This window comes from Ovis aries, chromosome 13 (assembly GCF_016772045.2).
Source record: "Ovis aries strain OAR_USU_Benz2616 breed Rambouillet chromosome 13, ARS-UI_Ramb_v3.0, whole genome shotgun sequence".
Taxonomy (NCBI): Eukaryota; Metazoa; Chordata; class Mammalia; order Artiodactyla; family Bovidae; genus Ovis; species Ovis aries.
Genome location: NC_056066.1, coordinates 77,752,084 through 77,896,262, shown reverse-complemented (window position 1 = coordinate 77,896,262; position 144,179 = coordinate 77,752,084). Strand labels below are relative to the sequence as shown.

General features: G+C 45.2%; 1 protein-coding gene, 1 long non-coding RNA gene and 1 pseudogene across 2 annotated transcripts; 1 reads left to right on the top strand and 2 right to left on the bottom strand.

Moving 5' to 3' along the window:
- Positions 1 to 3,013: 3,013 nt before the first annotated feature.
- Positions 3,014 to 3,823, bottom strand: LOC101121792 (large ribosomal subunit protein uL30-like; annotated as a pseudogene).
- Positions 3,824 to 57,713: 53,890 nt separating this feature from the next.
- B4GALT5 (beta-1,4-galactosyltransferase 5) lies at positions 57,714 to 132,855 on the top strand. The gene is made up of 9 exons (XM_012189329.4): positions 57,714 to 58,029; positions 110,837 to 110,971; positions 120,585 to 120,698; positions 121,660 to 121,784; positions 122,864 to 122,980; positions 123,601 to 123,788; positions 124,705 to 124,827; positions 128,628 to 128,729; positions 129,622 to 132,855. The coding sequence occupies exons 1-9, from the start codon at positions 57,915 to 57,917 to the stop codon at positions 129,767 to 129,769; spliced, it is 1,167 nt and encodes a 388-aa protein (XP_012044719.2). The 5' UTR covers positions 57,714 to 57,914; the 3' UTR covers positions 129,770 to 132,855.
- On the bottom strand, positions 69,757 to 106,963 carry LOC121816247 (uncharacterized). Its single transcript, XR_006055743.2, has 4 exons — positions 106,858 to 106,963; positions 106,411 to 106,485; positions 104,859 to 104,930; positions 69,757 to 102,341 (listed from the first exon to the last, which is right to left on the bottom strand). It is a non-coding gene; the product is annotated as an uncharacterized LOC121816247 (long non-coding RNA).
- Positions 132,856 to 144,179: the final 11,324 nt, after the last annotated feature.

The window sequence follows — 144,179 nt, the reverse complement described above, 5'->3', positions numbered from 1 at the left end:
GGCCTATTGCAAAATATAGTCGATGATATATGGTAAGAGCTTAGGGGAATGTCTGGGACTGCATAGTGCTCAATAAAGGTGAGCAGTGATTATGATGTCACTGGCCCACTCGGAGTCTGGAGTGCCACCATCGCCCTTAGGGGACAGTTTGAATTCATCGTGGGCTATGAGCTCGTGGTCTTTTCCCTTCCCACCCCTCCGTCTTATTCACCTGTTTCCCCTTGTTCTCTGTTCTCCAGTCAACTGGCCTTCTCTCAATTCCTTCTACAGCCCTCCCCTTCCCTGCCACTGGGCCTTTGCACATCTTTCCCCTCGCCTGAAATGCTGTTTCTGCCTGCTCTTGTTTTATCTGCTTAGCCCCTAAACACCTTCACAGCCACATGCAATGTTACCTCTTTCAGGAGGCCCTGTTGAAGCAGGAGGGGTCCTCCTGGTCTACATTCTCATAACTACTTTTTAAGGTTTTTTTTTTTCTTTTGATATGGACCATTTTTGTAAAGTCTTTATTGAATTTGTTACAATATTGCTCCTGTTTTATGGTTGTTGTTGTTGTTTTGGCCCCAAGGCATGTGGAATCTTAGCTTCTCGACCGGGGATCAAACCCATATCCTCTGCAAAGTGTTAACCACTGAACCACCAGGGAAGCCCCTATGTTCTCATAACTTTAAACAAATGTCCCTTAAGTCATACTCTTCCCTCCTGGAATTACCTCTTCAGTGTTGGTCTGCCCCACTCAACAGTAGCTCTTGGAAAACAGGGAAGTTTTCTGACTTTATTGTTGCTGTTGGCCTGTGGCAGGCAGTGCGGACTGGCTCGCTCAGCATTTGCCCCAGTCCCCCTGTACTGTGGCTTCTCGCGCTGTAACAGCTAGAAGTGAAAAGCTAGATTCCTCAGACTTCCGCGAAGTAGGTGTCATGCACGCGGCCCTGGTTCCCCTGGTAAGCCTTAGAGGCAGAAACAAGCTGCGAGGGTGCCAAGTGGTGGAATCTTCTGGCAAGCACCATGGTGGGGATATCGGGTCCTTCCAGGGAGTCATAGAGGAGTTCTAGCTCCAGCCCCAGCTCCCTAAGCCCTGAGCAGCAGGGGCAGAGATGTTTTTGTTGGAACAGTTCAGCTGTGAGGTTGTTTATTTCTCCTGGCTTTGAGGCTCCTGGCTACACTGAGGTTATTCAGCATCCGTAGTACTGCTTAATACCTTTAATAAGGCCCTCGTTGCCTAAGCTGGCTCTCGTTGATTCTGTTGTTTGCAACTTAGAATGCCTTGCTCAAGAAATATTGGTTGAATGAATGAATGAGTGAGTGAGTGAATGAATGAATGATGACCTCTTGGCAACTTCCCTGTTCCCATTGATTTTATCCTCAAGTAGTAACGTCAAAAGCCCTTGATGGTTACCGTTCTTTCAAAGGTCAGGGACAGGAAGATGACGTGGAATGTCTTATCCCTGGCAGGCCTTGTAGATGAAAGAGACTCCTAGGAAGGAACTGGGGCTGTCCCCAGGGGCTGGCAGGGAAGCTGGCTGGAGCCTGAGGATGATCAGACTCTGGGGAAGGATGGTGTGTGAGGAAGACGGAAGAGGCAGGGTGGATCACCCAGCTGTCCCAGGTCCATTGGGGTGGGAGTTCTCTTATTGGGGGTCACCATAGGTCAGTGCGTGTACTGCGTTTCAGCTGAAAAGCATGTTAGAAAAATACAGTCAGGAGCCAAATATTTTCTAAGAAAGCTTAAACTACGTGTCAGCCAGAGTACTTTTGGCTGTGAGTGACAGAAAACCAGTCTCAGGAAAGGCTTAGGTTGGGCTCCAGCAGAAGCAGATCTCAGGTAAGGATTTGTGTGCAAGCAGTTCATCTGGGAGATGATTCTGGGACGAGCTGGCGGTGGGGGAGTGGCAAGTGAGACGAAGGAGGGAAAGAAGCCAATAGAAGATGAGTTACTGAGCAGGGATTCGTGTTGCGAAGCTGAGGCTGGACTCCACTGCAGGACTCTGGGACACAGAGTAGAACACTCTTCAGAACTGTCCACTCAGGGGGCAAGTGAGTCTGGGTATTTGTCCACCAACTTCCATCGATCCTTGGGGAAGGTGAACCCCCCAACATTCTCAGTCTCTTTGTACTAAATGCTCATGAGGGATGAAGCTCTTAGAGCATAAGAGCTGGGAATTGGAAGCCATAAGGTCACTGAGCATCAAAACAGTGATTGCCAAGGGGATATGGGCAGAGGATCAGCATCATCCGCTACAGTGACTTCAGCCAAAAACAAAAAAATCAAAAACATTTGGCTCATGGAGAATAACATGTCCCAGAATGTGCTGGCTCCACGGAGAGCTAAATTCAGGGGCTCACTAGTTACCGGGACTCCATCTCCCTCTTACTCTCCCAGCTGTGGTCACCTGTGAGCGCTAGGCTCTCTTCATACTGGCCTAGCACAGCAGAAGGAAAACAATGCTCCCCAATGATTGCAGCAAAACCCGGCATTGATCCACCTGGGGCACATGCCCACCCCTGAACCAGTCCCTGTGGGCAGAGGGTGCGGTGTTGACTGGCTGCTTTAGAGCCTCCAGTGGAGTCAAGGATGGGATTAGCCCCATGTACTTCATATGGGCAGGGAGCAAAGGGGCCTCCCGGGAAAATCAGGGTGCTGTTACCAGAGGATGGGGCACCGGATATTGAGAAGGTAAACCAAGAGGACAGATGTCGTCCAAACTCCCCATTATAAATGAGAACTAGCCTCCAGATAGCGAAAGGGACTTACCCTGGCTCATTCAGAGAGACAGTGACAACCTAGCTTCCTGTCTTAACCCCCATCGTTCACCACAAGCCGGTGGCCTCTCAACAAATAGGATTGGTTTATCCCGTGCAAACCCTTTAACATCCTCCCATCCTAGCTTCTTCTCTCAATCCACGAGAGCCCCGTGTGACTCTGACACATTTCTTCCTGCTTTTGTTAAATAAATATATAATCCCCCATTTTCCAGGCAGAGAAACTGAGTTGTTTGTTGTGTTTTTTTTGTTTTGTTTCAATTGTTTATTAACCAGAACACAAAAATAATCTTGGTAGATACCTTAGTTCATCCTTCTAATAAGCCTGTTGATGTGGTCTTCCCTGTTGCCAGCATCTCCACCTTCTACAAAATGGGTGGTCTTTTTCTTCATTCCGCCTCGTGGAGAAGACAATTTAAAGGGCCACAGGAAGTTGTTTGCTTCTTTGAAACGTTTTCCAACGGTATAGATCTCATGAATCAGATCCTCCATGCAGATGATTCCATATTTCCCAAGAGATCGAGCAATCCATGCATTGACTGTCAGGGCAATTCGCTTTTTGTTGATTTTGCCATAACCACGCTTGTAGATCAATTCATTTACAGACTTCAGATTTGGGTACCCCCATGCAATGTATGGCTCCACAGTTCTCAGCATGTTAATTGACGCCTTGTTGAGCTTCACAAAGGTGCCGTTGAAGATCTGCCGGGGGCGAGGGAGCTGCAGCACCTTTCGAACCTTTGGGCTCACACCGTTGATGCCTCTGACCCTGATGACAAATGCCAATTTGGGTTCCGTGGGTACATAGAAGTTGCCGGCTTTTCGTGCCATCCTAGCCATTCGAATTTCAGTTCTGTACATCTGCCTGTATTCCTTGTGGTAATGCTTAGCTTTTTCATAGATAAGCTTCCTCCTTGCCTTTCGAAGCATCTTTTGGGCAAACTTCTTAGTCGCTTGATCTTAAGCTCTGCGAAATTCTTCCGCTTTTTCTTAAGGGTTTCTGGCACAGCAGGAACCTTCTTTTTCTTCTCTTCTGCAACCTCCATGGTTCCAGCCGGGAAAGAGCTGGTTTTTTTTTTAATGGTATTAATTCAGAGGTTAGCAAACTTTTTCTGTAAAAGATCAAATGGTAGATATATCACTCTTGCAGGCCACTGCAGCTCTCTCTTGCATAGTCCTCTTCTTCTCCTTCTCCTTCTTCTCATTTCTTCAGCCCTTTAAAAAGGTTAAAACTATCTTCAGCTGCAAGGGCCCACAGGTCAGTTTGCCCATCCCTGGTGTAATGGAAGATCAGCAATCCTCAGCGTCCCAGAAGGTGGACTCTGCTGCTGGTCTAGAGCAAATCCCTGCATCTCTGAGCCTCAGGCCCTCAACCATGAAAGGCAGGCCATGCTCCTTCTCTCCAAGGCTTAAAATCTGAGAAATAAAGATTATGAATATATTATATAATAGATTATAATCAGAATATATACAATTATAATATAATTATAATTGTATATATTATATAATATGTACTATATAATAAGTAAAAACTGGGAACACAAAATAATCATGGCTTACCCAGGGAAAAATTGTTTTTGCAATTGAGATAAACTACACGCAGAGCAACATTCGCCATTTTAACCACTTAAAAATGTATACTACAGTGAAGACAGCAGTTTTTTTATTTCTGTTTTCAGTCTATCTTGGGTCTGCGTGGGTGTGAGTGCTCCAGGGCCAGGATGCTGTGGCTCTGTGCAGTGGGGGCCCAGGCTCCTTCTGCCTGGTTGCTCCTCCATCCCTAGAGAGACATCCTGGGTCACAAGATCCCAGATGGCTCCCCAGCATCTTGTCTGTCACTTCAGCCCAGCTGGAAGGGAGCAGTGAAGGGCAGAACAGTGTCCATTCCCTGTGAAGGGCAGGACCCGGAAGTAGATCCAGGGGCTTTGTAAGGGAGGAGCTTTCCATTAGCTGTAACTTAGTGCCAGGACTCCACCTCACTACCAAGAAGCCTGAGATATGTGGGAAGCTGTGTGTTCAGCTAAGAACCAGGCGATCTCTTATTAGGAAAGAGAGGGCCGGAACCGATATTGAGGGGATCATCCATAATCTTTGCCCAAAGCATCTGGCTCAAAGAAGCTCTACAAAAGATAACTGCTATTGTTGTCTCTTCTTTGAAAAACTCAGAGGGTGAATTTGAAAGGTGCACATAAATACTGGATACCAATACTGTCCTGCATTAGACTTTGGAATCAACACAGGAGAGTTAAATTCTCTATTCTCATGCCTTCCCAGGCTGTGTGACCTCTCTGAATCCTGCTTTCATCATTTGTCAAGCAGGGCAAAAGCTATACTGTTCAAGGGAAAAATCAATGAACATAAAGCTCAAGTGCAATGTCCAGCCCAAAGGGGGTGCTTGATAAATGGTCATTATATTGATAAGAAATATGTATGCTATTTGTGATGAGCTCAGAGATCAGACAGGCCTGGGTTCAAATGTGGACTCTTGTACTTCCTAACCTGGCTCTGACTCAGTCTCCTCACTGTGAAATGGAGCAGTAACAGTTCCTGCCCACTGGGTGGGCTTCAGGCGCCAAGGAATCGCTGACACATTGAAACCAGCAGCCAAGAGTTATTATCAGATCCCCTTTCCCATTTTGAGCTTGCAGAGCAAGAGGCAGGGTCAAAAGGCTGTTGCTGGTCTTCCCTGGCAGTGCAGTGGTAAAGAATCTACCAGCCAATGCAGGAGACACAGGTTTGATCCCTGGTCTGGGAAGATCCCACATGCTATAGGGCAACTAAGCCCGTGGGCCACAACTACTAAGCCTGTGCTCTAGAGCTCGGGAGCCGCAACTACTGAGCAAACGTGCCACAACTAGAGAAAAGTGCACGTAGCAACCAAGATCCAGCACAGTCACAAATAAATAAATCAGTTTTTTAAAGGCTGTTGCTGCAAGCATAATTTTGCGCAAAGAAGTCATATGGGAAATAATTAATGCTGTGTTATGCCCGTTCATAAAGTCCGTGCATGCGAGCTCAGTTGCCTCAGTCGTGTCACTTTCCTTTGTGACCCTATGGATTGCAGCCAGGTTCTTGGGTCCGTGGGATTCTCCAGGCAAGAATATTGGAGTGGGTTGTCACGTCCTTCTCCAGAGGATTTTCCTGAGCCAGGAATCAAATCCGCATCCCCTTCACCGCAGGCAGATGTTTTTACCAACTGAGCCAGCAGGGGAGCACATAGAGTTTGGTTACCGTGCAGGGTGGCAATAGAGGCTGGCAGAGAGCTGCGAGGGGACTGGGAACGCTCTGACCCTTGGTCGGGGGCTGGTTGCCCTGCTGTGTTGCTTTGGTGAAAGTTTATTGAGCTGTCACTGGTGTGTGCACTTTTCTATACATAGGTTACCTTTCAATAAAAAACTTCCTCCAAAGCATAGCTGTGGTCTCTTAGAAGCCTAGGCCATGGCTGAGGGGCACAGATAGGGACATCCTTCCTTGCCAGCCACAACAGTTTCTGTTTCGGCTTGAGGTACAGGCGTCAGCTTCCCCGTCAACCTAGCCTCTACCCCTGGAGCCTCAGGCCACAGAGTGCCTCTTCTCCTGAGTGTGGCCTGATTACCACATCCGGGGCCAGTCTGGAGCCAGCCAGCCTGACTGCCCAGGTTATCAACTCCTGGACTGTGGGAGAGACTTGTTGAGACAAGGGAACTTCAATAAGTCACCTGGAACAGCAGCCTCATTTCACTGACCTTGCAGATGGGATTAGTGTTGTTCAGCTTTCATTTCATTAATCCAGACATTATGTAGGTAGCTCTCCACAAGGTTTGTGGTTGGTTTCTGTTGTTCAGTTGCTAAGTTGTGTCTGACTCTTTGTGACCCCATGGACTGCAGAATGCCAGGCTTCCCTGTCCTTCACCATCTCCTGGAGCTTGCTCAAACTCATGTCCACTGAGTCGGTTGTGGTTGGTACAAAGACGTTTCATTCAATCATGCCATAAACATTAATTGAGCACCCACCAGGCACTGTGCTAGGTACTTGGGTTGCCTCTGTAGAGAAACAGACATGGTCCCTGCTTTCCTGGAACATTCTGTGCAATTAACTGGCCTGCTTTCTTCAAAAGTGTTCATGTCATAAAAGACAAAGGGAAGCTAAGGAATCAATCCAAATTAAAGAAAACTAAAGAGACATAATAGCTAAAGGCATAGCATGGTCTGGAACTGGATCCTGTACTTGAGGGGGAAAAATGCTGTAAAGGTTATTGTAACAATTGGCAAAATTGGAATAAGGATGATATGAAAGTATTAAAGATTAAAGTATTATATTGAGGTAAATTTCCTGAATATGGCAACTGTACTTGGTTACTTAAAATAACAACCTGTTCTTAGGAAAGATATGCTGAGATATTAGAGGGTAAATGGAGCATGATGTATGTAATCTGTTCTTAAATGGTTTCAAAAAAATGAAAGTTAGTAATGAATAAATATTCACACGAAGAAAGAGGAGATGAAGCAAATGCAGCAAAATGTGAAGAACTGGTGAATCTGGGTAAAGGGCATCCCGAAATACTCTGAATTATTCTTGCAACATTTCTATAAATTCAAAACTATCTTGTAACCTGTAATTGTGGTTGCATCTGGGGTGAAGAAAGGAACAGGGAGGAAGGAAGATACACTTTTCTACCCTTTTGTACTTTTTAGAACATTACCTAGTCGAATAAATGAAGTGTAAAAAACACTGAAGTTCATTTATTAGATATATGTTCTAGACACTGTGCTACTTCTTACATACCCCAGATGATTCTCACTTCTTCCTCTCTACTATGACCATGCACAGAGGAGAAAACTTAGTCTCAAAAAAGAGAGGTGATTCACCCAAGGCAGAACCCAGAATAAGGAATTCAGCCGGGTCAGTCTCATCTCAAAGGCGTCAAAGTCAGCTGAGCAGGATCTTTGCCTGTCAAGAGAGGTTTCTCAAAACCTTCTTCATTATTTAAAGGAAGAGAAAAATGTGTCTGGCTCTTACTCTGTGGGTGTGGTTTGTCCATTGTGAAGATTAATCAGGGGTGTAGCTATTTGACCAATTAGTCATTCAACACACATTTATCGAAAACCTTTATTGGGCTCAAAGGCAGAATGACCATGATTTACAAGTACAGGGAGGTATTAGGAGTTCTAGAGTGTTCCGGGGTAAGGAGTAGCCAAGGGACAATCAGGAAGCATTTCTGTGTAAACTGCTCAAAGAGATTTCACAAGCTGACTCTCCAAATGTCGAATAATTTGAGCTGAGTTTTTTTTTTTTTCCTTTGTCAATAAATACTTTCTTACCTATTTCAGATGAATAGTTTGTTTTCCTAAAATTGCATGAACTTCAAAACCCAAACCACTAAGAGTCGAATAGGGAGCTCACAGCCTGGGGGTGCTGAGCCGTTACAACAGTGATGGGTGCTCTGCTAGGGGAAGTAGAGGTGCCCCAGGGGCCCTGATCTGGTCACACAGAAACCGTTTCCTCACAATCTCCTATTTGACCAGAAATTGATATTTTTATTAATTGGGTGGCATGGGTTAACTGGTGATAGCTCTATGCTCTATAGTGGGACAGTATTAGGTAACAATGAAGACTTGTTGTGTGCCAGCATCCCAAGTGTGAATTTACTGAATTTATCTCATTTAAGGCCTTCCCTGGTGGCTCAGATGGTAAAGAATCCACCTGCAATGCAGGAGACCTGGGTTCGATTCCTGGGTTGGGAAGATCCCCTGGAGGAGGGCATGGCAACCCACTCTAGTATTCTTGCCTAAAGAATCTCCTGGACAGAGGGGCCTCTTTATAGGCCTATAAGGGATACACTACTTTATCACCATTTTGCAGATGAAAAGATTGAGGCACGGAAAGGTTAAGTATTTTGCCAAGGACATGGAACTGGCACACGGAGGAAGCAAAAATCAAACTTGGGCGGTATAATAAGGGTCCCCCAATACTGTGGGCATCTGTGGCTCATACCTGCCCAGAATCCCAGTTTTCCTTTGGAGATTCGCCCACTTTCACTTTGGACCATGTGGTTTGGCTGAGGGTGACTATGCCCCTTGGCTCTGGGGTAGATCATGTCTCCAGTCTTGGCCCGTCAGAGCTAGGCCACAGTGATTAATTCAAAGGCGACCCCATGGAGAAGGAAATGGCAACCCACTCCAGTATTCTTGCCTGGGAAATCCCATGGACAGAGGAGCCTGGAGGGCTACAGTCCATGGCGTTGGAAAGAATGAAACATAACTTAGCAACTAAGCAAAACAACAAAGGCTAGGAGTGATGGGAGAAAACCGTAGAGTGATGGTTACAGGGTATGCGGTTTCTTTCAGGGATTATGGGAAGATCTCACATTGGTTGTGGTGATGGCTGCATGATTACGTGAATATAATAAAAACCGTTTCACTGTAAGAATGAAAAACACACAAAGGTGACCCCAGCATGGTCAATGAGAACCCTCCCTCAGATCTTTATTAGGACTATGTGGATGGGGGACTTCCCTGGCAGTCCAGTGGTTAAAGACTTCGCCTTCTAATGCAGGGGTTGCAGGTTTCATCCTTGGCCCAGGAACTAAGATCCCACATCCTGCTTGCCATGTGGCATGGCCAAAAAAAGCAAAATAAAAAAAACGAAAATAACAACAAAAAACCTACATGGAAAAAGTACTCCTCACGGTGGTTGGGATGGTAAGAGGGAAGCAGACTAGAGTACTGAGATCATCTTTCTTACCTGCTTGAGAAGGAAGGCAACAGAGACCAATCTGAGCAAGACAGAGTCCCCACTGACATTGCTTGAGTCCTAGATCCAGCCATATCGGAAATGTCTATGAGCTTTTCCATTTCATAACCTAATATATTCTGTTTTCCTTCCCTGTTTTGTTGGCTCAGGCTAGTTAAGCACACAGTAGGAATAGATGTTCAAATAGCAGTGGTGGTTTTGCTTATAGTCACAGGCCCATCCCCTTACTTTTTAAAAAAACATTTTTTTCTTGAATAGCTTTGGTGGTGTGTCGTGTGGAAGTCACTCCATCATGTCCAATTCTTTGCGAACCCATGGACTGTAGCTCACCAGGCTCCTCTGTCCATGACATTCCCCAGGCAAAAATACTAGAGTGGGTTGCCATGCCCTTCTCCAGAATATCTTCCCTACCCAGGGATCGAACCCGGATATCCTGCAATCCAAGCAGGTTCTTTACCATCTGAGCCACCGAGGAAGCCTGTTGAAATATAACTCACCCACCATATAATTCACCCATTTAAGGTGTACATCATAGGGGACTGGAATGCAAAAGTAAGAAGTCAAGAGATACCTGGAGTAACAGGCAAGTTTGGCCTTGGAGTATAAAATGAAGCAGGGCAAAGGCTAAGAGTTTTGCCAAGAGAACACACTGGTCATAGCAAACACCTTCTTCCAACAACACAAGAGATGACTCTACACATGGACATCACCAGATAGTCAATGCCCAAATCAAATTGATTATATTCTTTGCAGTCAAAGATGGAGAAGCTCCACATAGTCAGCAAAAATTAGACCAGAAGCTGACTGTGACTCAGACCATGAACTCCTTATTGCCAAATTCAGACCTAAATTGAAGAAAGTAGGGAAAACCACTAGGCCATTCAGGTATGACCTAAATCAAATCCCTTACAATTATACAGTGGAAGTGACAAATAGATTCAAGGGATTCGATCTGATACACAGAGTGCCTGAAGAACTATGGACAGAGGTTCGTGACATTGTACAGGAGGCAGTGATCAAGACCATCTCCAAGAAAAAGAAATGCAGAAAGGCAAAACGGCTGTCTGAGGAACCAGAGATCAAATTGCCGACATCCGCTGGATCATAGAAAAAGCAAGAGAATTCCAGAAAAACATCTACTTCTGCTTCACTGACCATGCTAAAGCGTTTGACTATGTGGATCACACCAAACTATGGAAAATTCTTAAAGAGATAGGGATAACAGACCACCCTAACTGCCTCCTAAGAAACTTGTATGGAGGTCAAGAAGCAACAGTTAAAACTGGACATGAAACAGCAGACTGGTTCCAAGTTGGGAAATGAGTACGTCAAGGCTGTATATTGCCACCTTGCTTATTTAACTTATATGCAGAGTACATTATGCGAAATTCTGGGCTGGATGAAGCACAAGCTGGAATCAAGATTCCCTGGAGAAACATCAATACCCTCAGATATGCAGATAACTTCTGTTTCTACACACTTGTGTATACTGGACATTTTATATAAATGGCCTCATATGCGATGCACTCTTCTATATCTTCCACTTAGTGAATTTTCAGGGTTCATCCATGTTGTAGTATTTGCCACTACTTCCGGCCTTCTTGGGTTTCCCTTGTGGCTCAGCTGGTAAAGAATCTGCCCGCAATGGCTTCAGTCGCTGGGTTGGGAAGATACCCTGGAGAAGGAAAAGGCTACCCACTCCAGTATTCTGGCCTGGAGAATTCCATGGACTGTATAGTCCCTGGGGTCGCAAAGAGTCGGACTCAACTGAACGACTTTCGCTCACTCACTCATTCTTTCTCATTGCTTAGTAAGATGCCCTTGTAAGGGCATCACATTTTATGTATCCATTCATCAGTTGCTGAGCATTTGAGTTGGTTCTGCTCTTGTCTATAATAAACAATACCGCCATGAAGCTACATGCACGTGTTTTTATGTGGACATATGTTTTCTATTCTTGGACATGTATCTGGCAGTGGGATGGCTGGGTGATACGGCAGTTCTATGTTTAACCTCTTGAGGAACTGTCATCCCGTCTTGCAAATGACTGCACTGTTCAGCATCTCCACCAGCGATGTGTGGGCGCCCTGCGTCCCCAGCTGACTTTTGCTGTGTGACTCTAGCAAGTTGTTTCAGCTCTCCATGCCCTAGTTTCCCACATTTGAAATGAAGATTTACCATGGCTGGGTGATAGGGCAATTAAAAAGAGATCATGCCTATAAGATTTGGGGTAAAGTTCTGGATGTCTTTTTTTTTAAATAGTGAATTTTATGTTTATGTTTATTTTACCACAGAAATGGGGATAGCAAAAGCATTTTCTTCATCGGGTTCATCTGGGGAGGAAAGGGGACTCAGGTGCAAGACTCAGGACACACTCAGTAAAAGATGAGGTGGCGTCAGTGGTAAAGAACCCCCCTGTCAATGCACGAAAGGTAAAAGACGCGGGTTCGATCCCTGAGATGGGAATATTCCCTGGAGGAGGACAGGGCAACCCGCCCCGGTATTCTTGCCTGGAGAATCCCCATGCACAGAGGAGCCTGGTGGGCTACATAGCGTCCAAGGAGTTAGACACAAGTGAAGCAACTTAGTACCTACTTAGAGTGTGATTCCCTCTTTCCAGCTGAGCAAAACTTGCCTGCACATCTGTGTACTATGCACCAAACTGTATCGTATGCATTAATGCTCCTTTGATTTAAAGTCGGAATTCTTTCGCCTTGCGAAACCCTGGAAGACTTGCGACCTAATCTCTGGAGATCAGCTGACGTTAGGGAACACAGAGTGTTTCAGTGGGGTGACATGATCTGCTGATGAATGAGACACTCTTTTGGATACAGAAACTGTGCTTGAAGCAGGAGAGTGTGAAAACCTCATGACTGGTGAGTGGGGTGGGGGTGGGAACGTGGGGGAAGGGGCGGGGGAGGGCTGGATGCAATGACTGTCCCCTGAAGGCATCCCGCCTTTCTCTCTGATCTCACCTCTCCCTCTCCTTCCTCCCACAGTGCCCATCAGTCAGAGTAAATCATTCACATTTTTCTGGAAGAAGCGACGCTCTCCAGACCTTCCTACACGCTGTTCCCTCTGCCAGAGAGCCCTTTCTACTCCTTTCCTCCCTGCTACCTAGCGCAGTCCAGTACATCCTTGAGTTTGCAAATTAGAGGTGAACTTCTCCAGGAAGCTTTCTGAAGTGGGGATCTTTTTCTTTTTTTTTTTAATAGCAAATTTTATGTTTACATATATTTTACCCCCCAAAATTTTTAAATAGGAGTATCCTTGCTTTACAGTATTTTTAGTTTCTGCAGTATAATGAAGCTGTATAATATAACCATATGTATACATTTATCCCCTCCCTCTTGGACCTCCCATCACCCCTTACCATCCCACCTGCCCCTCTAGGTCATCGCAGAGCGCCCTGTGCTGGACAGCAGCTTCCCACTAGCTATCTATTTCACACGTGGTAGAGGATACATGTCAGTCCTCATTTTCCATTTCAGCCTACCCTCCTCTTCCCTTCCCGTGTCCACATGTTCGTCTCTATGTCTGGGTCTCTATTTCTGCTCTAGAGTCTAAATAGGCTAGAATCTATCATACACAGTGAAGTGAGTCAGAGAAAAGCAAACATCTTATATTAACATATACATGTGGAATCTAAAAAAATGGTATGAATGAAACTTTTTGCAGTGGGAATCTTTCATCTTGCCTATGCAACACTTATTTCCTCTGGGTCAGAAAACAGCATCTCAATTTCTCTTTGGGGAGCCATTGCCGCCCAGTCTCTTATGCATGGGGTTCAGATGTGAGACCCTGACTCCATAGGTGAGCCTGGCCAATGAGCATATCCGATTCCCCTGGCCACAGTGATTGGCTTGGAGCTAATCGGGTGGGTGTATCATTCCAGTGAGGCCAATGAAACTCCTTCCCAGGAGTCTTGTTGGAAATGTTAGGAAAGACAACTGTTGGGGTTGCCAGTTACAAGAATTTAGCGAGCTTGGAGTTGCTGCTGGCTATCTCTGCCACTTACAGAAAGCCTCTCTGAGAGTAAATCCGAAGCAGAGGAAAGCAGAGCCGAAAAGAGAAGAGAGAGATGAAAGAAGAGACAGAGGTATATATTTTTTGACATCGTTTGAGTCCCTGGAGTTATGCCTCCAGGCAGTTTTGCAGCTTGATTTCTTATAAAATCCTCTCCCACTTTTATTTCACTAGTTTGGTGGGTATTCTTTCACTTACAACATAAATGTGTACCTCCGTGCTCAGTCACTTCAGTCATGTCTGACTCTTTGTGACCCCATGGACTGTAGCCCGCCAGGCTCCTCTGTTCATGAGTTTCTCCAGGCAAGGATATTGGAGTCAGTTGTCATGCCCTCCTCCAGGGATCTTTCTGACCCAGGGATTGAACTCGTGTCCCCTTAGTCTCCTGCCTTACAGGCGGATGCTTTGCCCACTGAGCCACCTGGGAAGCCTTACAACACAGACACACCTGAATAATTCTCCCCAATCCCATATACACCCTTCAGCTGGGCTACCCTTTCTGGGCTCTCACACAGCTCCATGTCCTCCATTTTCTTTGCATTTATTAGATTGCATTCTAATGATCTCTTTGTTTGACTGTATCCCCCACGAGACTCAAAGAGCCGCTGTGCCTGGTTTGCTGCTGGATCTGGAGCACCTAGCCAGGCCCAGCGTATAACATCTCAATAGATTCAATGTTCATTGCTTCTTTAAAAAAAAAAAAAGAGAATCACAGACTGGGGATTTCACACAGTCACTTTACGCTAGAAGATGCTGGGCTCAAGGTCTCTGCATGCCGCACCCTATGAGCCAGTGAAACTAGACTAAGAACAAAAGAGAAAAAAGGTGGCCTGTAACCGAGCCCTCAGTATCTTCTAAGCCTGACTGTGTACAATTTGATGAGTCTGGGTATATGCAAACGGGGCTTCTCTTGCGGCTCGGCTGGTAAAGAATCTGCCTGCAATGTGGGAGACCTGGGTTCAATCCCTGGGTTGGGAAGATCCCCTGGAGAAGGGAATGGCTACCCACTCCAGTAATGCGGCCTGGAGAATTCAGAGTCGGACATGACTGAGCAACTTTCACTGTCACTTTCACAGGCAAACAGTCGTGAAACCATCATCATGATCAATGTACTGCTGCAATGCAGCCTGGGATAAAAAGGTAACACTCTAACGCTAAAAAATGAGAGAAAGGGAAACAGTCTTGAGAGCTTCCATCAAGATGATCGGATCTGCCCTCATCATTTCACGGAGGAGAAACCACGCCTTAGAGAAGGCTCCACAGATGACTAAGCAGAGTCACACAGCAAGCCACGCTAGTGTCTTAGCTGAAGATCCCATGCCTGTTCCAGAGCCTTTTCAGGAAGTCCTTCCCACCTGCTCACTTTTTCCTACCTCTGGTAGGTCTGGAAGAGTTCAGGGCACAGGTGACAAGTCTATGGAAGTTCTGTTCCTGGTCTGGGGACATGGTCCCCAACAGGAGTCATCTCTACCCCCAGAAAGAAGGTTTATTGGACAAGTAAACACGATGGAATGGAATGCCTGCCGAGGACCTGGCCAACAATTTGACTTTCTGCTCCCTAGAAATTGATTTCTACTGAGCCAAGACACTAGTTATCAGATGGGAATGGCATTTCATCATCCTGGCCTTTGCTGTTCAGTAGCTCAGTTGTGTCTGACTCTTTGTGACCCCATGGACTGCAGCACACCAGGCCTTCCTGTCCTTCACCATCTCCTGGAGTTTGCTCAAACTTATGTCCGTTGAGTCGGTGATGGCATCCAACCATCTCATCCTCTGTCACCCCCTTCTCCTCCTGCCCTCAGTCTTCCCCAGCATCAGGGTCTTTTCCAGTGAGTCAGCTCTTCACATCAGGTGGCCAAAGTATTGGAGCTTCAGCTTCAACATCAGTCCTTCCAATGAATATCAGGGTTGATTGCTTTTAGGATTGACTGGTTGGATCTCCTTGCTGTTCAAGGGACTCTCGAGAGTCTTCTCCAAACCACATTTTGAAAGGTCACCAGAAACCCAGAGGTTAAAGTCTTTGGGACATAGTTCCCAGGCTAGACCATCCTGACATGTGAGTGTGGGAGAGGAATGCATTATGGGGACCCAGTGAACCAGTCTTGGAAGAGCACGACCTTGTATGTGAGAATGTGCAGCCATGAACTCTGAGAACACTTCAGTCAAGGAAGATGTTGAGTGAAGGGCCTCCCAACGCTATCCACGTGACCCGGAGGGGACAGTCTGGAGAAGCTGGGAGGGGCTGCGTTGTTTGTAAACAGGAAGTGGGACCCCGTTTGTGTGTCTGTTCCTGAGGACAGAATGAAAATGAGTGGGCTTGGGTTTCCCTGGTGGCTCAGAAGTGGAGAATTTGCCTGCAGGTGCGGGAGACATGGGTTAGACCCCTGATCTGAGAGGATCTCACATGCTGCGGAGCAGCTGAGCCTGAGCACCCCAGCTACTGAGCCTGTGCTCTGAGCCCAGGAGCTGCAACTTCTGAAGCCACGTGCTGCAAACACTGCAGCTGCGTGCCCTAGAGCCCGTGCTCCTCAACAAGAGAAGGCACGGCAGTGAGAAGCCCATGGACTGCAACCAGGGAAAAGCTCGTGCGGCAGTGAGGACCCCACACAATCAGGAATGAATGAATAAACAGATACATTAAAAAAAATACCAGCCAAAAACAAATGGGCTTGAGAAGATCAGAAGGAAATACCAACCGAGGGAGATTGTAGAACCTCCATCTCTCATTGTAGATTTTAAAAACATGACAGTTTTTTTTACCATTTTAGGAACTATTTGATTACGATCATTTTTGAAAGCAGAAGCCCAGTTCCCAGTTAGCGGATCAGGACCACTACGGCTAACATTACTTAATATGGTGCAGTCAAGAAGGGATAAAGCCAGGAAGTTCATATTTATTGACTGTAATATGCTACTAAAAAAAATCACAGACTAATTCATAGTAGCATATACACAGATACACACAAAATGAATCTATACTTTTCTATAGGTCTGTATGGAAATGCACTGGTATCTTTGGAAAGATCCCACCAGTGCATTAAGGTATAAGTTACCTCTCTTCATGACGGTCACAAGGAGAATGTACTGTGTATCACTTATTATCAAAAATGAAAAACGAAGCTTAACAAACAAAAGCAGCCCATGTTCTTTGTAGTAACGAACGCAAACAATTCAAAAGCATGTAGTTAAAAGTGCGAATTACCTTGCTCTTCCTAAGAAATATTTGTTCAATGGAGGAATAAATGTCTCAACCCAAAATAGCTGATGAACAAGTGATTAAATAAGAGAACAGTTCGGCCCAGAGAGATCTCCATTCAAGGTGACCTCCCCTCCCCCACCAGCCCCCAGGAGGCCAGCTGGCTTCCCTGAAAGTCTGGGCCTCGGGCCAAGGTTTTTCTTTCTTTCTAGACCAGGGCCCTGTCTGGGAGTCCTTTTCCCTCTGAGCCTCGTAGAATGACTCATGGGGATTTTTGTGGACAGAGTCCCCCGGTGACCAGAGCGTCACCTCCTGTTCTTCAAGCAGGTGGGTTCTGAGTAGATGTCTCAGAAATGGCTGGTGAAGGACGGGGCTTCCTGAGTGCCTGTCCCTTAGCAATCAGCCTCCAGGGGACTGTCAATCCCTAGTTGTAACAGTCCTTGAGGAAACACTGCTGGCCCAGGCAGTGAACCCAAGGTCCAGTCCTGCCAATTAACTTGCTGTGGGGTCTTTCCCACCCATAGAATGAGGGGCGGGTGTGGCAGACACTGGTGGTTGCCTGTCTAGTATCTGTCCTGTCTCTTTCTCCTTGCTTCCAAAACCTCAGTGGTGGGGGCTGGGGGGCGGGGGTCGGGGTGGGGAATTGGATTGCCATGTGTTTAAGGGGATGGATGGACCTCTCTCCATTCCCAGTGTTTCTGTGTGCAAGTGAGTGTGCACACACACACGTGTATCTTTGTGTACACACGCAAATCTTATGTAGTCCAAGTGAATCATTTTATGTACTTATTGCAGTAGAGCTGCTTTATAATGCTGTGTTAGCTTCCGCTGTAAGCAGAGTGAATCAGTCATATATATACATAGATCCCCTCCTCTTGAACCTCGCTCCCATCCCATCCCCTGTATCACCCAGCTAGGTCACCACAGAGCACTAAGCTGAGCTTCTCGCGCTTCACAGAAGGCTCCTCCCAGCTATCTCACACACGGTAGTATATACACGTCAATCCTAATCTCCCAGTTTGTCCCACCCTCCCCTTCTCCCTTTGTGTTCACACATCTGTTCTTTACTCCTGCAGCTGTATTCCTGCCCTGGAAATAAGTTCATCCATATCATTTTTCTAGATTCCACATATATGCGTTAATATACGATATCTGTTTTTCTCTTCCTGACTTACTTTACTCTGTATAAGGGACTCTAGGTCCATCCACATCTCTACAAATGACCACACGTCTCCACATCTCCTTTTCATGGCTGAGTAATATTCCATTGTGTGTATATGTGTGTGTGTGTGTGTGTGTGTGTGTGTGTGTGTGTACCATATTTTCTTTATCCATTCATCTGTTGATGGACATTTAGATTGTTTTAGCAATCCCACTACTGGGCATATACCCTGAGAAAAGCATAATTCAAAAGGACACACGTACCCCAGTGTTCATTGCAGCACCAAGAGAATCATTTTAACTCCATAATATCTTCTTGGTAGTAATGGGGTTAGGGTGTAATAACTCTCTTCTGTGTGGTTTTGGACAAGTCACTTAATCTATTGGTGCCTCAGCCTGTTCTTTAAATTGGGAAGGGTCCTTCCATCCTAATGTTTGCTGTGGGCCTTAAAAGTAAGCCAGCTCAAGGGCTCAACATCCAGCAGGATTTAGAGTAACAGTTCTTAGACAAACCCTGTTGACTCAATCCCCTGTTTGAGGGTTTCTTTGTTCTTTTCACAAGAAACAGTGTGGCAATCAGTTTATTAACTCCATTTGCTAGTCCCACTTGGAATACGTACAAGTTATCATGTTATAAACACATTTTCTTCAATAAGCAAGTTCATCTCAAAATATTAGGGGTAGGTAGGAGGAGAAATGCTATGGTTTTTCCAGTAGTCATGTATGCATGCGAGTTGGACTATAAAGAAAGTTGAGCACCAAAGAATTGATGCTTTTGAACTGTGTTGTTGGAGAAGACTCTTGAGAGTCCCTTGGACAGCAAGGAGATCCAACCAGTCAATCCTAAAGGAAATCAATCCTGAATATTCATTGGAAGGACTGATGTTGAAGCTGAAACTCTAATACTTTGGCCACATGATCTGAAGAGCTGACTCATTGGGAAAGACCCTGATGCTGGGAAAGATTGAGGTCAGGAGGAGAAGGGGGCGACAGAGGATGAGATGGTTATATGGCATCACCAACTTGATGAACATGAGTTTGGGTAAACTCCAGGAGTTGGTGATGGATAGGGAGGCCTGGTGTGCAGCAGTCCATGGGGTCACAAAGAGTTGGACACGACTGAGCAACTGAGGAGGAGAAAGACTCTTAAGGATGGAGGATGTGGGCTGTGAAATACGGAGATCTGCTGGGTGTCTGGAAATCGCCTGTGTCTGGAAAGCCAGCCTGTGGGAAATACAGAACGGCTGTTCCCTTCCCTATCAGTCCAGATGTGCTGGGGTCTGGGATGACGCTAGGGCCTCTGTTAACAAGAATTGAATCCGTTGAAGAATCTGGGGAACACCGATTCTAGAGATTCATTCTGATCTCTGATTTTACCCTTTACCATCAGGGGAAGGCACCCTACTTCCATAAGCCCTGGTTTTCTCATCTGTAAAACGGTAATGATATTACCAGCCTAAGTGGTTTGTAGAATGAGTTAACAGTGGCTCCCAAATGGAGGTGACTTTGTTGCCCAGAGGCCATGTGGCTGTCTAGAGACATTTTTGGTTGTCATTCCTGAGGAGGGGGTTGGTGAAAGGATGGTGCCACTGGTATCTAGTGGGCAGAGGCTAGGGATGCTGCTAACCATTTTACAGTGAGAGCACGGCCTCCACTGCAGAGACTTGTCTGGTCCCAAATGTCAATGGTGCTGAGGCTGAGAAGCTCCAGGGTATGTGCATTAACATGCCACGAGCTCTACAGACGGTGAAACCAAGGAGACTAGTTTTTTAATGGATGGATTGTAGTTGTTTATTTTTAATGTGTATTTATTTATTTATTGGCCATGCCCCACAGCATGTGGGATCCTAGTTCCCTATCAGGAATTGAACCCACACCCCCTGCATTGGAATTCGAGACTTAACCACTGGATTGCCAGGGGAGTCCCCCGAGGAGACTTTTTAATTGTCTTAGAACAAGCAAGGCATCAACCCTGGTGGCTCAGAAGGTAAAGAAGCCACTTGGGTTCAATCCCTGGGTCGAGAAGATCCCCTGAAGAAGGGAATGGCAATCATTCCAGTACTCTTGCCTGGAAAATCCCATGGATGGAGGAGCCTGGTGGGCTGCAGTCCATGAGGTCGCACAGAGTCAGACACGACTAAGTGACTTAGCAGTAGCAGCAGCAGCAGAACAAAGCATCAACCCTGGTGGCTCAGAAGGTAAAGAAGCCACTTGGGTTCAATCCCTGGGTCGGGAAGATCCCCTGGAGAAGGGAATGGCAATCCATTCCAGTACTCTTGCCTGGAGAATCCCATGGACAGCGGAGCCTGGTGGGCTGCAGTCCATGCGGTCACAAGAGTCGGACACGACTAAGTGACTAACACATATCAGCAAAGCTGCCCGCAGCATAAAGGCCGTCCCCAGTTCAGTGAAAAGCGAAAGTGAAAGTCGCTCAGTCGTGGCTGACTCTTTGCAACCCCATGGACTGTATAGTCCATGGAGTTCTCCAGGCCAGAATACTGGAGTGGGTAGCCTTTCCCTCCTCCAGGGGATCTTCCCAACCCAGGGACTGAACCCAGATCTCCCGAATTGCAGGTGGATTCTTTACCAGCTGAGTTATCAGGGAAGCCCTTCCCCAGTTTAGTAAAACAGAGTTAAGAGTGGGGCATAGAGAAGGTCAGAGCGCTAGAGAGAGCTCTGTTATTCTGTGTAAAGGCTGGTGGGGAGATGGCAATGTTGCCAGAATCTCTGTGTGTGACCCACTGGGAGAAGCCTGCTGCCTGCCAGGGGTTGCCAAGGCCTTTACTCCTGGTTGTGTTGTGTGGCAAGCTTGAGGTTAATACATAGGTGGTATTACAGCTCAATGAAAGTGACTCTGTTTTCTGAAGTTGCTGGTTTACCCCTCAGTCATCATTCACCTAGACAGCACATTAAAAAGCAAAGATATCACTTTGCCGACAAAGGTCCGTATAGTCAAAGCCATGGTCATCCCAGTAGTCATGTATGGATGTGAGAGCTGGACCATAAAGAAGGCTGAGCACCAAAGAATTGACGCTTTCGAACTGTGGTGCTGGAGAAGACTGTTGAGGGCCCCTTGGACTGCAAGGAGATCAAACTAGTCAATCCTAAAGGAAATTAACCCTGAATATTCATTGGAAGGACTGATGTTGAAGCTGAAGCTCCAATACTTTGGCCACCTGATGCAAAGAGCTGACACATTGGAAAAGACCCGACACATTGGAAAAGACCCTGATGCTGAGAAAGATTGAAGGCAGGAGGAGAAGGGGATGACAGAGGATGAGATGGTTGGATAGCATCACCGACTCAATGGACCTGAGTTTGAGCAAACTCTGGGGGATGGTGAAGAACAGGGAAGCTTGGTGTGCTGCAGTCCATGGGGTCACAAAAAAGTTGGACATGACTTAGCAACTGAACAATATTGTTCACAATGTGAAGGATTCACCTCATGGCCCAAAATGTCTGCCTTAGCTCCAGCCATCATGTTTCCATTCCTGCTAGCAGTTTAAAAAAAAAAAAAGGCTCACCACCATCTATGAGGGGACATATTCTGAAAGTTACACACACTATCCTTACTTTCATCTCATTGATCAGATCATGGTCACATGGTCACAGCTAGTTACTAACGGAGACTGGGAAATGTAGTCTGTATTCCAGTGTCCATATGAGCAACTAAACCTGGGGTTTCTATTATTTTTAAAGAAGAAATGACATGAGTAATCAACTGCTTTTCATTTCTCCAACTCTAGGTTCACTGGGAAAGAATGAAAGGTATTTCCCCAACTCTTGACCCAGAAGGTAGCCAGGATTCTGTGATTGAAAGGTCTGGATATTTTTTAGCCCCTGGATGGAATTTACAGGCCATTCTTTCCCCAGGTCAGGGTCTCAGATTGTGGTGAGCAAAACAGGCTACACTGAGGGGCCTGGAGGAGCTTGTTCCAAACTGGAGTCTCAGGTCCCAGCCAAGGTGACCCACTCACAGTTGTGGGGAATCAGACCTTGGAATTCGCCTTTTGAACAAGTCTCTCCAAAGGCTGAGAAAGTTAGGATTATTTTATTTTCAAATGACAGAAAACCATCTGATATTGGCTTATGGAAAAATGCAATTTATTGACTTAAGGACTGGCTTAAGTAATGGAAGAGTTCTGGCTTCAGGCCTGGCTGGATCATGAGCCCAAGTGAAGGTGCCAGATACAGCCTCTTGCCATCTCTTGGCTTTGCTCTTTGGTACACTGGCTCCCTTCTCAGTCACCACTTGACAAGATGGTAACCAGTAGCCTCATCTTGCCAGAAAAAGTCTAGTGGGAAAGAGGGTCATTTCCTGGAAACTCTACTGAAGTTCCAGCATTCACTCTGATTGCACTGATTTAGGTCATGGCCCATCTCAGAACTAATCCCTGTCACTCAAGGATGGCAGTGCTTTGATTGTCCAGGTCTGGTCACATGTCTGTGGGGATACAGACAGCCTCACCTGCATTGCAGGGACTAGACATGGGGGAGGCGAGTTAACCAAAGAAATACTGGATGCTGTGAGCAAACAAGAGTTGAATGCTGGACAGGCAGGGCAATTGTTTTCTGTGTAGAATCACTGTCCTAGGTCCTGTATCTCCCCAACCTGCCCAGGGAGGGACTATAGACTTCTCGGCACCCTCGTGGGTGGGTATAAGCTGCCCTTTGGCCCAGATCATGAAAGGAGAACTAAGGCACCCAGTCAGGAGACCATCAGAGCATGAAGCAGGCTTTGTGGATCCCTTTATTCCCCTTCTTCCTTGCCGACAGAACCTAATTTTTGCTGGGTCCAAGCCAGCCATGACTATTCTGTCTCCCGTTGTCTTAGTCTTGGCGTAAGCTTAGGACCCAGTCCTGCTAGTGAGGCAGGAGGGGAAGTCTGCTGAGGGCTTCTGGGAAGGATTTTCCTCCTTGTTAAAAGAAAGAGAAGCCCTGTCAATGCAGGAGACTCGGGTTCAATCCCTGGTCTGGGAAGGTCCCACATGCCAAGGAGCTACTAGGCCCGTGTGCCACAGCTACTGAGCCTGAGCTCTGGAGCCCAGGAGCTGCAACTACGGAGCCCACGTGCCATGCTCTGCAAGAAGGGAAGCCATCACAATAAGAAGCCTGCGCACTGCTTGCTGAAGTGGCCCCTGCTTGCTGCAACTAAAGAAAAGCCTGAGCAGCAACGAAGACCCAACACAGTCAAAAATAAATAAATAGAACTAGTTTTAAAAAAAGAAAGAGAAGCTTTCTCCCCCAATCTCTTTTCTTTCACAGATGTCTTCTTATAGCTTTTGGATGTTGTTGTGACATTTTGAGCTGCAGCAGTCATTTTGAGATCACGAGGGAAAGATCAAGGGACGGCTTCAAAAGATGACTCATTGTCCTAATACTGAGATGCTGAATTATCCAACCCTGAAACATCCTACTTGTTAGCTTATTGTTACCCAAGATAAAAAATATCTTATAATTTAAGGCCCTCTTAACAGAGTACATAGTATCTATAGCCCAAAGCACCCCAATTAATCTACCTCTGTGTTAAGTCACTTCAGTCATGTCCAACTCTTTGCAACCCTGTGGACTGTAGTCCATCAGGCTCCTCTGTCCATGGGGTTCTCCAGGCAAGAATACTGGAGTGGGTTGTTATGCCTTCCTCCAGGAGATCTTCCCAACCCAGGCATATAGAACCTGGTTGTATTATCCTAAGCAAGTTATACTCCTCTTTGAGACTCAGCTTCCTCATATGTAACAAAAGAGGGTTGATTAGAACTCCCTGCTAGGATTCTACTATCATTTTTCATATGACACCAACCTTGTCAATTCTTTCCTTCTTTTCTTCAAACAGGGAAAAAAATGAAAAAAAGAATTAATAGTAGAAGTAAATAGTCACTGACAATTTTGGAATCATTCATTCCATAAATATTTACTGTTCAACCATGTTGACTAGGACTCTCTCATTTGGAAGGAACTTTATTCATACTAGTCTGAACCACAAACAGAAAAAGTCCAGAGATAGGTTTAGCTTCAGGTAAAGCTGGGTGAAGATCCTCAGGTGATAACATGCGGAATCTATGCCTCTTGCTGTCTTCATCCTGCTTTTCTTTCTGCTGGCTTCATTTTCTGGGGGGCCCTTTCCACATTGTGGGGAGATGGTCGCCAGCAGCTCCAGATTTGCAAACAACCAGCTCAGTAACAGAAAAGGAAAGATGGCTTCTACCTTCCAGTTCTAGCATAAATCCTGGTGCGGGCTCTCATTGGCCAGGATTGGGTCATGAGCTCATACCTGAACCAATTACTGCGGATAGGAAAGTAGAATTACCTGCATGGGGGCCTGGATCATGACTCCACCCAAAAGCCAGAAGGTAGTGCCTGTCCTGGACTGTGTATCTATCGGGGGAACAGAGTCACTGTGAGTGACTATCCCATAGGATAAGAGATTTAGTATAGGAAGTAAATCTTCTACAAGTGTGGGAGGAGTAGGAGGCCTGAAGGCTTGGAAGAGGACTCAGTGATTCAAATAGGAGTCATCAGTCAAATTGAGAGACCAGGGGAGTTCACTGAGAGATCTGCGGGAAACAGTCGCCTCTGTGAGTCTGTAGCTGAGCTTGTAGCCAAGGGTCTGGCTATGGGCCCAGGCCTTTTGGTCAGCAGGGCCAGCAGTCAGGAAAAAGAGCTGGAAGCGTCACAGTGGAGAGCAAGGACAAGTCCACCAGCCATAAAAATGACAGTTAAAATCTAGTTTGAAAAGTGCTTTAACAGAGGAAAGCATAAGGTGCAATGGAGTCCTGAGGGCTTGCTGAATCCTCTCTAGAAATCAAGAAGGTCTTCCTGGAGGAGATAACATTTGAGCTGAGACCTGAAGAATGAAGAGAGGACCAGATAAAATGGGGGGTGGGGGGAAAGTGGAGGAATTAGCACATGCAAGAGCCTAGAGCCAAGATAAGATATAAGAGAGCTAAAAGTAACTTAATCTGGCTAGGACCAAAGTATGAAGTAAGAACGGTTAGGGGTCAGGCTTGAGGCCAGCAGGGGCCAGATTGCAAGTCTTTATAATGAGGAATTTAAACTCTGTCCTAAGAGCAAAGGTGAGTCATGGGAGGATTTGTAGCAAGGGAAAGGTAAGTGTCATATTTCAGCACTGGCAATTTGGAGACAGGAGAGTTTTCTAAATATCTCCTTTCTAGGAAAAGCCCAAATATTTCACTTGGAACTCAGCTCTTTACCTGAAAGTGTTTGCTAGCTGTGGTTTCCTTCCTTGCAATCTGGGCCGTAAGACATTGGGAAGGTGAGTGTTGGTGATGATACTTTCAACTTCAAGTTACAGCATGCCTGACCCAGAGTGGCCTAAGTAAAGAAACAAATGTTACTATCTTTTATAACAAAACATCCGGAGGTTGGCAGCTCCAAAGCTGTTGCAGTGGCTTGGTGGTGTTCTCAGGGACCCAGGCTCTTCTCATTTTTCTGCTCTGTCATCTCTAGCAGTTGGCTTTCATCCTCAGACTCATCGCCCACAACAGCTGCTTCCAGCGCCCTGTGTCGTGTGATTGCCGGACACTGATCAAAACGGGAAGGAAGGGGCAGGGGCCAAAGACTCTCACCTCCCCAAATTCTGTGTTATTAATGAAGTTAACCCCCAGATTTCCCCTGACCTTACATTGGCTAACAGTTGAATCGTGTGCCCATCCTGGACCAATCACTGTTGAATGGGGAATGGGATTACTTAAGATGGATCATGATTTATCACCTGGGGCTGGAAAACAACCTATCTTTCAAAGATCAAGGGATTTCTGTCCCTTAGCTAAGCCCCAAATCAAGATTTCTGGGGAAGGAAGGATGTGGAAATGGAACGCAAATAAATGCCTGTGAGGTAGCAAAGATAGGGCCAGATTGCAGGTCCTTATAATGAGGAATTTGAACTCGGTCCTAAGAGCAAAGGTGAGTCATGGGAGGATTTGTATCTGTTCAGCCTCTGTGAAGACCTCTGTGAAGCAGATGCTCAAGTGGAGTTAAGAAGGAAAGAAGTTGAGGGTGTTATTTTGTATTTTAAGTTAAAGGACACCCAGAGCCTTCTCTGAGGGGCTACATTTCTTTGCATCATTGAGCCACAGAACGAGGAATCTGCTCCAGGAAGCCAGGAGGCAGTGAGATAGGAAAGGGGTAAGGCACAACCTTTAAAAGAATGACATAAGCTTTTCAATAACAAATATAAATGCTGCTACTGCTGCTAAGTCGCTTCAGTCTGTCTGACTCTGTGCGACCCCATAGATGGCAGCCTAACAGGCTCCTCCGTCCCTGGGATTCTCCAGGCAAGAACTCTGGAGTGGGTTGCTATTTCCTTCTCCAATGAATGAAAGTGAAAGTGAAGTGGCTCCGCCGTCGGGTCCGACTCTTAGTGACCCCGCAGACTGCAGCCCACCAGGCTCCTCCATCCATGGGAGTTTCCAGGCAAGAGTACTGGAGTGGGTTGCCATTGCCTTCTCCAAACAAATATAAATAGTATGTATAATATACACATATTTTAGAAAACTTATGGATTTTTGCCTAACTAAAAAATTCATCACATTTTGATTCCACTTGTTTGACTTAGTATGAATAGAATGTTATATTTCTAATTAAAAAATAGATATGCAATAAGCAACATAGATTTACTGTACAGCACAGGGAACTATAGTCAATATCTTGTTATAACCTATAATGAGAAAATAATGTGAAAAATAATATGTTTGTGTGTATACCTGAATCACCTTGCTATCCACCAGAAACATTTAAGTCAACCATACTTCAATAAAATATATAAAGAAAAAAAATTTTAATAAGAGTAAGAAGGCAAGGGGTTTATAGTAAGTGGGAGGAGTGTTGTACTTATGAAAGATAGAATATGGGAGACAACAGAATTGATCAAGGGAGCTTCAGACTGCAATGCAGATCTGACAAAGTCTTCATCAACACCTTGGGGAGCTCCAGAGCAAAGACTGTTGATTAGAAAAGGCCCAGGTAGGACAGAAGTGGCCAGCCTGGGGACTCCCCTGGTGGCCCAGTGGTTAAGAATCCATTTTGCAATGCAGGGGATGCAGGTTCAATCCCTGGTGGGGAAACTAAGATCCCACACGTCACTGGGCAACTAAACCCAAGCACACCACAACTACGGAGCCCGCGTGTTGCAACGGAAGAGCCTACATGATGCGACTAAGACCCGAGGCAGCCAAATAGATAAATAAATAAATGTCTTTTTAAAAAGAGAGAGAGAGATGGCTAGCCCAATCCCCCACTGTACTCAATCATTGCCTGGGGGCTACTCAGGAAGAGACTGGCCTTGGCTTGAAGTTTAGATGGATCCCAAAGACACTGCAGCTGGAGGCTGTCCACTCACTGCACTCTTCACAGGGGAGCAGCATGCTCTTCCTTGAAGCTGTGTCCTTCCAGGACTGCTCCAGGGCACCCAGGACCTGGTCTGGTTGTATCATAAGAAAGTCAACTTTGAGGTGAGAAATCTCTTTTTGCCCAGATCAGCATCAGCCTTGACAGACGAAATCAGAACAATTGTGAGATTAAGCTCAATTCAGAAATTGAGTTTTTTAAGAAAAAAAATTTTTTCCCACACATAGACTATTTTCATTCTGGTGAAATTAGAATTAAACACATATGCACAAAATTTTTAAAAAATCAGTCATAATTCTTACACCATTGATGAGGATGAGATTAATAAGATAGCAACCGGTGACATTTACAAGGTGGTGATTATGTGCCAGGCAGTGTGATAAACAATTCATATTCCTTACCTGTGCAATCCCAGCTATGCCACTTGAGTGTGTTACTTAGTGCCTCTATGCCTCAGTGAGAACATCTGCCTAATGGGTACATATGACATTATCAACCTCACGGGGTTGTTCTGTGGATTCAGTGACGTTAATTCATGTGAAGTGTTGGAATACGACCTGGCTCAATAAATGCTCAATAAATATCAGCTCTTCTTTTCACCACAAGTCCCCATTCTCTTAGCTACAATCCTGAGATTTTTTTAAAAAAGCGATGAAAACCAACAGCTGCTTCCCAAAGTCTGGTTGGTGTCAAAGCTCATCTGAGAACAAATCCTCACGTGATCTGAGGATATGTACAGGCTTGTTGAACCCGCTTGGTGTGAATATTCAGGTCCTATCAATAGGTTTGACTACTCTTCTGAAATGTAAAAATTTCCAAATTTTGAAACGCTGATCTCTGATAATGGTCTGTAGACTCGTGGTCTCGATCCCCATGACAAGTCTGTGAGGGTCAGCAGCCTCAGTTTATAGACGAGGAACCTGAGGGTCAGAACAGCAATGTACATTGCCCCGCCCACCTGCCTAGGAAGTGAAAGAGTGAGGATCTGAACCCAGGCCAGCGGACTCCAGAGCTTCTGTTTGGGGAAATTTTTTTTTAAATAGAGAGTAGTTTCCTTTACTGCAGGACTTTCCAGAAACTTTAACCTGCTAACATGCTCTGTAAGTCTCCAGGTGGGGCTTCTAGAAGAGGCGGCATTCCCCAAACTCATAGAATGTGGATGTCAAGGTCATTTTCGCATAGGGGATCTCCAGAATGCTAACACTGTGAACCAGGGAGTCCCCTCAGAAGAGATAAGAAACCTGTGCTGGCCAGGATCAGGAAGGGGCCAAATCACATGCACTCGGGCCAGCAGGGGAAGCCTTGGCAACTCCCACTCTATCACAAACTGACTATGTTTGACCTTGACAAAAAAATTCCGTGTCCTGACTTGTACGACAGACGATGAAACCGTCTTGAGATTCCTCAGCCCACCAGAAGCATTTTGGTGGGGTGGATGGCGGGGGACTGGGCCATTCAGCATGTGGGATCTTAGTTCCCGGATTAGGGATCAAACCCACGTCCACTGCAACCTGCTTCAGAAGCGCACAGTCTTGGCCTCTGGACCGCCACAGAAGCCCTTTTTTCTTTTTTCACCAGCAGCATTTTGTACAGTCTTTAGAGTTGACTCATTGGAAAAGACCCTGATGCTGGGAGGGATTGGGGGCAGGAGGAGAAGGGGATGACAGATGGCTGGATGGCATCACCGACTCGATTGACATAAGTCTGGGTAAACTCCAGGAGTTGGTGATGGACAGGGAGGCCTGGCGTGCTGCAATTCATGGGGTTGCGAAGAGTCGGACACGACTGAGCGACTGAACTGAACTGAACTGAAGAAGAGGAGGCAGGCTAACGCACTTGAAGTAGATATTCAAAAAGAACTTTAAAGGGCACCACTGGTGCCCGGTTCCTGGAAACCCTCTGAAACATGGGGTAGGGCTGGCGGCGCTGCTCGGTGGCAGGAAGGCAGGCAGGAGACGTTCTGAACGCCCCTCAGGCTCTGCCCTGTGGAGTCCCAGATCACCTTCCAGGCCTTCAATAGCTGAGTCTGTCAACGTCGCTTTTTCGGCTGTTCCACCATTTTCAGTAAGGACCGGGCTGGCCAGATTCAATTTATTTATTTCACTCCTTTAAAAGAAATGTAAAACTCAATTGTTCCCCTGGCTTTTGAAGTTTTATTTTCCAGTTTTTGAAACGCTAAAAGCTGACCCCAGAGAAACAACATTCAAGCAGAATGAAAATATCCAGAAAAAGCAAGTCTTCCTTTCATCTTCTTCCCCCTGCCTGCCTCCTGGTCCCTTCCCCACAGTCATTCACGGTTACACTTATGGATCTCCTTCCAGGTAAACTTGAGACATATATCAGTTCAGTTCAGTCGCTCAGTCGTGTCCGACTCTTTGCGACCCCATGAACTGCAGACGCCAGGCCTCCCTGTTCATCACCATCTCCCGGAGTTCACTCAGACTCACGTCCATCGAGTCCGTGATGCCATCCAGCCATCTCATCCTCTGTTGTCCCCTTCTCCTCCTGCCCTCAATCCCTCCCAGCATCAGAGTCTTTTCCAATGAGTCAACTCTTCGCATGAGGTGGCCAAAGTACTGGAGTTTCAGCTTTAGCATCATTCCTTCCAAAGAAATCCCAGGGTTGATCTCCTTCAGAATGGACTGGTTGGATCTCCTTGCAGTCCAAGGGACTCTCAAGAGTCTTCTCTAACACCACAGTTCAAAAGCATCAATTCTTCGGCACTCAGCCTTCTTCACAGTCCAACTCTCACATCCATACATGACCACTGGAAAAACCATAGCCTTGACTAGACGGACCTTAGTCGGCAAAGTAATGTCTCTGCTTTTGAATATACTATCTAGGTTGGTCATAACTTTTCTTCCAAGGAGTAAGCGTCTTTTAATTTCATGGCTGCAATCACCATCTGCAGTGATTTTGGAGCCCCCCAAAATAAAGTCTGACACTGTTTCCACTGTTTCCCCATCTATTTGCCATGAAGTGATGGGACCGGATGCCATGATCTTCATTTTCTGAATGTTGAGCTTTAAGCCAACTTTTTTACTCTCCTCTTTCACTTTCATCAAGAGGCTTTTTAGTTCCTCTTCACTTTCTGCCATAAGGGTGGTGTCATCTGCATATCTGAGGTTATTGATATTTCTCCCGGCAATCTGGATTCCAGCTTGTGTTTCTTCCAGCCCAGCGTTTCTCATGATGTACTCTGCATAGAAGTTAAATAAGCAGGGTGACAATATACAGCCTTGACGAACTCCTGTTCCTATTTGAAACCAGCCTGTTTTTCCATGTCCAGTTCCAACTGTTGCTTCCTGACCTGCATACAGGTTTCTCAAGAGGCAGGTTAGATGGTCTGGGATTCCCATTTCTTTCAGAATTTTCCACAGTTTATTGTGATCCCCACAGTCAAAGGCTTTGGCATAGTCAATAAAGCAGAAATAGATGTTTTTCTGGAACTCTCTTGCTTTTTCCATGATCCAGCAGATGTTGGCAATTTGATCTCTGGTTCCTCTGCCTTTTCTAAAACCAGCTTGAACATTAGGGAGTTCACGGTTCACGCTAAGACATATATAAGCATATATTATTGAACCTATTGAGATGCTTTGGGCTGCAAAACATGCAGCCTACAAGCATACAGTTTACTTGGAAGACTCGTGGACGTAGAACAGTTTTTAAGCTGGTTCTTTTAAGACTAGAATCCCCAACCTCCAGGTCCAGACCAGTACCTCCCTTCAGATCAGGCATTAGATTAGAAATAAAGTGCACAATAGATATAATGCTCTTGAATCCATTTCCCTCCTTCACCGATCCATGGAAAAATTGTCTTCCATGAAATTGGTCCCTGGTGCCAAAAATGGTGGGGACCACTGCTTTAAGGGACCAATAATATATTGTCAAGAATTCAGGTTCTTTCCCACTTTCTGCTCTGGCCTTGCAGTGTGACCTCTGGCCCTGTACTTTTGAGTCTAGATAGTGGATGAATCAGGAGTGTGGGCAATCAGAATATTCTGGAAGCCACTCCTATGCCAGGACAGCCAGCAGTACTTCCTCTCTGCAAGGAAGAGCTTTTGAACTCTGTGATCACATCCACTGGACCCTGACTGAATATGTCCCCAGTCCAGCTTCTAACTGCCCCTGCCCCCAAATGCCCATGGTTCCCCAGTGCCATCTGGTGCCGAGGCAGGGAGTGTGGAGGAGGTGGAGAGAGAGCCGTCTTGATGATTACAGTTAAAAGTCCTCACCTCGGGCTTCTCTGGTGGCTCCGTGGTAAAGAACGGAGTAAAGAACCCTCCTGCCACTGAAGCAGCAGGTGTAAATTGCTCGTTTCACTGCCTGCCTGAATCACGGGCATCACTCCTGCCTCACCCACTCCCTCCCCCTACAGGGCCTTAGCGCATACTGTTCCCTCTGCCCAGAATGCTTTTCCCTTTCCTCTTTGCCTAATTAATGGCTATCTGTCCTTCAGATCCTCCAACGTTTGAGCGTAACTTTCATGAGGGCAGGATCATTTTTGCCCTCCACTGTGATCCCGACACCCAGCACACACAAATTTGATATGCAATCAGCATTCATTAAATACGTGTTCAGAGAGTGAGTGACTAAGTGAATAAGTGAGGTAAGCGGGCCGTTAATGCTAAACCATTCGACAAATGCTCTGTGAGTGAGGAAAATAAGTACCTAAGTCTCTGTGTCGCTGTGGGAATTAAATATGTCATACGTTTAAAGTACCTCGAGTGATGCCTGGCTGTGGTGCTGAGTAAGGATTCCTCTTAGTGCTATTTTGTATTGTTGCCATGGTTATTATTTCCTGTAGGTGTTCTTGCAGCTTCCTGATGGGATTAAGCCCTCTTGGTCCTGCTCTGATTGGATGCTTCTCTGGGGACCCTGCAGAGCTCCACCCCGACAACTGGGTCCACTCGTCCATCCAAGCACTTTCATGCATTCCCCAGAAGCAAGGATTGGTCCTGTCCGGAGGGAACACATTCTTGGTGTCCTGCACTGCTTCTGGGTCTTGGCTTCAGAGTACCTCATCTGGATACAGAGTGTCATGAACACATTAAGTGGCACCTACCAGTCCCTGGTGACTTTTCTCTCTGAAACAGGGGTGGGCACCCCAGAAAGCCGTGCTTACAACTGCACAACCCTGCCCTCAAGCCAGAATTGACTGGATAAAGGTGGGTACCTGATCTGATGAGCCAATCCGATCCTCTCTCCTGTGAATTTGGGATTATGACCTAGTGATTTTTGTGGGTAGTTTCTTAAAGAAAGAGGTCATGCCCTCAGGTGCTGTGAGGCAGCCGTATTTGGTCACAGGCTTAGAGAAGAAGAGGGGAGGAGGGAAGAGAAACAGGGGTGATGGAATCTGTGGGCAGGGTGGCAGAGGAGCACAAAATACGCTGCCAAAATTCCTGGTGGTTTTTCAGATGTTAGTTCGAGAAATGGCTGAAGCCACTGCCCTTCCTATTCTCCTGTGTGATATAACACTGCTTTTCACATAAAGATAGCTGGGTGATTGAGTGGACACCTATCGTCTGAGCTTTTGAGGTCTTGTTCATCCCTCTTCAAAAAATAGGACTTTGATTTTCCCAGGGGAACTACCTCTGTTTTACTTTCTGCCCACGGTGTTCAGCAAAGCTGATTCTATCTTCATGTGGCTCTAAGCTGGCCCAATCACATTTTATCCCCTAAAGATAAGTAACTGGCTCAGAAATGAACATATAACGCAGCTGAGCCAAAGAGACTCCGTTTTGGGACATTAGGCACAGTGAGAAGGCAGATTTGCTTGACCCTGCAGTTGGTGAGAGGGCTGGAGCCACTGGTACCAGGTTGGTCCCAGGAGGAGAGGCTCCCCTCTGAGATGGAGGGAATGTACCTGGGGCATCATTTTAGCCTTCGATCCAGCTGTGCTGAAGCTGGTCTTTTCAATTAAGTGAACCAAATGACTTTTCTTTTTGCATAACCCAGTGTTTTGTTGGTTTCTTCTGTCACAAATGAAATGCTCCTCCTTTTCACTTGAGCTAGTGATGATTTGGAAGGACTGATGCTGAAGTTGAAGCTCCAATACTTTGGCCACCTGACGCAAAGAGCTGACTCATTTGAAAAGACCCTGATGCTGGGAAACATTGAAGGTGGGAGGAGAAGGGGATGACAGGGGATGAGATGGTTGGATGGCATCACTGACTCAGTGGACATGAGTTTGAGTAAACTCTGGGAGTTGGTGATGGACCGGGAGGTCTGGTGTGCTGCAGTCCATGGGGTCGCAAAGAGTTGGACACAACTGAGCAACTGAACTGAAGTGAACAGTGATGATTAAAGATGTTGGGTTAGGATAAGAATTGAGTTTCTATTCTGATGACCATGCTTCCACTCCTTTCCCAAAGACTCTCCTTCTCTTCACTTTCTATTTTGAGAAACTGTCTGGGAAAAAGAGAGCTTGGAACTCCCCTTCATCAGATGATGACAGTTTTAATTGTATCTCTGAGGAGGGGATTGTAATCAGCCAGAAGTGAGGAGAGGATCGGTGACGGCAGGGTTGTACAGATGGGGAAACTGAGGTTCACACAGGTGAAGTGATTTGCCCCAAATTAACCACATAGTAGGCAGCCAATCTGGGATTTGAACCCTGATCTATATGACTTTGCAGCCTGGCCTTTAACCATCACCTGTCCTGCTCAGTGATAAGAACACGTCCATGCTCCACCACCTGCTAACATTATATACATGGAAAGGCTCCCAGTTGATGCTCTTTGACCTGCAAATCCCAGGTCAAAGGTCTATTTTAAGAACTGAAGGTGTGCTTCACAACACAGAAAGTTAACCCTGGAGATAACGTGAATGTCTCTGAAACGAGATTTGATCAATTATGATATCACAAATTGTGCTAGGAAAAGCGATATTTATATACATTACATGATGGTTGTTAAGATCACCGACTCTGGAATCAGACTTTCTTGAGCTCAAGTCCTGACTCTACTTTTACTAACCGTAAATAGCATATGTGCATGCTCAATCGTGTCTGACTCTTTGCATCCCCATGGGCTGGAGCCTGCCAAGTTCCTCTGTCCACTGGATTCCCCAGCCAAGAATACTGGAGTGGGTTGCTCTTTCCTTCTCCAGGGGATCTTCCTGACCCAGGGATCGAACCCTTGTTCCCTGTTTCTTCTGCATTGGTAGGTGAATTATTTTACCACTGAGCCACCTGGGAGGCCCCTTTCTAATCGTATACTCTTAAGTCAATTTACTTGACCGCTATGAGCTTCACTTTCCTCTTCTGTAAAATGGTTATAACAATGGTTCCCCACCCCAGAGCAGAGGGTGCCTAGAAATATCACTGGGTATAAGCAAATGTGGGCTCTGGAATTAGATTCTATGGTGAAGCTTCTAGCCTTGCTGTTTAATTTCTCTTCTTTCCCCATCTGTAAAATGGGCCTAAAAATAGGATTATAGTGATCAGTGAATACATGCATATAAGTACAGCGCTTTGGACAAGGCTTGGCACAGAGCAAGGACTTAATAAATGTTAGCTATGGATGGGGAGGGTCCTGGTTCCTCCTCAAGGACATACTCACATGACAATCTGGTATGTATCTCTGAGTTTTTCTACACTAACTAAAGCCCCCATCATGATGCAGAATGACAACTTCAGGCTGAGCACAAGCCCTGGACCCCACATTGGTTGGAACCAGAAAGCTGACGATTGAGATTCTTAGAACACCATCCTGTTACCTCACCACCAACCAATCAGAGGAAGATCACACATCCTGCAGACCACCTCTCAAATTTTGCTTATAAACATTCTTCCCCAAAACCCACAGGGGAGTTCAGGCCTTTTGAGCATGGGCCACCTGTCTTCCTTGCACGGCTCTTGCAACAAACCTTTCTCAGCTCCGGAAAAAAAAAATTTTTTTCTAAAATACCACTATTATTATACCTGCTAAAGTCTTATGGGGCTTCCCAGGCGGCACTTGTGGTAAAGAACACGCTCACTAATGTAGGAGATATAAGAGACAAGGGTTCGATTGCTGGGTCAGAATCCCATGGATAGAGAGCCTGGCAGGCTACAGTCCACAGGGTTGCAGAGAGTTGGACAACTTAGCATGCATGCACAGTCACCTGTATCGACTTTTTACATATTCTAAGTGTTCCCCTCGGTGTGATCATTGTTAATGTTCTGGAGCACTTACATGTGCCAAATACTGTGTTTAACTCTGTGCTGAGCCTGCTGCCTGTTTGCTTGTTTTCCTAGATGGGAGATTTATAGTTTGATTCTCCAGTGACATATTTATAGTTGAATATAAATTAAAAGCCTGCTTGCACACCAAAGCCGGGTCCTTTGGGAGGACATCACCTGTTTTTGTACACCTCTAGGGCTAAGATTTCCTTTTTTTTTTTTTTTTTGAGCTAAGGTTTCTTTATACATTTTTTAATGGTTTACAAAACTCAAAAGCTGAAAGTTCCCTGGTGGCATAGTGGTTAGGATTCCAGGCTTTCACTGCTGTGACTCAGGGTTCAATCCCTGGTTGGGAAACTGAGATCCGATAAGCTGATCAGTGTGGTCAAAAAGAGTAAAAAGCCAAACAACATTTTGTGCCACGTGAAAATGATATGAAATTCAAATTTCAGTATACAAAAATAAAGTTTTATTGGCACACAGCTGTATCTGTTTGTTTTCTTGCTGCCTATGGTTGCCTTAGCCTCCGATGGCAGAGTTGAGCAGTTATGGCAGAGACTGTGTGGCCCTCAGATATTTACCAAGTGATTTTTATCTAAAACTTTGGTGGACCTCAGTCATATTTGGGTCTTATAACATTTTTATCTCCTTTGTAGCAATCCCATTTGAACCTGTTCTCCTGTTTTTATTTTCTTTCCAATAAGGAGACGACTCAGAGGTTATGCCTGGCCCAGGGTCATTCCCCAGTTCATCCTGATACTCAGGTATCCTGGCTTCTGAGTTCAGGGGCTGCCCAACGTGCTAGAGTAGACCCTGATGCTGGGAAAGATGGAAGGCAGGAGGAGAAGGGGACGACAGAGGACGAGATGGTAGGATGGCATCACCGATTGAATGGTGAGTTTGAGCAAGCTCTGGGAGACGGTGAAGGACAGGGAAGCTGGGCATGCTGCAGTCCATGGGGTCGCAGAGAGTCAGACATGACTGAGTGACTGAACGACCACACTGGGCTAGAGCTCTGCTCCTTAGATGTGCCGGAGACTCGCCCTGGAAATCCCCCAGCCGCTGGCCCGCCAGATGGGTTTCAGCAAAGGCAGGACCAGCAGCGTCTGCTGGTCTAGAGAGTGCAGCGTCTCCTCAGATGGCCCCGCGGGGCGCCTCGCCAGGCCCTTTCTTCCTCTGCAGCCCGGCCTGGCGCACACAGGCTGCTCTGTGAGGCTGTGGGCAGGCGGCCTCTGTCTCCAGCAGTGTTCAGTTACCCCAGTGACATTCAATTGTTCCTGGGAGAGGAGGCCCGCGTTTGGCAGCTCCTAGACCTGGATTCCAGGAAACCTCTGCCTGACTCCTATTCTGCTTGTTTCCAATCAGCAAGTCGGCCTGTATCGCTTTCCACTGGTTGCGTAAGTCTGCCTGCCACTCTCTCCGCCTCTCTCTTGCTCTCATCTTTATGTCATCCAGCTCACTGCTGGTTGGGGAGGAAGGCCTGGGACCTCTCAGGGAAGGGGGCAAGATGCGGGCGTGTCACCTGGAGCTCACTGCTGGGGACACACCCGCAGCCCAAATAACAGATCCGAACGGCCGCCTGGCCGAGCCCTCAAGTTTCCAGGGCTGCATGTCTCACGCAGGCTCTCCGCTCTGAAAAGAGACCACGGAGGCGGCAGTTCAGGCCTGCAGGTGCCTGGCCCGCGTCTGTGTGTACACTGATGCATACCCTCCTCACAGCAGTTTGGCAGGAGCTTGGAAAACCAAAGTTGAACACACAACTCACCCAGGTTCAAATTCTGGCAGTGCCACTTACTGACTGTGTGCCTCTGGGCAAGCTGCTGAGCCTCTCTGTGCCTCAGTTTCTGTATCTGTACTATGGGGATAATAATAAAACCTCCCTTTTTAGATTGGGATAAGAATTGAATCATTTAACGCATGTACAGGGCTTAGCACAATGCCTTGTACATACTAAAGGCTCAATAAATGCAAGTGATTTTTACTATAATTACAGTGAAGTGAAGTCACTCAGTCGTGTCCGACTCTTTGCAGCCCGTGGACTGTAGCCCACCAAGCTCCTCCGTCCATGGGATTCTCCAGGCAAGAATTCTGGAGTGGGTTGCCATTAACTATTATTATTTTAAAATGTTTTATTGGAGTATAGTTGCTTTACAATGTTGTGTTCATTTCTGCTGTACCACAAAGTGATTCAGCCGCCATGTATACATATTCCTCTTTTCTTTGGATTTCCTTCCCGTTTAGGTTTCCTGTGAGCAATGAGATTCCTATGCTATACAGAAGGTTCTCATTAGTTACCTATTTCAAATAGCTATTATTATTGATATTCACCAGACAGCAAAGGTCACATTTGTGCCCTAGGAGATAGAAATGATAGCATTTATTGAAGCACTATTTTTAATAATGGCAAATGGGAAGCCGTCTAAATACCTCTCAGTAGGGAATGACTAAACAAGTTATGGTAGACCCACACTGTGGATTTCTGAGCAGCAGTTCAAAAGAAAGGGGCAGATTTATACAGCCTGATGTGAAAAGACTTCCAAAATATAATCTTCAGTGACAAAAAGCAAGAAGCCAAAGGACACACAAACAGGAACATAGATGCAAAGCACAAATATGCAAGACAGTCTGTGGGTAACATAAATATGTAAATACACAGGGGAAAATGTCTGAGATAGCGCCGTCTGAGATGGTTGTCAGTAGCCAGACGTAGCTATTTACATTTAAATATAAGTTCATTTTACAAGTTTAATTAAAATTAAATAAACAATTCAGTGTCTCCATGGCATCAGCCACATACAGGTGCTTAGTAAGTCACCTGTGGCCAGTGGCTAATATATTGGACACTGTGGACACTGACTGGCTCATCAGTGTAGAACATTCTATTGGATGGTGCTGGTCTAGATGGGTGAAAAAGCCAAACTGATAATAGCGGTTGCCTTTTGAGGAGGAGGCAAGGGTCTCGTTTGTTCTTCTGTTTATTTACTTTATTTTTGGACTGCGACACACCACATGTGGGACCTCAGCTCCCTGACCAGGCATTGAACCTGCATCCGCTATACTGCAAGCAGGGAGTCTTAGCTACCGGACCGACTGCCAGGGAACAGTGTTTATCGAGCACCGACTGTACCCGCACTACACCCAGACCACAGCTAGGAGTAGAGCAGATCAAACTACTTGCCCTCTTGCTTTCCAGTGGGTGATATGTCGAGTGGAAACTGAGGCTTCGATGAAAAATAGAGCAGGTGCCTGGATAAAGAATGTTGGCAGACGGCACGGGTTGTTAAGACACTTTTTACATTCACCTGAATTTTTTAAAAATGAGGAGACTGCCTTACTTGTGTAATTAAAAATTTATAAAAGGAAACCAAAGTACCTCAGCCCTGGAGAGAAGAAACCTGGGTACCTGCCCCAGTTCCGTCCCTAACCCTTTCACCGTGTGCCTAGTGGCTTAAGCTTTCTGGGCCCCCGTTTGTCTATCCTGATGTGCCTTAGATAAAACCTCCGAGGCCCCACCCCCAGCCCCTCCATCCTGTAGTTGATGTTTCCGCCAGTCTTTTCATCTGTCCAGGAAACCCATGGATCACTGGAGTCCTTTGGAAGTGTTAACACGTAAAGACTCTGCAGGAAGCTGTTGCAAGAATCACAACAACCCAAGAAGGAAAAGGAGGAGAATAGGAAGGAGGGGGCAGAGGAGCAGGACTGGGGAGGTGGGGAGACCACTTGCAGTCAGCAGAGGCTTGGACCTCCAGCAAACTTAGCCTGAGAGCTGCTTCAGCACACCCAGGTTAAATCCACACAGAGTTCTTGTTAGAGTCGTGTAGACAGACACTTCATAATCAAAGCTAGTATCTACTGAGACTGACCATGCTGCAGGCAGGCTTTCCATGGATTAGCTCATTTCATTCTCACGATAGCTTTATTGAGGTCAGTGTAATTTATCAACCTCACTTTACAGATGAAAAAACTGAGGTTCCAACAAACTAAATAATACCCAATCGTTAGGCGGAGAGGCTGGACTTTTCAACCCAGATGTGTTAACCACCATGTTTCAGCACCTGTGGCTTATAGTCAGCTAGAACGCGAAGCAGAAGTGAAGGCTTTTGCTTTTTAAAAGCAGTCCGTGCATGTATCCTGGGCCCATAGACCAAGCAGAGGTTAATTCTGATTGAGGGTGTTGGGTCTTGCTTCTGCCCTTGCCGGCCACTCCCCAGCAGCCAAAGGAAACCTCAGTCAGATGCTGACCCTCTGCACAAAGACTGTCCCGGCTCCCAGCTCACTCAGAGTAAAATGCTTTTCATGATCAGCAGGGTCTTCTGCGATGGCCCCCAGCCCACATTGCTTCTGGTAGCCGTCACTTGCTTCCCTCACTCCCCTCCAGCCACACAGGCTGCATCCTTGCTGTTCCCACTGGCAGCTGGGTCCCTTCCCTGGGCTTCCGTGGGAGCTGTAACCTCCCAGGACTTCCCGGAGGAGGTGCGCTCTGAGCTGAGCCTGGCAGGGTGTGTGGGTGTATGTTAGCTTCAGAGAGTGGGAAAAGAGGGGAGGTTTTCAGAGAAAAGGGAGTGTGGGGGGGATGGAGAGAGAAAGACGGAGAGAGAGAGGCTCATGCAAGAGACATAGAGAAAACCGGTGAGGTCCACCTTCCTGAGAAAAGAAACTGAGTGGAAAGCGGTGAGGAGGACTGAGAGGCAGGCAGGGCCAGGCCATGCCGGACTTGTCAAAGAGTATTCACATTCTCTCTCGAGGGTGCCTGGGAGTTATGGGAGAGTTTGAGCAGTGGAAGGACACATTCGAATTGGCTTTTCCGCCGCTCACTCAGTCCTTCCTGGGAGCTCTTTGCAGCTCATGACGTACCATCTGGTGGGGTTCCAGGTGACTCTCTGTTCCACCTCTGTCAGTAACTCTAACTATATATATAGTTTAAAATTATGTCTTTTTCCCTCCTGAGGAATGTGTTTGGGTGCATATTAATTTTTGTTTGTTTTGTTTAAGTGCAGTTTTAGGTAAAGAACAAAATTGGAAGGGAGGTACAGATTTACATAAACTCCCCCACCCTACCCCCCCGACATTCGTAGGCTTGCACACTGTCAACATCACTGGCCAGAAAGGCGCATTTGTTTTTCTTTTTAATCAATGATGAACCTTCATGGCCACTTCATAATCACCCGAAGGCTACCCGAAGGTTTACCTTAGGCCTGTATGTTTGCTCTTATTGCAGATCCTATGGGTTGGGAGAAATGTGCAATGATGTATGCGTGCGTGCCAAGTCACTTCAGTTGTGACAGACTCTGTGCGACCCTAGGGACTGTAGCCCATCAGGCTCCTCTGACCAGGGGGATTCTCCAGGCAAGGATACTGGAGTGGGTTGCCATGTCCTCCTCCAAGGGATCTTCCTGACTCAGGGATGGAATCCGCGTCTCTTGCGTCTCCTGCCTTGCAGGCAGATTCATTCCTACTGAGTCATCGGGGAAACCCTCTTGTCTCCATAGCTTTGCGTTTTCCAGAATGTCATATAGCTGACATCATACAGTATGTGGCCCTTTCAAATTTGTTCCTTTCACTGCGTAATGTGCATTTAAGGTTTCCACCCTTTGGCTCTTATGACCATTTATGTACAGGTTTTTGTGTGGACACATAGTTTCACATATTTTCTGAGTATACCTCAGAGTGAAACTTCTGGGTCGTGTGGTAACTCTATGTTGAACCAATTGAGGAACTACCAGATTGTTTTCTAATGTGGCTGTGCCATTTGCACTCCTACCAGGCTGTGTATGAGGGCTCTAACTGATAGCTTTTTATACTTCTTTTTTTCCAGTCACACAATTATATGATCATATATAGAGAAAGAGAAGAAAGGTGAGGATAGGGTGACGAGCGGGGGTCAGAGGGGAAGGCTGGTTGGTACCTGATCCTGCAGGGTCTATAGGCCTCAGGGAGGTGTTGAATTTTATTGTGACTTCAAGGGGTGGCTGCTGCTGCTGCTAAGTTGCTTCAGTCATGTCCAATTCTGTGCAACTCCAGAGATGGCAGCCCACCAGGCTCCCCCGTCCCTGGGATTCTCCAGGCAAGAATAATGGAGTGGGTTGCCATTTCCTTCTCCAATGCATGAAAGTGAAAAGTTAAAGTGAAGTCACTCAGTGTCCGACTCCTAGCGACCCCATGGACTGCAGCCCACCAGGCTCCTCCATCCATGGGATTTTCCAGGCAAGAGTACTGGAGTGGGGTGCCCCTTCTCCGTCAAGGGGTGGCTATTGGAGGTTTTCAAGCAGGGAAAGAGCATGAACTGATTTGTATGTGTGTGTGTATGTGTGTGTTTTCATCATTTAGACATATAATCCATTTTACCCATTTAATAAATGAGTAATGAATAATTTATATGGTCCCCCCCCCGCAACAAGCTTTACTGTTTATTTTCATGCAAATACAAATATATAGTCTTGCTTTCCTACTGTGTTTATATACGGTAGATATCACCCTTATTTTTTCACATGACAATGTGGTTTAGAGATTTTTCCATATCAGTATATAGACAGCTTCATCATTTTCTTTTTTTTAGACCCCTGCATCATATTCTGTTACTGCATGGATCACAGTTTATTTTAGGGTTTCCCAGGTGGTGCTAGTGGTAAAGAACCTGCCTGCCAATGCAGGAGACATAAGAACCCTGGGTTCAGTCCCTGGGTTGGGAGGATCCCCTGGAGGAGGGCATGGCAACCCACTCCAGTATTCTTGCCTGGAGAATCCCATGGACAGAGGACCCTGGTGGGCTACAGTCCATAGCGTCACAAACAGTCGGACACAACTGAAGCGACTTAGCAAGCATGCACACTCCTCTTAACAGGTAATATTTTTTTGTCTTTATTTTGCTTTTATGACTCATATTTTTTTTAAATAAATAATTCTATACAAATGTCATCTCACACATATGCAGGGTTATTTGTAGGACGAATTCCCAGAAATGAACTTGCTGGATCAAAATGTATATGCATTTACCATTTTGATAGATTTTGCCAAATTGCCCTTCAGAGAGGTTGAACCAGTTTATACCCCACCAGGAATTATGAAGGTTCCCGAGGCCTCAAACCCCTATCACTCAGTGCATTATCAAGCTTTTGGAACTTTGCCAGTGTGATAGATGGAACATGGTGGTTCCTGTAGTTCTAATTTGCACTACTTAGAAGGAGACAGGCTGAACAGCTTTCCAGATGTTTAACAGCCATTCGAATTCCCTTTTCTATGAACTGTTTACATCCTTTGTCCATTTTTCTTATCTGTCTCTATGAGCTCTTCTTACATGAGGGAGAGTAGTTCTTTGTGGGATGAGTTGCAAGAATTTTTTTCTGGCTTGTCATTTGTGTTTTGACTGCATCTGGTGGGTTTTTTTTTTTTTTCTTTTTCTCTTTCTCTCTCCTTGCCATAAGTTTTCTTTTTTTTTTTTTTAACATAGTCAAATTTATCAATCTTTAAAAAAAAAAATTTTTTTTTTTAGCCACACCGCACAGCATGCATGACCTTAGTTTCCCCAACCAAGAATTGAAACTGCACCCCCTGCAGTGGAACCCGGAGTCTCACCACTGGATGGCCAGGGAAGTCCTCAATCAATCTTTTGTTTTATGGCTTCTGGACATTGAATCATAGTTAGAAAGCCCTTTTCCATATATATATATATTAGTATTTATAGTTCCACTATTTATATGTTTTAAATTCCTCCAAATGTTCTCCTGTATGCCTCATTTGCTGTTCTCTCTAGCAAAGCTTCATTTCATTCATTTTAACTGTTGCATAGTATGTCATTATTGACCAATAAAACCACTTTTCCCCCTAGCTCCCCTAATAGCTAATTTAGGTTGCCAGTAATTTTTCATTATTATACTCCGTGCTATAATGAACACCTTTATATGTATCTCCTTACGCTTACTTGCCAGAATTTCTTTGGAGTGTGTATCTAGAAGCAGAACTTCTGTCAGTCTCTGGATGTAAAACAGTATCTGACTCTGGCTTTAGCTTGTATTTCACTGTTCTGTCTCTAGAGCAGGCATCTTTTCATGTTTACGGTCCCCTCGGATTACCCCTGCTCGCAGAAATGCTTTCCAAACCCTTTAGTCCTTTTTCATTGGGGTGATGGTCTTTTTTTTTTTTTTTTTAACTTATCGATCTGTAAGAATTCTTTATAAATTCTGGATGTAATTTCTTTGTTAGATTGATTGTGAGTATTTTCTCTGGCTTGTCGCTCGTCTTTTTCCTTTGTGGGGCCCTTTGTCATAGAAGGATACTCAATTTTGATGTATTAATAGTACAATAGGCTAATCTTTTCCTTTATGCCTTTCATGCCTGGTTTAGGAAATCCCTTGCTCTCCAAGATCATAAAGATATTCTTTCATATGTTCTTTTAATCATTTTAGAGTTTGAGGGAAAAAAAATTCTTTTGAAATCTAAATGAAGCCCAAGGAGATGGAGGTGCTTTTATGTTCTCTGAAACCGGGCATGGGCTCAGAAAGTGGAGGGACCGCTCTCAGCTCTGACCATCCTGCAGCCTCTCGCTCAGGGCAGTATTACACCTGCGGCCATACGGGCTGATTGACTACGGCCAGGCTCCAGGCTGTTTAGACCCCAGACTCAGATGATCTCTCACTGCCTTTGATCAAGACTCCTCATCCCCGCCTGTGACCCTGGGGAGTAGCTGCAGCCACAGCGTCTCCCTCTGGCCCTCGTCACTCTGCTCAGAGCACTGCTGCTGGCTCAGAGGATGCAATGGGGGAGAGGCAGACACAGCTGTTTTTCCTTTTTGAGACCGTGACAATTGTCTGATTACTTCAGACACCTGCTGCAACATAATGCCCTTGGCTAATTGGCTTTCCCTGTGGCGGACATGGTGGCCTTTCCTCCAACCCGGGGGTGATATTTGGAGCTGTGTCCGTCTCCTGGGAGTTGGGGTATTTTTGCATCTCAGCAGGGAATGAACTGAGCCCAGCTTTGGAATGTCAGCGCTCTGTTCAGGAGCTGGGCTGGCAGCGGGCAGCAAGTGGGTTGGACGTGAGAGTCCTCTGACCTTCCCACGGGAACTTTCCAGCGACTTTCCCATCTAGGGTCAGGTCATTTTAGGATTTTCCTGGGCCGCTGGCACTGTTACTTTGTAAGGCCCCATGCACATCCTGTTGCTGCTACTGCTGCTAAGTTGCTTCAGTCGTGTCCGACTCTGTGTGACCCCATAGATGGCAGCCCACCAGGCTCCCCTGTCCCTGGGATTCTCCAGGCAAGAACACTGAAGTGGGTTGCCATTTCCTTCTCCAATGCATGAAAGTGAAAAGTGAAAGGGAAGTTGCTCAGTCGTGTCCGACTCTTCGTGACCCCATGGACCGCAGCCTACCAGGCTCCTCCATCCATGGGATTTTCCAGGCAAGAGTACTGGAATGGGGTGCCATCGCCTTCTCCGTCACATCCTGTTAAGCAGAACAAAATGCCTCCCCATGGCTCAGTAGATACAATCAGAGGCAACCATGAGAATTCAGAGGCAGATGGCTAGTGGACCTAACATTATATGTATTTTTTTATGGTTATTTATTTCTGGCTGTGCTGGGTGTTTGTTGATGCGCTCAGGCTTGCTTTCCTCTAGTTGTGGTAAGCTGGGGCTCCTTTTTGTTGCAGTACGTGGACTTCTCACTGCCATGGTTTCTCTTGTGGAGCACAGGCTTTAGTACTTGGGGCAAACAGGCTTAGTTGCCCCAGGGCTTGTGGAATCTTCCTGAACCAGGGATCGAACCCGTGTCCCTTGCATTGCTAGGCGGATTCCTGTCCACTGTAGCAGCAGGGAAGTCCCTAATATTATATTTTGTAGATATTTTCATTAAATGTTAATTTCATTTTCTACCGTTTTATTTTTATATTTTGGAGTCGGTATTGGCCTCAAACATCTTTATGCACCCTTGAAACATTTAGGGACTTTGGGCTTTGGCCTTTGGCGTTCTTTGATAAAACTGCCCATCCCCCAGCTTTCCTTCCTAAGATGAGATTTGCCAAGCCCACTGCCAAGCCCACAGAATCCCCAGACACTCACTGAGCACTCGCTTGTGTATTAAATCACAAACTGCTTCCAAACCCTCCTGTGTGTAACATCAAGGGATATTTGTAGAGATTCTTTGTCTTCTCAGCAGAATCAAGGAGCATTTGCTGGACTCCCTTCATCTGTGCAAAATTTGGAATGTGTTCTGAATCCCCTCCTACATATAAAATCAAGAGATATTTGCAGACTGCTCCCTCCTCTGTGTGAAATCAAGGAATATTCACAGAACACCCTCCTATCTGTAGCATCATTAACTGCACACAGAGTTTCCTGTGTTTGGTGCCATGCAATCTTTACAGAGCATCCCTGTTCTAGGTAGAATCTGGGAAATGAACACCTTTCTCCAAGTAGAATAATTAATTGCTTGCAGATCCCTCTCTGGGATAACCAACAGTTTGCAAAACACCTTGGAAAATCAAGGGAGAGTGACACTGCTCTTTTCTATTTATAGAATTATGTAATATTTGTCTCTTCCCAGGTATGAAATCATAAAATGTTTACAGAGCTCTTGCTGTGTATAGAATTTAAGGGTGTTTGATCAACTTTTCCTTCCTGTATATAGAATTATGGACTGTTTTTGAGGAACATTCCTATATATACAGAATCATGGAATGTTTGCAGAGCCCCTTTTTGTGGTTTGAATCTTGTACTGTTTGCAGAACACCTGCTTCTATAAAATCATTGGATATTTGCAGAGCCTCATTGCTTATCATTATGGAATGTCTATAGACCTTACTCTGGAGAAGACAATGGCACCCCACTCCAGTACTCTTGCCTGGAAAATCCCATGGATGGAGGAGCCTGGTAGGTTGCAATCCATGGGGTCGCTAAGAGTCGGACATGACTGAGTGACTTCACTTTCATTTTTCACTTTCATTCATTGGAGAAGGAAATGGCAACCCACTTCAGTGTTCTTGCCTGGAGAATCCCAGGGACAGGGGAGCCTGGTGGGCTGCCGTCTATGGGGTTGCACAGAGTCAGACACGACTGAAGCGACTTAGCAGCAGCAGCATAGACCTTCCTCATCTGTATAAACTCAAGGAATGTTAGCTGAAACCCTGTCTCCTGTGTAGAGTCATGGAATGTTACCTAAGCACGCTCCTCAGTATAGAACTTGACCTATTTCCTCTCCATCCCCACTTACACCTTGGAGGGAGTAAAGAGATAAATGGCCAGGTCATGGTTGTGGGGGGGTCTTGAAGGTCAAATGAAGATTATACTTTCTTCTGTGAGCTAGAGAGAGCCACTAAAGTTTTTTTGATAAAGAGTGACATGATGAAAACTATGTTCCAGGAAGTTTAATATACTGAAGGAAATAAATGGGATAAACTTAAAGGTGGTAGCTTAAAAAACATTTTTCAAAGCAAAGTAAAAATTAAAGTACTGATGCATTTCTACTAAGTGTGATAATCTGTAGTAAACACTTTGATACATTAAAAACTCATTCTCTGTTGTAGGGGTTAGCAAACTACAACTCATGGGCCAAATCTGGCCCACTGCCTATCTTTGAAAATAAAGTTTTATTGGAACACAGCCACATACCTATGGCTGCATCCGTGCTACAACAGCAGAATTAGGTGGCTGTGATGGAGACTGAATGCGCTGCGAAACTAATAATATTTGTTACCTGGCCCTTTACAAAAGAAGTTTGCTTATCCATGCTTTAGAGGGAAAAGAAATACCTTGAAACATTTTTAAAATGATTAAATGAAAGGGGTAATTGTTTGTTTTCTTACAGCAGAGTCAGTTGAGTTCATAAACAGTTTTATTTGTTTAACCGATAGTTGCTAAAAATCTACCATGTGCCAGGCCCAGTTTTAGGCACAAAGAATGCAAAGATGAAAAAGAGACATTTTCTTGTCCTCAAGGAAATGTATAATCTAGCCATAACCATCACATAACTCATACAAAACCAGCTGTGTGACCTTGGGCAGGTTCCTTAATCCTTCTAGACTTAAGTTTCTTCTTCTGTGAATGAGGGTGATAATATCTACCTCAAGGTGTTGTTGTAAGGATTAAGTAAGTTCCTGTTTTACACGGTGCTTAGAATAGCACCTGATACAGAGTAAGTGCTATTTAAGTGCTTGTTTTATTATGTACACACACGGGCATATACACCCACATGCTCTTATGTGCATATAAAACAGTGTGACTGGTGCTCTCATAGAAGTGTCTGACTATTCTACATGGGAGAATTTTATGTCAGGATGTAGTTGAGGAAATAGAAACCGCTCCAGTTATTTTAGTCAGAAACAGATTAAAAAAAAAACAGATATTTATTTATTTGGCTGCACCGGGTCTTCCTCGCAGTATGTGGAATCTAGTTCCATGACCAAGGATTGAATCCGAGGCCCCTGCATTGGGAGCACAGAGTCTTAGCCACTGGACCACCAGCGAAGTCCCAAAAAAGGATCTGATACAGGATTTTGGTGCTTGCAAAAATGCCAGGAGGGCGGGAAGAGTGGTCAGGGTGACTTAATTTTCAGGTTCTTCCACCACGCCGTGTGTCAGAAGTCACCAAACTGCTATTGCTCCTGCCATCACCACCCACCTCCGACTCCTCGCGCCCTCCAAACCGGGGACTAGGTGGTGGACTCCACTGCCCATACTCCTCCCCTCTTCTAGGACTGGCTGGCCAGCTGTCACAGCCACAGGGAGAGGACCACTGCCTCCCTTTCACCCTTCAGATTTCACGCAAATACATCTAGTTGACAGAGCTTAATGTGCCATTGACTTCCTTGTTGCAGGAGAGTCTGGTAAATGTCATTTCAAGCTTTTGAGCCTCTTGCAATAGAAGGAGAGGGAAATCGAGGTCAAGAGCACCCATCTGAGTATCCAGACCCAGAATTCTGGGAGATTTCATGACAGGGAAACAAATTTGAGCTGGGTCTCAAAGGATGAAGAGAGATGAGAACCCAAGGTTTCCAGGAAGCAGAAACAGAGCGTGTAGAGTCATGAAGGCATAAGAAAGCTTAGTAGAGTCCACAGCTATCTGTTGCTGTCACTACTCAGCATCTATTCCACTGGAGCAACTGCACAGTTGGTCTGCCTTTGGTGAGTCACCCTTTTCCACTATCAGCCACATGGTTCATATGAAGCTCCTCTTGCTCCTTGGCTCTAGGGGTGGGCATGTGACCAGGTCCAGCCAATCAGCACCCTCCATCCCCTTAGTCACAGCAACTGGTTCAGGGATGATCATGTGACTGAAAGCAGGCCAATTAGACTTGATCACAAATACTCTTTTTTTGGGTGCAGATCCCTTAGCTGTGGGGACCACCTTCTCAGGGGCTGGTCAACAGATGAATCTGATGAAGCCAACTCAAAGGAAAGCAGAGCTAATATATGGAGAGAAATTGTGTGCTGATGATATTACCCTGAGCCCTTGGATTCAGCTATGCCTGAAGCCATGTAAACTTGCCTCAGACCATTACAGTCATGTAAGGCAATAAATTCCTTTTTCCTTTAAGCCAGTTTGAGTTGAAAGTCCTACTTATACATTAGGTCAAGAGAGTAGTTTACTAGTATCAGAGCCACTACACTGAAGATTTTACAGCAGCATTATTTATAGCAGCCTCCAGCTAAAAACTACCCAAATTCCTGATAACAGCTGATTGGATAAGAAACTGTGGAATACTATTCAGCTGTTAAAATGAATGACTTTCAACCTCACTCCTCAGTATGATTGAATCTCAAATATAATGCTGAACAAAAGAAGTCAGACATAAAAGAATATGCTCTATGATTCTACTTACACAAGTGAGAACCAGTGATGTCCTCTTTCTTAAGTGCTTGTTCAATGGGTATAGTCAGTTTTAAAAATTCAGTGAGCTATACATTTGTGATATGTGTACGTTTCTGTGTGTGTGTTATACTTCAATTAAAAACAAAACGGAAAAACCTCAGCAGGTAGAAAACTGAGGGGACAGGGTTGGGGGAGCGAATGGCAGGCCAGGACTAGGTGGATTCGTGACTGAAATTATGTCATCAGGACTCAGTTTCTCTTTGTTACTCTTCACATGCTGGCTTGATCCCTAGGTGCCACATGTTGACAAAATGGCTGCCATTGCTCCGGCCTCACAACCTTTCATATTTATGTCTAGCATGGCGGGGAAAGTCAGCTCTCCAAAAGCACAAATTTAAATGTCTAGGAATTGAGTCTCATTGGCTCTGATGGGTCTACCCAACGCTGAACCAATTATTACTACCAGAGGAATACAATAGTCTGACTAACCAGGCTAGCTCACCTAACGAGTCAGAAATGGAGTCCAGAGTTCAGAGAACCCAACAGACTGAAAGCAAGAGGAGGAGGAAACTGGAGCTGTTGCAGAAGTAAATGGATGTTAAGTAGCTAAAAAAAAAGTTCAGTAAATACTGGTACTTATACTTCTCCTCCTCCTCCTCTGCTTTCTTCTCGTAGCATTTAGAAAAAATGCCTGGCACCTACTTTGATAGATGTAAATCACTTCTGTCACTGGACACTCGGAAGCGACCCAGGCATGCCCTAGGCCAGGCCGTTCAGGGTAGGAAAAAAGCATCAGAATATAGAAAGGGGGAATGAATCAGTCTTTTGATGGCAAAAAGCGCTCTATAGAATCAATGCTACTGGAGGACTTCTGCTAACTTGTTATGCCAGCTCCTCCTGTCTTACTCTCTTTCTTCAGAGGGATTTCATGGTAGAGGGACAGAACCCTGGAACAATCTCATCATAGAAACTGTGGGTGAGGCAGGAAGTCATGAAATCCTTGTTCACTGCTGCAGAGAGTGTAAATTGGCACACCCGTTTCAGAGAACAATTTGGAAATAGTTCATCAGAAGAGGTGCATTCCTACTGCTCAGCAAGCTGCACTCACATGAATGTGCTCTGGAGAAAGTCTTGCCCTAGTGCGCAGGGCACACGCAGAGCGGCACTGTTATAGAGCCTGTTGCTGCAGCAAACCACCCCAGACGTCATGGTGTAAACGAGGATGACTTGACAGCTGGGGGCTAGACTGTCTGAAGGCTTGCTCTCTCCAGGATCTCACGACTGATGCTGCCTGGCAGTGGGGACCTCTGCCAGGGCCTTGACCAGGGCACCTGGACATGGCCTCTTTACATGGCTGGACTTCCTCAGTGTGGTAGCTAAAGGCTCCCAAGGTGGGTGTTTCAACCAACACGTCAGAAGCCGCATTTCCTCAGAAGTTATGAGCCCTGTCATTTCCACTTCTTTTTCTCGGCTACAAGTGATTCACAGTCCCAGCCAGATTCAAAGGAAGGCAAATTAAAGAAAGTTCCAGAAGAACACGGGAGTGGGAAATATTGTTGGGGCTGCCTTTGTGAGTGGCATTCTGCCAGAGATGCTCATTGCAGCTATGTTTATACTGGGCCACCATCCCTTATCCAAACCCCCTGGGGTCTGATGTGGTTTGCAATTTTGTAAGAATCTCAGAATTTTGAAAGGTAATATGGTATATACACTGAACATTTGCATTACACCCTTTGAGAGGACTGGGTCAACCTCTAAGTAAAAATCTATTTCCTCATATAGGAACATAGGAATATTCATATTAAGTGTGATAAAGACTACAAATAGCTTTCTGTCTAGTAAGGTAAGTTTTGTCACTAGTTCAAGTCAGGTTGAGTTTTACTGCCAAATAAATTATGAAGAAACATTTAAGTTTTAGAATTTTTAGATTTAGAATTGTGGCTTAGGATCTATGGACCAGTAATAACAAAAAAAAAAAAAAAAGAAACAACAAAATAAACATCATTAAGAAATGAATAAACTCCTGCCACATGTTTCATTGCAGCTGTATCTTATAAAAACATGTCGAGAGAAAGCAAATTGCACAAGCGTTTATTCGTGATCAGCTAGGATAAGCCAGGTTGCAAGTGTGCACGCACAGTCACTCAGTTGTGTCCAATTCTCTGAGATCCTGTGGACTGTAGCCCACCAGGCTCCTCTGTTCATAGGATTTTCTAGGCAAGGATACTGGAGTGGGTTGCCATTTCCTCCTCCAGGGGATTGAACCTGACCCAGGGATTGAACCTGTGTCTGCTGAGGCTCTTGCGTAAGCAGGCAGATTCTTTACCACTGAGTCATAAGCCTGATTATATTGAAGTAAAGCGAATAGCCCCTGGGACTTCCCTAGTGGTCGGGTGGCTAAGACTCTGAGCTCCCAATGCAGGGGACCGGGTTCAATCCCTCGTCAGAAAAATAGCTCCCACGTGGCGCAACTAAGAGTTCTGCATGCTGCAAGAAAGATCGAGGGTCCTGTGTGCCATAACCAAGACCCAGCACAGCCAAATGAATAAATAAATAGGTATTAAATAAACAAAATCAAAGTAAACCCAAATAGCCCCTGTATCTCAGAGGCTTAAAAGAAAGTCTTATTTCTTGCTCAGGTTATATGTTCATCCCCGCCCGGTGGGCTCGGGGGAGTTTTTTCCTCTCTTTGGGACTCAACCAGTAGGGCCGCTGGTCTGTGGAGCACTGTGGTGGAGGGGCGGGAGGACCCACTGGCTCTTAAAGCTGCTGGCAAGAAATGATGTCTGTTTCTTCTGCTCTGTGCCTCAGTTTCTTCTAGAAGGGCTGATGGACTACCTAGCTGGAGCTTACCAGGGGGAACCTCCCAGTCAGGGTTTCCTCAGCAGGGGTTTCTGGCACTATAAGTAATCGATGCCAAGACTCCTGGGGCCTGGAAAGCAGTTAGGACATGTCAGCGATCTTTATCTACTCACTGCCCCTGGGAGGGTGAACTCAGCTGTCACCGCTGTGTAATGTTATCACGCCACTGGTGATTAGTATTTATGGATTAGGCAATGGTTTCCTCAGGGCAGGTGCCTGGAACAGGAGAGCTTGAGGGGTTGGGGAGGGCATGGTGCTATTTCTGGCTGGCTCAGACGGTAAAGCGTCTGCCTGCAATGTGGGAGACCTGGGTTCGATTCCTGGGTCGGGAAGATCCCCTGGAGGAGGAAATGGCAATCCACTCCAGCACTCTTGCCTGGAAAATTTCATGGATGGAGGAGCCTGATAGGCTACAGTCCATGGGGTCGCAAAGAGTCAGACACTAGCATGTGAGGCCCAACTGACACTCTCCTGGAATTTCTCCAGGGACCCCCAGGCCCCTCCGCCCTCCACCTTTCTTTAGGTCACTCCTTTCCTCCAAAACCTTCAAGGGCTCCCTATGGCCCACAGAAAAAAAAGTACAGGACTGTAAGAACAGGACAGTTCCCATTGACTGAGAGCCTGCGACACGCCAGACTCTTAACAGACACTCTCTCAAATCCTCACAGCAACCCCAGGAAGAAGGAGCTAAGATTCTCATTTTACAGACGTGGACGTGGAGGCTCTGAGAGGTACAATGACTTGCTAAGGTCATGCAGTCAGGGTCAAAAAGAGGCAGAACTGGTTGGTCACAAGATCTTTCTGACTCCGAGGCCTCTGCTGAGCTACAGGGTCAGGGCCCATTTTCCTTGGAGGAACCAGCTGCTCCAGGCAGGCTGGCCTCCCCTCCCTGCCCCTCGAGCAAGTAGGTCTCAACTCCCTTTCAAAGGCCACCTAGAATCTCACAGGCCACCTCCCCAGACTGCTGTTGTGGGAGTCCTGCATCGTGCTGCAGTTACTCCCTGTCCTGTCCACCGCCACCGGCTGCAGGCACCTTCTCTTAGTCACTTGCGCATTCGTCATGCCCAGATGCGTTCTTTGCACATCTGCTATTAATTCAGCCCTCCTTCAACAATTATTGAGCACCTACCCATTGGAAAGTGAAATTGCTCAGTCATGTCCAACTCTTCGGGACATGGACTGTAGCCTACGAGGTTCCTCCATCCATGGAATTTTCCAGGCAAGAATATTGGAGTGGGTTGCCATTTCCTTCTCCAGAGGATCTTTGCAACCCAGGGACTGAACCCGTGTCGCCCGGAATGCAAGCAGGTGCTTTTACCGTCTGAGCCACCAGGGAAGTGGCTCATCGGGTAAATCTGCCTGCAGGAGGCACAGGAGACAAAGGGTTCGATCCCTGGGTCGGGCAGATCCCCTGGAGGAAGAAATGGCAATCCACTCCAGTATTCTTCCCTGGCAAACCCCATGGACAGAGAAGCCTGGTGGGCTGTATAGTCCATGGGGTCCCAAAGAGTCGGACACGACTGAGTGCTGACGCACGCTGTGTGCCAGGCCCTGTGCTGGGTGCAAAGATTCAGCAGAGAATGAAACAAAATCTCTGACCTCATGGAGCTTATGTTCCAAGAAAAGGAGCAAATAAAGACATACATGTGGTGTCAAGGATGAAAATTAACATGAAGAAAAAGAAACTGGGTAAGGAGATAAAGAGTTCTGGGTGCGGGAAGAAAAATATTTTAGAGGAAAATCTCTTGGAGGAGGTAACATGTGAGCAGAGACCAGAAAGCAGTGAGCTTGTTTGACACAGAGACTGGATAGTGAATGAATGAATGAATGCTTGAGTGAGTTGGAAACCTGACTTGGAGATGAAAGGAGGTGTGGAGGAAAGATTTTACCATCTTTCCCCCCTCCTTCCATTTGCAAAAGTAACCAATCAATGCTCTGTTATTTCAGATGAATCTGGGTGGAGATTGGTCATCAGTATATAGTCCAGATGTGGGAGGGTCTCCCTATCTCTTTTCAAGGGGAACAGGGGAATTCCTTGCCCACCTAGGCTAGGGTAGAGATAGATGGTAAGGGAATCCATCTGCGGAGGACACTTGTTCTGAGTCAGCTAGATCCCTGCCACTCACTTCCTAACTGGAGCCCGTGTTGGATCTGACTCTTTGCAACCCCATGGATCATACACCATCAGGCTCCTCTGTCCATGGGATTCTCCAGGCAATACTGGAATACTGGAGTGGGTTGCCATTTCCTCCTCCAGGGGATCTTCCCGACCCAGGGATCTAATGTCTCCTGCATTGGCAGGCAGGTTCTTACCACTAGCACCACTTGGGAAGCCCACAGAGAGGCCAGACCCTCTTTTTCCCTGTCCCAGCATGGTTAGAGGTACTCAAGTCCCTGAGATCTTTCCACCTAGCAGCATTCTGAGGAAGTCAGTCCTATGAGTATCATTTACCAACATGCAATGATGCAGGGACGGGTTCCAAAGGATTAATCCAAGGATGGTTATTGATTCCACTCACAAATGCAGGGGCACCTCTTCCCTCAGCTTCCAGAACACCCAGCCTCCAACCTCTCTGACTCCTTGGCAGAGTCACAATTTCCTGCTCTGCCATTCAAGGTACACTTCCTCCAGGCTCGGCCCTAGACATTCCCTTTTTTCCTCTGAACCAGCAGCCAATGTTGTATCAAGGTGTGGTTTTAATCTGCATTTTTCAGATGACAAATAAATGCAAGCATCTTTTCATGTGCTTATTGGCCATTGGCATATCTTCTAGCTATTTCCTTCTTTCTTTCTCTTTGGCTGCACCGTGGGGCAAGTGTGATCTTAGTACCCAGAATGAATCCATGGCCCCTGCAGTGGAAGTGTGGAGTCTTAACCACTGGATCACCAGGGAGGTCCCAAAGATATTTTTTAAACCCAGGGGGAAATTTGGGAATTACTGTTGTTGTCCAGTTGCTAAGTCATGTCCACATCTTTGCAGCCCCACGGACTGCAGCACACCAGGCTTCCCTGTCCAAATTTGGGAATGGACTGGATATTACAGTTCACTGTAGTATAACTGATCATTTTCTTAGGTGTAATATTTTTGTGGTTATGTAGGAAAACGTACTTTTTCTTAGGATTTCCTGTGGAAGTACTGAAGCATGAAGTACCAATAAGGCAGCAACTAAAATAATTCAGAAAAAAAAAACTACATGTGAATATAGATAAATCTGAAAAAATAGGGGGAGGGGCAATATAGGGATGAGGGAGTGGGACGAATAAACTACTGGATGTAAGATAGACTCAAAGGTATATTGTACAACATGCGGAACAAAGCCAATATTTTGTAATAACTGTAAATGGAAAGTAACATTTACAAATTGTATACAAATAAATTTGTTTTTAAATCTGGAAAAAGAACAGTCCAGGAGGAGAGTGTACAGTTGTTCCTTGTACTAATCTTTGAACTTTTCTGTGTGTTTGTAAACATTCATTAAAGACAGAGTTAGGAGGGAGGCAGCATTGCATGGTCCAAACAAAAGAAATGGCAGGTCAGATTATTCCAGTTAGTTTGAGATTTCTGATCTAAGGCCTCACCTCTGTATCTCACTTACCCTGCAGTACATCCCTATAGGATGGGCATCCACTGGGCCCATTTCACAGGTAGTGAATAGAGGCTCAAAGGGTGAAGTGACTTGCTCAAGGTCACACAGCCAGTTGAGACCAAGTTAAGATTTGAATTCACTTCTGTCCAAGTCAAAATGTTTGCTTTTCTTTTTTGTTGTTCAAGCCTCTTCTCTCTCATCCAATTTCTCAGGGGTATTGCTCAGCTGAGAACTAGTGTGCATGTATTACTCTAATTCTCACAACAATCTGGTGCAGTCCTTACTGATAATATCCACCATTTTGCAGAGAGGCAGAGAGGTTAAGTAACTTGCCTAAGGTTATGTTCAGCTAAGAATGCAGGAGACAGGAGTCAATGAACCAGGACAGTCTGACTCTAGAGCCCTCATTTAAAGAGCCAAAGAAACACTGTGAAAAGTATAAACCACTTTAGGAATACAAAGCAGGATAACTGTTGGTTTTCACAGAATCCCTGCAAAGTCTTTTCTTCCTCTGACTGCTCTGGCATTCCAAGGGGATACTTGGCTCTGCAGTTCAGCTAGCGGCCCACTGAGGCTGAGGCAGGTTCTACTTTGCCCTGACACTGATAGTAAAGCATTGCTTGGATATGGCCGCATACTATCCCACACAGGAGGATACCAATTTGTCTTCAGGATAGGAATTAGGGTCCAGATGGAATGCTGAGGCACTTAAAATCTACAATCTACTGGTCAAAGGTGGAGAAGGCAATGGCAACCCACTCCAGTACTCTTGCCTGGCAAATCCCATGGACGGAGGAGCCTGGTGGGCTGCAGTCCATGGGGTCGCTAGGAGTCGGACACGACTGAGCGACTTCACTTTCACTGGTCAAGGGTACCTTGAGGGATGGATCATTTTTAAAAGATTTTATTTATTTATTCATTTTTGGCTTATGCGGGCTTTCTCTAGTTGCGGCGAGATGGGGCTTCTTCTTACTGCTGTGGTTTTAGGGTGCGGGCTCAGCAGTTGTCGTGCACGGACGGGCGTAATTACCCCACAGCACGTGGGACCTTCCTGAACCAGGGATCAAACCTATGTCCCCTGCATTGGTAGGTAGATTCGTAACCACTGTCCCATCAGGGAAGTCTGAGTCATTTTTTATTTAATCCCTTACTGCAAGGCTTGGGTGGATTGCTTCTCCATCCAGGAGCCTCACTCTTCATTTGTACAATAGGAATAATAAGAGCACACATCTCAAGGTTGTTGGGGGTGAATTAATGAGGTAAGTAAAGGCCAGTGTCTCTGAAAGGCAAGTCTTCCCTTTGATGACTGTTATCATTAAGCTCCTTAGGAGTCTTTGGGATGTGGAATCTGCCCAGAGCTACAACCTGTCCTTGGATTTTATCCATGCTGGTCTTGAGTCAACCTGGGGTCAGATCAAGCTTTTTTAACCTCAGGGCTTTGGCAACTGCTGTTCACCCTTTGATTTGACTCCTTAGGGAGGGCTTCCCTGACGTTAGTCCCCCTCAAACATATTCTCCTATTTTATTGTGTTCACATCACTTATCAGTACCTGACATTATGAATTGATCTTTCTTTTCTCCTCCCATTTGAGAGAGATTTTGCCTGTTTTGTCCTATGTAGCATCCCGAGCGCCAAGACATGCTCACTCACCCGTCTGACTTGCAATAAACGGTAAACCGAATGGATGATTGAATGAAAGTGTGTACTTAGCCCCCGTGCCTACAATCCCTACTCTCCTGTCGCAGTGGGTGACCAACGTCAGACATTGCAGACTGCCCTGGGCTCCCAGGTTGGGGGCGTCCGACGGGCACTTCAGCGACGCTCCCCAAAATCCAGGGCGGCGGCCGTTCCGGTGAGAGGGGCTGTCGCCATTTGGCGACGTTCCCCGCGGGCCGCCGCGGGGGGCCGCACGGCGTGGGGAGCGCGCCGTGAGCGCGCGCGCGGGTCTTTTGCGACGGTGCCCGGCGGCGCTGGCCCCGCCCCCGGCCCGCCCCCGCGGCCCGCCCCGCCCCGCCCCCGCCGCTGCGCTCTCCGCCGGGCCGCTCAGGCCCCCGCCCGCTTCATGTGGCCGGGCCCGCGGCGGCCGGCGGCTGGGAGGGCGCGGCGGCGGCAAGAGGTGGCCGGCGAGGCCGGGGAGGCGGAGGCCAAGGCCCGCGCGGCGGCGGCGGCGGCGGCGGCGGCGGCGGCCCGGGAGGCGGCGGACGGGGAGCGGCGGGAGCAGGCCCGGCCCGGCGCCCGAGCGGCGGCCCGGCTGCAGCATGCGCGTCCGCCGGGGGCTGCTGCGGCTGCCGCGCCGCTCGCTGCTCGCCGCGCTCTTCTTCTTCTCGCTGTCGTCTTCGCTGCTCTACTTCGTCTATGTGGCGCCGGGTATAGGTAGGAGCGGGATCCGGGGCCCCGGGGTGGGGGGTGCCGTTCTGATCTCCTGGGGGGGGGAACTCCGGGAACCCACCGCCCCGCCCCGGGGGACCCCGGCTTTCGGAGGACACCCGGCTGGGAGGCGACTCGGAGCCTGGCGCTTGGAAGACCAGGGGGAATCCGGCCCGATCCTCGGGAGACCCCCCCTCCCCCCGCCACACGCCGGGCCCTCGGGGGATCAGGACCTTCCCGCCCTCTGAACCCCGACGGGCTCCGGAGCCCCCCATCCCCCCGTCAGCCTCCCGCCCACCCCCTGCCCTCCTTCAGCCCCATCTCCCCGCGCTAACCCTACGGTGCCTTCGCGCGCGCGCACACACACACCGACACACACACACACACACACACACACACCCTCTTCGTGCTGGGACGCCCCCTGTTCTGGCCCTGGCCTCCCCAGAACCCCCACTTCCCGCTGCTCGCCTCGAGAGCTCCCGCCCCGGGGTCTCCTCCAGCCCCGGTTCCCGGCATTCCGCGGACCTCGAACCCCCCCCGCAGCCCGCCCGCCCCTCCCCGCGGAGCCCGGGTGCTGGGGTCTCCCGGAGTCCCACCATCCCGGTTCCCATCCATCCTTCTCTCCGCTCGCCGGCGACTCTACCGTTTCCTGCTCGCTCCCCGCCCCCCCCGCCCTTTCTTCCCTCCACTTTCCCGGGTTACATCCTCCTCCTGGTCCTCCGCCCCAACGCACACATCCTCCTCCGAATGGCCAGATCCCTTTCCTCGCCGGGGGCCATCCTCCCGCTCCCCCCGAGTTCCACCCCCCCATTCAATCTGCAAGCCCCGGAGCGTCCCACGCCGCCACTCCATCCCCTCCCCTGCCCCGCCTACCCCCAAGGGCACACCCTTGTCATTCCCGCTCCCCGCCCTCCTGCCTATCTTTCCCCAGCCCTCACCACCCCTCTCTGGTCCTCAGCCAGTCTCTTCTCAGCTGAAGTCTTGGGGGAAGGGGTGCTGTTGTGGCCTCTTCCTTTCTTCCCTTCTTTCACTTCTGGCCTCTCTGGCGTTAAGGGTAGAAGGGGACCTGTTCTGGGGTGGGGGCGGGGGTGGACGGCCCTAGAGGAGGGGCTGTGACGAGGGCCTTGGGGAAATGGTGCAGGTGGGAAGGAGGAGCGTGGAGAAAAGATGGAATGGATGCTGATTCTTCTCTCAAAGGCTTAGCCTTTAAAGGAAAGGCAGCTCTGGAGAAACTGAGCCCTGCCCAAGTAAAGGCTGTCTAAGACCACAGAGCAGACATCAGGGAGGAGAAGAAAGATACCAGAAGGAAGTAGCAGCGTGAGGGTTAAGGTCAGGGAACTTGGAGGTCAGACTTGGATTGTGGTCCCTGCCCAGTATGACCTTGAGCAAGTTACTTAGCCTCAGCTTTTCTCCTCTGTAAAATGGGGGTGTGCATTAGGATGAAAAAACCTCGTAGGGTTTTAAAGCTGGAAGTAGATAAATACCCTTTTAAGGTACTTACCATTGTACTTGATGCTTGGAGAGTTTTAAAAGAAACAGCTATTGTATGTAGCTTTTGAGAAAGAAGAGAGTAGATGGAAGGTTTGTATTTGCCTGACTTGGCATGAAAGGTGAGAAATGATCAGAAGATGCTGTTGGAGGTGGGGCAGTTTTGCTCTAAAGAGTCTGGATTATTTGGATGTTAGGAAAGGGTTGATGGTTTAACTAGAGAAAAACCCTTTAGGATTGAAGTAATGATTAGTGCCTTTTTGTTGACCTGTCAACACTGAACTAGCTGAAGAGAGATATTTCCAGATACAGCATAAGATTCTTTCCTGATTTTTTTTTTTTTGAAGAGCATATTTCATTGGTTAATATTGATGATTTGAACTGCAAACTCGATCCTCGAAAATAGAACAGGTAACATCAGGTTGCTGTGACAGTTGGTGTTTTAGGAGAATCATCTCCCTCTGGGAAGGAACTGTGGGTGGCCTGGTGAGGTAGGAATTTGGGCAGAATAAGAACAGGTGAGTAATTAGGGGAATTAATTGAGAAAAGAGTTCATTAGCATATTGGATATTAGTCTCTAATAAAAATGAGTGTAAAATGATGGATTTGAACCCAGAGGCAATCTTGGAGCCATAAGCCCTTTTGTGAAAGGAACAGGTTTTCTCCTGGTGTTGGTGCATATATCAACTATGTCTAAATGGAAAAATATATCCCACTGGGTTGGTAATCACCCTGTTGATTAGAGAGATTAGAAGCAAAGAGAGATTCTGAAACAAAATGGAACTTATCAACTTAATTAAAATTCTTCAGAGGTAGATTTTTAGGTCACTGGAACCCCAGTGTAAAGCAATGGGCTCTACCACACTTCAATTCCTACCTCACTGGTAACTGAAAAAGATGGAAATCACTGAAATAGTCACTAATTTCTCCTTAAGTATAAGTCTTCTAAAGGGCAGATCAACTTAGGATTCAACTTCTGTTAGTTGGAAAAGGGGAGTGGTGGGAAGGATGTGGAGTGGTTTTCGGATTCTCACATTGAGGAGTTTGGTAGTTTTCTTTATCTTGGCTTTCCTGTTAACCGACTTAATTTTTTAAAATCAGCTTTGGACAGAGTGGCAAATCTTTTCAAAAGGTTAAGGCAAACTAGAGAAAGAGAAGCTTTTTATATGCCTTGGGCTGTGAAGACTTTATTTGAGACAATTATTAAAATAGCTTAGAAAATAATATTAGATGATATTCATGTGAAATTTCCATTTTTGCAGGTCAAAATCAGTTGTATGTCGGCAGTTTGATATAGCTCAACCTAATACATTTTCAACTAATGACAATTCTGTGTTCTGGCATAACGGGAAGTATGAGACTTGTATTTCCTTCCAGGTTTAATTTTTCCAGTCCTGCTTTTGGTTTGCTTTGTATACCCTGTGGCCACGTTGTGCTCGAGGGCTAAAGGGAAGTCCTTAATCCAAGAGTGTGTTACAGCTATACTTGGAAATAGGCAGACTTGAATTTGAGATGTGAGAAAAATCACATTAGTTATAAATATTTTAAAGTTGCTCACATGTAATATAGCCCAGCTACAGTTTCAGCATAACTATTGTTGATATTTTTGAGATCTAACGCTGGCTCTCAATATCAGTGACCCATATAGTCTGAGAGTGAAGGGAAATTTTCCTGGGCTGGGGGGTCATCTGAAATGGGGGTTCCTGGTACCATTTGACTTAGAAAATTGGATGTGAGGAGGATCACTAAATAGGGCTATAATGTGTTTGTAACAAATACAGAGTGCTCTTAGCTACTTTGATATCCCCATGCTGATCCGGTTTAAGTAATTTAAAAATACGGCTCCGTTGGCCATTATGTTTTTGTTATTAAATCAAAAGTAGTGTTTTAACATCAGCAGCTTAAAAGTAGAAATGAAAAGGATGGGGCAGAAGTGTCCAGGAGGTGGGGGTTTTGAAAAAGGAAGAGGAAAGGAATGTGGTTAGGAAAGTGCATAGGTGCCTCTTCTCTGTAGCCCCCTCGCCCCTGCAGCCTGAGTGGTTACTGTTGATTTCATCACTTGTTTCACCTGCACTGTTGAAATATCCCTGTTCCTTTCAGAATTCTGGAGAGAACTTTGGACTTATTTATGATCTTTTAACTTAGAAAAAATCCGAGAGCTCAGAGTACCTCTGTTCCAGTCTGACCGGGTCTTTTAGAAGATAAGTGAACTATTTATGGATGTACATTTGAAGGGCTGATTTTTAAACTCTTATGAAGTTTATGGTGCTGTCACATGGGAAGGTTGTTACAGCAGTTACGCACGTTTGCAAATCGTTTCAGTTACTGAATTTGAGACATGCCTGTGCGTTGTTAGAGCAGTAGTTTATATACTGAGGACATTTTATTAAAGTTCCTCTGTTTAATTTTGCTTTTGATTATTGAGGAAAAGAAAGGAGGAGTGATTTTTCCCTTTGGGCCTGCTTAGTTCCAAGACAAGTTTGATGTATGGTTGGCTTTTGGAAGGCAGAAATCAGTCATTTCAGTCCCACCTGATTTGACCAGATGACCTTGAGCAAGTTCCCTTGATTCTTTGATCTTATCCTTGGCCACAAAACAAAGCTGTTTGAAAAACAAGAACTGCGTCTTAGCCAAACTTCTAGTGAGTTTTTTTGTATAGAAAGTTGATAATTCATGTGCATTCTATATGAGATTTGGACCTAAGATTCTAGGTAAGATACATGTTTTATATAATCAAATGCAACCTTTTCTAGTAACCCCAGGAAAATTTCAGATCCCTTCCTAAGTGTAGTATGAAAATTGTTGTTCTTCCTCACATGCAGGTGGCCTCAAAATGCTTGGGTGCACTTAGTTCCTGAGCTTTTCTGGAGTGAAATAGGCACTGTGAATGTGGGTTATTTAGAGAATTAAAAGGCACCACCCTGTTAAAGGACCTGCTTCTCCCCAGTGGCTGGTTCACTCAGATATTTCCTCTGAGTATTACATTGTATCAGTCTTCTTAGAAGGAAAGCACATTTGGAGAGCAGATTGAGGTTATAAAACTGAACAGCAGCACATTTGACCAGGATTTTGGTAATATTTTATGTCTTCCTGCAGAAGTTTGCTATGTTGGAAACAAAGTCTTAGGTTTGAAGTTGAAGTCTCTTGATCAGTGAAAATGTGCTGGTCCCAGACAGACTTGGGAAGCAGTGTTCAGACAGTATCAGTTGCCATTCCAGGGCCTCAATACTCCAACCAGTAGCTAATTCTGCTCCGACCCTGACATTTCCCCCAGTGAGCTTGACAGGCCAGTGGGAGCTGCCTATAATATGGCAGGAAGGAGGGTCTCCTTGTGTGGCCACGGCTCTTTAGAGCTCTCCAAGACTGTGGAACACCAAAGCCACAGAAGCTGAAGTGCTGCCTTGCTTCCGTGAGAATCTGCCTGCAGTGTAGGAGACCTGGGTTTGATCCTTGGGTCGAGAAGGTTCCCTTGGAGAAAGGGAATGGCTACCCACTCCAGTATCATTGCCTGGAGAATCCCATGGACAGAGGAGCCTGGCAGGCTACAGTCTATGGGGTCCAAAAGTTGGACACAACTGAGTGACTTAACACTAATTTTGCAGCTTTTATTTTTTTAAAGATTTTTCTGGTGTGGACCATTCTTAAAGTCTTTATTGAATTTGTTGCAACCTTGCTTCTGTTCTACCTTTTGGTTGTTTGTCCATGAAGCATGTGGGATCATCTTAGCTCCCTGACCAGCGATCAAACCCGCATCCCCGGCATTGGAAGGCAAAGTTTTAATTATTGGACCACCACGGAAGTCCCAGCAGCTTTTTAGATCATGGAAGATATGTTGTGCACATCCAGATGCACAACAAAGCAAATAGAACTTCAGCAAGTGAGAAGTAGGCAGGCACTGTGATGCTGCAGAGGCCTGCCAGAGAATGAGAGAGACAACTAGTGGTTAACATTAGTCAAGATGAAGGTTCAGTTCAGTTCAGTCACTCAGTCATGTCTGGCCCTTTGCGACCTCCATGGACTGCAGCATGCCAGGCCCCCCTGTCCATCACCAGCTCCCGGAGTTGAAGGCTAATCAGAAGCAGAAGGTTAAACAGAAGCAAACAGATTGGGTGTTGGCTTCAAAGACGTTCAAGGAGATAAAAAGAGGCAGGCCTGTGTACACTATCAGTGAAAGAGCAGTTATTCTTTCAGTTCTGTTCAGTTCAGTTGCTCAGTCGTGTCCGACTCTTTGTGACCCCAGGGACTGCAGCACACCAGGCCTCCCGGTCCATCACCAACTCCTGGAGTTTACTCACACTCATGTCCGTTGAAGTCAATGATGCTATCCAACCATCTCATCCTCTGTCGTCCCCTTCTCCCGCCTGCAGTCTTTCCCAGCATTGGGGTCTTTTCAGATGAGTCAGTTCTTCACATCAGGTGGCCAAAGTATTGGAGTTTCAGCTTCAACATCAGTCCTTCCAATGAATATTCAGGGCTGATTTCCTTTAGGGTGGACTGGTTTGAGTTATTCTTTAGCTTCCAGATTTTTGACTGCTTTTTAAGCCCAGATTGAGTCATTAACTTGTCCAAAGTTGAGAATTACAAAATATCCCTGAGGCACATAACATTCGATTGAAAAGATAAGGTTAATCATGAGAAACACCTAGAGAAAAATTGAAGATAGTACGTAATGTAATCAACTGATGCTTCCCTTGTAGCTCAGTCAGTAAAGAAACTGCCTACAATGCAGAGAGCCAGGTTTGATTCCCAGGTTGGGAAGATCCCCTGGAGAAGAAAATGGCAACCCACTCCAGTATTCTTGCCTGGAGAATCTCATGGAGAGAGGAGCCTGGCAGGCTACAGTCCATGGGGTTGCAAGAATTGGACATGACTTAGCAAGTGAACCACCACAACCAGCTAATCAACCTCTAAATTCTGTGATACTAGCTGTTGATGAGGTGGAGGTTCAGATATAGGCATTCATTCACTGATTGAATAAGTAGTGTCTTTGGATTGCTGCCCCTCTTGTCAGATATTCTTGGGTATTGGGCAGTCTAGAAATGAGTAAGGAGGAACATTTCTGCCATCCTGGTGCTTTCATTCTGGTGGGACGTTTTTCCCCTTTGTGGTGCTTTTATTCTGTTGGGGAGACGGGCCAATATGCAAGATAATTTTGGATAGTGGTAGGAGTAACTGAGGGTCTATTTTAGACTGAGTGGTTAGGGACAGCTTCATTAAAGAGGTAATATTTGACTTGAAGGGTAGAACTGGCCACTCTCAGGTCTGGAGATTAGGGTGGTGATGGGGGTGTCACGCATATGTGAAGGCCCTGAGGCAGAACCCCTAGTGAAGGTTGACTGCATTTTTATAATGACAGGAAGTAGTAGGAAGTGAGCTTAGAAAGACCGTAGGGGTCAAGCCGCCAAGACCCTCTAGGCCGAGGTAAGGGCCATAGGATGAAGGTGAACTAGAGGCTCAGACAGCAAAGAATCTGCCTCCGATGAAGGAGACCCGGGTTTGATCCCTGGGTTGGGAAGATCCCCTGGAGAAGGGCATGGCTACCCACTCCAGTATTCTGGCCTGGAGAATTCCGTGGACAGAGGAGCCTGGCGGGTACAGCCCATGGGGTCACAAAGAGTCGGACTCGACTAACACTGGAGTTAACTGTTAGACATCAATCAGACCTGGATTTGAGTCAACTCTGACTGAGCAGGCAAACGATTTTCAGTTTTCCCATCTGCCCGATGGAGTATACCATCTTCCTCAGGGTTGCTGTGAGAATTGAGTGGAATATGCATGGAAGGGGGCTTGGCACAACAGTGGATAGGCTCAGAATTGTTATATTTTGTTATAACCATAGGAGATGTCCTACCATAGGACATGTCCTCTTGGCCTAATGCTAGTGCTAAACTCAGAGGAGGGTGGGGCACCAGTCCGACTTGACCAATAACTAGATGGAAGCCTTTATTTCAGTTTTCCCATCTATAAACTGAAGCAGTGAACTCAAGTACAGATGCCAGGGTCCCTCTTAGACCCGAAGTTCCATAGTTCTGAGATGAGTTCTGTCAAGTAAAGATACCCCATTTATTAATTAAAAAGTTCAGACCACTCATTCACTTGGTTTCCCACCTTTAGTGAAATTCTGTGAAGTGTCAGTGTGTAACCATCAGACATGGTTGTAAGTGTGTAACCATCATGAGGACATCTGCCCTGAAAATAAGACTTAGAAATGTTTGCACCGAAGTCTGTCTTTGAAATCATTGTGACAAAGAATGGTCAAAGGGAAAAAACCCTAAAGAATTCTATGGAAATACCTTTGGGATGGTACAGCTTTTTTTTTTTTTTTTTTTTTAAATCTTCTTTCTTTCTTTTCCCCCTTTTTGTCTCCTGGGTAATCCTTTTAAGTTTTAATCTGCTAAATCAGTTTTTTTCCCCTCTAGCTTCACACTTTTGCTTTTAAACATGAAATGGAGCCCTGGACTCATTAGTTTCTGCTCCATCTTCAGTCCTCTAGGTAATTGGATGTTAAATGAAAAATGAATATTACATTTTGACCCAGTAATTCTTTTTAATATTGTGGCTTATAGCGAAGAGCATTCATACCTCCTACTGATCCCAAGCCTGGGAATCACACTGAATAATTTAAAGTGGTGTCTCTTCTCAGATTCCACCCCTTCCCACCCCTTTTGTTAGTTTGAGTGAGTAATTATTAGACTATGAGTAGTGTTCCGCCTCCTTCCCAGGTGACAGAGAGAGATACCCAGGTACTTAGCCATGACTAGAAGGAAAGCTGGTCATTGTTCTGAAGTACCTTAGTTACCATCATCAATTATGAACAGTTCTCTGAGGCGATTAGTAGCGTGATTATAATGATGAAAAATGTTGTGGAGTGTCACGTACAGGGACGTCTAGATTGTAGGACAGTTCAGTGTCGTGCTTTAAAACTTCACCTAGAAGTGTGCTAGTGAGCACAGCAGCACAGCAGTTTATTATTTTTATTAAAGAGCTGTAAAACATTTCAATATCCATGGAGAAGGAATTTTTTTCACCCCAAGTGGTCCTAAAAGTATGATTAATAGACACTTAAACTTTTTGCTTAATTTTCAGGTGTTGGGAACTGCTAGTTGCCCCATTGTGAGGAGGTGTGCTTTTTAAGCACTAAGCTTAAATTATACTCACGATTGTGATGTTTATCAGTATTTTCTGATTGGTAGACTATTGGCTTTTAAAGGCCAGAAAATAGGATTTTCTTAAATGTTGTGTTGTGGTCTTGTTTGTGTAGTTTAAAACAAATAATCCTTTATTCTCTTGCAGAAAAATGGAAAAAAAAAAAAACCAATTGCCAATTTAGGAAAGTTAAACCAGGTGGGCCAGAGGTGATGGTAGACTGACCTCAGGATTCTCGACGTACCTATTGTAAATCTTTGTATTTTAAATAAACCCGTTTAATCATTTAACTTTTAAAGAGAAACTCATTCTCTCCATATCTTCATAATCTGTGGAGTCACGATAGGGAGGTTCTCTGGGTTGTCCTGTCCTTGTGTTTAGCACACGAGATGCACTTAAATATTAATTGAAATGAATGGAGAAACTGTTGTGTGGTCAAACTAGCCTCTTTGTTTTTGGATTGTGTTTAACCTGGGGAAAGAGTCGCTTCTTCAGTTAATCCTTATTTTGAGTTTTAACGGGGTTGAGGGGAGGGAGTTTGAGAAGAGACACCAATTTAAATTATTCAGTGATTTTGTGATTTTGGTATTCACTTTGCCTGAAACAACTCTGTCCTTTTTTTTCCCCCTTGCTATTTCTCTGTGGTAAAATGTTTCTGGCATGAAATTTGCCGTGTATTTTGGTAATTTAGATGTGCAATTCAGTGGCATTAATTGCATGCACAATGTTAAGCAACCGGGACCACTATTTCCAAAAATTTCTGTTGCCCCAAACAGAAATTTGCTTCCCATTAAGCAATAACTCCTCGTCCACTGGCCCAGCCCCCAGCTGCTAATCTGCGGTGCCTGTGACTGCCCCAGGTGCCTCGTGTAAGCGGAGTTGCCCGATATCTGTCCCTTAGAGTCTTCCCTGCTCACTTGGCAGAATGTTTGCTGGTTCACTCCTAGAATAGCATGTGTCAGAACTGTATTCTTTTTGTGTGTGAATACTATTCCATCATGTGAATCACCCCGTTTTGTTTTCTCATCTGTTGACAAACACCTGAGTTGCTTCCACCTTCTGGCTGTTGTAAATAGCACTGCTGCAGGTGTTGGCACACACGGATCTGTTCGAGTCCCTGCTTTTAATTCTTGGAGTATTTACCTGGGAGTGGAATGGCTGGGTCCTATGGTAATTCTAGGGCTTCCCAGGTGGCTCAGTGGTAAAGAATCTGCCTGCCAAGCAAGAGATGTGGGTTTGACCCCTGGGTCAGGAAGATCCCCTGGAGAGTTAGAAATGGCAACTCACTCCAGTATCCTTGCCTGGAAAATTCCATGGACAGAGGAGCCTGGCGGGTTACATTGCATGGTCGCAAAAGAGTTGGACATGATGTAGCAACTAAACAGTAACAGTACAAGGGTAATTCTGTTTCATTCTTTGCGGAGCTGCTGGACTTTCCCCAGTGACTTTTCTCCAGCCTTGCAGCCAACACTTGCTTTCTGAGTGTGTATTTTTTTAAGTGTAAGACATCCCCATAGGTGTGAAATGGTAGCTCGAGTGAGTAATGAGGTCGAGCATCTTTGCATGTGTTTATTGGCTATTTTTTAAAAAATATTTATTTTAATTTATTTGGCTGCATAGAGTCTTAGTTGTGGCACGTGGGAACTAGTTCCCTGACCAGGGATCGAACCCAGCCCCCCTGTATCGGGAGCACAGAGTCCTAGCCACTGGACCACCAGGGAATTACCTTATTGGCTATTTGTATATCTTGTTTAGTGAAAGGTCTGTTCAGGTTCCCTTACCCTTTTTGTTTATTTATTTATTTTTCCTTTTACCCTTTTTTTTCTTTTACCCTCCTTATATTGGATTGTCTATTGTTAAGAGCCCTTTATATTGTTAAAATATTTAACCATTACAGATACATGATTTGCAAGTATTTTCTCCCATCCTGTGTGTTGTCTTTGTACTCTATTGGTAGGTGTCATTCAATATGCAAAAGCTTTTAACTTTAATGAGATTCAGTTTATTTTTATTTTTCCTTTTTACTTTAAGAAAGAAATATACTGCTTGGTCAGTTTTATGACTTAACTTTTGCTCCCTACATTGTACCCATTTCTTTTTTATTTATTTATTTTTTGCTCGGGAAAGGTTTCCATAGGCAGCCTGTCAGTAACTTACGGAAACCTTTCACGAGCAATTGAGCTGATTTTTGAGAAAGCAGGAGGCAAGGTTTTTTGGTTTATCTGTCTCTTACTTTCTTTTCCCCCTCTTGTTTAAGTTTGATCTTCGTTTCTTGATTTCTGATTCTTGGTCTTTAAAATGATTACTCTCTTTGCCAAAGCTGACACGCTCTGCAGATTCCATTTGATATTTCAAGTATTTGAAGAGTCCTATGACTCTTCTGATAAAGGGGGGGAATCTAAATCTTTCTGATGTTTGCCGATTATTTTGCTCAGTAGGACTGAAATGTCACTTGCATTTAAGTATTTTCTGTTTCGAATCGCAGTTCTCCGAAAATCCATGTAAGACAGGGCCAGATGTTAGAACACCAAATTTTTGGTGTTGGGGACAGTACAGTTTAGTGGTTACACATAAGATTTAGAAGAGAAATTTAGAAAGTATTATAGATTGATGAGCATAGTCCATGAAACACTGGGCTCACTCTTTCTTCCATACAGAAATGAAAGCGTATGTTGATTTTGATGACACTGAAAAGTAAATATCACTTGGCATTTTGTTGGCCTCGGATCTGGATTAACCAGCACTTTTCATGCTTTGCTGTTTAATACGTAGTGATGCTTAGAGCCATGGTAATGCATGGCTTTGAGTTTGATGTTAAGTGTGATTTTTTTTTCCCTTCTGATTGTTTGAATACCAATAATTCTTTATTCAGGAGAGCACTGTTTCCCCAGTCCCTGGCACAGGCACAGGATGGCAGGCGGTGATGACGAACGACCTGCCAGGAGGGCGGCCTGGCTGACTAGGAGGTGTGTGATAGGAACACGTGATTTCTTTCTTTCTGGTTTCCTTTATATTATCAGAAAATGAAGAGAATGTTAAAGAATGAGGAAATAGAAGAGTCTAACATGTAAAACCTGCTGGACTTCTGCAACAGTGACATAGTAAAATTTGGCACTTCGATTTTTTTTTTTTTTCCTGGTATCAGCTGAGTTTCCAGTATACTGATCCAAATGTGAGTGATAATGATAGTGACTTAAAACAGATGGGTTCTTGGGAAATTTTTGTGTTTTGGAGCCTGTAATAAAAGAAGAAATTTACAAACTTGACTTTGCGTTCGTTTGATTTGGCTGTTTTCTTAAAGCTAACTTAATCTCTGTGTTAACTCCTTACTGTGTGCTAGGTCTGGGGGTATAGTGATGGATAATCTGAACACCATAGCTCTGTTACTTTTAAGTCTTCAACAAGGGAGCATGGCTTCATTTTAGTAAAAGCTTTTCAGAATTTTGAGTGATTTTTATATTCCCAGAGGACGTGTTTAATTGAGGATCAGTTGATGTTACCATTCCTTAATTGCCAATAGTGGATATATTTTATTGTAGATATTTAAGGCAGCAAAATTTTTAAAGAAATTCATGAAGAAAGACACATTACATTTCTTAACACCCTCCCCGCCACCACCCACCCCCGCCTGGGCCCATTGGTTGTACCTGTTTTTGGTGGTGTTTATATTTGTTATTCTTTAGTGACTAAGTCACACCAGACTCTTTTGTGACCCCATGGACTGTAGCCCCACCAGGCTCCTCTGTTCATAAGATTTCCCAGGCAAGAATCCTGGAATGGGTTGCCATTTCTTACTCCAGGGGATCTTCCTGACCCAGGGATCAAGACCGCATCTCCTGCATTGCAGGTAGATTCTTTCCCCCTGAGCCCCTGGGGGTGTTTATATTTAAACATGGAATGTTTCTGATGTTTATCTCCTGAACAGTGTCTTGGCGATGGTGGGGAGCAGTGACTGAAGTTTCTTAATAATGAAGTTTCTTAGATGCTCTCGACCAGCAGAGGGAGGATGTGTTTATATGCTGAGGCCTCTTCCTTTCCACCTGGAAGTATCAGTTTTAGAACAGAAGTCTGGTACTTTCTCGGTGCCATAGAGAGAAAGTTCTCAGAGAGCATTTGTCAGATAAGGATCAGTCTTTCTTCTACCCTTCAGTGGCTTTCAGGGCTTTCAGGATAAAGTTCAGTCTCCCTATGGTAGCTTAGAAAAATTTTTGTGGTCTGGCCTCTACCTTCCTCCTCAGTTTCATTTATGCCTCTTCTCTTCCTCCAGCCCCATGGACTTCCTGCCTGGTTTCCAGCGTGGACTAGGCTCTTCGCTTAAGGGTTTCTCTGGCTGACGGCAAATACTCCTCCTGCCTGTCCTTGGATCTGTAATTCAGTGTCAGATGCATGGGCCTCATTTTTCTTGTTCACTGTTGTATCCCTGCCTAGAGCGTTGGTTTGGCACACCGTAGTGTTAGCTGCTCAGTCGTGACCGATCCTCTGCAACCCCATGAACTGTAACCCATCCATGGAGTTCTCCAAGCAAGAATACTGGAGTGGGTTGCTATACCCTCCTCCAGGGGATCTTCCCGACCCAGGGATTGAACCTGGGTCTCTGAACATTGCAGGCAGATTCCTTACTGTCTGAGCCATCAGGGAAGTAGGTTCTCAATAAATACTATTTGTTAAATTGATAAGTAAGGTGGAGGTGGACAGATCTGAGGTCCTGAAAAGTACAATTAGCTGATTCTCTGCTCATTTGGGCTTGTTGTGCTATTAAGACTTCAAGGTGAAGAATTAAAAAGGATCAAATGAAAACAATGGATTAGTAAAGATATTAATTGTAATAGAAAGTATGATTCCTAGCTCAGTTGCAGATTAATTTGCCCAGTTCAGTCAGATGTTTGATTTTGATCTGGGGGGTGTGGCTGGGTGCTGGTTTGTGGGCAGACGACAAGTAGGGGTTCTAAAGCTTTACCGATTTGAGATTCAATATGGATTTTAACCCTTTGAGGTACTTTGTATCTTACATAGTATGTGTAGGATAATGCTTCGAACTTGCAAATCACAAATGAATGTATTAATGGTTTGTCTTGTTCCTTAACTTGAAATCTAGATGAAAAAATGATAAACAGGGAATTCCCTGGTAGTTCAGTGGTAAAGACTCAGCACTTTAACTGCTGTGGGCCTGGGTTCAATCCCTGGTTGGGGAACCAAGATCCTGCAAATCGCATGGCATGGCCAAAATAATGAAGATAAAATAAAAATCGATAAATAGGAAAACACTCGGTCCTGATTTAGGAAGAAGTAGATACAGTTTCTTGTATATTGCTAGGAGCATTGTTTCTAATTTTGAATTAGAAAAATATTTAGGTTAGTGGTTTTGGTGTTTTCAAACTTTGAAAAGTTTGTTCACAAACTTTTCAAATTTGTGATCAAAGCTATACTTTTTGTCTTGAGTATGTGCATCAGTATTTAATTTGAGAGGTAGTTTTTGCCTAGGCAATGAGAAATTGTTTTATATTTTACTTCTTTCGAGTAGCGATAAGGAAGAAACACTTTCTGAAATTGGAAGTCCATATGGTTGGTATGAAAAGTAAGTCTGTTACTCCTAAGCATCTAGTCTTGCTGATGGGTGGAAGGTGGGAATAACCTTGCCTCTGTTGCTAAGGTTATTTTTGAGCTGACTTGTGTTAGGCTGGCACCCATCATTTGCTTTGTCTGCAAGGGACAACTGGAATCCCAGAGAGAGAGAAAGAGAGTGTGTGAATGTGAGTGGGAGGAAGTGAAACATTTGGTTTTGGTATTGGCTTGATTTTTCTGTTTCGTTGTTGACTTGGCATGCCTGGCTTTTTCATTCTACTTTTAAGTATCCAGAAATCTTCAGGTCTGTGTGAATTAGAAGGTTTGGATTTAATTGAATTTCATTTGGCACTGTGGGAAATTAACTTTAGGTAAGAGTTACTTTTGGGGTTGGCTTAATGGGAAATAGATGGGAAACAGTGGAAACAGTGTCAGACTTTATTTTTTGGGGCTCCAAAATCATTGCAGATGGTGAGTGCAGCCATGAAATTAAAAGACGCTTACTCCTTGGAAGGAAAGTTGTGACCAACCTGTGTGTGTGTGAAGTCACTCAGTCGTTTCCGACTCTTTGCGACCCCGTGGACTGTAGCCCACCAGGCTCCTCTGTCCATAGGATTCTCCAGGCAAGAATACTGGAGTGGGTTGCCATTTGCGTCTCCAGGGGATCTTCCCAACCCAGGGATCGAACCCAGGTCTCCTGCATTGCAGGCAGACGCTTTATCCTCTGAGCCACCAGGGAAGCCTGTGACCAACCTAGATAGCATATTGAAAAGCAGAGACACTACCTTGCCAACAAAGGTCCATCTAGTCAAGGCTATGGTTTTTCCAGTGGTCGTGTATGGATGTGAGAGTTGGACTGTGAAGAAAGCTGAGCACCGAAGAACTGATGCTTTTGAACTGTTGTGTTGAAGAAGACTCTTGAGAGTCCGTTGGACTGCAAGGAGATCCAACCAGTCCATCCTAAAGGAGATCAGTCCTGGGTGTTCATTGGAAGGACTGATGCTGAAGCTGAAACTCTAATACGTTGGCCACCTCATGCGAAGAGTTGACTCATTGGAAAAGACCCTGATTCTGAGAGGGATTGGGGGCAGGAGGAGAAGGGGACGACAGAGGATGAGATGGCTTGGATGGCATCACTGACTCGATGAACATGAGTTTGAGTGAACTCCGGGAGATGGTGATGGACAGGGAGGCCTGGCATGCTGCATTTCATGGGTTGCAAAGAGTCAGACACGACTGAGTGACTGAACTGAGATTGACCAAAGCCCGGTGCCAACCTTGCAAAGGAATGAATGGCAAAAATACTACTTTTAGGACTTGTGTTGGCACAGGTTTTGTGATTTGTGTTTAGTAACATTCCCCGGTAACCACACACGAACACCACCACTGATTTAATTGTATTATTAGTTATATTAATTTATTAGTTCTATCATTAAAAGAGTAAAACAGTCAGCATAGGTGAAGCCATAGTTTTGGGTTCTATTGTTTGTGTGAAAAACTGCCTCTTCATTGTGAATTTTGAACAAACTCATCAGTAGATTATTTTAGTAAGCTTGTGTCATCAGAAGCATTCCAGAATGAATCATGTCTTTTAGGATCTAACAAATGTTACCACCCTTGTTCTGTTGAGCAATACTTTTGAGCTATTTAATCAACTTTAAGGAGAGTGAAAAAGTTGGCTTAAAGCTCAACATTCAGAAAACGAAGATCATGGCATCCGGTCCCATCACTTCATGGGAAATAGATGGGGAAACAGTGGAAACAGTGTCAGACTTCATTCTGGGGGGCTCCAAAATCACTGCAGATGGTGACTGCAGCCATGAAATTAAAAGACGCTTACTCCTTGGAAGAAAAGTTATCACCAACCTAGATAGCATATTCAAAAGCAGAGACATTACTTTGCTGACTAAGGTCCGTCTAGTCAAGGCTATGGTTTTTCCTGTGGTCATGTATGAATGTGAGAGTTGGACTGTGAAGAAAGCTGAGTGCTGAAGAATTGATGCGTTTGAACTGTGGTGTTAAAGAAGACTCTTGAGAGTCCCTTGGACTGCAAGGAGATCCAACCAGTCCATTCTAAAGATCAGCCCTGGGATTTCTTTGGAAGGAATGATGCTAAAGCTGAAACTCCAGTACTTTGGCCACCTCATGCGAAGAGTTGACTCATTGGAAAGGACTCTGATGCTGGGAGGGATTGGGGGCAAGAGGAGAAGGGGACGACAGAGGATGAGATGGCTGGATGGCATCACGGATTCGATGGACGTGAGTCTGAGGGAACTCCGGGAGTTGGTGATGGACAGGGAGGCCTGGCGTGCTGCGATTCATGGGGTCGCAAAGAGTCGGACGCGACTGAACTGAACTGAACTGAACTGAACTGAAGGATAATAAAGGAGTTTACCGTAGTTTATTCATAATCATCTTTTCATCCCAAGTGTTTTCATTTCATTGTTTCCTTCCCTTTATATACACAAACAGATATTTAAAATTTTTATACCTTAGGAGTTACTAGGCTGAGAGAATTGACGTTATAAGGGTGGCGGCAGTTAAATGAATGCTTTGAGTGTTTGTGTTGGAATAATCTTGTACCATCTCTTTGCTGTAATATCTTTTCCTGGTTAGTTCTGTTTCTCTCATTTTAACTAAACATAGCGTCTTTATATAAGATTATTTCTGGCAGATGACTCTTGAAAGCTCTGAAGAAAACATGTGGAAAACTTGATGGGAAGTTCTAGCCCTTGTGACATAACATCAGTTTAGTCTCATTCCTAAACTATTAATAAAGTTAGGATAGAAGGACCTCAAATTTTATTAAATGTTTTAATGTGGCTAATTTAATGGAAAAGTGTAATATTTAATATATCTCCTCCTTTGATTGGGTTCTACAAAACAGAAATAAAATCTTTCTTAAAAACCTATTAACGGACTTCCGTGGTGGTCCAATGGCTAAGACTCTGCACTCTTCATTAGTGAAGGGGGCCTTGGTTCAATCCCTGGTTGGGGAGCTAGATCCCACATGCTACAACGAGGCCCAGTGCAGCCAACTAAATAAATAAGTAAAAGATACATAGAAAAGTCCTACTTGTACTTGGTTATTTTTCTCCAGTCTGATGTTTTTTCCTCCAGTTTGTCAAGAGTGACCAAACTTTCTTTCTCTACCCTCTTTTTTCCCCATTCCTGTATGTACAGAAGGGGAACACCGCTGATGTCATGCAGTTTATTCTTTTTGGTAAAGATGAATATATCAAATGCAGTTAGTTCCTAAAAATCACTATGCTGTACAGAACTGCTGAATAAAAACCATAGAGCTTGTGGGCAAGATGGGGTTAGGCACAGAACACTTAAAAACTAAGTTAGTGTGGTATTAACAAAAAAATACTGGACCTAATGAAACCAGCACAGTTTTACACATGTTGAGTAGTTAAGAAACAGCAAAATATAGGGCACTTTGTTTTGAAAAAGACCTGAAATTTGCTGGTGGAAGTGGGCAATCCGAAGAATTGCAACTCCAGAGTTCCTGTGAAGTGTGCTGAAAGGGTACTGGGTGTTGTAACATCCAGTGTGTATGGGATGCTCGCTCAGGATGAACTGAGGTCGCTGGCAGATGTTAGACATAGGTGTGTGTCTGTTTAGTCAGTTGTAGTTTTCTGGGTATCGCTCATGGACGAAATTGCATATAAGCAACACAAAATTCCAGTTATCCTCAGGTTGTTCCCAAATATGTCACTTGTGTTGGAACAAATGTGTACTTTCAAAATAAGTCTGATAGACTGTAAGACAAAATAACGACGTAATTTGAATAAATATGTGAAATAAAAAAAGTTTTTATTTTTTATTGAAGTACAGTTGATTTGCACCGTTGTGCTAATGTCTGTCGCACAGCAGAGTGGCTCAGCTATACACATACAGACATTCTTTTCATGGTTTTAAAAACGTTTTGAAATCTCAAGCTTCCAAAAGAGTTGCATGTGTAGTATAGTGACTTTTTCTTGAACCATCTGGTGACATTATGTCCCCTCACTCCCAAATATCAGTGTGTTTTTCAACAAAGAAGGATATTCCAGCCAAGGACAGTCCACCCATTAACATTAACACTGATACTCTAACTCTGTGGCCATCGAATCCCTGACCCCCGTTCAGGCTCTGCCAGTTGCCCCAGGAATGTCCCTTATGTCACAAGGGTGCAGTTCAGAACCGCCCACTGTGTTCCCCGTGACGTTCCCTTAGTCTCCAGGAAAATCTGGAAGAGTTCCTCAGTTTCTCCTTGCCTTCATGACCTTGACACTTCTGAGGATGACAAGCCAGCTCTTTTGTAGCCTGTCTCTTACTTTGTCTGATGTTTCCTTGTGGTTAGATCCAGGTTCTGCATCTTTGGCGGTAAAATGGCAGAAGTGGTGTGAACGTCCTCGTGATGCGTGTCGGAGGACACAGGGCTGTGATTCGCACCATCGCCAAGGATGTTTGCTCTGATCCCTTGACTGAGGAGGTTTCTGAGGAGCGTTTCCGCCGTAAAGAGACTCTCTTCCCTTCTGTATTCAGTATTCAGTATGTATTTTGTGGGAAGGTCCTTAATAAATGTAAAGGAAAAGAAAGGAAAAAAAAACTATATAAATATTGTTCTTCATCAGACTTCTCCATGTATTTATTTATATAAAGCCATGCTTTTTTAATGAAAATGTGTTATCAGCATGGATGTGTGGCTTTAATCTGTTTACTCTTATTTGTATTCATGCTCAATTGTCCTGATCAGGCCAGCGGGGCTCCCTTGCCCTGGTGTCGGTCCTTCTGTCTCTCTCATTCTCGAGCACTTCCTTACTTTCTGGAATAACAAGTTGTTCTAGGTACACTTTACGCTTTCTTTATCCCAGACCTGGAATCAGCTATTTATCTAAAACATGGTTCTTTTTAATGGAGAATGGGTTCTTAGAAGCCAAGATCCTGGTTCTGGATGCACTCATTGCTATTGGAGTGTTGTGACTTCTAGTTTTTCTTATCAATGCATAGAGTTTTGGAATATATGTAGGTATACACACACTGTTACACACCCACACACTACATCTGTATTTATTTCTGTGTGTGTGTGTGTGTGTGTGTGTATAAAATGGTGAGTTCACAGCAATATCCACAAATTATTTTTTTAATTTATTTTTTAAATTTTTATTTTTACTTTATTTTACTTTACAATACAGTATTGATTTTGCCATACATGGGTGTGCATGCCTTCCCAAACATGAACCCCCCTCCCAGTATCCACAATTTAAACCTAACATCTCAGGGTTCATTTTAGTTTTTTTTTTTTTTCTTTCCATATTTGTAACTCCTTTCTCTAACAGTGAGAGTCCTAACTCCCGTTTTCCTTGCTGTTATTAAATTTTACTTATTTGATTAATCCCCTATATGTAACCCTATATTCCGCTGTGTCTAGTCCCTGTTTGGACATGTTTCTCACCCTGAACATAGTTCACTCTCTCTTGGCTGGGCTGTCTTCCCTCATCATCCCACTTGGGTTCTCTACAAGCCTGCCCCAGGCTACTCCCTCCAGCCCTGCTTGGACTCTGGAACCCCACCCTGGCATCCCCTCTCCTCTGTTGGATGCTTTTCTCACCCTTCCTGGCCCTGACACTCCATTCAGAGCAGTGTCCGCATCCTGCTCGGCTCAGACATCCCTCTGTGTCTCCCTGACCGTCCCCGGTGCAGGCATCTACCTAGCTCTGTGTGGTGGCGGTGCTCAGTCGTGGCTGATTCAGTGTGACCCCGTGGACTGCAGCCCACCATGGACTTTCCCAGGCAGGCATCCTGGAGTGCGGTGCCATTTCCTTCTCCAGGGGTCTCCTGACCCAGGGATCGGAACCTGCATCTCCTGCATTGGCAGGCGGATTCTTTCTTTATGGTGCCACCTGGGAAGTCCCACCTCGCTTGGCCCCATCTAATGGCTTCCTTTAGGACTGAATTTTTTTTTTTTTTAATTTTTTAGAAGGAAAGGGAAAGGAGATGGCACTGTATAAAACTTCTTGATAAGTAAATTCACATTTTTTGGGAAAAAATTATTTGCCTTGACCATGTCACCTGAGTTTTGCATACTGAAAATAGTGTCACTATACCTGTCTGGATTTCTTTTTTGACTATTTTCTCTGTCTCTTGACGCACAAGCTACTCTTGATTCCTCCCTATAGACTCCACATATGTAGCTAACTAGAGGCTGACGAAGTGACACGTAGCCCATGTAATTGTGATGACTCTTCTTTCCCTCTTGAGGGTGTCTTCTGACTGAGGGGCTGGGGTATTGGAGAAACCCTATTTTGCAGAAGCGACTGTCTCTAGTAGTTTGTGTTTCTGGCTCGCGTTCCCCCAGCTCAGCAGTCCGTCTTTCTCTGTCTCCCAGCCACAGTGGCAGCAGGTGCCACTTCCATTTGTTGGGCCTTTCTAAAAGCGTTCCGCATTTATTATCCTCTGGATTGACACTCTAGCTCCATGAGACAGATGTTTTAGAGATGAGGAGACCAAGGCTTGGAGAGGTTAAATAATCTGTTCAAGGTCATAGAACTTGTTTTGAGGCCAAGCCTGCTTTTTCTTTAGAGCTGATGCTCTTGGATAGTCCTGCACTGCCAGCGGACATGAATTTGAGCAAACTCCTGGAGATAGTGGAGGACAGAGGAGCCTAGCACGCTGCTGCCCGTGGGGTCCCAGAGTCAGACACACACAGCAGCAGCGACGCTGCCCCTAGAGGAGGAAGGTGAATTTGATTAAACTGAGATTTCCAGCCATCGTTTTCCATTCCTTTTGATTTAGGAGGAGGAAGTATAAACTCTTTATAGTTCGAAGAAGAGAGATAGATGTCATTAGCTGTGTGGAAATACTGGCACTTAAATGATGACTGTATTACTGGAATAGGCCCACAGAAGTGGTAGGTGTGAAGCCTAGATAAGCCCTCTTTTTTTTTTTTTTTTTTGATCTGGGCACAATTCATCTCTTTGTACTTAGAAAGGGTACTTTGAAGTAGGAGGATCAAAACTTTTCGAACTTCTCTTTGGAAACTAATGTGAAAATTAAGGTCTTCAAAGTATACTTAAGCTGTCTGTTGCTTTTTAAGGAAGAACGGCTTAGACTTCTTACTTATCAGGCCATCTCTGTGCTGTCATTTCTTGGCGAATGGAATGATGTGACTAAGTGACAGGTTGATAGTGGGTTTCTGTCATGTGGTTTTGAGTTATTTTCCAGGTACAGAGATTATTTTGTGCCTTTGTCCCCATTACGCTAGCTCTCCCTTGTGACTGGTGTTAAGTATGAGGAACACGTCAGGAATTGGGGAACTTCCCCCTGGGCTTCCCTGGTGGCTCAGATGGTAAAGAATCCGCCTGCCATGTGGGAGGCCTGGGTTCGATCCCTGGGTGGGGAAGATCCCCTGGAGGAGGGCATGGCCATCCACTCCAGTGTTCTTGCCTGGAGAATCCCCTGGCGGGCTGCAGTCCGTGGCGTTGCAAAGAGTCAGACACGACTGAGCAACTCAGCACAGCACAGCGCCCCGGGCTCCTCCTCCTGCTTAGAGTTGTTCTTTCCGCAAAGCTGCAGGCCTGCCCTGGGGGTCAGACTGGCACCGTAACCTCGTTTGCACTGTTGTCTAACAGCAGAGCACAAACACAGTCAAGGCAGTCAGGCTTTTGAAAGACGGTGAGGAAAGGAAGCTTGTTTCTTGATAATGTCTAACCACAAGACTAGTAAGGATGTTTATACTTAGAATTCCTCGAGCGCTGGCATCGGAGGTGCAGAATTCGCTGTCTCCCCCTTTCGCTCTACTTCTCCCTCCCACCTCCCTCTCTCTCCCCATCGGCCAGTCAGTCATCTTTCTCACAGGCCTTTAGAAACACGAGTCATACCGTTCCGCCTGCTGGTGTGCTCTGTTTAGGAGGAGGAGAATCTGCCTGCCCCTGGGAGATATAAACCCGCAATGAGTTCTGGAGTCACACCTTCTAAGCTCTTGTCCCACCTCTGCAGTCTGCTGGTTTTGTGACTTCAGGCAAGTTTATTGAACCATTCTGTACCTCCTGCAGTTTCCTCACGGGATGTCAGTTTCCTACCTCATAGTGAAGCGCTTAGCAAGGTCCTCGGTGATGGTGAACATGCCCAATAAGTGTTAACCAGCTACGATGATGGATAGTCTGCCTGTTGGGAGATTGTAATCTTGGATGTGTTTTCTGGACTAAGTCACAGACACAGGGTCACAACGTGAAAGAGTGGGAGAGGACGTTCAAGGTTACTGCAGCAGCCTCTGTGTTGTACAGATGGGGGAATGGAATGTGAGAGACGTTACAGGGTTGAGTCAGTGTCCCTGCGATAAAAAGACTAGAGCTGATTCTCTAGTCTGGTAATTCCAGGGACTTTTCATCAGTTTTATCAGGGAGTCTCATAAACATGGCATTGAATGATGGTGATACGATGATACCAGGATTTTTTTTTTTTTCCTTTTTCTTTTTTTGGTGGGGGATGAGGCAGAGAGAGGTTTGTGTATCAATAGAAAAAGCACACTCAACATACCTATTGTTTTTTATAATGCAGACTAAGTTAAAAAAAAAAAAAAAAACCTTGGCAGGTGGGACTGCACCAAAGATAGAAAGCATGATTACAGGGGGACATAGGTTTAGAACAGTTGAATCGCTCTTGCCCTCACAGACATGGGGTAGGTTGGATGTCATACTGGTTTGCTGCTGGGAGAACCAGGCTATATGCAGGTGAGCAAAAAGATAAAACAGATTCAAAGGGCATTGTACGTCTGTAACCAGGGTGAAATGGGGGATTGTTACAGGTCAGTTGCTGCTATAGTGTTTGATTGTTTTATTTTTTTAAGTATGTGTTTATTTTGGATTGTAAAACTAATACATTCACTGTTTAAATCTGGAAGATACAGCAAAGCACAAAGAAAATAAAGACAGCCTAAAATCTCAACCCAAAGATAAATTGCTATTAACATTTTGTGCTATTCTTTCTCTCTCTTTTTTTTTTGGTGAGTGTGTAATATTTTAAAAACATATTTGACCTCATATGATAATGTACAGTTTGATATACTAACTTAAAATGGTAAAACAACCTAGAAGCAAAGTGGCTGTCGTTTCTAGTCCCGTAAGGAAGTCTGGACTTCACCATCTGGCGTAGAACATTCTTTGTTGGGTGCTGCATATGGTAGTGACGTCTGAAGTGGCCTGTTTGTACTGCACCTTCACCTTTATCAGAATGACTCATATTTCCTTGCCTCTTGGAAGGCTCAGAAATGAAAAGGATAATTCATCCTCAAGGAAGTTTTGCCTGGTTCAACAAGTACCATTTGATCACTTAGTTGCTCAGCTCTTATCTGCTATCTGTCTAATAATATTCCAGGACCAGAGTACAGGCATAATCTGTTAATTTATGTTAAATTAACTGGTTGCCAGATACTGCCAGGTAACTCCAGTCCACAGCAGAGAGAGCAATCATTCTTGCCACAGGAAATTCATTTTGGTCATATGCGGAAAGGAAAGCCAAATATTCATGGAATGCACATTATAGGTAAAACGGAAGTCTGATGGTAAGGATTCCTCCCTAGAATATTTTGTGCTTCCCTGGATTCATAAAAGTAGATTTTTAGAAAACAAGAACAGTTGTTAAATAATGGCTACGTACGTCGGACTTAGCAATCAATGTGTCTTCTTTGGAGGTAAATATGATCACATAGAGAAATACCGGCAGTAAATTGGCTATTATTAATATCATACTTTAGTTTATTGGAATTGAAAGATACCACTTTCTTTCCTACTTGCGTAGATACATTTAACTTCAGGAATGTGCTTCCATTTAATATCGTATAATTAAAATATTCATCCTTTTAATTTTTTTGTCCTTAAAACATTCCTTTTCTAAGATTGACTCTTTACACTAGAAGCTTTTGAAAATGTTCAAAATGCAGTTCTGAGAAGTAGTGGGTTAAAAGTAGCACTTGTATGAAACTGGAGCCGATTATACAGAGTGAAGTAAGCCAGAAAGAAAAACACCAATACAGTATACTAACACATATATAGGGAATTTAGGAAGATGGCAATGACGACCCTATATGCAAGATAGGAAAAAAGACACAGATGTGTATAACGGACTTTTGGACTCAGAGGGAGAGGGAGAGGGTGGGATGATTAGGGAGAATGGCATTCTAACATGTATACTATCATGTAAGAATTAAATCGCCAGTCTATGTCTGACGCAGGATACAGCATGCTTGGGGCTGGTGCATGGGGATGACCCAGAGAGATGTTATGGGGAGGGGAGGTGGGAGGGGGGTTCATGTTTGGGAACGCATGTAAGAATTAAAGATTTTAAAATTTAAAAAATAAAAAACTAAAAAAAAAAAAGATGCCATAAAAACAAACAAACAAACAAAAAAAGTAGCACTTGTTCTGGGAGTGGCCATGCGGACCGACTAGGAGGGTCTCAGGGAAACTGGAAGGGTGATGGTTGTGTTTCATATCTTAATAGGGATTTGGGTTACACAGGTATGTGCATCTGTGAGAACTCAACAAGTGACGTGTGCTCATTTTATGGAATATTTATGTCAATATTGATCTCGTATTAATGATATGTATGCTGCAGTATTTAGAGGGCAGTATACTGATCTGTGTAATTTGCTTGGAAATACATGAAAAAATAATATGAATTGATGAATAGGTAGATGGATGTATTTGTGATGAAAAAGTTAAGAGTAAGGGAGGGTGGGGAAAGATGAACTGAGCATTTGAAATTAGCAGATGCAAGCTATAATACGGAGAATGGAAACAGCAAGACTTTATTGTATATCACAGGGAACTATCTTCAATACCCTGTAATAAACCATAATGGAAAGGAATATATATATTTATGTATGTATATATAACTGAATCACTTTGTTGTACACCAGAAACTAATATAACATTGTAAATCAATTATATACTTCAAAAGAAAAAAAAAAGTAGAATCAAGATGATGAGTATCTGGGTGTTCACTGTAAAGTTCAACTTTGCTGTATGTTTGAAATTTTTTGTAGTAAATATTGGTTGAAAATGTTATAAATTAGTATTTTTAAGGTTCTAGTTACTAAAGGGCAGAAATGGAGCCATTTGAATCTGACCACTGACTTGATCATTTTAATTTTGAGACTGATAGAGAGCAAGTGAAGAATTGTTAAATTCTCTGTCTTCACTACATGAAAGCGCTCACAGTCTTTCTCATTGAGTCCAAGGATTATTTTTCTGATTATTGTACTGTCCTGGAAATGGCCAAGTAACATAAACCCTGTATAATTGTCAAAGGTAACACCAGTGTTCATTTCTACATACAATATCCAGTGGGTTCATAAACACTACTTTGCTAAGGCACTTTCTAAGGCTAGTGCTCAGTTCAAACCTGTATTTTTCTAGTCTCTTCCCCTACTCTGCAAGCTTCAGTCTGGATGTTTTCAGTTGTCATGACTTCTAGTTCATTAATTCTCCTTTTTTTCCCGCTATGTCTATGCTGGGAGGGATTGGGGGCAGGAGGAGAAGGGGACGACAGAGGATGAGATGGCTGGATGGCATCACGGACTCAATGGACGTGAGTTTGAGTGAACTCCGGGAGTTGGTGATGGACAGGGAAGCCTGGAGTGCTGCAATTCATGGGGTTGCAAAGAGTTGGACACGACTGAGCGACTGAACTGAACTGAATCCAATATTAAACTCACATAGTAAATTCTTAATTTCTTAATTTTTGAATTTTTACACTTAAAAAAAAATAGATTCCAATTTTTGGTGAAACTCTTTTCTCCCCCTCTTTTTTCTTACCTTTTCTCTCTTTTCTCAAATGTACTTATTTTGAAAACGCATGAGTGATGACTCCAATACCTGTACCCCTGTGTATTTTTTTTTCCTTTTTTCTGGTTCTTTTGATATTCAATCATCTGGTGTCCTGTCTCTTGGCATGCCTGGTAATTTCGATTGAAAACTGGTTTTTGTCTGTAAAAAGTTGTAGTTGGCCTTACATGATTTATCCTTGACTAGAGAAGGCTCCAGAGAAGGCAATGGCACCCCACTCCAGTACTCTTGCCTGGAAAATCCCATGGATGGAGGAGCCTGGTAAGCTGCCGTCCATGTGGTCGCTAAGAGTCAGACATGACTGAACGACTTCACTTTCACTTTTCACTTTCATGCATTGGAGAAGGAAATGGCAACCCACTCCAGTGTTCTTGCCTGGAGAATCCCAGGGATGGGGGAGCCTGGTGGGCTGCCATCTATAGGGTCGCACAGAGTCAGACACGACTGAAGCAACTTAGCAGCAGCAGCAGAGAAGGCTCACTTCATTTGCTAGGCAAAGCGGATGGGAGCTGATCCCATTATCCTGCCAGTCCGGAGCTGACCACAGCCAGGGTGGGGTTTACTTCTGCTCACCTGCTCTTAGGTCGTAGCCCTGCAGGAGTTCCAGCTGAGAATCTTGGCTGTATAGCAGGGCCCATCCTCCGCAATGTGCCCTGAACTTTGATCTTTGAATCCTCAGCACAGGAGATGGATAAAAACCCAGCTGTGCTCTTCGGAGGCTTTCTCCTCTCTTAGCCTCCAGACCTGTGCACCTTTGGGATTCTACTGTGCAAATCTCTTGAAGGGAAAGCTGGTGCAGTCCTTTTCACTGGGATCCTGGCCCCTTAAGACTCGATCCTTTAGATCTGAGATAACAGCCAGGAGCTCTGCTGATTCCTCTGCCTCTTCGTGGTGTCTTGGGTCCTTTGCCCAGACTGTCTGCCTCCTTTTTCAGCCTTGTTCTTGGTACCCAGAATTGGCAAATACCCTGAAGAACAAACCAACTGCAGTGTGTTGGCTCACACTGCCAAGGGATTCTCCCCTTTCCAGGATTTTGTCTCCTTGAATCCTGGCTACCTCAGGAACTCTGTGAAGTTTTCAACTTTTTTTCTTTTTACCCTTCTAGCTGTTCTCCGAGGAATCCCTGGTCTGAAGTAGCTACTTAGTAATAGTTGGAAGCAGACACTGGTTTATATAAATCTTGCTCAAGTGTTTTTTCTTTATTTTGTAGAAAAGATGGTATTAGTCTTTGCTCCATTTAAGGAAGACATGTCCATTTCAAAGGGAATTCAAAAGAAATATGACCTGTTGATTAATCTAAAACTGAATATATAAGTAAGTTATCATCACTAGTGTGCTTTTTGTCTAACAGTGTTAATGGTTAATTTAAAAGTGTTTTATTTCAGTTGCTAAGTCATGTCTGGCTCTTTGTGACCCCATGGACTGGAGCATGCCAGCCCCTTCTGTCCTTTTCCCAGAGTTTGCTCAGATTCACGCCCATTGAGTCAGTGATGCTCTTTAACCATCTCATCCTCTGCTGCTGACTTCTCCTTTTGCCCTCAGTCTTTCCCAGCAGCAGGGTGTTTTCCATGAGTCAGCTCTTACTAGGTGGCCAAAGTACTGGAGCTTCAGTATCAGACCTTCCAATGAATATTCAGGTTGATTTCCTTTAGGATTGACCAGTTTGATCTCCTTGCAGTCCAAGGGAGTCTCAAGAGTCTAATCCAGCACCACAATTCAAAAGCGTCAGTTCTTTGGTGCTCAGCCTTCTTTAGGATCCAACTCTCACATCTCTACATGACTGCTGGAAAAACCATAGCTTTGACTATGAAAAAAGAAAATAAGTGTTTTATAACACTTATAAGTGTTAGTCTTAGGCACAGACAAGTTAAATGGTTTATCTAAAGCAGAGCTTCTCAGTACCTGCACCAGTGACATACTGGGTTGGGTAATTCTTCGTTGCTGGGGGCTGTTCTGTGCAGTGTGGAATGTATAGCAGCATCTCTGGCCTTTTACTTAGTAAGATCCCCTAGCAACCACCTCCCGCAGCTGTGACAACCCAGAATGTCTCCAGATGCTGCCAGGTGTCCCCTGGGGAGCAAAGTCACTCCTGGTTGAAAGCCACTGGTCTAAGAGGAGGGTGGAGTTGTCCTAATTAGATGTTTTGCCAGAGAAGTGGAATTGAATTTTGATTTACTGGAGTTATTGTCTTCTACCATTGAACTGTTTTCCAGCTGCATTCTTGCCTGATCATTCAGTGGTAGACCCTGGGGCCCTTAAATGGTTATAGGAAGAAATAGGTTCAAGAGGGAAGGGGGTATAAGTGTACTTAACGGCTGGTTTAGACCCTGGTATGGCAGAAACCAGCACAACATTGTAAAGCGATTATCCTCCAATTAAAAATGAATATAAAAAATAAGAACATCCACCTAAAAAAGAAAAAGAATATATAGATTTTATCACCCTTGGCTTGCCTGTTGTGAATTGGGAGCATAGGTCACTCTTGAAGACAGACCCTTGCCTTTGGAGGTGAGGGTAAGGGGTCCAGCCTGTGTGTGGCTTCCCCTTGGGCGTCTGCAGAACAGTACTGTGGCCGTCTGTTTTCACTGTGATCTCACACGTGGCCAGTCTAAGCGGACAGGAGCAAATTAACCCAGAGGAGTCTGCTCAGAATGTAAACAAGCTCTTTGGAATCTAAGGGACAAAGGGCACAAAGAGATCAGAATTAGGGCTGAAACTAAGGGTTAAAAGTAACAAGACAGCTTAGAAGAATAGTGAGCTGGAGTGGACTTTGTGACACTGGCAAAAATGACTTAAGCTTTTTGCTACTTCTTTCTCTTACTCTGCAGACACTTTCCTGTTTTCCAGTTCATTCTGCTTTGATGCCAAGGCTCTTCATGGCTTTTTTTCTGGTACTCCCTGCCCATCGAGCCTCTTAGGTGCTGAGTCAGAGAAGATTGTTACAGCAGCAGCTCAGCGCCTCGGAGAGAAGTCCCGAGGCAGTGCTCAAAGGCTGCCCTCTTTCCTGCAAGCATATCCTGTAGCAGCTCTCACCTTAATTACTCTAAACCTCCTGTTCAGAGGTTGCTCTTTTCTTTCTCTTAAAGGCTTTCAAAACTATCCAGAAATGTCTATGACAGAAGGTTTTTGAGAGCTCTTAAAGAAGTGGGTCTGAAAAAGGAAAAAAAAGTAGTTCTGAATGTTAATGTGAACTGCATTTGATTCCTGGGACAGTGCTGTCCTTTATTTCAGTACTTTTCTAGCTGTTGCCTGGATATGTCGATCCTGAGTTCCCTAATATCTGTCTTGTACTATTTAAAATGATATTTTCACCTTACCTTTTTGATAGGCAGCTGCTAGGAGTCAGACAGACGTAAAAGAACGGGACAAGTAATTAATTGCCTGGGGAGCACCCGGGTGCAGGCTTGGAGCCAACATTTTCCTCCCTGCCCTTTGCCAGCCCACGGCCTTCTGGATGGCCACTCAGAGCCTGACCTTTGAGAGCCCAGCCACTGCTGTGCCTGCGGTTGTCAAAGGCAGGTCTGTCTGGGCCACAGTTTTATTTCTGGTCGGTTAGGAAGTAGCTGTGTTGGGATGGGCTCTGCGAACAGAGAAATTGTGGACGCCGCGGGGTTTGTGGTGCAGGTGGAGGGGAGAGCAAGTGCACACCTGCTGCCGCTCCTGGCGCAGGTGGTCACGTGGGGAAGGGGTGGCGAGGTCTTGGACACGCCCTGCAGCCTCTTTCTCAAGTCAGCCTTTAAACCACGACACATCTGAACAGACACATCGGAACAAACTCGTTAAGTCAGTTTATTGACCCGCTGCAGTGCGCTTAAGTGCTGGCTTTCCCAGAATGATCATCTTCTTTGTTACCCTGGGTTTTAAAGGCAGCTTAGAAGTTATTTACCTCTCTTCACAATCAGAAATAACAATATGGATAAAAAGAATACTCGAGTGGAAACTCACAAATATCATCACAGTTTTTTTTTCTGGAAGATTATCCTAAAACAAAAGGCTTACGAAAGTAACAATTGGGACTCATACGGAAGGCCCACTCCGTTCTAGTCGCTAACTTTGGAGTCTGAGATTTATTCTTTCCATCCTTCAGCAGGCCTATGAGATGCTCAGTCTTGAGCTGCAGACCACACGGCCGAGTGGGGTCCAAACTCAGCCATTGGTCTTAGCTGAATGGAAGGCTGATCTACCCCACTTTGCTTCCTCTCTGTTCACAGAGAAAGGGGATAGCGTTATTTGAACAAGTGGCTCTTCAGTGTGTCATTTAAGTCTACACGGAAGCCTTGATTGCTTTCTGTTACAGCACTGATAATATTGCGCAGCACATCATTAATTTGCACGCTCATGTTCTTGGTGTTGTATGTGGCCTCCAACAGTTCAGGCACCAATTTTTTTTTTAATTAAAAGAAATTTTAAGCTAGCGTGTGAGTGCTAACCATACCCACAGTCCTGCTCTTTGAGCTTTGTGGGTGCTACTCCTCTTCCTTACCTGATGAGGTAGGTGTTATTTCCTTCATTTTACAGGCAAGGAAATTGAGGTACAGAGAGTCTAGGTAACTTGACCATGGTTCTTTTTTTTAAAATGGTTAATTTTATTTTTGGCTGTGCGGGGCCTTCACTGCAGTGCTCCGGGCTCTTGTTTCAGTGTGCAGACTTCTCTTGTCAGGGGTCACTGGCTCCAGGGTTCTCCGGCTTCAGTGCCTGTGGCTCATGGGCTGAGTTGCCCACAGCATGTGGGATCTTCCTGGACCAGGAATCGAACCTGTGTCCTTTGCACTGGCAGGCAGATTCTTAACCACTGGACCACCAAGGAAGTCCTTGATTAAAGTCAGCACTCAAGCCCAGGTTGTCTTATTCTGGAGGCCAGGCTCTTAAATGCTAAGATCTAGTCCCATTTTAATGTATTTGGATCCCCATTGCTTTGTAGTAGAAGCTTAAATATTGATGAGTGGTTAGATTAAAAAGTTAATGAATATAAAAGCAACTCCTTGGAGGCTGGGCACAATGAAATTCTGATTTTAGAACGTATTTTCCTTTTTCAGGTAGATGAGAGGGTATAAATGCTGGTAAGGACTGGACAGGCCCTGGTGAGGATTAGAGTCAATTTAGAAGATGTGTTTTGTTGAAAGGGGAGATAGCCAATAGGCTACGCAGCACGGAAATTTCAAGAGAATCTAGAAATCTGGATTGAATAATAGTAATAGCAAATATTTAAATAAATCTAGTGCTTATTATGTTCTAGGCTTTATTCTTAGTATGTGACAAATGTTAACTCATTTAATCCTAAATGAGATAGGAGTATTGTTATCATCATTTTATAGATGAAGAAACTGAGGCACAGAACAGTTTTGTGGTTTTTTTTGCTCAAGGTCATTTAGCTGACTGGGAATTATCCCTAGGTAGTTCTCTTCCGAAATTGTTACTTTTAACCACTAAACTGTCTGGCAGTTAAATCACCTTTGAAAGTGAAAGGAAAACCAGAAGACATCTGATCAGCCAGACAATACATCTATGTGTAGATAATTTGCAGCTTCTCATCTGAACCTTAGCTTTTTGTGAGATGAAAACAATTTATTTCTAAGATAACTGCTTTCCTTAATCATTCTTAGTTGGCAATTTTTATCTGTTGTATACAAACTTACTTCTAAGTCATTCCACGTATGCTGCTGCTGCTAAGTCACTTCAGTCATGTCCGACTCTGTGTGACCCCATAGATGGCAGCCCACCAGGCTCCCCCGTCCCTGGGTTTCTCCAGGCAAGAACACTGGAGTGGGTTGCCATTTCCTTCCCCAATGCATGAAAGTGAAAAGTGAAAGTGAAGTTGCTCAGTCGTGTCCGACTCTTAGCGACCCCATGGACTGCAGCCTACCAGGCTCCTCTGTCCATGGGATTTTCCAGGCAAGAGTACTGGAGTGGGGTGCCACATTGCCTTCTCCGTTTCACGTATGCCAGTGTTGTTAAATATCAAAACTGTTCGTTAAACCCTCTACCTGTAGGGCTGGTTTGCTACTTGATAAATTCAAAACCTAGAGTTCTTACAGATTTCAGGTTTCCTTGGTATATTTAATAGTGGGGGAAAAAAGTTACCATCTTTCTGACATTTTTAACTTTACTTGCAGGATGCATTTTTCTTCTTTAAAATATTGCTTTTAAAAACTAGAGTTGCCAATTTCGTTAGCACAGGGTTGGTTGATTTTTTGTTAGGTTTTTGTTTTGGGCAAACATCATTTCTTTAATCTTCTTTAAAACAGGATTTTTCTTCCTCTAGTTCTGGTCATCTCAGCTAAAAGGGTGATAATGAAAAGCAATGTTAATGGGCTATTGGAATAGAATAATCAGAAATGTATAAGATGTTGATTTTTGAAGTTTAAAAATTGTTTAATAGGATATGAATAAATTGGAGATTTACAGCTTAAAACAGGTTTTGAATTGTGCACACATATGGTATTTATCACTTAATTGAAACTCTAGGCTGGTGTTTTGATTATTTTAATTGAGAAATTTAGCTTTGGAAGTATTTCTCTCTATTTGAAATGTGTTAGAAGCCAATATTGTGTTTCAGATTCTTTTAAAGTATGGATCCTAATTTCCCCCCATCTCTTTTGTTAATTATTTGATTTTTACCCCCAACGATTAGAACAGAAATCTTGAATTTGGCCATAGGCTAACAAACTGTACCAAACCTACTCTTTGAACCATATTTAACAAAATCTTTATTGGGTTGCTACGGTATGCTAGGCTGTTGTAAACATTGGGATAATGAGCAAAACATAACCAAAAAAAAAAATCTCTGCCCTCATGGAGCTGATGTTCTAATGTGTACCGGTCAAATCAGACAAAAAAGAGAAAATCATGAGTCATATTAGATGATTAGTGATATGGAGAAAGATAACTGGTGGGGGGAAGGCGTGGATATATGAGGGTTTTTTGAGGCAGGGGAGGATTGCCATTTGAAATGAAGTCTGGTTCAGGCAGGTCCTGCCTGAGTTGGATGAGTAAGCCACATGGTTGTCTGCCGCAGAGCAGCCCCACCAGAGAGCCACCTGGGCAGGGCTTCAAGGGGTCAGCTTGCCTGGTACCCTTGAAACAGCAAGGAAGCCGCCGTGGCTGGTGCAGAGCGAGTGAGGCAGAGAGTGAAAAGATGCTGGCAGAAGGGTGAGGATGAGATGCAGATCTTTGCGAGCCGGGATGGGCCGGCTGACTCAGTGAAGGGCCAGGTGTGCGCGTTTTAGGCCTTGCGGCCCCTGTGGCAGCCACTCCGCTCTGCCTTGCAGCTTGTAGCGCTGAAGCAGCCACAGACAGTAGAGAAACCAGCTGGCCATGTGCCGGTAATACTTGGTTTATAGAAACAGGCAGTGGCCCCCAACATTTGCTGACTCCTGGTTTAGAGCCTTGGAGACCATTGTCCGGAGTTTGACTTCTCTCAGTGAAATGAGAATTCACTAGAGGGTTTTGAACAGAGAGGAGTGAGATCATTTGACTTCTGTTTCAAAAGGATGCTGCTGCCTGCCTTGACACCCCTGCCTGTGAAGGGGTGAGGAGGGTGAAAGGGTAGAGTTACCATTAACCAGGAGAGGAGGGCCACAGTGGAGCAGGTTTGTGGGCGGGAAAGGCCGTGCTTTGGCTTTGGACCAGTTGAGTTTGGACATCCAGGTGGAGACGTGGACGGTGTTCAGGGAGTGGTCCGGGCTGAACTTACATGTGGTATGTGAGGTCCTGAGGCTGGATAAGCAAAGCAGCGTGATAACAGCAGTTAGCTCTGTCTGCACTGTTTTGACACTTTGGGAGTTTTGACTCTGTCAGCTCTTAAATGGATTTTATTTTAATATTGTTTAAAAAAATATTTTTATTGAGGTGTTGATTTACAGTATCTTGTAGGTTTCAGGTGTATAGCACAGTGATTCAGTTATATATGTGTGTGTGTGTGTATGTATACTTTTTCAGATTCTTTTCGCTTATAGGTTGTTATATAATATTGAGTATGTTTCCCTGTGGTATACAGTAGGGAAAGTCCTTCATTGGTTACCTTAAATGAGTTTTAGAGAAAGCTTCTGCCCTTTTGGTTCTGTTTATTATTTATCACCTATAATTTAATTGTTATAATTCTGGTTTTTTACATACGGCTTTTAAAAAATTGTGGTGATATAAGCAAAGTTAAAATTTACTGTTGTAACCTCCTTAAGTATAAAATCCAGCGGCATTCAGTGCCTTCACAGAATTGTGCAGACACCACCGCTGTCCGTATCCAGAACCTTTTCATCATCCCAGAGACTGCACTCTTTAAGCAAGTCCCCAGCCCCGCTTTGTGCAGGCCCTCGGTCATCACATTTCCACTCTGTTCCTATGAGTTTGTCTATTCCAGGTACTGCATGTAAGCAGAATCATAACGATGTTTGTGCTTTTGTCTGACTTATTGCAGTGTTTTGCAGGTTTATCCTGTCACAGCACGTGCCAGTGCTGTTATTACTTTTTGAAACTTCTTGGAATAATTAATACAGACTTCTTGTACTGAGTCTTATTTCTAAGAGGAGTTCTTAGCTACACAGCAGTCTCGAAAACCCATCCTTATCACCCAGGGTCCCTGTGTGGGGAACTTGAGGAGTTGGTGAGGGGCTTGCAGCCTGTGCGGCCCTCTTTATCTGTGCTAGAGGAAGAACAGTGACGATGGTGCGTAGCTGGGCGGTTTACTCTCTGGCCAGCGTGACTTGATGGGCTTTCTGATATTGTATGGCATGTTTAATCACAGGATAAGCTTGTCCCATTTGGAATAGATAGAAAACCTGAAAAAGTGGCAATGTAAAGGAAATGGTCAAGATTCCTTCTGGAAGAGGGTGGAGAGGTATTTGAGGGAGTGGAATTCTGCAACTGGCTCATCTGACAAATTGCTGAGCTTGGGGGCAAGTCCTGTAAGCCTGCCCCTCCCGCCAAAGCAGTTTCAGTGTTACTTGCCCTGTCTCCCACGTTGCCTCTTCACTGTTGGCTTGATGGCAGCAGTGTTTATGACACTGTGTGCATTGAGGAAGAATCTGGCTGTCCTTTGGGCCTAGGGGTTAAGTCCACTGTGAGCTCAGCCGACACGTGAACAAGGTGATACTTGTTTAATGAGCATTAGGTCTCACTCGGAGAAGGCAATGGCACCCCACTCCAGTGCTCTTGCCTGGAAAATCCCATGGGCAGAGGAGCCTGGTAGGCTGCAGTCCATGGGGTTGCTAAGAGCCAGACATGACTGAGCGACTTCACTTTCACTTTTCACTTTCATGCATTGGAGAAGGAAATGGCAACCCAGTCCTGTGTTCTTGCCTGGAGAATCCCAGGGACAGGGGAGCCTGGTGGGCTGCCGTCTATAGGGTCGTACAAAGTCGGACACGACTGAAGTGACTTAGCAGCAGCAGCAGCAGCAACAGCAGGTCTCACTGGTAAGGCTCGGTGATGTTCCTGCCTGCAGCGGCAGAGAATGACCGATAGAAGGGAACAATGAAGGATAGAATGAAAATGAATGTCCACCTTGACTTCAGAACTGGCAATTCCAGAAAAGCCTTAAGAACAGATTAGTTAAAAAAAAAAAAAATTGAAGAACAAAATTGGAGACGAGGTCTTTTTCAAGACGCAGTCCCAGTTTAGTGGCTCTTTCAGGTCATTTCCCATAATTCATCCCAGCAGTGCTGAAAACAATCAGCTATGATGAGAGATGAAAAGGATGATCAAAGTATCCATTGTTCTTTCCTTTTGAATCGTAGTTGGCTTTGGGTCTTGGCCCTAGGTTAAAAAAATTTTTTTTTTCTTTTATCAAGTGGGCAAAGGATGAAATTATTGTATGTGGCAGGTTGGGGGGGACTTTGCTTGGGGCTCCAGGAACCCAAGAACTTTTCATTTTTACCCCTGTTGGCAGTAACAGCAGTAACAGTGTGTGTTGAAGAATAAATGGAGGCCAAGGGTCTCCACCGTCTTAGTAGCATGATGAATGGGAACTTTTAAGCCAGGTCAGAGCAGTGATGGACTCCCAGGCTGCTTTTCTATAAAATGGAAATAATAATACTTACTTGATCAGAATGAAATGAAGCCCTCTGATCTCTTCAGTTTCTTCTTGATCAAGGCTTGTGCGAGGAGGAATTTGGGAGGAGCATGTCCTTCTTACCCTGTTGCGTCTGTGTCACTTCACCCTTCCAAAGACCTGGGGAGCTCCTGGATGGCTTCCAGGGCTCAGCGATTGTGTGTTTTAGCAGCCTTACGTTGGGAGGCATTTTTCAGGACCTTGTGGCCAGCTGATTATTAGTCTTGCCCTTCAGAGGCATGCCCGCCGGTACCAAAGAGTGCATCCATTAAGGACGCCCCACTGGCGTCTAGCTGATGGCTACACTGGGAACTCATGTGCCTCCTTTGAACAGTAGGCGAAGAAACTCAGAGAGGGCCTAAACTCTTTTTCAGCCAAATCATAATCCACCTGTCCTGGGCTCTAATTAATGCTGTGACATGCCTTCCTTCCTGTCTGAGTTCCAGGTTCTGCTTTTCTCTCTTGCTTCCCCTGGGCTGTCTCTGGGAAATTAGTAACCAAGTTGACCTTCATCTTCTAATTTAGCCCAGGAGCCCTCGGCTGTATCTGATTGGCATCTGGGCAGGGGTAAGAGCTAGGCTCTCTTCCAGGGCCGTCTGATTCTCTACTGTGCCGTTTTTGGCTCTCAAGAAATAAAATTTGTTTATTCTGAGTCCTAGGGTAGAAACTGTCTTTAGAGCACGTGTTCACATTTGTTTTAAAAGATATTTCACCTGTCATCAAATCCGTATGTAATTTTGGAGAGTGTGACTTATTTTGTGTCGTGTTCTGGTTATATTTTATTTTTTGTGCTTAATAAATGATAAAAGGCTGCATAATAAAAAAAAAAACCCAGCAGTTTCAACTCTTTCCCTCAATAGACAGTTCCACTTCAGAAATCAGACAAGGATCAAGTAAAATTTAAAAAGCTTGACTTCTACATAATCACCAAGGGTTTGCACCTAACATTTAGGATTAGAGATTTGTGTGTTTACGGTCTAAACGGTGTGAAATGGGATTTAAAAAAATGTAGAAATGAGAGTGCACTTTAGTTAGTGTTGAAGTTCCTGGTGGATTGAAGATTTGTGTTATCGGAAACATTGCTTTGGGGAAGAGTGGAGTTGCGGTGCTGGGGGGTGGGGAAGGGTGGAAGGACCTTGAGAACCTTTTACCAGGAGGGGCTACCGTGTTACCTCAGGGCCAGACTTTGGGGAGGGAGACTACTCGAAGAGTTCTTATACCCAGGACGAATTTGTGCTGGAGCTGAGTGTGGATCATCTTCGCACGATAGGTGGTGTGGTTGTGGTCATCTTTGAAGCCTGTGGTTCTCTTTCTAGCCCACGCTCCCCGACTGACTCCAGAAAGTTGTAGCGTTTTCTGGCTGTTACTCTTCAAGGTGCCTCTGAAAAGATTGCGTAAATGCCCCTGGGAAGAAAGACGTCATCAAAACTGTAGCATCTTTAAAAAAAAAAAAAAAAAGGCATACACACACCGCGTCGATGACACCTTTGTGTTGTAGAGAAACATGGAAGTATTATAATTCTCTGCTTTCCTGGATGACTTTCCCTCCTTACTCACCAGAAAGCAGCAGGTGCTAGTCATCTTAGAGAATGAATGCCATCGTGATTGCTTTAAAGGGTGAAGACTATTGTTACTTGGCTTTTTTGTCTCTCCTTCCTTTGAGATGGGGCTAGGACAGGCTGGTCACAGCCTTGTGTCCCTTGTACCTGCCTTCCCTCCAGCCGGCTTCCTACTAGTTTTACGTGTGGCAGCCCTAGCGCTAGTACAGAGGGCCTTCACCGACGTCACAGCCTCGGCGCAGCTGCCAAGGGCAAACGGTGTGCTCAGGAGAGCAGCGGGGTTTCTTAAAGGAGGAGATCAGTTAGCAGGTACAGTCAACACTGGGTCTTGAAGGGACTCATTCATCCTCTCTCTCTTTTTTTCTTTTTTGATGGCGGGCAAAGGTGATAAAGTTGGTACAATCTCCAGTCAATAGCTTAACTTCATCTCTGCTTTTATTACCACTCCCAGCATAAATTGTTTAACGAAAAGCCAGGCATAATCTCAAAATTATTTAGCGTTAGTATCCTGCTGTGAGCATCATTTTCTCATGTTGTGCTCTAACCACAAATTAGCACAAGACACTTTCAGAAACTCTTCTGTGGATCCACTTAGAGAGGTTATATGGGTAGAAGGTGACAGTTGGAACTCCTTGATTTTTTTTTTTATTTTGGGTGAGATTTTCTTTTATTCTTATGTAATTCATTGCTCTGCTAGAATAGTGTTGTTGTTTTTTTAACCCACTTCTTACCTGATAATATTTCAATCCCTTAAAAATTTGCCAGTGACCCCATCTGTAGACTTGACTCATTTTATGAGCAGGGATCCAGAAAGTGCCAGACTTTGTCTGGAGAGCTAGAGTCAGGGTAGGGGGAGGCGAAGCAGTAACAAAACTTCAGCCAAAAGATCCAGGGCCTACCACTGAGTTCAAGAACTAGGTTTGTTTCAGGGGGGCCTCAGAGTACAGCAACCCTACTCTTAAGATGAAGTCACTCGCTCACCCCTTTAATGATTTGCCCGATTGCTGAAGTCAACTGGAGCTGAAAAGTTTGCTCCTTTTAACAGGGATCTAATTGTGAAAAGCACAGATGGCCACTGATGGTTTACAAATGTTGGGCATTTGCTGATTTTAAAAATAACTGTGAGAAGGGAAAACCAAGGTGAGAAGAGAGACAGAAAACCAAGTGTACACGTTAGGCTTTGGATTGTCAGACAGCAAAAGACAAAAAACCAAAACACAGGCAGTGCTGTTTGCTCAGTTAGTTCTCTCTCTCGGTTCGGGTTTTCCTCCCGGTACGCTGAACCCCTAGTGCATTCGCTGGAATAGTTTTTGGTCAGAGGCACCTACTACCAAATCCACAGGGTCATAAGCATCTCTGAAGGCCTGGAGAGCCTGCTTAGTTGGGTGTGGTGGGAAATGGTAATTGGCCTCTGCTAGGATTCCTATCCCTTGATAAACTTACTCCCTCTGGCAGTCTTGTTAATACTTGCAGTGCTAAATCTATTACAGAGGACAATTTAATTTAATTTTCGTGACATTTCAGTCCTATATGGTTGCCAGCAGAGCTGTTGTTGTCTGTCAGTCGCTAAGTCGTGTCTGACCCTTTGCAACCCCAGAGACTGTAGCACGCCAGACTCCTCTGTCCTCCACTACCTCCCGGAGTTTGCTCAGATTCATGTCCACAGAGTCGGTGATGCTATCTAACCATCTCACCCTCTGACGCCCCCTTCTCCTTTTGCCTTCAATCTTTGCCAGTATCAGAGTCTTTTCCAATGAGACGGCTCTTTGCATCAGGTGGCCAGAGTATTGCAGCTTCAGCTTCAACATCAGTCCTTCCAGTGAATATTCAGGTTTGATTTCCTTTAGGATGGACTGGTTTGATCTCCATGCAGTCCAAGGGACTCTCAAGAACCTTCTCCGGCACTACAATTCGAAAGCATCAATTCTTTGGCGCTCAGCCTTCTTTATGATCCAACTCTCACAGCAGAGAGTCAGTGTCTTAAGGTCTTTGGAGAAAACTGAAGTTTTTTGACTGTGGGGTGTGCAGACCTAGGGATTGGCCTAGAGAATAAGTCCAATCTCAGAAATTAGTCATTTTTCATTTGGTGAACCTACAAATGTAACTGAAGAGAGCCACAAACAAGGCACCCTCAGGAATGCTTGAAGGGAGAGGGAGGCACAGCTGGGTTTGGTCTTCCCTGGAGTCGTTTCTCCTCCCCTCCCTATTCACCCCAAACACATGCTTTTTTTCAGTGAAGGTCCAGGCAGTGGAAGCAGCCCTGTCTGAGATCCTGGAGGACTGCTGATGTCCCTTGTGGCTGGAATTAGGGCGTGGCAAGATCTGAAATTGCAGGGGGCAGGTTTTATGAACACTGAGTCATCTAAGCATAAGGAATTTAGAATTTGACCTTGAAGGCTGTGGAAAGCCATTCAGAGATTAAGAGGGAGCAACAGAAAGATTTATGTATAATTTCTCTTTGGTCCTCCTGAGATAAAGAATAAGTGCAATTTTGGGTTCCAAAAACAAAGAATTGGGGAGTGAGGGGCATAGAATAGCCACTGAATGCTCTAAGTTTGTATGTGACCATTACCAAGGTGTTTATCCCTGTATTATAATTTATGACACGTTTAGAGAATTTTTAGTGCAGTTATTTAGTTGGCATTTTAGGTACATCCAAAATCAGACTTTGCCCCCAAATTTTTATTATGAAAAAATTCAAGCATGCAGGAAAGTTAAAAGAATAACACAGTGAACACATGACCTTCCATCTAGAGTCTACAGTTTTTACCACTTTGCTTTTATTTAACTCTGGCTCTCTTTCTCCTCTGAAAAAGAATTGGACTTCCCTGGTGGCTCAGACAGTAAAGCGTCTGTCTGCAGTGCGGGAGACCTGGGTTTCATCCCTGGGTCGGGAAGATCCACTGGAGAAGGAAATGGCAATCCACTCCAGTACTATTGCCTGGAAAACCCTATGGACAGAGGAGCCTGGTAGGCTACAGTCCATGGGGTCGCAAAGAGTCGGACACGACTGAGCGACTTCACTTTCTTTTCTTTTTCCTCTGAACCATGTAAAATTAAACTGTAAATAGACATCAAGATATTTAAATACCTCAGCAGACATCTCTTTAAAAAATAAGGATATTCTCCTGTATAGCCACACTACTGTCACTGCAACTAACACAATTAACAGTACTTTCATAATATCTTCTAGTGTCTAACCCATATCCAAACTGCCCCAGTGGCGCTGAAAGTGTTATTTATAGCTGCCCTCCCCCCGGTCACGTATTTTCATATTTGATTATGTCTTTTTCGTCTCAGTCCCCTCCTCAACCTCCAGTACTTTTTTGAAGAGTCTAGGTCAATTGTTTCATAGAATATCCTACAATCTGGAATTGCCTGGTGTCCATTTGATGTGTTCCTTAATCCTTTGTATTTTTTATAAACCGGAAGATCTGAACTCTTGATTAGCTGTAGGTTAAAAGTTTTTGGCAGGAATACTCTTGAAGGTAATGTTACCTTGTTTTAATGTTAGCAATGCCCAGTTTGATCTCTTGGTCAAGAATGCCCATCTGCTCTCCCCATTGTAAACGTGCATTTTTGCCCTTAGCCATCAAGTGATGTGTGGGAAGCGTGTGTCATGTTCCAGGGTCGTCTTACGAGTTTTGACCGCAGTTTACACTCTATAGCAAAAACCCTCACAGAGTGGGTTGGCCCTCCTGTGTCTGTGGACTTGGTGGGCCTTGCACTGCTGTAGCACATGAGCATCACTTAGCTGGAGAAAGAGTTAACGTCTGCTCACCCTGGGTCAAGCGAAAGACACAGCCGTGATTACAGATGACAGAAAATGAGTGCTCAGGAGACCCCTTTCTAGCACTACAGTTTGACGTTTGCTAAAGACAGACCATCTGGTCTGGAGGAAGGGTGTCATACCCACAGGGTGTTAAGGAAATACCTTATTCTGCTGAATGTGTATGCCTCCGAGTCAAGGCATTTCCAGGTGCTTTCTTTGGTAATTTTTGACCTTTATAGAAACCATGGCTCTGATTCCTTGTATTTGACAACCGGGGTGCTCATTTCAGCTAGAACGTTGCCTTCTGGAAACACTTAAATTCCCAAAGAGTAGATAACCCTATTAGTCTGCTACAATCTTCTAGGCTAAAAATAATATGATTATCATATATTATCCCCATGGGACATGGAGAATAATCTCCTTTCCAAAAGAGGATCAGGAAGGGGACCAAAGGGCTGTGTGCGGGAAAATACTTTGGGGTCGTGGGCTTGATGGAGAGAACTTGCTCAGTCAAGTTATGACTGGAAGCCCCAGAAGTTTTAGGATGATGATAAATCATTTGGAGGTAGGCGAAAGTAGAATAATGGTTTGGTACTGGAGAAGGCAATGGCAACCCACTCCAGTACTCTTGCCTGGAAAATCCCATGGATACAGGAGCCTGGTAGCCTGCAGTCCATGAGGTCTCGAAGAGTCTGACGTGACTGAGCGATGTCACTTTCACTTTTCACTTTCATGCATCGGAGAAGGAAATGGCAACCCACTCCGGTGTTCTTGCCTGGAGAATCCCAGGGATGGGGGAGCCTGGTGGGCTGCCATCTATAGGGTCGCACAGAGTCAGACACGACTGAAGCGACTTAGCAGCAGCAGCAGCAACTGGGAACATTATTTGGGTCTGGAGCAGTAAAAAGGCGGGGATCCTTAATAAGGCAAAAGCTTGGTTCTGTTTTTGTGCGCCTCCCCCCATATAAATGTATGATGATTGTTTACAAAAATGAAAGAAAAAGACCATGTCCCAAGGCAGCATTCATTCCTCGAGGCCGTTCCTAGACATTAAATAGGTGCTGTGTGAAAAAGGCATTCTCAGTAATTCTGGAAACTTCATAATTTTGGATCAATTTGAACAGATTTGGTCACTGCAAGAATTTCTACCTTTATTCTGTTTATAACGTTTCACAGCTTTTTTACTTTCAAGGTTGTACAAGATTCTACCAGGTATATGTATCTGTTCTTTAGTTGTTGCTTCTGAGTTCTTGAGTTTTCCAAGTTTTTGTTTTTAGGAATAACAGAATTAAAACCTTTGTGTGTAGAATGTCCTCGTATTTCAGATAATTGCCTTAAAATCGCTAGATCAGAGAATATGAGTATTTTTATGGCTTTTTGTTGAACTTGCAAATAGTTTTCCCAAACGGTTATACTAATTTACACTTACACCAGCAAAGTTTGTCAGGTATTACTTTCACTGTGTCCTCTCCTGGCTTAGAGAATCTTCCTTGTATGGTTGCAGAAAAACCAGCCTGCTTCTAACTTGAGAAAACAAGGCACCTCCCCCAAATGGCCATAACAGCAAGCAGTGTGCTGAGCTGTAATTCATTAATTTAATAAACAGATAAGTGTCTCCTATTTATCAGACATTGTAGATGGAAAAAAAGTAAGACAGTCTGTACTGGTAAGGAATTTATAGCCTGCTGGAAGAGATAAGCTCACATTTATAGGGATCATGGTAAGAGTTTATATATATATCAGTTGGGAAAGAGTCAAGACCACCCAAGACTAATCTTGGGGGTGGGATGGTACCAGGAAAAGCCACGAAAAGTGCCATTAAAGCTTCTTCGCATGAACAGGTGTCACCCAAGCGCATTCGTACAGAGGCCAGGCGTCAGCAGCCACAGGAGGTGCTCTGCTCTCTGGCCAGTGGAACTGAGGCCAGAGAGCCTTATTCAGGCCCAGGAGGTGGGCAGAGTCAGGCTCCCACCTGTGACACGTCTACTCACTCTGCACATTTAGCCCCAGGGCACGGCCACGGTCCGTGCAGGCAACCCAGTGCCAACGGCCCCAGAAAGGTCATTTTTGATCGTCTCTGAGACAAAACTGGACATCCTTGTTTGCTACTGAGCCTGTGCGCCAGAGCCCGTGGACTGCAACCAGGGAAGCTGTGGCAGTGAGCAGTCTGTGCCCCACAGCTAGAGTAGCTACACTAGTGGGGTAGCTATTCTAGTAGCCGGTTGCCACAACTAGAGAAAACTCTCGCAGCAACAAAGACCCAGCACAGCCATAACATAAATAAATTTTTCTTTTTAAGAACTTAAAATGTAGGAAAGAAAAATTAGGGGCGGGAAGCTGAGGTTAAGGGGACCACCATAGGCTATTCAGCTAGCTAATATCTCTCAGGCAGCACTTTCATTTCTAATCTCATGTACAGTTTAATAATTTAACAGATAATAGACTAACAGGTCAGTGGAAATGTTTACAGGGAATTTAAAAGCTGTTAATTTTTACCACTTGGACTTTTTTTTTTTTTTCAATAGCTGGGGATAATAATTAGAGAGGGTGGAAAACAAAACCTGTGTTTGATTTGGTGGTTTGTCTGCCTCGAGTGGGAAGGACCGAGAAAGCAAAAAATTCGTCAAATGAAATTTTTCTCGTCAAGTAACTGTTGGGATTCCTTACAGTTAATGTCTCTTGTTGCCAGCCCCTCATTTTCTTTAAATACTTTATGTGTGAAAATTGTCACACAGTTGCTCCAGAACATTAAAATAGACGTGCCAAAGGGTGTAAATTTATTGTCAAAAAAAATTTCCTTGTGTCTTGAAAAAACAGCTTTCTTTTCCTTCTTCAGTGTGTGCCACCGTACCCACAATTTTGGATCTTCATCTCTGCATGTATAGTATGATTATCCAGCATTTTAAGTAGATCTGAAATGCAAAAATTTGGGATTCATTCTTGAGCCTCAAACTGGTAACAATTTTAATAAATAGGGGATGTACCATACTGTGCCGTAGTCAATGGCATCACCACTGAAGTGGAATATTGGATGCGAGTCACTTATAAGAGTTTGACATAAAGATTCAGACAGAAAGAATCAGCAGTGTGATGCCAGCAGGGGTTCCTGGGCATCTAGAACCTGGGAGACAGTGGAACCTATTTGCTAAAAACCTGGACTCTGGAGACAAAGACCTGTTGGGAAGTCTTGGCTCCAGGTTGTCAAGTTACTCATCCACACCTCAGTCCCTTCATCTATAAAATGAGAGTAATAACCTATTTCTCGGTTTACTGTGAGGATGAAATGAGATAAGGCATGAGGTGTTAAGAAAGGCACTGGCACACAGAGACTCAGACATGAATTGCCTTTCGCAGGAATCCATCCCTTTAGAGCAGAATAAGTTGGCTCATTCTTTACAGAACGCCTCGTGTGGAGCCGTGAACGCTGACCATCTGATCTGGGAGGAGGCGGGGCGGTGAGCGATCAGTTTATTTTTCAGGTTCTGGTATATCTCAGAAAATCTTGGTCCAAAAAGGCTGTGCGAGTTTTGCAGCTGTTATAGCATGACAGCAACCGAACTTCAGCATTCCTGTGACATACTCAGCCCTTGTCTCCCCTTGATTTTTATTAGGTCTTTCATAGATGGGGGCAGGAGCAGCCTCCCTGTTCTCTTCTGTTCACTCCTTTTCTGCTCTGTTCCCTTTATATTCTTTCCCTCTCCCCATCCTGGGGTACAACCCTTGGTTCATAGATCTGTTCCGTTGTTTTCCTGGAATGTACTTGACCCTGTATCACACATTGGGTGGGCTGTAGGAGGTGTTCAGAAGAAAGATGCCAGACGTGAGCCAATCCCCAGAAAACGCCTAGTCTGATGGGCTCACCCTGAACACCAGATCCACTTTTGCGCCCCGCCCGCCACCAGCTCTCCCCAGCTGCGTATCAGGAGTTGTTGTTCAGTCGTGTCTGACTCTGTGAGCCTGTGGACTGCAGCATGCCAGGCTCCTGTGTCCTTCACTATCTCCTGCTCAGATTCATGTCCATTGACTCAGTGATGCTCTCTAACCATCTCATCCTCTGCTCTCTGCTGCCCACTTTTCCTTTTGCCCTCAGTCTTTCCCAGCAGCAGGGTCTTTTCCAATAAGTCAGCTCTGCACATCAGGTGGCCAAAGTATTGGAGCTTCAGCATCGGTCCTTCCAGTGAATATTCAGGGTTGATTTCCTGTAAGATTGACTGGTTTGATCTCCTTGCAGTCCAAGGGGCTCTCAAGAGTCTTCTCCAGCACCACAGTTTGAAAGCATAAATTCTTTGGCACTCAGCCTTCTTTATGGTCCAACTCTCACATCCGTACATGAGTACTGGAAAAATCATAGCTTTGACTAGATTGCCGACCTTTGTCGGCAAAGTGATGTGTCTGCTTTTAATACGCTAAGTTTGTCATAGAGTTCATTCTAAGGAGCAAGCATCTTTTAATTTTGTGGCTGCAGTCACTGTCTTCAGTGATTTTGGAGCCCAAGAGAATAAAATCTGTCCCTGCTTCTACTTTTTCCCTGTTTTCCATGAAGTGATGGGACCGGTATCAGTAGTACTGGCTTTATATCCTGACGTCTTCCCTCCATCTGCCCGCTCCAAGATTTGGCAGACAGAGGATTCCTCCTGCTGCTTCATCTAGAGCGAAAATATATTTTTGGTGAGATTTGGCACCCAGCTTGTAGTAACCAAATGGGACTCTGCGTACGGCGCCTTATTCAGTTCTATCCAAAGCGGTTCCTCCTGTTAAGGAGCTGAGTTCTGTCTGCTGAAAAGCTCAGTCTTTCATCCAGAGCCGTGAGTTTGAGCAGGGAGTGTGTATTCGCTAGTTTTGACTGATTCCTATAGTTGGCCCACCTGAAATCTGATCCTGGACTATTTCTTCAATGCCAGGCCTCTAAGTACAGCGCATAAAGCCCTTTGTGACCTGCTGCGCTCTGCTTTCCTACCCCTCCCCACCCCCGCCTACCCCAGCCTCCTGTTTTTGCCATACATACCCTTCATTCCTGCCATACCCGACTGCTGTTAGTTGCTCAGATGTCTCTTTCTCCCTGTGTGCCCCTGCGTTTGTGCCCTTCCCTTCCCTGTTTCAGCGTTCTTATTTCTAGACCATTTCCTAGAGGTCCCCTCTCCTTGGGAGTACTTTCTGGCACCCCGCCGCCCTCGCGGTATGAGTGACAGCTCCTCACCTGGGCCCCCTTACAGTCAGCACTGGCTGCAGTGTCCTGGTCTAGCTGTCACTCAAGACGCGCACGGGCTGCGTCTTATTCATCATTGCCATTCTTCTCACATAGTAGGGGCAGCTCCTGGCACATGGCAGGTGTGCAGCGTTTTCCTGGATTGCCTTTCACCTGTTACTTCCTATAAAAATACGTATGTGCCTAAAATTCCACCGTATTTCTGAATCAGCATAATACATACCTGCATGTGCACACACCTGCACACACCTGCGCACGCTGTTGCTCTTTGCTTCTTTCCAGGTGACAGTATATCCTAGAAATCAGTTCATAGATTTTCCTCAATCTTTTTTTTTTTTTTTTGGTAAATTTATCGAAGTATAGCATACATACTAAATTGTGCACAAATAAATGAACAGCTTGATGACTTTTTCCAAAAGGAGTATACCTGTGAAACCAGTGTCCAGGTCAGGAAATAAAAGGTGACCAGAAGCCCCCTCCCAAACCACCCCCCCAACACACACCCCTGCCCTACAGATACCTCTTCCAGGCCTCTGACACTACAGATTAGTCATGCCTCTTTCAGGCCTGTGTACATAGAATTCACGTGTTGCACGAGAGATGCATCTGTGTGGTTGCATATAGTTGTAGTTGACCTCTTCTAGTAGCTGTGTTGGAGAAGGCTAGTGGCACCCCACTCCAGTACTCTTGCCTGGAAAATCCCATGGATGCAGGAGCCTGGTGGGCTGCAGTCCATGGGGTTGCGAAGAGTCGGACACGACTGAGCAACTTCACTTTCCCTTTTCACTTTCATGCATTGGAGAAGGAAATGGCAACCCACTCCAGTGTTCTTGCCTGGAGACGGGGGAGCCTGGTGGGCTGCCGTCTATGGGGTCGCACAGAGTCGCACACGACTGAAGCGACTCAGCAGCAGCCGCAGCAGTGGCTGTGTCGTATTCCAACAGGCTACACATTTTTAATCTGTTCTATTATAGGTGAACTTCTCGGTTCTTTTCCAGTTTGGAGTGTTTTGACTGGCTCCTCTTTCTTTGGTATTAGCCTCACAGTACTCCATCCATGTGAATGTACAGTAATTCAAGCAGTCTACTCTGGGTGGACATTTAGTTTTTTTCTGATGTCTTCCTATTACAAATAATGTGGCACAAGGTTTTGAATACACCTGTGCAGTATGTTAAGGAACATTACAAAACCAAGCCACTTAGTGGGGACCAAGCGTAAGTGAAAGTCTCAGTTGTGTCTGACTCTTTGCTATACAGTCCTTGAAATTCTGGGGCCAGATTACTGGAGTGGGTAGCCGTTCCCTTCTCCAGGGGATCTTCCCAACCCAGGGATCGAACCCAGGTCTTCCACATGGCAGGCAGATTCTTTACCAGCTGAGCCACCAGGAAAGCCTAAGAGTACTGGAGTGGGTAAGCCTATCCCTTCCCCAGGGGATCTTCCTGACCCAGGAATTGAACCCCGGGGTCTCCTGCATTGCAGGCAGATTCTTTAGCGGCTGAGCTACCAGGAGTGAGAGTACCAGAGAACATTTTTAGGGAAAATGTTATCTGTGTGGCAGCTCTGCTCGGTTGGTACAAAGGAATTGCTGAACTTTTCGTGAACAGGTTCATGTAATGAAGCTGGTTAACTCAAAACATTTTGAGTTCCTCTCATAGTGGAGTAGGGAGCTAATCACAAGAGAAGAGCTTGAAATCCCATATCCATGCACAGCTGAGTTCAGAAGGCTCCACTGTTCGTTGTCCCAACTTAAGATATTCATGTATTCAAGTACTTACTGTGGGTCCTCTGTGTTCCAGACACACTGTTCCAGCCACCAGCGGTATAGATCCTGCCCTCACCGAGCTCACATTCTAGAGGGAGATAACACGACAGATTAAGAAAAGGTGTCATATGTTAAATAAAAGAATAAAGCCGGAAAGGTCTGGGGGGTGTACACACACGTGTTGGGTGTTGGCGTTAAGACAGATTTTAAAGGGTAGTCAAGAAAGGCATGGCTTTCTTAATTCTGTTTACCTTACCCAGCCAGATGTAACAAACATTAACGATACACATTTAGGTTAAAATTATGAGCTCTTTAAGTGTATAGACTCCAGTATATAGACTCCTCTAATTGTGTCAATTCCTCTTGGGTTCATTGTGTCAATTTATTTTGCTTTTAAGCTAAAATGTCAGATTTCATTATCTAGTGAGGAATTTTTTATGAGTCAGAGTCATTTATTAACCTGTGTGGTCAAGTGAAAACGGTGTTCCCCTACTCCTAAGGATGTGGAGGCCGCCTGGAATTCTGACGGAGGGAGGAGAGGATGCCTTTCCGTTAGGGTGCCCACTGCTCTGCTCCTGGAAGCTCTCCAGTTAAAGCCGTGGCTCAAGGCTGCCTCCATGGGCACCTGGATGGAAATTTCCGATTATGTAAACTTGAAAGGGGCTTATTTCTCTCAGCTGAGTTAGGATCACAGGAGATACCTCAATCTAGAAGCTGGGGCAGGGCAGTAATTACCATTTCTCATGAAAGTGTGAAAAAGCTACAAGTAAGCCTGAATTTGTAGTAAATGTTATTTTAGCATGTATCACAGGGCAAGGGAGCTGCCCTGGGCAATGGTGGATTAGGTAATTCAGCATCTCTGTTGTAGGATTTCTTTGGCCCTGAGCTGTTGCGTATTTGCATCTCCAAGAGGGGGCTTGAGTTGTTGACAGCGCTTTGTTAACAGATGGCTCTGGGCCCATCAAACTGCACCTGGCCCATGTCGGCGTGGGCCACACTCTTTGTCAAGTGTGGACTCCTGGGCTGAAATCCCGAGCAGCCTAGGACAGTGAGTGAAGTCATGGTGATTCCAGGAAGAGGGGGTAGGGTGATTAACGGAGGAAGCGGGGCTGTTTAGCTTGAGGTTGCAGATTAGGTGGGGTGAGTGTGAGCGTGGTTGACAATGTCTGTTTTCCGATATCTGAAGGGTAGGAAAGGAGCTTGACTCTTCTGTCAGGGGGCAGGATGAGAACCAGCGCTTAAAAGCGGCTGGAAAACATTTTGGACCCAACCCAAGGTAGAGTTTTTTCTGAAGACGGCTCTACTGTACAGACTGCATTCTTGGAAGGCACAGTTTTTGGATGGTGACTGAGGAGGTATTGAGAAGTGTTCTTTAAAATCCCATCCAACCCTGAGTCTATGAATCTGTGATTATTTTCTTTGGCAAAAATTTGCTTCCTCAGGCTTTTTTTTTTTTTTTTTTTCAGTCTTTTGCTAATTCCTGTGGAGAGTTTACAAAAAGCATTAATAATATGTGGTTTGTGTAATTTGTTAATTGAATGACAAGATGAACACATGAGACAGTTATTAGCAAACTAAGGCAAAATATAAACAAAAGGCACATTTTTGAATACCACAGAAATCCTAGAAGGGGAAGACTGGAGAAGTAGCTACATTGGGGTTTGAAGGATTAATGAGATTTGCACGGCAGCAGGGAGAGCAGAAGCATCGCGGATCAGCAGAAGCCCAGGCAGAGATGCAGAAGGCTTTTGAGGAGGAGCTGTGTGTATATATCTGTAATTAGGGAAGATCCGCCCGGCAGCTTTGTGTAGGAGATAAAGACTTGATCGCCATCTTCTTAAGAGCAATGGGTTTAAGTCATGTGGGTGTGAAATCTCTGAAGGACAGGTGGCTAGAACATGGATGAGCAAGTTCTTAAGCTTAGCGGTTAGAGCATAGTTAGACCTGGTTCAGATCTATCCCTCAGTGACCTTGGAGAAGCAAGGTGGAGAAACCGAAGCCTAGAAGTCAACCCTGAGTTGGATAGTATTACTTGCCTCTTAGGTTATGAGGATTAAGTGAGATAAAGAATTCAGTGCTCAATATGTATTACTCACTATTACTGATTATGTAGCTGAAGTTCCCTACCTAGAGCGGTGATTCTGGAAACGTGCTCCTCTGCCCAGCCACGTGGGTGTCACCTGTGAGCTTGTTACAAGTGCAGGTTCAGACTTAGTGAATTAGGGTCTGGGGGTGGGTGGGGGGTGTAGGAATGGGCTCTCCAGGCGATAGGCAGGGAAAGGTTTGAGAACAGCCCTAGGGGAATCGTACGGAACTAAGATAGGGAGGGAGTTGTTGTTTTTTTCCCCCTCATTTATTTATTTTTAATTGAAGAATAATTACGATATTGTTTTCTACCATACATCAACATGAATCAGTCATAGGTCTAGAGTTTTTTAAAGAGGGGCTAACAATGGTATCCTTTACAGTGGAGAGGATAAAAAGCTCAGAGAAGATGAAATTTGGGGGAAAAGAGGTAGTATGTATTTTTTGCAATGTCTGACAGCTTTACACACAGTGTTCAATAAATATTTGTCTTTATATTATTGAAGACAGCTGGTTTAATAGTATGCTGGGGATGGAAGGGAGATTTGGTGTAATATGTATAATATACATAATATATAGCCTAAGTGATAAAAAAATATATATATACTGGAGAACCACATGAGAAATATGATACTGGATGAAGTTTAAATCTTAGGTTTAACTGCCTGCCTACTGTGGCCAGGCAAGCTGCTCTCTGTCGTAAATAGAAAGCGAGGTGCTGGCTCTTGTTTTCTGAGGCTTCATAGCATTATACTTTCTTTAAGGATTTGAAGCTGTTCCTCTCCCCCACCCCCCGCCCCCTTCCCGGAAACTTTTTTATGCTACCAGAGTTAACACTGTGTCTGATCTCTCTGGCCACGCCAAGAGTTAAGCATGCCCTTGTCTTCCGGTCACTGCCAGGCCCTCATTTCTGAACATTGACTTCTCTTGTTAATTATTTGACGGCTCTGGGTTTACCTTAGAGAAGATCTGAAAGCTTTTATGTCCCCGAGTAATGTGGGCCACCTGGGGGTTTTCCACATTAAGCGTTGTGCCAGTTGACTTGTCCCTGTCCCACCTCCCGTCGCCAGCACAAGCACCAACCACGGTAGCTGGAAATAAATTGACTTCTAAGCTTCATCCACTTAGTCCTTATTTACTGCCCATTATGTGCAGGACACTGTGATAATAATGAGACAGTGTCCACAAAACTCATCTTGCTGAAGAGCCAGGACTGCCCGAGGCCGTGTGGACTGAGTCTGGAGGAGAGGCCGGGGCTGTCTGCTGCGTTCCTGCCTGGAGCCTGGTTGGAGGTCAGCCAAGTGTTAGCCCTAGCGCACGCCAGAGTCCAGACTTAGAAACATGCTGTCGCCTCAGACAGCCCCTCTCACAGTGACTGGTGAGGGAAATGTGAGTGAATTAGAATGGCTGGTGAAGAAGCTATGTTTATAAACCTTACAGTTTCTTTCAAATACATAGCAATTGAGATTGCAGACGGAATACAGGAATTATACTAGAGATGGGCTAATTTCATGCTGTAGAGAGACTTCAGGAAAAACCGAGGGGAGATCGCTTTCCAAAGATGACGGTGATTGGGCAGTTAATCTGCTGAGTATATTTTTTTGTTTGTTTTGCTTTGTTTTTATTGAGCTATAACTTGCATGTAACATTATTTTAGCTTCAGGTGCACAACATAATGGTTGGATGTTTCTATGTATCATGAAGGGAATCTGTTTTAATTGGCAACCTGGATCAAGCCACTTGCTCCTTTTCCATCGCTGTGAACTTTGGGGCTGAGGCAGATGGATAGTGAGGACTGCTAGCATTCTTTCATTATCTTCTTTCTCTCCAAATAGTGAAGAAAAAAAAAAATGTAGCTGGAGCCTTCATCACCGCTTTTAAAAGATAGCCAGTACCAGACCTACATCTAAGTGATTCCAGAAGGCAGGGCAGTTGGTGGCTTCCTTTCTCTGAGGATAACCAGTGAGTCTGAAAATGTGAATTTAAAAAGACCAGAGATCTTTTTCAAAATGTTTTAATTGATCCAAAAGGTCTTTCTGATCATATCAGGGCTAGAATACTGCTTGGGTATTTGAAGATCAGGTAGAATATATGTAATTTTTTAAAGCTGTCGAATATGGATAGATATTCCCCTAAGTCCTACTAGCTACTCAAGGAAGATCAGTGCCCTGAAAACTTAAAACCCAGTATGGAAAAGAGAAGTTATAGCCTTGTAGAACCTGAGCGTCTAAAGATGTTTCATAAAGAAAAGGGGGAAAAGGAAAGAAACTCAGAGTAATGTGGTTTTTTGGTGTGTTTTCTGTTTCTGACTGCTTCTGAATTAACCCCTTGTCCGTCCCCTTCTGTTTCCGCAGTGAACACCTACCTCTTCATGATGCAGGCCCAAGGCATCCTCATCCGGGACAACATGCGGACCATCGGTGCGCAGGTTTACGAGCAGGTGGTACGGAGCGCCTACGCCAGGAGGAACAGCAGTGTGAATGACTCAGGTGCATTTCAGTAAAGAGGAGGTCTGCTCAGAGTGTCTCCTCCCAGAAGAGGGAGATATGCTTCGAATCATTCTCTTCGATGGAAAAAATGTGCCTTGTGGAGGAGGGGAAGGTTTGACTGAGTCTAAGGTTATCATCAAAAGAAGCTCTTGCCAAAGGAGTCCTTGTTTGTTCTGTGGACAGTATGTTAAGGGTGACCGGTTGACTCCACTTTCACTTCATGAAGAGTATCTTTCAAGAGGCCCCTTTTTGTGTAGTTGCCCTAAGTAGGCAGATTAAGCATGTATCTTTAGGACACCAGAAAGGCAGGAGCACCAGAAATATTTAGAAAATAATTTGATTTCAAAAAATACATCCATACAGCCTGTGAGGAAAAATTGGTTGGTTGGACTTGACCTGCACTTATTTTATGGGTTAGCATTGCAGGGTTCGTTGGTTGGACTTGACCTGCATGTGTTTTACGGGTTAGCAGTGTGGGGTTCATTGGTTGGACTTGACCTGCACTTATTTTACGGGTCAACATTGCGGGGTTCGTTGGTTGGACTTGACCTGCACTTATTTTACGGGTCAACATTGCGGGGTTCGTTGGTTGGACTTGACCTGCACGTGTTTTACGGGTCAACATTGCGGGGTTCGTTGGTTGGACTTGACCTGCACGTGTTTTACGGGTCAGTATTGCGGGGTTCGTTGATTGAACTTGACCTGCACTTGTTTTATGGGCTAGTGTTGCGGGGTTCGTTGGTTTTGTTTTTGCGTTCCATGTGGTGGTGGTGTGCCCATGGTGCTTTCAGAGCTAATCTGGTTCTGACGGCCACACAGGAAGAATTGCACCATCTCGTCCCTTCCTTCAGATGCTCCTCGAGCTTGGCCGGCCCAGTAGGCCCGGTTCACCTTGTTGTGTCTAAATGCTTTAGTTGAAACTTAACAAACTTCCATTTCATAATCATCAGGCAGTCTGGGACAGTTTCCACAAATTATAAAAACGACTTCAGGAAGAGAAATTGAACGGATCACCTAGTTTGCCTTCCTCGGTCAGGTGTGATTTTCACCCGGTGGTTGAATGCCAGTTGCGTGCCCGTGTTTGGTGGTCAGACTCACTTAGCTTTGAAGAAGGCTTTTCAGATTATTCAGCTTAGCAACAGTGACAGACCCCAGACTGAACATTGCCGCTTCAGTTTTTGGAACTTGGACCTGTAGCTTTTATTATGTTTTAAGCGCTAATTATGTAACGAGAGAAAAAAGAACACCAAGGTTAGATGGCTTGCCTAACATTATATTGTTAGAACTTGAACCTGAATTGTGGGTTTGACTTTAGCTATTTTTTTACAAAAGACTATATATAGCAAGTTCTTTTTGAGAGAAAGCTGTCTTTTTTTATGTCTGTCTTTAACTCTTCCAAAAATTGAACAGAGGAAGTATTTCCAGATGGTTAAATGGGTCTGTCGTGAAGCATCTCCAGTCTCCAGCCAGGCATGGTTTTTATTTAGAAAACGGATTTTGAAATTTCAGTTTACTTCAAATTCATGATTTACCTCTTATTTCTTTAACTGAGGACTAATGTGCTTTCCCTGTGGCTTCTTACTGGTCTCACTCAAGCCTAGAATTATAAAACACATGCATTTTTAAAAACACTTTGCTCCAGCTCAACCCTTTGTTCCTCTCTAGTAAGTTCTAAGATTATCCGGAACTCACTGCAGAATGTGAAGTTGCTTTGCAAATGTTGCAAATGAGAATTCTGTGGTGTTGGGATCTCAAGAGGAAGCACTGCCTCTGAACGGGAAGTTCAATCCTGAGAAGAATTGACCATGTCCTACTGTATCAGTCGGCCCTGCTGGCTGGTTCAGCAGTAACCAAGCACCACAGATTAGCAAACTGATAAGCTTCAATACTTCCTTTCTTCTTGCGTGCATGCTAAGTCGCTTCAGAGATGTCCGACTCTTTGCAACCCCGTGGACTCTAGCCCACCAGGCTCCTCTGTCCATGGGGATTCTCCAGGTAAGGATACTGGAGTGGGTTGCCATGCCCTCCTCCAAAGGGGTCTTCCCAACCCAGGGATCCAACCTGTGGTTCTTAGGTCTCCTACATTGGCAGGTGGGTTCTTTACCACTAACCACCACCTGGGAAGCCCTCCTTTCTTCTTAAAAGTTTGCAAAGAGCAGGCTGTCAACTTTTCAGAACTTACCAGCCACGTTGTGGCCTCACAGGACACATGGCCTGAAGCCTGCCCCGTGCCTAGAAGAGGAGTCACTGTAGCTCCTGAAGCCAAGGGCAAAGGTGGGCACAGTCCACCATCTGTGGCACTCAGTGTGAAAAGGGTCCCACGTGCGTTGCCTCGCTTGACTCGTGTATGGCTCCCTTGGAGAGGCAAGATTTTGCTTCCATTTTTCCCATGTGCACATAATCTTGGGGGTGTTGGTGTGGTTTAGTCCAGTGACTTCCCCTAAATCCCGCCCCAAACCTGCTTCTGGTTGTGTGATAACTCTTTTGGCTGAAGGATGAAGCCGTTCAGAGCTCTTTCCCTCTGTGTCACTCTGGATAATGAAGCGTGTATGGTATCCTGACCTTTGCCCCGTCCGAGTATTCAGGCCTCTCCAAGGGCAGAGCATGCTGGGGCTTCTCACTGGGCCGTTGATGAGCTGGTCTGTTTTCTCTCAAAGTCAGAGGGCGTGGAGCAGGTCTCTGTCCCCCCCACCACTGCCGGTCTTACAACACAAGCTCACATTAATTCCCGGAGGGCTCGTCATCCTAGAAGCTGAGCAGAGAGTGAGTTAGCCTCTTGGAAGGCTTATCCAGGGACTCATTATTATTTGAATTTACATGTGTTTATCTTCAAATTATCATCCACTAAAATAATTCTTTCCGGCATCACTTGAGTCAGACTGGTTAATCATCCATTTTGAGTTTAACGTGTCTCTTTTCCTCGTAAATTGTAAGTCTTTGTTGTTGGGACCTGATTATGATGGGGTTCACACTTTGTTTGCATTATCTCATGGCCTCCTCATGAGAGCTCAGGAGGATAACTGCCGTGTCCCCATCTTAGGGGCAAAGGGGTCAGAGCACACGAGTTCTAGGACTCCGTGCCATGGTGGGGTTGGGACTTGCTGACCTCTGAACCCCAGCAGCGCCCTCCTTGCCTGTGTTGTCTTTGTACCCCCGGTGCCTGGTACCCTGCCTCACACACAGCAGGCACAGAGTAAATGATTTTTGAATGCACACGTGGATAGATTTAACAAGGAAACCCACCTTTAAGTGTTGTGACCTAGATCCAAGATTACCATCTTGATTGGCTTCTGTGTTAATTGGCACATCCTTGTTGACTAAATGTTGAATAGGAAACATCATTTCATTGGAGCTTATCTAGTAAAAATGAACTCTTTTTAAAAATTCATTTCAAAGTCGTTTTCTGCCTAACACAGTCAGAGAGAGTGTTTGGGACCTAAAGCTGCTGAGATAGCCAGATAACCATCACTGCTGACCCGGCCACTCTCGCCAGGAGCTTGGTGAGAGTGGCCTGGCTGAGATAGTTCGTGAACTGTGTTGACCCACCCTGAAAAAAGTGCTGTTGAACACATCTATGTTCAGAGGTCTTCAGGAGGCCAAGTGTGGCTGAAAAGCTTAGTGTCTCGTTGAAGTAATGCCAGCTTTCTTCACCCTTGAAAGCAAACAAGGCTGCTGCCTAAAAAGAACGTACCTTAAGAGATCAGGACCGTGACCTGGAAATAGCCTGAAATAAGGGCTTCCCTGGTGGTTCAGTGGGTAAAGAACCCGCCTGCAATGCAGGAGACCCGGATTCGATCCCTGGGTCGGGAAGATCCCCTAGAGGTGGGAGTGGCCACTGCCCCAGTATTCTTGCCTGGAGAATTCCACAGGCAGAGGAGCCTGGTGGGCTAGAGTCCATGCGGGCGCAAAAAGTCGGGCACGACTTAAACGACTGTGTATGCACACAGTGATGTGCAGAGCCTTCTTGTCACCGAAAGCTGCTGGTATGTGAGATTGCGAGTCCGGCACGGTTTGCTCTGAGTGGTTGAGAGAGATTCTCGAGAGACTGTTGGCATCAGGAGAGAGTTCTCTGGGTTCATCCAGGCCAGCCACTTTAGTCATGTGTTTGAGGTGAGTGGTGGGGGGGCCTGGCATTTCTCATTCTTAAATACAAATTTCCAGGCACCATTCTACCCAGAGAGACAGTTCTTCTCTCCGTATACACATGCACATACACACCAACCTCCCCACACTGGTGACCCGAGTCCCCTTCTGGTCACGTACTCAGAAAAACGTCCTCTTGCCCACATCCTTCAAAACAGGTCTGTTGTAGACAGATAAAGTCATTGTCAGGATGTTTTGTACTGTATTCAAGGAGGTGGATATTCTTAACCTCTTTCTCTCTGGTTTTGGGTGGTCAGTCCATAATCGTAATGTCTCCTGTCCCAGCGGGTAGTCATCCTTAAGTGGGCTAAATCCTGAAGAATGCAGATTCTTTGTATATTACGAGTACTTGTTAAGATGTCCTGATGACATCTTTCTAGTGTGTGTGTATGTGTATTTTTTCCCCCACTTTTTTCAAACAGAGAGCTAGGTGCTTGGCCTTTTCGCAAATGGGGAGAGAAAGCAGTGATTCCTCCTGGATCTGTTGGTCAGCACTGTGAGGTCCCCACTCAGCTGGATTTGGCAGTTTGAGGGAAAAAGCAGAAGTTTAGCACCCCCACTTATTGGGGTAGCAACATAAACCTGAGTGCAGATTGGACTTCCCTGGGGGCTTTACAGAATACTGACGTCTGCACCTCACGCCCCGGAGAAGGCAATGGCACCCTACTCCAGTACTCTTGCCTGGAAAATCCCATGGACGGAGGAGCCTGGTAGGTTGCAGTCCATGGGGTCGCGAAGAGTCCGACACGACTGAGCGACTTCCCTTTCACTTTTCACTTTCATGCATTGGAGAAGGAAATGGCAACCCGCTCCAGTGTTCTTGCCTGGAGAATCCCAGGGACGGGGGAATCTGGTGGGCTGCCGTCCATGGGATTGCACAGAGTCGGACATGACTGAAGCGACTTAGCAGCAGCAGCACCTCATGCCCAGAGGTTCTTATTTAATAAGTCTAGGGATAACCTGGGCACAAGATATTTAAAAAGCTTCCTAGATGATTCGAATATTCAGCAAGGACTGCCGAACCACTGATGTAAAGCAGAGTTGACCAAGTAGGCTATTTGAATCTACAGGTAGGAAGCATGTCCTCTATTATAAATGTAAAAACAGTTGCCTTCTTTGCTGCCTACCTCCCTTGCTGGAAGAACATGTTCTGGTTCAATATGGTTTAGATTTAAATTAAGTAAAATCATGGCCATAGAAATTCAGCAGGCTGGCTTTTTCTGTCAACGATTCCCTCATTCAGTTGGGTTGTACTTTAGAAGACCAAGAAATTGGTGTTTGGAACCCCTGAGGAGAGTAGGCAATATAGTCTGCCCGTTTCCAGGCGGCTGGAGGAAGAGAACCAGGGCCCCACAATAACCGGGCACAGTTTTTACCATGGCGCGCCTGCGTGCGTGCATGCGAAATTGCTTCAGTCGTGTCTTGATTCTTTGCTGTGTCATGAGCAATTTTCTCTGCCTCTTCCACTTTAAAAGGCTTCTACTGCTAGTGGGAAGCTAGATTTTGTTTAAATTTTTACGTAAAGAATTGAAAATTAGAATTGATGGAATTAGGGTTTGGTGGGGTTGGGGTTCTCCAAGGTGTAGGGCAAGGTTATGGACTTTCACTTAGGACTTGTATATTTGAGGTTTTCTTTTTTTAACAATGACATTATTAATTTAGTAGCCGGAAGAAGAAAAAAAAAAGTGGTCTTTTGTTTCCTGCTTGCTGCTGATGAAACAGGAGGGAAGTGGGCAGGGGACAGCCTTTAAAAGAATGACGTAGCTGTTGAATATGACATAAACTGGTTAGAACCGGCTAGATCCAAGATGGTGGATGAGTCGACTTCCGCTAGACTTTGAGCCTCAGTGCAGTTCATTGTAACACATCCGCAGGCGGAATGACAAACCATCGGTACCACGACAGTTCTGAGGCTGACCATAAAAGGTCAAAAAGTGGGTGGTGACCCGGTTCCTGACAATCTCTACCCTTTCCCGAAAATAGCTGCAATAATCCTCCCACTCAGCAGCCCATGAAATACCAAGCCCATAAAAACTACCCACCACATATTTGGGGGCCTGTCATCTTCTAAGATGGGACTTGCCTGGTGGCTCAGTGGTAAAGAATGTAGAAGGCGCAAGTTCAGTCCCTGGGTTGGGAAGATCTCCTGGAGAAGGAAATGGCAACACACTCCAGTATTCTTGCCTGGGAAACGCTATGAACAGAGGGGCCTGGTGGGCGACAGTCCACGGGGTCACAAAATTGTCAGGCACACTGAGCAACTAAACAGTAACGACAAATGTCGAGATCATCAACCCATAGTTTAATCAGGCCTCAGACTGACACCAGGCACGTCTCCTCGTAGGAGTTCTGTATACGGTGCCTCGCTTTCTTTGTCTGTAAAAAGGTAAGAGATTGGAGGACCCCCTTCATACCTCCCTCTAGAAAAAAGGCATTTGCAATAAAGTTAAAACATCACAAATAACAGTAGATATTGTGTGTATGTATGTGTTTTTAGTGCTGTAAACCCTTAAAAATGAGAAGCACAAGAAAGGAGATCACCTCAAAAAATTATAAAAGTTGGAAAGCAGATGGACCAGTGATAATGGACTTAACAGACCCAAGAAAACTCACTGCTAATGTGCAACAAGGAAAGCCAACCACCTCATAGTTGATACCCCAGAATTGCTCAGAAGCTCAGAAGTTAGAATATCAGCTATTTCTGGAGATAAAAATAAAGGTGGCAACTAAGATAAAGATGGGTTGAAAGCTGTTTAAAAAGCAGTCCAATATTCTATCCCCTAACCTGGCAAAGTACTGGAGACTCAATAACCTCCAGCCAGAGATCATAAAACAGAGGGCCTGTCAGCTGGGGCACCTGGCTTTTTTCAGGGTGCCCCCAGCTTTTCCTCCTCCTGTTTCAGGATGCTTGTAACAAAGACTGTACCATTCTGGCAGGAGATTAGAATGACTTCTCTGGGGAAACTGACCAGACCAAGAAGAAAGACCCAAAGATACTGACCCTGGAGGTTTCCCATCCAAACCTCTGACCAGAACACCCTCCAATGAAGAACCTCCATCCAAACACTTCCAGTTAGCTGATTCCAAGCCCCACTCTTAAATGTTAGCAGATGGCCAAGCGTCACTGTGCCGGCGATCAAAACAAGTAACAAATTGGAAGAAACGGTATGCTGGGAGGAGAAAACCATCACACATGTTCTTGAGGGTCAGAGGACAAGGATTGTAAATGTGGAACAAGATATTGAAAAAGATGAACATTCGGAAAATTAAAGGGACACTTGGAAATTAAAAAAAAGCAGGAAATGATAAAGGACTGGATAAAATTGAGGAAATCTCTCTGAAGGTAGAGCAGAAAAATGGCAGGATAGAAAATCAGGTAGAAAAGATGAGAAAATTATAGGGCCAGGAGGCCCAACATCCAGAAAGAGAGCCCAGAATACAGAAGGCAGGAAATCATCACCACAGTGATACCTCTGAAAAATTCTTGAACAGGATTTGAATCCCCAGACTTCAGAGGCCACTACATTGCCAACACAGTGGGGCAAGCACACCAATATCAAATTTCCTGAACAAAGAAAGTTCTTCACGCTTCCAGAAAGAAATTACTGTCACCTTTTACAAAGAACAGGAATTGGAATGACTGGACTTACAGGCCCACAGGACTCTAGAAGGAAGTGGAACAGCACCTTTACAATTCCAAAGGAAAATTTATCTCCAGCCTAGAATTCTGTAAAACCCATGTATCAACTGAGGAAGAATAAAAATAATCAGATATCCAGGGTTTCAAAATCACTTCCGTTTCCCCCTTTTAGGAAGCCACTGGAAGAATGTGCTTTACCCAGTGAAAACAAAGAAGTTGAAGTTAGGAAAACTGAGGTTCGACACTCTAGGGAGATGAACGGACTCCCCTGGCCACTGATGAAGGGAGATCCCAGAGTAGCCCGAGTGGGTCAGGAAGACCCGTCCACGTTGGAGTGGGTTGGGAGGCGCTGGACCTTCTTAGCAAGAGGAAGACCCAATGCCTGTGTCTTGAGGGGAAGTGAAGTGGCGAAGGGCAAGACATCCACTTGTCATCATTCCACATAAAACGAAGCAAACAGGAAAAGAAGACAATTAATCCAGGGGGCAGAAAACTTGGCAGGAAAGGAAATGTAATCATCCTTTCCACATTTCTCAGCAACAGAGAATGTTTATTGAGTCATCATAATAAAAATACTGAAGATTGTCCTAACCACAATTAGCATGTCTCACTGTAGGGATACTGGAGGATGGGAAGGGTATGTGTGTGGTGGAGGCAGGGGAGGAAGGGTACGAAATCTTCATCCTCCATAGTGAAAAGTTAACAGACCTAAAAACGAAGCATCGAGATCAACTGTATACCATAAAAAAGAACAAAACTGTGCCATTTGTAGAGATGTGGATAGACCTAGAGACTGTCGTACAAAGTGAAGTCAGGCAGAAGTATCGTACATTATGAACACATATGTGGAATCTAGAAAAGAATGGTTCTGATGATCTTATTTGCAAAGCAGAAATAGAGACACAGACATAGAGAATAAATAAATAAAAAAAAATATATATATATATCAAGGGGGGTGTGGGGTGAATTAGGAGATTCGGGATTGACATATATATATATACTACTGATACTCTGTATAAAATAGATAACTAATAAGAACCTACTTTATAGCACAGGGAACGCTACTCAGTGCTCTGTGGTGAACTAAATGGGAAGGAAATCCCAAAAAAAGAGGGGATAATGTAAATGGATACCTGGTTGACTTTGCTGCACAGCAGAAACTAATACAACATTGTAAAGCAAGTATACCGCAAAAAAAAAAAAAAAAAGACACCCCCCAAAAAAGAAAAGACTGGCTGTATAGGCTGATAGAGATAAATACTAAGGTATGCATGTGTGTACATGTTAGTTGCTCAGTTGTGTCCGACTTTTTGCAACCCCATGGACTGTAGCCCACCAGGCTCCCCTGTCCATGCGATCCTCCAGGCAAGAATACTAGAGTGAGTAGCCATTCTCTTCTCCGGGGAATCTTACAACCCAGGGATCGAACCCAAGTCTCTTGCATTGCAGGCAGATTCGTTACCATCTGAGCCACCAGGGAAGCCCAAAATACTAAGGTAGTTGATTAACAGAAGTGAGAGCATTTCCTTTCAGAAAGACATGGGAGGGAATGCTGGTCTCTCTTTTTCAGTTATGTTGCAAGGTTGTTTGACTATGAACTGACTGCATATCAAACTATAATAACAATGAGAATAGAAACACTGGTGAAATAGTATCATCTGATTAACATTTCTATTGATGTATTCAAATTTCAGCTGAAGGGCTAAGTCAGCATCCTGCCTCACCAAAAGATAATGACTTAGAAAAATCCTTGTTTGGTGGGCATCTGAGAATTGCAGAGATGAAGACTTGTACCAATCGGAGCTGCCTTTTCTTTTCTTCCCTCTCTAGATTATCCTCTCGACTTGAACCACAGCGAATCCTTCCTACAGACCACGACTTTTCTTCCTGAAGACTTCACCTACTTTGCAAACCATACCTGTCCCGAAAGGCTCCCTTCCATGAGTGAGTAGAGTGCTTGCTTATCTTCCTCTGCTTTTAAAACCGATGTCCTTCTATTTGATTAAAATAGAAGGGAGAGTGTTCTTGATCTCTCGATATGTCTACTTACAGAGAGATTGTAAACTCCTCCTGGCCCTTGGAAATAGGAACTATGAAGGTTGCACGTGGCCTGGCTCCTCGGCAGCCCTTCTGCAGGGTCGCCTCTGCTCTGGCGCCATCTCCCACCACATTTTTCACTCTTTGCTCTACATGTTCCACTTCCTTTGTAACTTGAGGTCTGTTAAGATACCCTTGAGAAAGTGTAGGCAACCAGCTTTGTCTTTTACTGTAAATCTCACACTGATTGTATAACTCATTTAATATGAGAGAAGTTATTTTCTTAACAAAGTGCTGGTTAAGAAAAATTCTTGCATCTTTTCTTTCTCTTCCTTTTTCCGCTTCCCCTTCCCTTCCCCTTCCCTTCTTAGAATCTCATGCGTAATCTAGAGCAATGACAGTGTACTCTTACATCTTTCCTGTGCTTTGGGGCTTCTTGGACTGTCTTCTTCCTGACTTGAGTTCGAGATGATGCATGTTCTGAGTTTGGCCATGACCAGTCAGGGTCACTGATCAGTGAATCGGGACAGCGTGTCCGCACTCGGCTCAGGAGCACACAGAGATGCTACCAAGCTCAGCTGCTTTTCTCCTTCCTCTTTGAGAAGTTCAGCTGCTTTTGTACTTGGTCTTCATTTCTTTCTACATCTTTGGTGGAAGCAGAACTCCCAAGTCTTTATTTCTTGGTTTGCCGCTTTACCCAGAAATAGGGATGAACTGAAACCCAGTGGGTTGGGAAGCAGACGTAGGGACCCCCATCCTTGTTAAAAAACACAACCCACTGAAAAAGCACTGATCCACGCCAGAGATTACAACCCTGAACGTAGGAATTTCGTGGCCTCTTACTATTTTTTTCCCCATCTCTGTTTAGAGGGCCCAATAGACATAAACATGAGTGAGATTGGAATGGACGCCATCCATGAACTCTTCTCTAAAGACCCAACCATCAAGCTGGGCGGTCACTGGAAGCCATCAGATTGTGTGCCTCGATGGAAGGTAGGGTGGGGTCAGACCCCAGGTGCTGGGAAGCCTACCTGGACTTGCTGTCATGTCGGATCACCCTGGATTCCCCTCTGACACTTTGTAATTTGCATCCTACTTACCGCTTACTGCAAAGGATTTGCATCTGATGGGAACATAATGGAGGAGTGGGTTTCCCTGAGGACTCTGCTGTAGCCGCAGACATACGCATTGTTCTGGTCACCGAACCAGGACCCTTTTTCTTCCTTCCAGGAATATTGGCTAAGCAGTGGGGGAAGGGGGGTGGTGGGTGCAGAAGCCATCTTCACAAATTCAGTGCTTTGTGCTTTATTTGGCATTATTGCCAAGAATCTGGTGGAGTAAAAAGCAGAACTATCTAGCCTGTGAGAATTGTTTAGTTTTTTTTCTGCATGACTGTAATCAGGAGACATCAGTAGTGTGGCTCAAGCTTGACAGTGACTTAAGTCAATTCTTTCAACAAGTATTTAGTAAAGTGCTTATTCCCTGCCAGCCCTGTGAGATGCTATAGTACAGCAGCGATCAAGCAGATCTGGAACAAAGCAGTGTTTCCACTCCATCACTGGGATATAAAATCAACTTAATGACCAGCGTTAAATATATACATATAGATGTTTTTTCATGTTAGTTACAATTATTCATTTAGTATATGTTGATAATATGGGGCTTCCCAGGTGGCTCAGATGGTAAAGAATCCACTTGCAATGTGGGACAACCCCTGGGTCGGGAAGATCCCCTGGAGAAGGGAATGGCTACCCACTCCAGTATTCTTGCCTGGAGAATATACAAGACACAGAACAAGGCTTTGCTCTCATATAAAGGAGTGTTAAGACATCTCACCAACCCTCCTAATCTCTTAGTCTAGTGTGGTTGGGACAAGCACACCCACATTGTTCTAAAACAAGCTGCGCTAGAATAAAGAAACAGGAGATACTACTGACATAAAGGGTGACTGCAGAGAAGTGGAGGGTAAGGCAACTCCCTGGAGGCCCCCAAGCGAGCCGGGCTCCAGTGCTGTGGGAGCAGTTGAGGGGACTCGCTGACCGGGTGGCCTCTGTCGCTATGACCCACTGCAGGTGGCCATCCTTGTCCCCTTCCGGAACCGCCATGAGCACCTCCCGGTCCTGCTCCGACACCTCATTCCCATGCTCCAGCGCCAGCGCCTGCAGTTTGCGTTTTATGTGGTGGAGCAAGTGAGTGGCCCTTTCTTCTCTCTTCTTTCTCTTCCAAGACTACAATTGAGAGAGTGTCAAGCTGATCCGTCCTTGGGGTTAAGAGCCCATAAGATCGAAAACTCAACGACTGAGTGGCTCTGTGTGGGGCAGGGAGCAGAGGGTGTCCTGTGCTCCTCCGTGATGTTCAGTACTAGCAGGTTTGAATGCTGCCTGGAGCTTCGTTTACCCTTGAACAAAGGCCTCTTGTGGGCTGGTTTTGCTGGAACTGCTTTGGGTATTGTCTTTACATTTCAGACCCAGGAAGTTCCTGGGAGATAAGGGGCTGCAGGTAGAAATGGCTGTGTTGTTCTTCCTTCCGTGTAGTGGGTTGGGTACCCTTCTAAATGCCATTACACAGCTGACTCTCTGCTTTCAAACAGCCTTGGGAGAGAGAGGCTTAGGTTTATACTTAATACCCTTTTTTATTCCTGAGGAAGTTGAGGCCAGAGGTCAAGTGATGGTGAGTCAGTGATGAACCAGGCAGGACCCACCACCCTTCCGGCCCAGTGATCTCTCAGTAAGCTCTCTTTTAGGCAGGGCTGAGGCAGCAAAGATTCTTCTTCAAGAGTCCTTTAAAAATAAAGTTCTGCTTCTTTTAGGTTGGCACCCAACCCTTTAATCGAGCGATGCTTTTTAATGTGGGTTTTCAAGAAGCAATGAAGGACCTGGACTGGGACTGCCTCATTTTTCATGACGTGGATCACATACCAGAAAGTGATCGTAACTATTATGGATGTGGACAGATGCCAAGGCACTTTGCGACTAAACTGGATAAGTATATGTATCTGTGAGTATTATTTCCTTTTAATTAAAGAGGTTAAATTTAGAAGGATGATGAAAGGTGCAAGGATGACCAAATCAAATTAGCTCCAGTGTGAATCGCAATCTACTGATGAATGGATAAACGAAATGTAGTATATCAATCCATATGATGGAATGCTATTTGGCAATAAGAAGAAATGAAGTACTGATCTATGTGACAGCCTGGATGAACCTAGAAAGTGTTATGCTCAGTGAAAGACAACTAGCTATGAAAGACCGAGTATTATATGATTCAGTTTGTATGAAATGTCCAGAATAGGCAAATCTGTAGAGACAGAAAGAAGAACTGTGGTTGTATAGGGTTGAGGAGAGTAGGGAAAAATGAGTGACTGACTGCTGATGATGGGCACAAGGCTCCTAGGGTGGGGGAGGGGCGGTGATGAAATTGATTAACACTGATTGTGGCCATGGTTGCAAATCTCCATGAATATATATTAAAAAAAGCCATTGAATTTTACACCTTAAATAAGTAAATTAGGGACTCCATGCCCCCAATGTGGGGGACCAAGGTTTGATCCCTGGTCAGGAGACTAGATCCCACATACTTCAACAAAGATCAAAGACCCCACCTGCTACACTCAGACCAAACCAATCAATCAGTAAATATTTTTTTAAAATAATAAATGGGTAAGTTATATGGCATGTCAGTTCTGTCTCAATAAAGCTGTGATTTTAAAAAAAAATCAGTTAGAAAAGAAATTTAATTAGCTACTCGGGTTGATGCATTTGGCCCGAGGAAACCATTTCAGGTGGTTCGGGGCAGTAGCACAGATTATTGTTTTACTTAAGACTTAGTTCTCCCATGAGATGGCCTGTTCTACGGGGGAAAAAGAGAACACCCTTTCATGCACGGATAATTGATGCCATACATCTCCTTTTAGGCTTCCTTATACTGAGTTCTTTGGCGGAGTGAGCGGCTTAACGGTGGAACAGTTTCAGAAGATCAATGGCTTTCCTAATGCGTTCTGGGGGTGGGGTGGAGAAGATGACGACCTGTGGAACAGGTATTGCCCTTCTGATGTCTTCTAGAAACACTCCCTTAGGCTCTCCAGACTAGCACTATCTAGTAGGAATATGACGCATTCAGTTCAGTTCAGTTGCTCAGTCATGTCCGACTCTTTGAGACCCCATGAATCTCAGCACGTCAGGCCTCCCTGTCCATCACCAACTCCCGGAGTTCACTCAAACTCAGTCCATCAAGTCGGTGATGCCATCCAGCCATCTCATCCTCTGTCGTCCCCTTCTCCTCCTGCCCCCAATCCCTCCCAGCATCAGAGTCTTTTCCAATGAGTCAACTCTTTTCATGAGGTGGCCAAAGTACTGGAGTTTCAGCTTTAGCATCATTCCTTCCAAAGAACACCCAGGGCTGATGTCGTTTAGAATGGACTGGTTGGATCTCCTTGCAGTCCAAGGGACTCTCAAGAATCTTCTCCAACACAACAGTTCAAAAGCATCAATTCTTCAACGCTTAGCTTTCTTCACAGTCCAACTCTCGCATCCATACATGAGCACTGGAAAAACCATAGCCTTGACTAGACGGACCTTTGTTGGCAAAGTAATGTCTCTGCTTTTCAATATGCTATCTAGGTTGGTCATAACTTTTCTTCCAAGGAGTGTCTTTTAATTTCATGGCTGCAGTCACCATCTGCAGTGATTTTGGAGCCCAAAAAAATAGTGTCTGACACTGTTTCCACTGTTCCCCCATCTATTTGCCATGAAGTGATGGGACCAGATGTCATGATCTTCGTTTTCTGAATGTTGAGCTTTAAGCCAACTTTATCACTCTCTCTTTCACTTTCATCAAGAGGCTTTTTAGTTCCTCTTCACTTTCTGCCACAAGGGTGGTGTCATCTCCATATCTGAGGTTTATTGATATTTCTCCTGGCAATCTTGATTCCAGCTTGTGCTTCTTCCAGCCCAGTGTTTCTCATGATGTACTCTGCATAGAAGTTAAATAAGCAGGGTGACAATATACAGCCTTGATGTACTGCTTTTCCTATTTGGAACCAGTCTGTTGTTCCATGTCCAGTTCTAACTGTTGCTTCCTGACCTGCATATAGGTTTCTCAAGAGGCAGGTCAGGTGGTCTGGTATTCCCATGTATTTAATTTTCAATGTTCTAGTAGCTCCATTTAGAAAGATTTTAAAAAGGAAAAAGGTGAAATTAAGTTTTTATATTAATAAAAATATTTTAACAATTATACTTACCACAGTATATCCAAAACAATACCATTTTAACATGCAATCCTATAAAATTTATTTTAATATAAAATATTAATGAGATATTCTACATTCATTTTTTTCTTACTAAATCTTAGAAATCTGGTGTGTACTTTACATGCATAGCCCATTGCACTGAAACCTTCCCAAACCAGAGGTCAGATATGAGTTATATTTACACAGATTTATCCTTGCCATCAGGTAAGGCTCATATTTTAAGTCTGTAGGAACAATCTCATGTGTGAGTAGTGTCAAATAGTATTTTTGTACAGTAAGTGAATAATAGGGGCTTCCCTGGTGGCTCAGCAATAAAGAATCCACCTGCCAGTGCAGGAGATGCTGGTTCAGTCCATGGGTCGGGAAGATCCCCTGGAGAAGGAAAAGGCAACCCACTCCAGTGTTCTCGCCTGGGAAATCCCATAAACAGAGGAGCCTGACGGGCTACAGTCCATGGGGTCACAAAGAGCTGGACACAGCGGAGCCACTAAACAGCAGCCCAGCAACTATGCCATTTTTACATAAGGGATTTGGGTATCCTCAGATTTTAGTAACTGCAGGGAGGGTGCTGGAACCAGTCCCCCCACGTGGAGACTGAGGAACGACTATATATCACAATGAGAGTATAATTTGGATTCAGAGGAGGCTGGTAAAAATTCAGATAATATAGAAGTGTATAAACAAAAGGGGCTTCCCTGGTGGCTCAGTGGTGAAGAATCCACCTGCAATGCAGGAGTCGTAGGAAATGCAGGTTTGATCCCTGGGTCGAGGAGATCCCCTGGAGGAGGGCATGGCCACCCACTCCATGAACAGGAGCTTGGCAGCAGCTCCTGGACAATTCTTTCTCAGTCTGATGGGTAAAAATGGCATCTCATCCTTTTAATTTGGGTTTCTTAGGAACCTGGTGAGGATGAGCACCTTTTCTGTACTGGTTTGACTGGTTTCTGAATCTAGCTGGGCTCCCCTAGGACATCTGTTCTGCTGGCTCATCTTTTTCATAGTCCATAGGGTCGCCAAGAATTGGACACAACTGAAGTGACTTAGCATGCACGCACGCATATAAACAAAAGAGTATAAGTCCTAATCCCCATTGTTATCCTGTTTCCTTCCCAGGAAGTAGCCATTTGAACAAGCAGTTTCTTTATGGTTCTTTCTATTCATACATAAACAACCTAGACACATCCCTTCTCCCCTTCCAATCATGTCAATACAGAGAGCCATTTCATTATTATTATAATTACGTGGTATTTCCTTGTGTAGACAGATAGCAATTTATTTTTAATCCTCTCCTATTGATGAACAGTGTTGTTTAATTTTGAGCGTCTTTTGTTCACATGAGCAAATATTTCTGTAGGTTAATTTCCTGGTTGCAGAACTGCAGAGTCAAGAAGTAAATGCACTTTTAAAATTTTGATAGTTATTGTCTGATTTTCCTCCAGAAAAGATTGCAGAAGTATTGTGACCAACAGTACATAAGCGTACAAATTTTCTTACCGCACCACCTGCTTTTGGATATAAACGACCATTGAAATTTGTGCCCCATTTCACCACAGCAGCTCCTGGACAATTCTTTCTCAGTCTGATGGGTAAAAATGGCATCTCATCCTTTTAATTTGGGTTTCTTAGGAACCTGGTGAGGATGAGCACCTTTTCTGTACTGGTTTGACTGGTTTCTGAATCTAGTTGGGCTCCCCTAGGACATCTGTTCTGCTGGCTCATCTTTTTCTTTCCCCAGCTCAGCAAGGAGTCCCTCAGGCCAGGAATGTGTGACTGGTTTTCCCCAGCACCCCCACACAATTCCAGGCACACAGTAGGCATTTCATACATATTTATCAAATGAGAGGGAGAACACATCTTCACCCTGTCAGCCCTCCATATCCGTGGGTTCTGAATTTGAGGATTCAACCAGCTATGGATTGGGGGGGGGTGGGGGTGCGGAATTCCAAAAAGTTCCAAAAATCAAAACTTGGATTTGCTCCCTGCAAGCAACTATTTACATAGCATTGAGGCAGAGATGATTTAAGGTCTGCCGGAGGATTTGTGGGGGTTTTATGCAGATACTATGCCATTTTGGGCTTCCCAGGTGGCTCAGAGGGTAAAGAACCCACCTGCCAATGCAGGAGACATAAGAGACACAGGTTCCATCCCTGGGTCAGGAAGATCCCCTGGAGAAGGAAATGGCAACCCACTCCAGTACTCTTGCCTGGGAAATTCTGTGGACAGAGGAGCCTGGTGGGTTACAGTCCATGGAGTCACAAACGAGTCAGACACGGCTTAGCAACTAAACAACAAACAAGCTGACCCAGAGGGGGCATGTGTACACCTGTCTGCAGGGGGACCCACATGGTTGTACCTGTCACTGAGACACCATGTCAAACCTACGGAATTTTTAATTTCTCTTTTTTTTTCCAAAACTTTTCATATTGTAGACTTTTCTAAAACCATGAACTTATCCAGAGGGAAAGTGACTTGAATATATAGATGCAAAAGAAGCACTGTTGTTCAACTTGGCGTTCCTCAGCCTTGGGATAGGTTTGGTCTCACCTGTCAGACTTGATCATTTTACCCATCTTCTTTGTCTTGGACAGAGTCCAGAATGCAGGCTATTCTGTGAGTCGGCCGGAAGGTGACACAGGGAAGTACAAGTCCATTCCTCATCACCATCGAGGAGAGGTCCAGTTTCTTGGAAGGTTGGTGCAGTTTTTTTTATTCCTCATACAAAAGTCCTATATTTCCAGGGTCCTCAAGCATTGCAGTCCCTGGGCTTGCTCCTCACCCCTTCCAAGGTCTTGTTCAGACAGCTGTGTAAGAGTTCCTGTTTATCACTCACTTTAAGTGTGAGGCAGGTGTTTGGGGGCAAAATGATACTATTGGTGAAAAATGTGATTATAAGATCTTTTCAGGAAATCACTCCTCCTCCTCCTTAAGCTTTGTAGTTGTCTGCGCTGTAGCCTTCAGGGAGTTGGAGAAAAACCCTTTCGGGTCAAAGTCTATGTAAACTCACGCTCATGTGACAGAGTTTGGCACCCTCTCTGCGAGCTCGGTTCTGGAAGGGTGTCCCTGAGCCTCTGTGTGGCTGCAGCTGCTTTATCACCCTGTACCAACCTTCAGTGAAACAAACTCCAGGTCAGGCTGAGCAGAGGCGAGTGGATGGCGTGCCTCTCCAGGTCCTTGGGAGTGGCTCTTTCTGTCTTTCGTTAATTGTTGGGAGGACTGTCTTCACGACAGTCGATCCAACTGCATGAACTGTTTTCCTGGGGAGTAAGAGGGCACTGAATACAGATGGAACTTTCTCGTCCCCCCATTTAACATCTTACCTCCGCTTCCCCACTCAGGGATCTCGGGCGAGCCAGTTAGGATTGTGAACCTCGGTTTCCTCCTCTGCCGAGGGGCAGGCGCGTTAAATGAAGTCCAACGGCTCGCGTGAAATAGGAGGTGTTTCCAGTTCTGATAATGGCGCGCAGCCTGGAGGAGCCTAACGGCTGATGCCCCGCCCTGCGGGGCCGGGCAGGAGCGTGGTCTCCCCGGGTTGTGCTGCTCGGCCCCTCGCTCAGAGCCGCCCCCTGTGTTCCTGCTTCACAGGTACGCTCTGCTGAGGAAGTCCAAGGAGCGGCAAGCGGTGGACGGCCTCAACAACTTGAACTACTTCGCGAACGTCACGTACGACGCCTTGTATAAAAACATTACCGTCAACTTGACACCCGAGCTGGCTCAGGTGACTGAGTACTGAGCGGAGGGGGGAACAGTCATTGGCTTCCCCCACCGCCCCCAGGACAGCAGCCCAGGACGCGTCTCGGGGGGGGGGCGCTCCCCAGGGGAAGAGAACAGGAAACCCAGCGCCTCCTGAAGGATCACAGGGTTCAAGGAAAAAAAAATGTGAACAGAGCACACGCACAAAAACGCCTTCCCCGTCCGGACCCGCCGGGGTAGAGGGAGGCGGCCGGGAACTGACCTGCCCTTTTCACAAGACCGACGTCTGTCCTGCTGCCCTCCTCCCCGGCCTCCCGCCCCGTCGTCGCCCTGTCTCCGCCACGGGCCTCCGCAACCGGAACCGGAACCGGAAGCGCCCCGGAGCCTCTCCCCCTGCGAGAACGGCCTGGGCGGCAGCTTGGCCTCCAGAGCAGAGAGGCAGACCCGCCGCAGGGCAGCTGTGTTTTAGGAAGAGCAAAAGGAAACTCCACACAACCATCCTTCTACATCTCTGGTGTCCCCTCTCTTTCTCTTTTTTCTAAATTACCTGCTTTGGGTGGGGATTGAGGGTGGAAGGGGAGGGCTTGGGGAAGAGAAATAGACATGCAACAATCACTTCTTGAAGAAGTATAATTGTAAATAAGCCATGTAAAATGCTTTTTTTTTTTTTAAATTTAATTTTCTAGCCGGCTCCAACTCAAACCAAGGGTTTATACATCAGATCCTGTATTGGTTTGGCAGACGCAGGAACTCGGCTAAAAGGGAACGACAGCATCTCCCCGGTTGCTGTCATTGTGGAAAGGAGTGGATATAGAGCGTGTCATGGCAGAACGAAACAGTCCAGTCATTATTGCCAGTGGCCAACTTCTGCCTCACCTCCCGTCCCCTTTTCCAAAAGCGTTGCTCTTGACTTTGGCTTTGGTTTTCTCTTCCCTGTTGGGCAGTCCTTCCCGGTCCCAGCCTTGTGCTGAACAGGAAGCTGTGGATAGTGCTGTCCTGCCTGAAGCAAACCCTTCAGGTGGGCCCACTGCACACTGCTGGCTGTCTCGCCTTGGTGTCTCATCCTTTCCTCGGCATCAGGAGAGAGTGGGGTGTTGGTTTTTCCTTCTTTCTGATTCTCTCTCTTTCTTTCGCTTGCTCTTGTGGACCGTGGCCACAGTTTCTGAAATCTGTGCCTAAATTACCAACCAACTTCAATGATTCCGCTGAATATTCCCCTTTTTGGTTTCTGGAAAGGTGGGGTTTTTGTTTTTGTTTTTTTCCCTTCGGTCAACATTATTAACTAGTATTGGGTTGACCAAAAAGCTCACTTGGGTCATTCTGTACCATAGTACGGGAAAACCCAAATGAACTTCTTGGCCAGCCCGATATATAGAATCATGAGCAACCGAATGATGTGGAACTTAGCCAGGGAGCAGGTGACACTTGTGTGCTGCGGGTCAACTGGGATCCAGGCTAGACCAAATCAAAGCTTTGGGATTAGATTAACAAAGCTGCTGGACAGACAGACATAGGAGCTCACATGCTCCTTTCACATCCCTGTGTGCTTTTTTGAAGTCAGATTCTAAATTGCATTTGAATTTGTGCCTCTCTGTTTTCCCCTGAGCCAAATCCCTCTCCTAATAGTCCCCTTTGGCTCCTGCAGAATTCTGAGAAATACCAGGTTTCCCTCATCCTTTTCCATAAAACATATTTATGTATCCATACTAAAGAGTACTCTCTGAGGAGTACTTCATAGTTTTTTTTTTTTTTTTTTTTAATTGCCTTGTTTGCCTTCAGTTTCCTTAATTTTCATGGTTTACATGGATGTGTGTGTAGGGGCTATATTTGTGTATATACACATGGGTTGGGGTTTTTGCATGTGTGGGTTCCATGGACGTATGATCCCCACAAGCTGTGGGAGTGATTGGCCAGGCCTTGTTTTTTTTAATGTGTGTTCTTGTTCTTTCGAAGAAGAGAATGCTATTTAGAAAAGAAATCGCATTGCAAAGCTCTTACCAGCTCATATGAGAGAGCAGATTCCTGCCCTTGAGCACGCTGGTAGGTGGTTATAATGTTTTAAAAGAGTTTTGAGCATTTCATGCTTTAAAAGACCTTCACAGGGAACACGACACACGAAGTTCTTTTGGTTTTCCTTTGACGTAAGGTGCATAAAGCAATAAAAATTTCTTTCCCCCTTCCTCCATGCGCCCCCAGGCCTCTGTGCTGGCCTGGCCTCTTCTTTCTCTGAGAGCTGTGAGCTGCTTTCAGTGTGACAAAATTACGATGTCCTTTGGAAGAATTTGCCAGGGCAGACTGGTCATTGGTCAGGGATGGCCCATGTTTGAAGCCTTTCATTAGCGTATTTGCCATAAGAACAAATGCTGGCAGAAAGCTAACAACACCTGATTTGACAAAGAAAATGCTGGCTTAAGGACGAAAGGAAAAGTCTTTCCAGGGCTGGAAGTTGGGTGACTTAAATCATCTTGCAATCATGTGTGAGTTTGTTTTATCTGTGTGAAGTCTCTTACTGTGCACTGTTAATCATTTATCCACTAAACTGAGTGGGGAAACATAAAAGCAAAAAAAAAAACAAAACCGCAGCCAGCCCCGTGTGCTGTTGATAGCGTGAAATTATCATGTTAAACAACAAGAACCAAATGTGACCTTGCGCATATTTTGGCAGCTGAAATTCCTTAAGGCTATCTAATGGTTGACCCCTTAAATCAGCCTTGTCTTTTGATTGCAGTGTGCAAGGAAAAGTTTTCTTTCACGCTGACTCTTTTTGGGGGGGAGGGAGTGTCCACAAAGCTATTCATTTTGACAATACAGGGCCTCCCCTAAGAGCTGCCCCACCACAAACACCTATAGCCGAATGCCAGCCACGCGGACTGATGGTATCCACTCACCAATGACGATGACATTGAACTAGCTTATTTCCATCACTACGATTTTTTGAGCTTGCTCTTATGTTTTAAGAGGTGCCAGGGGTACATTTTTGCACTGAAATCTAAAGATGTTTTAAAAAACACTTTTCACAAAAATATAGTCCTTTGTCATTACATTATTTACTCATGTGTTTGTACATTTTTGTATGTTAATTTATGAATGATTTTTTCAGTAAAAAATACATATTCAAGAACCAAACCTTGGTGATCGTCTCTTTTTGTCCAGGACAGTTTGACTTCTTAGAGTCTTGGCTTCTGCTTTAGCCAGGCTGACCTCAAGATGGTCCTGAGAGAAATACTGCCAACCCAAGCCCTGCAGTCAGGCCAGTTGAGTGAAAAACAATGCTGATGTAACCAAAGCATCAAACCCCCTGTGCTACGGGGCATCCGCCCACGCTTGGGTCTTCATTCAATAACTGGCCCAGGAAGGGGGTTCCCTGGTTAGGATTTCATGTTTCCACCGAAGGGGCCACAGGTCCAATCCCTGGTTGCAGAGCTAATATCCTGCGTGCCAAGTGACCACAACAGCAAAAGATTTAAAAAGGGGCTTCCCTGGAGGCCTAAGCTTCCCTGGTGGCTCAGATGGTAAAGAATTGCCTGCAGTGCAGAAGAGCTGGGTTTGATCCCTGAGTCGGGAAGATCTCTTGGAGAAGGAAATGGCAACCCACTCCGCTATTGCCTGCAGAATCCCACAGACAGAGGAGTCCATGGGTTCGCAAAGAGTCGGACACAACTGAGCAACTTAACACTTTTATTTTCCCTGGTGATCTAGTGGTTGACTCCATACTTCCACTGCATGGGTCACAGGTTTGATCCCTGGTCAGGGAACTAATATCCCATGTACCCAGAGATGTGGCCAAAAAAAAGGAATTGGCTCAGGTAATGCCCATCAAGTCAAATCAGACACCTAGACGAGGGATAGGAGAGGGTCGATGGAGTTTGCCTCCAGAAGGTCCTCAGGCCAGTCTAGAGTTTGCCATCTGCCTGTGTCTACTTGGAGGTTGTAATCATAGCTTCTTTTTGTTGAAGGTTTACCGCTGACTAATATTCTGTGGAACGTTCTGTGTCCAGGTCCTAGGGATATAACGATTAGCAAAATAATAGGTCAGCGGCCTCGTAAAGCTTACCTGTCCATTTCTCCTCCTGCACTCCTGATGGAAGGTAGGATTTAAATGACAACCACACGAAGTGCCATAGGGAGGTAACTACAGACCGTGAGTGCATGGTCAGGAAGGCATCCCTGAAGTGCAGTGGGTGAGGTGAGATGAGGTGAACAGGGTACCCCGGTGAGGAGAGGGCAGAGCAAAGGGCACAGTGGGCAGTGTTGGGCTGGGGCGGTGGACAGGGCCAGACTGCAGTGCAGGCCCTGTGAGCCAAGGTGAAGCATTTGGGTTTGATCTTTACAGCAGTGGGTTCAAGCATTTCCAGTAAGCAAGGCTGTGTGATATAAAGTGAAAAAACCAGTGACAGCGTTAGACACTCAGTCATGGCGGACTCTTTGCGACCCCATGGACTGTAACCTGCCAGGGTCCTCTGTTCATGAGATGTCCCAGGCCAAGAATACTGGCCTGTGTAGACATTTCCTTCTCCAGGGGGTCTACCCCACCCAGGGATCGAACCCACACCTCCTGCATGGCAGGCGAATTTTTTACCATCTGATCCACCAGGGAAGCTGATGTGATGTAAGTAGAGGGTAATTTGAACAGATGGCTGGCAGCAGGGAGAATGGTGTATTATAGAGGAACAAAGGAGACGTAAGGGGCCCAAACAGGAGAATGCCGTTCTGGTGGGGGTGGGATGTGTGGGATGGAAGGATGCTGACGTCATCCAGGACCCAGGCACACGTTGTTGTTGGGGTGGAGGAACCCACTACTGGCTTCCCCACTTGTATGGGTGGCAGGGCCATTTTCATGAGACAAGGGCACTGGAATTGGACCAGTTTCATGATGAAGATCACAAGATCAATCATGAGTGTGTTGACTTCAGGGAGTTTTGAGAAAACCAAACCAAAACAGCTAACAGGCTGTTCTACATTTGCTGGTTTGGGTGGCTCAAAGGAATGGTCAGGACCACAGATGGATCTGTGGGTCTCTGGACTAGGAGATAAGTGAAGATCCTGGCAGACTACCGTCCATGCGGCTGTGAAGAGTCGATCACTGCTGAGCATGCATGCAAGGATTGGGTGAGATTGCTTAGCGAAGGAGTAGAGCAGGATGGACAGAGGAGAATAGTGTGGCCTTGACCTAGGACTCTAAGATCCCCATTAGTAATAGTTGGGAAGAAGAGATTGAATGAGCAAGGCAGACAGGAAGAGTGGTAGGAGTGGCTAGGACAGGAAGGTCAAGGGAGATGTTCAAGGCAGTGGTCAAAAGCATTGCATGAAGCAAAGAAGTGAAGCAAGATGAGGCGTGAAGATGAATGATTATCAGTGGGGAGGATGCTGGTCCAGGCCAGAGCCAACTTGCTGAATCAAGTCTGCGAGGGATGCCACCCTGGAGAAGACCAAGAAAGGAGGAGATGGAGTAGCAGCAAATGCAGGCATTTCTTGAATTTCATGTATGGGGGTGAAAAAAGAAGGCTGGGGGCTGAAGGAAGTATGTGAGGCTCAGGGCAGGTTTTGATGTTCCAAGAGAAACTTGAGTGTGTCTTTGAACCCTAGGGAGATGCCCGCCTAAGAAAGGTAGCTGAATATACATGAGACAGAATAATTCAGCAGGAATACTCCTGAGCTAGTAACAGGTGAGTGAGACCAAAGCAAAAGCCCAAACCAGGAGGAATTAGAAGTCCTTCCAAGCCATCTCCAATAAGCAAACACCCTGTGAAGACCTATGTTGCTGTTAACAAGGATCCAGGATCCCGTCCAGTAAGTCACCAGAATCGGAATTCGGCTGAATTGATCTCTGGTTCTACCACTTCCTCCCCACTGAAAGTTTTTTTGATTTAGGGGAAGTCCAGTTGTAAAAATAGTAGTTCCCATTTATTGAGCGCTGCTTCTGTGCCAGGGTCTGTGCTAATTAAGTGCCTTTTGCCCTCTCAGTCTTCAGACCTCCAAGGTGAACTCTGCCCTTCTTTAGAACGCGGTTTCTCAATCTTGCCTGTAGACCCTGACCTTTGGGGCCAGATAATTCTTTGTGCAAGATGGAGCAGGGAAGGAGGGTTGGTGTCCTCTCTGCTGTGTAGAATATGCAGCTGCACTGCGGCCTCTACCATTTAGAGGTGGGTAGCATAGCATGCCCTGCTCCCAGTTGTGACAACCAAAAATGTCACCAGACATTTCGAGGCGACCACAGGGAGAGCAAAATCCCCCAGCTGGGAACCTCTGCTCTAGAGTTGAGGAACGGAAGCCACTAAAGCCACCGCTTGCCTGAGGTCACAAAACTAGCCAATGGAGCCCCCAGCATTTCAACCCCATGTGGTTTTTACCCCAAAAGGTAGTTGTTGCTCTGAATCCCCAGGCTATTTCTGATGCAACTTCTTTTTTTAGTTCTTGCCTAAATACTCTTACTAGCTTTTGTTCACAAACACACCTCACAGATATTTTTATTGTAAAAGTAATGCCTGAACACATGTTTGCTGAACGAGTTTTAGAAACTCCCTTTAGGGTAGCAGTTTAGCTCATGTCTGTATGCACCTATATACCTATGTGCAAGTATAGGGAGATAAAGACAGATATGTTTTTAAAGAAATATAAATTGTAATTACTTCGGGCTTTCTATCTTTCTGTTTCCTGGAGATCCTCTATAATGAAAAGCTTTCACACAGGCTCCCTGGTGGCGCAGACGGTAAAGCGTTTGCCTGCAATGCGGGAGACCCGGGTTCGATTCCTGGGTTGGGAAGATCCCCTGGAGAGGGAAATGGCAATCCACTCTGGCACTCTTGCCTGGAAAATCCCATGGACGGAGGAGCCTGATAGGCTACAGTCCGTGGGGTCGCAAAGAGTCAGACACGACTGAGTGATTTCACTTTCTTTTCACTTTTGCACATAAAGTTCAAAAACCACCTCCTCCAGGAAGCGGTGCATGGGCACCCAGTCTGCAATGCCTTGGGGCTCATTCACCTTTCTTTTGCTTCTCAGGGTTTCTTACTTTGAATCCTACTGTATGTTTGTTCACTGACTGTCGACCCCACTCCAGTGTAATCCCCATGAAGGTAGAGACTGTCGTTCCCTGCTCTAGCCCAGGCCTGGCACATAGTAGGTGCTCAATGAATACCTGTTGAAGGAATGAATGAACAAATCCGTATTATCTCTTTGAATGGTTGCATGTGGTAACCTATCACATGGATGGATGTGATTTATTTAGCTCTTCTGCTCCTGATGGACGTGGCGGCTGTGTCGTTTTCCACAGTCACATTGTATACCGCAGTGAACAGCCACATGTAAATTCGGGTGCACCTATGTAAGCAGGTCAGCTTGAGAGTCCAAAAAGTGAAATTGCTAGGTGAAGAATTTTCATATTTTAGATGTTGATGGAACACACCAAACTGTCCTACAAAAAGGCAGCTTGGGGACTCCCCTGGTGGTCCAAGTGGCCAAGACTCCAAGCTCTCAATGCAGGGGGCCCGGGTTCGATCCCTGGACAGGGAACTAGATCCTGCATGCCACAACTAGAGATCCTGCGTGCCACAATGAGATTGAAGATCCCACATGTCGTAACTAAGACCTGACGCAGCCAAATAAATACATATATTCTTAAAGGCATTTTGGATTAACCCTTCTACCATCTATGCATGACCATGCCCTTTATATCTTGGTGTGTGTGCGCTAAGTTGCTTCAGTCGTGTCTGACTCTTTGCAACCCAACGGGCTGTTGCCCACCAGGCTCCTCTGTCCGTGGGATTCTCCAGGCCAGAACACTGGAGTGGGTTGCCATGCCCTCCTCCGGTATCTTCCCAACCCAGAGATCCAACTTGTGTCTCTTACCTCTCCTGCATTGGTAGGTGTTTTCTTTACCACTAGCACCACCTGGGAAGACCGTAATCCCGTGGAATTGATTTTGTGTGTGCGATGAGATAGGGGGAAGGGCCAGATTTTTTTTTTTTCTGAATGGACTGTTAATTGTCCCCATAACATTTGTTATAATATGTAATTTCCTCATTTTTTGAAATATATCTCAGACATTAAATTCGTTAGCAAGATTCTTGCATTCCACCAAGCTCTTTGTCTCATTCTGCTCTACATGGTTTATATTTATCCCTACAATATATTTTAATGAGACAAGTGCTTCTCATCTTCCATACGCTCCTCCAAACTTTTAGATGTAAGCTTTCCTAGAAGTGGAATATACATACAGAGAAGTTCATAAATAAATGTGAATAACTCTGAATTGTTAGAGTGAACATATCCTTATTACCTCATCATTGTTACTTACTAAAAATTTCTTGGCTCTTTTTATGTATATTTTTATTTTGTATTGGGGTATAGCCAACTAACAAACAATGTTATAATAGTTTCAGGTTAACAGCAAAGGGACTCAGCCATACATATACATGAATCCATCCTCCCCAAGTCCTCCTCGCACCCAGGCTGCCGTGTAACACTGAGCGGAATACCCTGTGCTGTAGAATAGGTCTTTGTTGGTCCTCCATCTTAAATATAACGGTGTGTACATGTCCATCCCAAACTCCCTAACTATCCTTTCCCCCTATCCTCCTGCCTGGCAAAATCGCAAGTTTGTTTTCTGTTAGTCTCTGTACTGTAAGTAAGCTCATTTGTATCATGTCTTTTTAGATTCCATATATAAGGGATGTCATGTGACCCTTCTCCTCCTCGGTCTGACTTACTTCACTCAGTGTGACCCTCTCTAGGTCCCTTCATGTTGCTGCAAATGGCGTGATTTCTTTCTTTTTTATGGCCGAATAATATTCCAGTGTGTGTATGAGCCATGTCTTCTTTACCCATTCTTCTGTTGATGGACACTGAGGTTGCTTCCCTGTCTTGGCTACTGTAAACACTGCTGCAGTGAATATTGGGGTGCATATATCCTTTCAGATCATGTTTTTCTCTAGATACATGCCCAGGAGTGGGATTACAGGGTCATATGCTGGGTCTGTTTTTAGTTTTTTAAGGAGCCTCCATACTTGCATTTTCTTAATTCAGTGAAATTTAGATTCATTTTGTCAAATTCTATTAAAAAATTACTGTAGGATTACGAAACTGGCCTGACATGACATTGAAGTATTAATTTGGGAAGACTTAGTATCTTTACAATATTAAATCTAATCTCCAGAATTACTAAACCCTTTTGCTCGGAGGAAACACGAACTATTTGCTCTAGCTGTGACCAAGTCTGTGTTTTTATTAGTCGGTGGATTCACAACAAAAATACTGTGAAAAAAAGAAAAGTCCCTAGGACTTCCCTGGTGGTCCACTTGCTGAGACTTTGAGTTTCCAATGCAGGGGGCCCAGGTTTGGTCCCTGGTTGGGAAATTAGAGCCCACGTGCCACAACTAAGACCCAGCGGGGCCAGATAAATAAATAAAAATATATATTTTTAAAATTCCTAAATGATAGGAAAGCAAATCTGATGGCATCTTTCCATTTTGTTGTATTATTTTATATTTCATTTCATTACAATTATCTTTTGACAAAAATGTCCACGATCTTGTCACCAACTAGAAATCCCAGCTCCAAGTTACTTCTCTTGTAGGTGAGTTGGTCTTAAGAAGCAGGCTTTACTAATCATAAGAGTGCCTTAGATTTATATATTCGCTTTATAGTGAAGCTGCTGTGATGAAGGAGGCTCTGTGGGCTGACCACCTATCACTTATCACTTATGTGCTTATGTGATAAGCACTGTACTAAGTAACTCATATACGTCTTTGCACTTACTCTTCAAAATGACCTCATACAGAAAGTATTGTCCTCTCCTTTTGCAAAAGAGAAAACAGAATCATAGACCTGTGACGTCACTTAGGGCCCTACTGAGTGGGATTCAGTGCTGAGCATGTCAGGCTCTTTCTACATCCAGCTTATCCCACCTAGTTCTTTCTCTGTCAAATTGAGATGGTTCATTTTTTTTTTTTTTTTTTTGTTCATTCAGCAAATATTTGAGTACCTACACAATACCTTAGATCCTGCTGTATACAAGTTCTGGACTGAGTACAGTGTGAAAAACAGAATCCTTAGTCTCCAGTACAGTTGGGAAGAAAGACAAATACAAACAGAACCTACTTCATAGTTCAGTTCAGTTCAGTTGCTCAGTCGTTGTCTGACTCTTTGTGACCCCATGGTGTATATAGGTATCAATATATCATGTCAGGGAGTGATAGGGTACAGCTAAGATTTCAGTTCTAAACTGTTTTGCCTCCAGTAAGTGTTAACAGGGATGTGGAGAAACCTGCAACCCTTGGGCATTGGTGGGAATGTAAAATGGGGCAAATGGTATGGACAACAGTCTTTCTTTGAAAAATTAAAAATAGATTCCCATATAATCCAGCAATTCCACTTCTGGGTATACATATCCGAAAGAACTGACAGTCTCAGAGAAAGAGTTGTACACCCATGTTCATAGCAGTCTTGTTCACAATAGCCAAAAGGTGGCAGCAACCCCTGTCCATCAACAGAGGAATGGATTAGTAAAATGTGGTGCGTATAATGGAATATTATTCAGCCTTAAAAAGAAAGGAAATTCTGATACATGCTACAAAATGGATGAATCTTGAGGATGTTATGCTAAGTGAAATAAGCCAGTCATGTCACAGACTTTGAGAATGAGCTTATGGTTGCTAGGGGGGAAGAGGAGTGGGAAGGGATGGTTAAGGGGTTTGGGATGGCATGTACACACTGCTGTGTTTAACATGGATAACCAACAAGGACCTGCTGTATAGCATATGGAACTCTGTTCATTGTTATGTGGCCCCCTGGATTGGAAGGGGAGTTTGGGGGAGAATGGATGCATGTGTATGGATGGCTGAGTCCCTTCACTGTTCACCTGAAACCATCACAGCATTGTTTGTTAACTGGCTACACCCCAATACAAAATAAAAAGTAAAAAAAAAAAAAAAAGACTGCTTGGGCTCTGTTCTGTTTTTGATCATCTGTTCAGATGACAGACATAAACGTTTGTCAGACATCAAACGACAGACACAGACATGCCATGGCCCCCATGGCTCTAAACCTCTGGTTAGCTCTCCCCAGCCGCCGGCCAGGACCAGAGGGCGGGCGGTTCCACTGTGGCCGGCCGGCCTCCCTGCGGCGAGCCCTTTCCCCGCCGTCAGGCTCGCTTGTCCACGTCTCTGTTACCTGTCACTCTGCACTGTCACTTCCTCTTCCTTTGCGTAGACAGAGCCCAGTGTGTCTGTCTGTCCTTGCTGACTTCCTGCCACGGGATTGCTATTGTAAAACCGGCCAGCGCACATTGTTGGCTTTATTTTTCCTGGACTCCTTTTGTATTGTGTGATCCTTCTTCATCATTCATGTTTACCCTACTTCAAGGGTTGGCAAACTCTGGCCAGCTGGCCAGCCTCCGCTTTTTATAAATAAAGTTTTATTGGCATATAGTCATGCCCTTTGGTTACAAAGACAGAACTGAGTGGTTGAATTGCGATAGGGAGTACGAATGGCAAAGTCTAAAATATTTACTATCTAACCCTTTACAGGAAACATTTTGCCAGTCTCATGCCTAATTAATTCAGTTTAAAAAATTACATCTAGTAGGTGAGTCTGGCATATTTTCAGCATCAATAACCTCAGATATGCAGATGACACCACCCTTATGGCAGAAAGCAAAGAAGAACTAAAGAGCCTCTTGATGAGAGTGAAAGAGGAAAGTGAAAAAGTAGGCGTAAAGCTCAACATTTAGAAAACTGGCATCCGAGGCATGGCATCCGGTCCCATCACTTCATGGTAAAGAGGTGAGGAAACAGTGGAAACACTGGCTGACTTTATCTTGGGGGGCTCCAAAATCACTGCAGATGGTGACTGCAGCTGTGAAATTAAAAGATGCTTCCTCTTTGGCAGGAAAGTTATGACCAACCTAGACAGCATATTAAAAAGCAGAGACATTACTTTGCCAACAAAGGTCTGTCTAGTCAAGGCTATGGTTTTTCCAGTAGCCATGTATGGATGTGAGAGTTGGACTATAAAGAGAGCTGAGCGCCGAAGAATTGTTACTTTTAAACTGTGGTGTTGGAGAAGACTCTTGAGAGTCCCTTGGACTGCAAGGAGATCCAACCAGTCCATCCTAAAGGAGATCAGTCCTGAGTATTCATTGGAAGGACTGATGTTGAAGCTGAAACTCCAATACTTGAGCCACCTGATGGGAAGAGCTGACTCATTTGAAAAGACCCTGATGCTGGGAAAGATTGAAGGCAAGAGGAGAAGGGGACGACAGAGGATGAGATAGCTGGATGGCATCACCAATTCAATGGACATGAGTTTGGGTGGACTCCGGGAGTTGGTGATGGACAGGGAGGCTTGGCGTGCTGTGGTTCATGGGGTTGCAAGGAGTTGGACACGACTGAGCAACTGAACTGAACTGAACTGAACTGAACGAAGACCCATAGCCCTGGCAGCGAAGCTTGTTGGGACTGTCGGTCTTGCTGGCCTTCTTCTGGTCTTTGCAGACCTCTCGGGCCCTTTCAAATCTCTTGGTATGCAGGCAAGATGAGAGCAGAGGTGTGATGGAGGAGAAGCAGCTCTGTGAAGCTGCCTTGGCTCAGCAAACTTGCTATGTTATGTTGCGAGTTTATCTGGAGTGGCTTTGAGGGTGTTGAAGTTACAGGGAAGAGACAAGGCACTTCTCACAGCCTTTGACGCTCTCACTGACCATGATAACAGCCCGGGCCTGAAGCGACAGATGCCATCGCTTCCTCCTAACCTGGCCCCAGGACCCCACGCTACAGTAGGGACAAGCTGTTTCTTTAATGACCAAGATGGCTGAGTAATGATTCATATTCACTATCACCTGTGAATTAGTCTCTCGAGGAAAGACTGTTCTGGGTAATCTATGCCGCTTGTGAAATGAACTCTGCTCCTCGTTCTGGCAGAACACTTCCCTAGGAGGTTATGAGCTGTGCAGCTCGAGACAGCACAGCTCTGCGTCCTGCTCTCCTTCGCCATTGCAGCCCCTGCTTTGTGGGGAGGCTGGGCCAGGGTGGGTTGGGGAGGAAGAGGGGAGAAAGAGACTTAAATCTGCTGCTCTTCATTCTAGAAAGAAGGGTGAGGAGAGCGGCTCTATACCTGGATCCCACTTCTACAGAACTCCACAGCCGGGGAACTTCTCTGGGACTCCATTTCCTTAGCAGGTTCATAGACAGATAGATAGAGATAGGGCTTCCCAGGTGGCGCTAGCGGTAAAGAACCTGCCTGCCAATGCAGGGGACGCCAATGCAGGGGACACAAGGGACGTGGGTTTGATCCCTGGGTCTGGAAGATCCCTCGGAGGAGGAAATGGCACCCCACTCCCATGCTCTTGCCTGGGGAATCCCATGGACAGAGGAGCCTGGCGGGCTATGACCCGTGGAGTCACAAAGGAGACACAACTGAAGTGACTTAGTGCATGTGCGTGCACGCATACACACACACACACACACACACACACACGTGTGTGTGTGTGTGTGTGTGTGTGTGCTAGGTCTTAGTTGCAGCATGTGGGATCTAGTTCCCTAAGCAGGGATCCAACTCAGGCCCCCTGCATGGGGAGCAGGGAGTCTTGGCCACTGGACCCCCAGGAAAGTGCCCATATTTTTGTAAGAAGGACAAATTGAAAAGTCAAGAAGTCTGGATAGCTGGATAGGCCTCTCTCTCTCAGTCAACAAATATTTGAAAACAGTCTACTGTCATACCCTTCCCTGGATGGCAAGGAGACCTGAGAGTCTTGCCCTCCAGAAGCTTACAGTGTAGAGAGGGAAGAAAGACAAGAAACTGGTGAGCATATGGATGCGTCTAGTGATGCGATGGAAAGAAAAATAACACAACTGGGGCAGTCGGCTGCTCCGAACAGGCTGTTCAGGGATGACACCTGAAATTCAGAGCATGCTCCCAAGCAGAGGGAGGAACAATCCTTCAAAACTAACATTCTCAATGTCAGCTTTAAATGCATTCCAATTCCGATCTCCTTTAGGATGGACTTGTTGGATCTCCTTGCAGTCCAAGGGACTCTCAAGAGTCTTCTCCAACACCACAGTTTAAAAGTAACAATTCTTCGGCGCTCAGCTTCCTTTATAGTCCAACTCTCACATCCATACATGGCTACTGGAAAAACCATAGCCTTGACTAGACGGACCTTTGTTGGCAAAATAACGTCTCTGCCTTTTAATATGCTGTCTAGGTTTGGTCATAACTTTCCTGCTAAAGAGGAAGTGTCTTTTAATTTCATGGCTGCAGTCACCATCTGCTGTGATTTTGGAGCCCCCAAAAGTAAAGTCAGCTACTGTTTCCACTGTTTCCCCATCTATTTGCCATGAAGTGATGGGACCGGATGCCATGATCTTAGTTTTCTGAATGTTGAGCTTTACGCCTACTTTTTCACTTTCCTCTTTCACTCTCATCAAGAGGCTCTTTAGTTCTTCTTTGCTTTCTGT

Excerpts from the sequence above, each read along its gene's own strand:
- B4GALT5 (XM_012189329.4), top strand. The coding sequence starts at position 57,915 with ATGCGCGTCCGCCGGGGGCTGCTGCGGCTGCCGCGCCGCTCGCTGCTC. Across the intron at positions 121,785-122,863 it reads ATTGTGTGCCTCGATGGAAG|GTGGCCATCCTTGTCCCCTT; the intron begins GTAGGGTGGGGT and ends GACCCACTGCAG. Across the intron at positions 122,981-123,600 it reads CGTTTTATGTGGTGGAGCAA|GTTGGCACCCAACCCTTTAA; the intron begins GTGAGTGGCCCT and ends TGCTTCTTTTAG.